Consider the following 144,179-nt stretch of genomic DNA (forward strand, 5'->3'; position numbering starts at 1 on the left):
TAAAATTTTGATAAACAAGAATATATTAAAACATAGATGAAATAAATGAAAAAATATAGAAAACAATATCAATATGAAATATTAAATTATGACATATTATATTTTGTGTTAACACATTTTTGAATTATTCAAGATTTTTATAAAAAGAAAATATAATCATAAATGTAAATTTTAGGTACTCAATGAAATCCTTATAATAAAGTAACAGGATGTTTGTATGAGACTTGAATGCAACATAGACAAAAAACACATTAGAAGTGCCACTAGATGCCTCTACCCGGGACTGTGGCTCAACACATAGCGCATCTGCTTGTCTTTGGGAAGGTTTAAATCTCGGTACGACACTGCGTCATAACTAAAGATGTAAAAAATGGTTCCTACTGCTACTATGTCAGGTGCGCCATATACATGATTAGAGTTGGGGGAATTCCTTGGCCCAAAAAAAGGCACAGGTCATTACCATGCACAGTTAGGACTTCTCAGAAGAAGGTCGTGCAATCAAAGGGTTGGTTGTCTGATGCTCCCCATGCAGGGCGTAGCTACAAAAGACCAACACCTACAAAAGACCAACTCTACAAAAGACCAACCCCTACAAAAGACCAACATTCAAAAAACATAATGCTAGAAGGTCATGGCCTGCCTAGCCGCGGGCGCTCGGCCCATATGCCTATAACCTAACCTAACCTATGTATGTATGTTTAATGTACATTAACTTATTTATAGTTTTGAATTTCGTAGATTTTACAAAAAGTGGTCGGTAGATTTTTTTCTTCAAATTTTTAATACTTTTTTTTACAATATTTAAGTAAGGTTAGATTAGGTTATAGGCAAGGGGTCCGAGCGCCCGCGGCTAGGCAGGCCAGGGGGCCGAGCGCTGCGGCCATGTATTGATTATGTAATACTTTGTTAATAAATTTGATGTTTATATAAAAATATATAGGTGTTGGTCTTATGTAGGTGTGGTCTTTTGTAGGTGTTGGTCTTTTGTAGAGTTGGTGTTTTGTAGGCGTTGGTCTTTTGTAGAGTTGGTCTTTTGTAGGTGTTGGTCTTTTGTAGAGTTGGTCTTTTGTAGCAACGCCCCCTGCAGAGTGAAAACGGCTTGTTACTGTTACTGTTACTAGAGGGCTCTAGGGGCGTAGCCACTAGTATAAGATTATCATAAAAACAGCTAAAAAGCTGCTTCTCAGCTGCTTCTCAGCTGTCGACAACCATAAAGGTTTTATAGTTAATTATGGTTCATAACAATAGGAATTTTGACAAGAAGTTAAAGTCATCTTATAGTTTAAAATCATGTTTAACCCAAAATATGTCTTACGGACAGAAAGAAGGATGGACATTTTATATTATAGAGTAGCTTTGCCACTAAAGAACCTAAAAGCGAAGGTTGCTAAAAATAGGATTGAAATTAGCAAAATTTTAAATTTTGACTTTCTTATAGTTTATAATTTGTAAGAAACAGGGAACCAGATAAAACTGTCTTTCCCTCTAGATCTATTAAAACTGAGTTGGAGGTATGGAAGGGGACAGGGATGTTAAGAATTATATTCTAATAATATAAAAATGAAAGGGAATAATCAAATTTTGCTGATTTTAGATAATAGATAAACTTGTCTGTAACTAATAAAATGTTTTACAAATCACCCAATATAATTTGAATAGAAACAAAGTTGACAACATCCATAAAAGTGAAGCTCTGAAACGGTATGACATACTAACATTAACTGAATATACAACATATGAATATATAAGTTTTGACAAAATTATACATAAATTTGTTGCAAAACTTCTTAAATACAGAATTCTGTTTAAGGACATACTGATTTTTTAGGACTTGATTATAGAGATGCTTCATTCAAAATATTGTACCTTATTGTAATACGAATTAGTAATCCAAAAATCAGATCAATCGGATGATTTTATCACATAAAAAATTGTTGTTAAAAAAGTAAAAAAATCAACATGTTTAAAATGTACGTACGGACATTCTGGTACCGACTATAGAGGTGCTACTACAGAAATCGTCATGCAAAGTTTGAAATCAATAGGACAATTCTAACATGCCTAAATTAATTTAAAAAGCTATCCTATACGGACGCACAGACTGATGGACGGACAGCCTGACAGTCACAGACCCTAATTATAGAAAAAACTCGCTTTTAAAAAGAATTAAATTCATAAATACTGAGGGATTCAAAGCTTTATTAAATGTGATTTGTGTGTTTAAAACACTTGTTCATAGTAATAAAACTAGAGGTAAAATTTTGAAAATTATCAGTTTCTGTTGGTTATTTCTGAACAGAGGTAAGCAGTATTATTTTCTATACTTTATAAAGGGATTGTATTACCACCCCCCTTTCTAAAATAGTTAAAACATTCTATGAACAAGCTTCTCTCTACCCAGGTTATACATTTTATAGGTAGAAATTTTTTTTTATGAAAATTATACAAAAATACTAAAGTATTATTTTTTTGTAACTTTGGACAGTCCATCTTTTTGGCTAAGTCCCCTATTTTTTTTCTTGTACATGTTGTATCATTTTTGCCTATTAAGTACCATATTTAGTTTTTTGTATATGTTGTACACTTTTTTTATTTTTGTACTAATACTATTTTAATGATTGTATATCTTGTATTCATATTTTGTATTAATTTCCAAAATTTGGCAGAGTCCAAACATTTTTTACTTTACTGAATATTTCAATATGTGTACTAAAGTAACAAAAATAATTAGGGTATATGTTTTGGATTTAAAAGAGATTTTTGTTTCATGCTTATTGTATTTCTTTTTTTATACAATAGTATTGAGTTTTGGAAATTTTAGGAATTTGCCTAAAAATGAACATAGTATTTTTTGTATAATTTTTTTGTATGATTGTATTTATTTCAAATATGTTTTCTGAACAAAATCTTTGGAATGTATACAATTGAACACCAAAAAATATACAATAACATAAATTTTGATAAGTTCCAAAACTGAGCACTTGAGAAATATTTAAATTTTCTTTTTTTGAAAATCAAGTAAAAATTGTAGATATTGACAAAAAATTTGTCTAATTCTACAATTTAAGTTTTTTTTCAAAGTACAAAATTTTGAAATAGTGGAATTAGACAATTTGGGGACTTAGCCAGAAAATTGAAATTGTAGGATTTGAAAAAAATTGTCTGATTCTACAATTTAAATTTTTTTAAAGTACAAAATTTTTAAACTTTTTTTTTCATACTAATACCATTTTGCGGATATGTTGTATTCATATTTTGTATTACTTTAAAAAAATTTGCAGAGTCCAAACATTTTTTACTTTACTGAATATTTAATTACGTGTACTAAAGTAATAAAAAGGTTATAGCTTATAATTTGCATGTGGATTTAAAGAGATTTTTATTTCATTTTTATTATATTTGGAAAAAAAATTGGTCTAATTTTACAATTTCAATTTTTTTTCTAAGTACAAAATTTTGAATTAGTAGAATTAGACAATTTCTTCCTGATATAGTTAAAATTTTTCCTGCTATGTGTCTCTCACTTTTTAGAAAAACTTAAATTTTTTGGGAGGTTTTCAATATATGTATGGTTGTTTAAAAATGAAATTAGTATATCTTATTTAGTTTGGTTTCCCATTTCATTTTTGTTCCTTTTGGTATTTTAAAATGTTCTATTTAAATTATTACAAAATCTAACTTATAGACAACAGTATACCAAATTTAATCAATTTCAGTGTAGCAAGTTTTTCATAATACAAAAAAATTCTACCTATATAATGTATAACCTGGGTACATTTGCCTCGCTTTGTACCAATTTTTATCATATGTAATTTCCAAGGGGTCCTAAATTTTTTCTTTTTAATTTGTTGTATTCATTTTTTGTGCCTTGTACAAATTTTAGTTCGTATCAATTTTGTTACGCCTCGTACTAATTTTCTAACTCACCAAATTACAGCTGAAAAATGTTTTTTTCTTTAATATATGTCTCTCGTACTACCAAAATTACAAAAGTATTGCTTAATTTAACCTATTTACACTTGAAAGAAATTAGACATTAGTATCTTATTTTCTTCATTGTGAGTTTTATATCATAAAATAATATTTCATGGCTTTGAACAAATTATGCTTTTAAAACAAGTGTGTGATTTTTAGTAGTGAAGCTACTCTATAATTCACTTTGTCAGTAATGCTATGGGGGAAATGGCATTTACTCAGCTCCTATAATAGTTAGAAGGCTGAAATTTCCATCAATATGAATCATAATTTTCAATTTTTCCAAACTGATTTTCTCAGCTCCTGTGAAAGATAGAAAGCTGAGACTTCTTGTCAACAATCCCATTAATATAGAGCATAATCAAGGAAGAATCATGAGAACTTAACTTAAGCATCTTTTTATCTGCTTTTTCTTTTTACAACATATTTTCTAGGCTCCTAAAAAAGATACACAACTAAAACTTCTTGCCAATATTCTCTTAATCATGCACCATAATTATGTATACAAAATCTAAGGTGAATGCTTTTAAGATGCTTTTCATTTTACAACTTCTAAAGACAATTTTTTTTAGGTTTATTGATTTTTAGTTTTGTATCTTCTCTCTCTATTTTTTCTTTGATAGCAGATATATATGTTTATATATTTCATAAAAGATGTTATGCTTCGCTACTTATGGATGTTGTCCTCCTTATTATTTTTGTAATACTTTTATTTTTAGTTCATGGTATAAATGTATAGACCTATATTCTATACACAAATTTGTTTCATTAACCCTTTACAGTCGGGCCCCTTGCCGCACCTTAATCAGTCGGGGGGGGGGGGGGGCGTTCAACGCCCCCCCTTATTATCTCAGTTCCTATTAGAGCTAAAGGACTAAATTTTTTTGTGCAAGTCCCCTGTTTGATAATGAATTTCCGACCTTTTATAAGTGTAAGTCAATTTTCGCTTCCTTCACCCTTTTATTTAACAACCTTTGTTTTTAGGTCCTTTTTTACTTAAAAATTTCAAACGGCTGTAATTTTCTTATTTTTGAAGCTAGAAGAAAAATTTTTTCCAGAAAATGTTTATCTTTATGTAAATTTTACATTAGAAATATCAAAATATAAATTTCAGCGGCCGCAGCTGTACTTGGCAGCTGCCAGCCGCCGCAGTCGGCGGTCGGCAGGAAAACGGCGGCGGATCTTCATGAAATTTTAATACGTTATGTAGACATGTAAGAAAAGCTTAAGTTTAAAATTTGAAGTCTCTAAGTAAAAAATTGCGGCCACAGGAGCCTTTTAAAGATTTCTGGAGACCTGGAGGATCAGGAACTGCAGGATCATACCTGGAACCTGAAAATGACTTGAACACCTGTATTTTATATAAGGATGTACTACTAGAGGATTTTTTAGTATTTTGGTATGATAAAATGCTTTGTTTTAGTCAAAAAAAATATTTTTGCTCTTTACCTGGATGACCCTGTCAGGTTTGCTGGCATCCTGTGCCCGCCAGGATGGAGATATTCAAAAAATTCCAACTCTCAGTTATGTGTCATACCCATACTTAAAAAGTCAAGCAGTTTGGGCTCTTCATCTTTTACACACAGAAAATGAGATAGAAAAAAACGAATGGGGGGGCGTTCAACGCCCCCCCCCCGACCGTTAAGGGTTAAACTTTATTTTCTAAATTAAGCTGTTTAAACCTTTTGTTAGTTTATTGTAATTGTTTTTGTTAGTTTTATATTTAAGTGAATTCAAATCATTTATGTCCTATTGGGTTTATATCAGTGAAATAAGAGCCTTGTATAAATCTAACAACTGTGATTTTCAGATAATTTAATCTGTAACGGCGGTTTTTTTTTGGTGGGGGTAGGGGAGGGGGAGTTGTCCTTTTCCCCTCCAGTTTTTTCTAACTCATGGTCTGAAAAGGGGCCTAGCTGTTGTTATGGGTTAATTTTTACTTTATTAATAACTGTTTGTAAAAAATCCAATAAAAAACAGGGTCTGGACATTGTAGGTAAAGATACATACAGGGTGTTTTTTTAATAGGTTCTTAACATTTGGCTAGAGATATACAAGGTGTTTTTTTTTATTGGACAAAAGTATTGCTTAATATAACCCACTTGCCATTGACAGAAATTTAAAATCTATATCTTAATTTCTTTATAGGGTATAAAAAAAGAATACTTGGCGATTTTCAACAAATTATGCATTAAAAACCGTTTTTTTCAAGTACCTACTTTTGAAAGATTTTTGGATCGTGACCAATTTAAAGAGTGTGCAAAAATGCATGCATTTTTAAAATTCAAATTGCGCGGCTTGTGTTAATATGTTAATACGTGGTAAAATGGCCCAACTTACTTAAAACTTTTTAACCTTTCTTACATTTACCAACGTAGCTTCTATACTACAAATAGCATGTGATACATATGTTTCCAAAAACTAGAGTTTGTGACAATTCTAACGGTATGTGTAACATTTTTCTACTATTAACACAAGCCGCGCAATTTGATTTTTTAAAATGCACGCATTTTTGCACACTCTTTAAATTGGTCATGCTTGGTCATTGGTCAAATTTTTTTCTTATGCAAAATGTTCCAACCTAATGAAGAAATTAAGATATAGATTATTAATTTCTGTCAATGGCAAGTGGGTTATATTAAGCAATACTTTTGTCCAATAAAAAAAAACACCTTGTATATCTCTAGCCAAATGTTAAGAACCATCCAAAGACCAAAAATAATGAGAAAGTATATAAAAGGATTCCCATTTTAGAAAGCATTTTTTTTGTACAGAGCGAAGCATTTTGCTAACCACTGAACCGATATGGTTCTCCTTTACAATTAATTTTTTATTAGTCTAGGGAAGGGTTATAACTTTTTATTACCATCCCAAGAGAAATGGCTCCTAGAAAAAAGTATTTGGCACATAGAATCATATTATCAAAGGCTTGATTATTTGGCCAAAAATCGAATGAAAAAAAAACTTTTTGATTGATCGAACTTGTTCTGAAGTCCTACCTAAATGAGTTACATTGCATGTTATTCTTTATTCTGTTAAAAAATAAGATAAAAAAATCTATTTTAAACCATAGAATTAATTAAAAATATTATTTTTAATGAAAATTGTTGGCTCTGGTATAACCAAAAAGTGTAATAAATCTAAACTAAAATGTAAACATCGTCAATTTTACTATGTGCACTCCAACGACAGATGAAAATGACGTATAAGCTTTGTGATTTTCATTGTTGGTATAAGCTGGCTAAAGGTCCGGGCTAAAGCATTCAATTTGTGAAGTTTACTTATTTTATCCTTTGAAAATAAATATGATTCTTATTATTTAGGATGAGAGGAATATTAGCCTTTATTGTTATGCTTGGTGTATTGTTTGATACGGGGCACTGTACAAGTAAGTATTCTTCTTTTATTATAGAAAGTCTAGATTCCTTTAGTAGCACCAATGGTACCTTATATAAAGTGTGTTACCTTTTTTATGTTTTATTATTATTTAGTCACAACTTGGTCAAAAATGCTCACAAATCAGACCTTTTTTGACCGAAGATACTCAAATGGTTCCTTTACAAGCCCAATCAATCAGTTTTAAAATATCTTTATATTTCAAGGAAAATTGATGAAAATACTAGAAAACGGCAAATTTGGGTGTTACCTTTTATATGCACAGATACCATAGAATCAACAGAAAAAATACTTATTTTTACTTTTCTGTCATTTTAAAAGTTTGATTCTGTTAAATTGGCTATTCTTGAAGGGATTTATGCATTGAAATATACTGAAACATAATATTGGGCAGAAATTAATGTATTTTAAAGAAAGAAAATTTTGAAAATAAGAAATTCGACCTCTATCACTTCAGAGGACAGCTGCAAACCTCCAGTTGACAGGATGTAGTTAAATACTTGTTAACAATAATAATTAGCCCAAAAATTAAAACAAAAAGTTTTTTAATATGGTAAAAAAATGATAATCTAAATCTGAATTTTGTGGATGATGATCTGAAAGACGCTCATGACAACTCATCTATTGAACTATGGTCCAATTTTTGTATTTGTAGCAGCCTCCAATTAAAAGTTATAACAAGAAATATATCCATCTTTTAAAAACTACTATATTTACCTTATGAATTGGAGAATTTAAAAACCATGATTGTATGTTTTCGGATTTCTGTTGATTGGAGAATGCTACAAATACAAAAATCGGATCATAGTTTAATAGATAAGTTGTCATAATGCTCATGTATTTGGATACAATCTGGGTCATCATCACCAACAGCAAGAGCGGCTTTAAGATCATCATCACCAAAATTAAGATTTAGATTATCATTTTTTTAACATATTAAAAAACAATTTTGTTTTACTTTTTGGGCTAATTATTATTGCTAACAAGTATTTAACTACATCCTGTCAACTGGAGGTTGGCCGCTGTCCTCTGAAGTGATAGAGGTCGAATTTCTTATTTTCCAAAATTTCTTTCTTTGAAATACATTAATTTCTGCCCAATATTATGTTTCAGTATAATCAATGCATAAATCCCTTCAAGAACAGCCAATTTAACAGAATCAAATTTTAAAAATGACAGAAAAGTAAAAATAAGTATTTTTTCTGTTGATTTTATGGTATCTGTGCATATAAAAGGTAACACCCAAATTTGCCGTTTTCTAGTATTTTCATCAATTTTCCTTGAAATATAAAGATATCTCAAAACTGATTGATTGGGCTTGTAAAGGGAACATTTGAGTATCTTTGGTCGAAAAAGGTCTGATTTTTGAGTATTTTTGACCAAGTTGTGGCCAAATAATAAGAAAACATAAAAAAAGGTAACACACTTTAGTCCATGTCACTTTAACGTCAGATCCAACAATCCAGGATAACTAATTAATTCATAACTAAGAATTCATATTCAAATCCTTTTGCTTTTAAAACATTATTAAAAACATTTATTACAAATATACAAAATAACAGGATGTCTGTTTGTCTATGTGTATTGAATGATCTTTCTAACTGCTAAACAAATATAATTTATCAACCTCTTTTCTTTATCTATTACTTTTTGCAAATTGTATTTGAATATTTTGAAGTATTGTAGAATAGAAATTCTATTTTAATATTATATAATATTTCAGCTGGATACACTTTAGATTCTACCACAGGTAATTAAAATTTAAGATTAGACCCTTTGTAGGACCTAGGAGAGCTTGGATAATTTGAAGGCGTGAATAACCCCCTCACTCTACACAACCCACCCGAAGGCGTGCACAGTGCGATCTTTTGCCAAAAAACGGGACATTTAGAGTAGACAAAAGTAAACTTCAATAAATAAGCTTGTATTTGAAGAAATGATGTAATTTCTTTTGCTTTAACTCGGAAATAACTTAAATTTTGCCTCTGTTAACTTCTGATGTGCATTTGGTAAGTACGTCTTGCTGTTTTGGAGGAGCGAAGCTACCCTATTTTTAAAAAATCTATAAATCTTCATAACTTTAGTTAGGATAGGAATATTTTAACAAAATCAACGTCTATTTAAATATTTCTGCAATGCAAACAATGTTTGTGAACAAGAATATAGCGTCAGGTGCACCCAGTTCGAGTCCCGGCATTTTTAGGTAGGTCCAGTATAAGTAAAATAGGACACTAATAAGACATGTTTTCAAATATTTTTTTACAGATATAAACAACAATAACATAATTTTCAAAACACTTTTGATTTTGTGTTAATACCTTTATTCTAAGTCTAGCTATCTTCATTTAAAGTTTGTATAAGAATATAAGCATAATTACTTAAATTATTCTCTCTCAAGCGTATATTTCTCTCTCTCTCTCTGATGCGTATATAATGTTTTTGCAATATTATAATTAATCCCCATATTTGAATTTCTGCTGGACCAAAACCAGTTAGAACTACAAATTTTTTTAGGACACATGAAATTTAGCAAATTTAATTGCTAAAATAAAAGTATTTATAAGTCATCTTTATTTAACGACTCCTTTATCCCTTAAATGTCCATTAAAACCGCGAGAACGGCAAAAATCGTTAAAAATCACGCCAACGGCGGCAAATAACGGCAAAACGGTTCGCCAGAGGCAAATGATGCAGAAGTAAAGGAAGATCCGCCTCAAAAAGTTTGAAAATATTGCAGAGATGACTTTGGGCTCTAAAATGACTCCTTTCTCCTCTAACGGGGGAAAATTTGAAATTAACAAGAACGAAATTGTTCAAACCATGCAATGTAAAATGCTCAATTACTCAAAAACGGACAAGAGGCCCCAGGTTGTGAAAACTGTTTTATACACAATACATGTTGTATATTGATATTATAATTGCAAAACCCGGGGCCTCCTGTCCGTTTTTGGGTAAAATGGAGAAAACTGATTTTTTTGGGTTAAAAATCTTAATATTTTTGGTGAAATTTTCTCACAAAATGTCAATTTACACCACCAAAAAAATATTTTTTAAAATTTTTTCTTTAATTAGACATTGGTACAGGTATCTGAAAAGTACCTCAATAAATTTTTTTTTTTCATAAGATGAACATAAATGTAATTTTTGTTGCTTTGAAAAAATTGTGTAAAAAAATCTGGAAAATCATCAAAACTGAAAAGAAATTTTTCACTACCTTTTTTAAAAATGGCATAAACCCGCAAAAATTAATATTTTTAAAAAAATTTTCTAGCTGTCTACTTACAGCCATTATTAGGTCCTAGGATAGATAAAAGTCGATTTTAGATTTTTTGGATGTCCCGATTTTTTTCAAAAGATCACACTGTGGCGTGTATTAGGTTAGAAAAAAAACCCCGTGGAAACAGTTTACACAGGCAGTACCAGGACCTTATGGTGGTTTCAGAACATGCTTTCCCTAAATTGAATTAGTAGCTTCCCATAGTAGATAATTTTATAATTACTTTTGGTTATCAAATTTTACTTTTATTTTTAGAGTACCTTCACCTAACCTCCTTTATTGCCTTATTTTGTCTTTCATGTTTATCATGCAAATTCTCTCACATTTCAGTTGAAATAACAGATATTGGAGCTTTCTAAAAAGGTATCTAACAAATTTCTAGCTCTAATACTTTTTGAGATATCTTATTTTAAAGTTTTGGTGTAAAATCATCTTTTACACAACAAAAAGGTGAAACATAAAATTAGTTATTTTAGAAAAAATTACAAGTATCTTCATGTAAATCTCTCTAATATTGCTCCAAATTGACCAAATTGGACATTTAAGGTACCTAAAACTATCTACATTCAATGGACAATTCATATTTACAAAGACTATATAAGCCAATAGGAGTAGGCTGAAGTGATTTTTGAAAATACTAAAGGAAAAATTAATTTTTGTTTTTTAAAAATAAATTGATATTTAATAGACTCTAGCAAGGATTTTAAGATAACTTATGGTGTATAAAGTTGTCACTTTGTAATTAGAAAGTCAATAAAACACAATCATTTGATATTTTGAACAAATAGAAGCATATCTTTAAAAAAAATAGACATAATCATTGTAAATAAACCAAAAATTGCTTAGAATTTTAAGCATTTCTAAGCAGTTTACAAATGTAATTTACTAATTCTAGTAATTTTTATCTAAGAATAGTTGATTGGCCTGTTAAATTCTTTACAACCTCGTGAAACAAAATTAGTTTTTGCCATCTAAACTAAGAAAACATAGTAATTAAAAGACTTTCATGGATGATCTCACTAATAATAAAAGAAACAATTTATTCTTAGGCAACAATTATTTTGTTAATATACACCATTAGTTACTCTAAACTAGTACTGAGATGTTTAAAAATATTAAATCATTATTAGATAGAGTTTCTTGTTCCTTAAAACACCTTTTATATTTAAAAAATGTCTTACAAGTGATTTTTAATTAAAATTAAATTACATTTGTCTCTTTGATATTACATTTTAGCATCCTCCTGTCAACTTAAAGCCTTAAAAAGTATGTATTTGGATTGTCCATTGAATGTAGAAAGTTTTAGGCACCTTAACTGTCCAATTTGGTCAATTTGAAGCAATATTAGAGAGATTTACATGAAGATACTTGTAATTTTCTCTAAAATATCTAATTTTATTTTTCACCTTTTTGTTGTGTAAAAGATGATTTTACAGCAATACTTAGAAATACAATATCTCAAAAAGTATTAGAGCTAGAAAATTGTTAGATACCTTTTTAGAAAGCTCCAATATCTGTCAATTCAACCGTAATGTGAGCGAATTTGCATGATGAATATGAAAGACAAAATAAGACAATAAAGGAGGTTAGGTGAAGGTACTCTAAAAATGAAAGTAAAATTTGATCACAAAAAGTAATTTTAAAATTTTCTACTATGGGAAGCTACTAATTCAATTTATGGAAAGCATGTTCTGAAACCACCATAAGGTCCCGGTACATCATGTGTAAACCGTTTCCACGGTTTTTTTTTTCTAACCTAACACGCCTTCGGGTGGGGTGTGTCTATGACAACAAGAAGGGGGTCCTAAAGTTAAGGGTTACCTACTCTCCTTTTTTTGTTTCATGGTCTTATGATGATAAAATATTATTATAAGAGATAAAATCAACCTTATTCAACGTTCACTCAAAGCCCCAAAAATAATGGACTTAAAAGTGTATTAAACTGTATATAAGACATTTGCGAATATATTGATACCATTAAATTGCCTCTTAAATCAAAAAAAGTATGTTTTTTAATATTTTTCTCTTGCTACAAATCAAATTTCAAATTTGAGTCACCAAAAATCCTAAACTAATTTTTGCTCTAGAAGAATCAATTTTTGGTGTTAGAAAGTGCTTAATACATCATTTTAATCGCCTGGCATTGCTTTATAATATATAGGAAATAACTTGGTTGTTTATAGAACAGCTGACTAAAAAATCGAGGTTTTGTGATAAACCTACTTTAGTTGTTGCTCCATAAATGATATTTTTTTTCCCAATTTTTTTGGCTGTAAAGAAGCTTTATATATTCATATAACATCCACCTAAATTTGACTTTTGGTTTTTTATTTATAACATCACCAGAGGAAATTGAATTTTGGAAAAAAATATCAATTTATATTTTACACTCCTATGCATTGTTCTTGTTCTTGCTTCTAAAAAATATTTATATTATTAAAAAGAGAATTATTTAATGCTTCTATAGGTATGTTTATCATTTTTCTAGGCTAAATATAACTATAATTACACAATTTTAAAGTTAGACATCATAACATATTAACACAATTATTGAATCGGTCTGTATTATTAAGCTGGCAACCCTTAAAACAGCTGCATTTCATTATCCTATTATATAAAGTAGTAAGCTTTCTTGTCTTCAGCTTAAGATTTTGACAATTTCAGTACGTATTGAGTTCTCTGTTTTATGGAAGCTTCTTATAGGTCCCTGGATAGTTTTGGAATTTTGAAAAAAATATCAATTTATATTTTACACTGCTATGCATTGTTCTCGTTCTTGTTTCTAAAAAATATTTTATAATTAAAAAGAGAATTATTTAATGCTTCTATAGGTATGTTTATCATTTTTCTAGTCTAAATATAACTATAATTTCAGTATTTTTTAAACATCATTATATTCAAGTTATTGTAATTTTAACATTATAATAGCACTCTTATAGCATCCTCTTTATTAGCATTACATGTGTAATGCATTATAGACAGACAGATAGGTATTGTGAGGGATCTTACACTTTATAACACCTTGTTTTGCAAGGTAAAAATTGTTCCAATAGTTCTTGATATTGATATTTATTTAAAATTACAATAACTTGAATATAATGATGTTTAAAAAATACTGAAATTATAGTTATATTTAGCCTCTATCTCGGCTCCTGTTACAGATAAAGACGTAAAATTTTTTTCTGGTGGTTCATGTGTTTTTTTTAGAGAAAATTACTTTTTCTAGTCATAGCAGCCAGGCCGCTCCTTAGCCGCTTTTTAGCGGCCAGCCGCTAAATTTTAAAACAGCTGTAGAGCGGCCAATTTTGCAGCTAGGATGACCAAATTTTAGGGCGAACTTTTATTTTTCATATCAAAAAAATTACTTTTTCTGATCATCGCCAAAAAACGGCAAATAACGGAAACTGCCAATTTCCGCGGTTACGGCGGTAAAATGGCTGTTGGCGGCGCTGATTAATATTTTTATCTGTTTGATGTTGCTCAAGAATTTACCAAAAAAAATTAAAGGACTCTAGCTGTAATAGAAGCCATGATATTCATGATATATGTCTGTAGTAAAAGCCAGTCAAAAATCGGTCATAAAGTCGGTCAGGGAGCGGTCAAACGGTCATAACACATTTTTTCTCAGAAGGTCATTGATATCTAAGTATTCACCAAAAAAATTTTAGGTTTCTCCTTATACACAAAAGTCATAATGTAGAAATTAAGATTTTTTTTGAATTTGTTTATAATTTTGGTGCTACCCAACCGACTTTGACCGGACACCACGACCGACACAGACCAGACATCCTAATAAAATCAACTCATGCTGACGTATAATTACTAAACTTAAAAAGTCATAAAGTCACAGCACTCCATCTTACCTACAAAAAAAATGAGATCGAAAAAACTAGAGGGGGGGGGCTCTTGGAGCCCCCCCCCCCCGATCTGTAAGGGTTAGATAATTCTCTTTTTAATTATAAAATATTTTTTAGAAACAAGAACGAGAACAATGCATAGCAGTGTAAAATATTAATTGATATTTTTTTCAAAATTCCAAAACTATCCAGGGACCTATAAGAAGCTTCCATAAAACAGAGAACTCAATAGGTACTGTAATTGTCGAAATCTTAAGCTGAAGACAAGAAAGCTTACTACTTTATATAATAGGATAATGAAATGCAGCTGTTTTAAGGGTTGCCAGCATAATAATACAGACCGATTCAATAATTGTGTTAATATGTTATGATGTCTAATTTTAAAATGGTGTAATTATAGTTATATTTAGCCTAGAAAAATGATAAACATACCTATAGAAGCATTAAATAATTCTCTTTTTAATAATTTTTTAGAAACAAGAACAAGAACAATGCATAGGAGTGTAAAATATAAATTGATATTTTTTTCCAAAATTCAATTCCCTCTGGTGATGTTATAAATAAAATACCAAAAGTCAAATTTAGGTGGATGTTATATGAATATATAAAGCTTCTTTACAGCCAAAAAAATTAGGAAAAAAAATATCATTTATGGAGCAACAACTAAAGTGGGTTTATCACAAAACCTCGATTTTTTAGTCAGCTGTTCTATAAACAACCAAGTTATTTCCTATATATTATAAAGCAATGCCAGGCGATTAAAATGAGGTATTAAGCACTTTCTAACTCCAAAAATTGATTCTTCTAGAGCAAAAATTAGTTTAGGATTTTTGGTGACTCAAATTTGAAATTTGATTTGTAGCAAGAGAAAAATATTAAAAAACATACTTTTTTTGATTTAAGAGGCAAATTAATGGTATCAATATATTCGCAAATGTCTTATATACAGTTTAATACACTTTTAAGTCCATTATTTTTGGGGCTTTGAGTGAACGTCGAATAAGGTTGATTTTATCTCATAAGATAATTAAAGATCATAAAACTTCTTAGGTTGCCCGAGAAGATTATGTTTGAATATCTTTTATAAAAGAAACACTGACTTGTAGACTAGTCTTTTAAATTTCATAGGAAGTGGTCTCTAAATTCCTTATCTATGCACTTTCTAAGAATAAATAAAATAAATGAAATAAAGTAAAGAGGTTTGTTATAAAGTATTCTATTTATGTCTCTCTCCATATATAGATATGTTTCTTGGCTAAAATTATTATTGCATGTGTAAATCTATATACCATTTCATATATTCTAATTTTTATAAAGGAAATAGTTACAAAGTGTTAAAAGATCTAGTGCTATGGGATGATGCAAAATTAAAATGTGAATCAGAAGGAGCAGAACTTGCCTCTATCAGAACATCTCAAGAATGGGAATTCATAAAAGGTTTGTAAAAAATATTTTTAAAAATGATTTGTAAATTTAGAGGACTTTACAAAAATGTAGATGTTGCAAACTCAAAGCATTGCTAAAAAAGTATAGTAAACTTTTGCCAGCCAACCAAAGTAAGCAAGAAAATATCAGAACTTATTTTTAAGTCAATCATTACAGTCAGAGGAGCCAGTTAAAGATTGCTGGAAAACTGAAGGATCAGGACCTGCAGGATCAAACCTTGAAACAAAACCGACTTGAACACCCATATTTCATATTATTTTGTACAATAACTGAATATTTTTGCAAATTTTGAAGTGAAAATATAGCTCTTTAACTGAAAAAAAAATTGTTGTCAAAAAAGTTGCAAATCAACATATTTAAATGGAACAACATACTTTTTTGTAATGGTTGTAATGCTTACAGGAATCACCATGAGAGCTTAAAATCCATAGGTCAATTCTAACTTGCCTAAATTTACAATGAAACTAACCATTTCAGACAGACATCGTAAATACAAATTGACCCTATTTCTAGAAAATCTTTGCTTACTACTGAAACTCCAAATAGAATTAATATCATATCTATCTACATTGTTATATTATTATTTAGATCTAATCCTAAAGAGTGGTGGGTTAATAGGTGTGTGGTTGGGGGCTAGGGATGCTGATGTAGAAGGAACATGGGTATGGACAGATGGATCTCCAGGTATTATCTAAATGTATTCTGAAATCTATAATACAAAGTAGTACAGTGTCTGTCTGTCTGTTTGTTTGTCTGTCTGTTTGTAGCGAAGGATCTCGCTAACCGCTGACCCGATCGGGTTCTCCTTTACAGGGTAGCTTCCCATAGGCCCCGGAAGGTTTATAACTATTTTCTTGGGGGGTGGGACACCCCCAACCCCCCTAAAAAAATGAAAAACAACCCCCAAAAAAATATTTTTTTTTTTCTTTTTAAAACTAAAATTAAAATAGTGGGGTCAACTACCCCCCCCCCCAAATTTTTTTTACAAATTTTTCTTTAAATCTAAAATACAAAAAAATGGTTTGATTAAACCTCTTGGGGCAAAGCCCCTAGAGGCTAGGGGCGAAGCCGCTAGTTAGCAATAAGGTAGACATAGATAATGATAAATATATAATATTTCCAAGAGAGAGCCATATCAATAAGCCTAAAATCTTTTTATAACCAAAGATATACTCCCGGAAAGATCATATACATTTACTGAAAGACATTCCGTTACATTAGTATATAGGATAGATGAAATTATGTTTTTGTTTATTAAACTATCCTTCAACTAAACTTTTACTTATATTACATCTATGATATTTTAGAGTATTTTATTCTCATTAAAGTTTATTTTCTTAATTTAGTAACATGGGATAACTGGCATACTGGTAGACCTTTTCCAAATAACACTGAACACAACTGTATGTGGGTAAACAAATTTGAAGATAAACTAGATATTTTAACAAAAACTAATATTGAATTGTATTGACTGGTATCTTAAAGTAATTCTATGATAACTGAATTTTGAATTTAATTCAAAATAAGTGGGGTTAATCATTAGTTTGTTTGTTTATTGATTAGGTCTGGTTTTATTGGGTAATGCACAACAGGGTTACAGCACCCTGCAAGGCAAAAAGAAAATTACTCCTTCTCCCCTCATTTATCCTAATTTAACTTAGAAATAAGGTGGGTGGGGGGTTTAGTGATTGACACACACTTTTTGGAAAAGATATCCTTCCTTGAACATTGATTCACAATTCTTGGCTTCATAATTAGCACAACTTAATTTGTTTCTCAGAATTATTTCACAGTACACTATTTTCATTGATATTAAGTCTATAAAAAAACTTGCTTATAATGCTAGAACATATATATGATTATATATTAGCTTTTAAATTTTCAGGCATATTATTCTTGGAGCTGGAGATGGGGTGATACCCCTTGTTCTCTTCACAAACGCAATCCGGTGTGTAAGATACCAGGTAATTTCAGATACTTGAATTGTGTACTTAAACATGATTTATGGACAAAGAAAATATTTACTTTTGACATTGATAGATATAATTTTAATTAGATATTTTATGATAAAAAAAGTTTTTAATATCATTGAAGATTTAAGCTCTATTTATGCACTCAGAACAGTTTTCTCTCTATAACATACAAAATTAAGTTTTTCCAACTAAAAATCTTTAAGTTTCATTTAAAATTGTTTTCTTTACATAACTGTGCTAAAAGTATATATAACCTCAATATAGAAAATTTTATTAAAAATTTTAAATAGCTACACATTAGCCAGGCCATGGGTTGTACGATGAGGGTAATAATAATAAAAATCAAGCAAAATATCAAGAGTAAGATGCACTGACACTTAAATAAACATCCTTCTACTTTGTATTGATAATTGTTCATGATATATGATAGCTTTAAACCATCTAAATATATTCTTTGAGGAGTAAAAAAGTATTGATTTAGCAGTAATTAAGGGACGTATGGTTGAAAATAATCATACAAACATACTTATGTTACAGACAGGCAGATAAACATTCTGTTACTTCTATGTCTGTATACCAGATTTTATCAAGAACATTCATTACAGACAGAAACACAGACACAAGACGGACAAACATCCTAATAAGGTATTTCAGCTGGATACACTTTAGATCCTTCAGAAATAATATGAGGATTTAGTGGGGCTGCCAAACCCTGATTTATCACTCCCCTTTTCTCCTACCTAGTAGCTTATTTCCAATTGTATATGAGAATTTTAAAAGTATTTTAGAATAGAAATGCTAATTTAATATTATTAGTAGCAAAGCTACTCTATAATTCACAATGTCTGTCCGTTTGTCCGTCCATCTGTCCGTCTGTCCGTCTGTCCGTCTGTCCGTCTGTCCGTCCATAATTAATGAATTGGGGGAAACGTGATTTTCTCGGCTCCTATAAAAGATAGAGAGCTGAAATTTTTGACAACATTCCCATCATTAAGGAGCACAATTAACTATTTAACATCAATGGCGGTCGGACTGCTTTTTAGCAGGTTTTAGGCTATTTTTTATATTTTCCAAATTTTCCCAATATCTTTGGTGTTTATGGTCCGATTTTCAAAAAGTGTTTTGTTAAAGATATCAAAATTAAATTTCCCATCATTTGAAGAAAACAACAATCACGGTCAGACTGCCTTCTTGCAGGTTTTTGGCTATTTTTATATTTTTCACATTTTTCCCCATATCTTTGGTGTTTATGGTCCGATTTTCAAAATTTTTTCATTTAGAGATATCAAAAATAAATTTCCTGTCGTTTGAAGAAAACAACAATGACAGTCAGACTGCCTTTTTTGCAGGTTTTTAGCCATTTTTATATTTTTTACATTTTTACCCATATCTTTGGTGTTTATGGTCCAATTTTCATAAATTTTCAGTTTAAGATATTAAAATTAAATTTCTGGCGTTTTAAGAAAAGATACAATGGCTATTTTTAAATGTTGATATATTTCCCCATATCTTTGGCATTTTTGGTCCAATTTTAAAACTTTTTTGCATTAACAGTTTCAAAATATTTTTTCCCATTGTTATGTGCATCTAGTGTGTAATTTACTTTAACCATCTTCATCATACAAAATAAAACAAGGTTTCATGTTTATTTTCTCCAGTAAATCTATTATTGATTTTAATAAATACACTTTAAATCTACTTCTACGTATTCCCATCCACAATATTTGTGCTTCGGATGTTATACTTATGGATGTTGTCATCCTTGTTTAATATTTCAGCTGGATACACTTTTGATTCTACTACAGGTAATTAAAATTTAAGATTAGGACCTTAATAGATCACAAGAGCGCAGTATTTGAATCTGTTAATGACCCCTTTCCCCCTCACTCTATGACAATGAGAAGGGGGTCCTATAATCAAGGGTTACCTACTCTCCTTTTTTTGTTTCACGGTCTTATGATGATAAAATATTATCATAAGATATATAAAGATCATAAAATTTCTTATGCCCAGTTCACAAATAACTTTTAAAGGTTGACCGATTTTTTCTGTAGGTCAACCTAAACAAGTGCAACCAACAAATACCTTTATAAAATCGGTCAATCTAAAGCTTCTATAGGTCGACCTAAAATTTCCAGAGGTCGACCTTTGTCTTTTGTGAACTAGGCTTTAGGCTGGCCAAGGAGATTGTATTTGAATATCTTTAATAAGCCTAAAGAAACACTGACTTGTAGACTAGCCTTTTAAGTTTTATAGGAAGTGGTGTCTATATTCCTAATATATGCACTTTCTGAAAATAAATAAAATAAAGAATTAAAGTAAAGAGGTTAATTATAAAGTATACTATTTATGTCTCCAAAAATAAATATTTTTCTAGGGTAAATTATTATTGCATAGGTAAGATAATATGTAATAAAACATATTATAATCGAATTTATTTATATAAAGGAAATAGATACAAACTGTTAAAAGATCAAAGAAGAACCTGGAATGATGCAAAATTAAAATGTGAGTCAGAAGGAGCTGAACTAGCCTCTATCAGGACATCTCAAGAATGGGAATTTGTAAGAGGTTGGTAAAAATTATTGAATATAATGATTTGTACACAAAGAGGGAGGTACAAATTTTTTTTATTTAAAAAAATACTATAAACCAAAGATATAAAGTTTGTTTTCCCTCGAATTTTTTTCTTTTAAACATTAGAAGATAGAACTAGATTATAAAATTAATAGTTGTTTCAATATTGATGAATATTTAGACATAAAGTCTGTAAGTTTTTTATATGTTCAATCATATATTTGGCCATAACTCTCTCAAAATGCTTTCAAAACAGAGCTTTTTTAACCTAAGATACTAAAACAGTTCCTTTATAAGTTTTTTAATATCTTTCTATTTCATGGAAAACTAATGACATTATTAAAATTATGCAAATAAATGTATGAAAACCATAAAATCAATAGAAAAATCTCCTTTTTAAACTTTTCCCTCATTTCAAAGTCACAAGAACCATATAAAAATATTTTATTTTGTTTTGTAGCATAACTGAATATTTCTGCAAATTTTGAAGTAAAAACATAGCTATTTACCTGGATTACTCTGCCAGGTTTGTGTATGCACTCTGTGCCTGCCAGGATGATAATATTAAAAATTTCAACTCCAGCATGTGTCTCAATACTTCATCTAACAAAACAATAAGTTATAGTTTCATATTTGTTAAGCACAGAAAAACTGAGTTCTACATTTCAATGAAACTTTTTATAGGACAATTCCATTTGTAAATTTTTTCTTCAGATTTTTTTAACCCCTTCTTACCAATTTAAATAGAGATTCTAGTATGAAAAAATTAAATGACATGACATTGTTTCAAAAAAGGATAACATCTATAAAAGTGAAGCTAAATATAAAATCATGACAGGAAAAGTCTGGAGCAAGTTATATACTAATTAGCCTTAAATTAAGTAACACAAGGTGTGTGTATTTTAAAGTGACCCAGAATTTGTAACTAAGTTTATTTATATTGATAGATTTATGACAATTAAAGATAAAACATTATAAATATTGCTTAAAAGATAACAATAATTCAATAAGATGAAAAGATTTTAAAATTTTCTGAACATAATAATTCTGATCAACTTTTGATTGGCAAACTGAATAATGAATGCATCATATAAGAACATTTAAACTGGTTTATGAAGATTTGCAGTCAGAATAGATTGAGAATTTTTTGGTTTTTTAAATAGCATAAAAAAGGCACAACCATCAAAACTGTTTAAAGAAGAAAATATGATAAATATATAAAATGCCAATTTGAAATTCATGACAGAAGGAAGAAGAAATCTTGCTCTCTCTCTCTCTCTCTCTCTATGCACAGTGCCTTCAAAGGTGCTTTGACTTTAGTGTCAGAACCTAAATAGGGACATAGTACATTTCATTACCCTAGGTTAGGTAACTTCATTACACTTTTCAATAAAGTCTAAAATGCAGCGGTTTTTCAGAAAATTTAATTTGAAAATTTCAAATTCAATTTTCACCCACTAGGAGTTACCGCATAATCATGACAAGAAAAGCAAAGATTATTTATTTAAAATTTTGAACAACTTTGATTTTATAAAGTCAGTCATAAAACCTCTCTATATATGATTTATTTAAGGCTTAATTTCCGTGACCTTAGCAAAGCAATTGATAAAAATGGCCATTAATTAACTCACTTCAGGAGTAGTTTTATAAAGAACTTTATAAAAGCAAAGTTGTTCAACATTTTAAATAAATAATCTTTGCTTTTCTTGTCATGAATATGTAATAACTCCTAGTGGGTGAAAATTGAACTTGAAATTTTCAAATTTAATTTTCTGAAAAACCGCTGCATTTTAGATTTTATTAAAAAGTGTAATGAAGTTACCTAACCTAGGGTAATGAAATGCAATATGTCCCAATTTAGGTTCTTACGCAAAAGTCAAAGCACCTTAATTTGCACTGTGCTATGAGGTTAACTCACAAAGAAAATATGAATTTTACATATTTATTCAGACATTACAAATTGTTTTGTGCATGTTTGCACTCTTCAGATGTCAATGTAAAACTAAAGTTTAAAAAAAATTACAATAATAAAAGATTTTTTCAAATATTTTGGAAGATTTTTTGTACACAATAATATTTTTTAAAAATATTCATAGACAGCATCACCAAAAGTTCCATCGAGGTTGGGTAAAAGATTTTTCTTTCTTGAGATATTTCTTCTTGGTCTTGTAAGCCACAAGAGGACCAGTTTTTGTCAGGGGCGGCGTGAAGTTGGTCATAGGGCAAATTCTTCTTCAGGATGGTGGTTGAAGGAAATCATTTTTGTTTCAGAGCGTTGATTCAATTTTGATCAGAGGTCTCAACTATTTTAATAAGAGGAGACTAGTTTCATCTTGAAAGTAAAAGTAAAATAATATTGTACAGTATTTTTATATTTTAGCTGCAATATTTAATATTAACTTTGTGTGGAATTGATCTTAGCATAATTTACACGGAGCAAAGCTTTTCTACAGACCATCCCCTGTACTACAATACATGAAAAGTTGCAAAAATACAAAAATCAGCTGAATACGATAATCATATTGTATACAAAACTATTTTTTTTTCAAAAAAAAGTTGCAAATCATCTCATTTAAATTTTACTTTTAGGTACAATTATACAATAGAAATGCTATCTTCATCATACCTAATTTTTACAGGAATCATCTTAAATTTAAAATGAATAGATCAATTATAACATTTTAAACTAACAATAAGAGCTATACTTTTTGGAAAGCTCTTTTGAAAGTTATAGGAAAGCTTTGCCTTAAATACTACTGATACTCCATATAGAATTAATGTCTATATGTATATAAATCATGTTTATCTATATTTTTATTATATTATTTAGGTCTTTTACAAGGAAGTGGATTTTCTTCTGTCTGGCTAGGTCTCAGAGATGCATTGTGGACAGATAATTCTACAGGTATTATTTTTATAAATTTATTCTGTGATTGGATAAGAAAAAAATGGATATATTTAAAGTAGCTTCATTTAAATCAAAATATTTTAGAATTTCTGTACACTTATATTAGCATTTATCTTTGTCCATATCTCAAATGGGGGGCCATATCAATTAGGGTGGGTTGATTTTGGAGCAACAGGAAGCCATAGTTCTGATTCAACAAAATTTTTACTCCTCTTTATAAAGCTATACAATTCAATGTGTGGTAGCCAAATGTTTTTAGACTTATAAATTTTAAATTATAAGTTGTAACATAATTTTAAAATAATCATCTTAGCAATCATATAAACTTACTGGAAGACATCCTGTTACTTTAATATACAGTACATAGGAATTTAAGTTTTTCTTTATCTTTCAGCTTAATTTCTACTTGTATAACATACAAATTAAATTTTAGATTTAATTCCCTTACACATTTGTATTACATTAATTTTTTTGTAATATTTAGTAACATTCTCTTTCTGGAATCCTGGTGAACCTAGTTCAAGTGACACTTCTAGGAAGTGTATGGCGGTAAACAAATTTGAAGATAAACTAGACACTTAACAAAAACTAATATCGAACTGCATTGAATAGTATCTTACAGTACTTCTACATAACTGAGCTGTGGACCACACAAATATTCCTCTAGGGTTTACATATTACAATAAAGGGAAGAGGTCTATATATACACATGTTATTGTAGTTTATACTAGTTATTTTGCCCTGGTAGGTTTGGGTAATTTGATATACAAGGATATTAGCCTGCCAACGAGGCCTGGAACTTAACCCTTACAGATCGGGCCCCAATTCCCACCTTAATAGATCGAGGGGGGGGGGGGGCTCAAAGAGCCCCCCCCCTCTATCTCGGCTCCTGGTACAGATAAAGACGTAAAATTTTTTTCTGGTGGTTCATGTGTATTTTTAGAGAAAATTACTTTTTCTAGTCATAGCAGTCAGACCGCTCCTTAGCCGCTTTTTAGCGGCCAGCCGCTAAATTTTAAAACAGCTGTAGAGCGGCCAATTTTGCAGCTAGGAAGACCAAATTTTAGGACGAACTTTTATTTTTCATAACAAAAAAATTTCTTTTTCTGATCATCGCCGAAAAACGGCAAATAACGGAAACCGCCATTTTCGGCGGTTACGGCGGTAAAACGGCGATTGGTGGCGCAAATTAATATTTTTATCTGTTTATTATTGCTCAAGGATTTACCAAAAAAAATTATATGTCTCTAGCTGTAATAGAAGCCACGATATTCATGATATATGTCTGTAGTAAAAGCCGGACAAAAATCGGTCATAAAGTCGGTCAGGGAGCGGTCAAACGGTCATAACACCACTTTTCTCAGATGGTCATTGATATCTAAGTATTCACCAAAAAAATTTTAGGTTTCTACCTTATACACAAAAGTCATAATGTAGAAATTAAGATTTATTTAGAATTTTTTAAAATTTTTTTTGCTACCCAACCGACTTTGACCGGACACCACGACCGACACAGACCAGATATTCTAATAAAAGCAACTCTTGCCGACGTATAATTACTAAACTTAAAAAGTCATGAAGTTACAGCTCTCCATCTTACCTACAAAAAAATGAGATTGAAAAAACTAGAGGGGGGGGGGGCTCTTTGAGCCCCCCCCCGATCTGTAAGGGTTAAGAAATTAAGGCATTATTAAGAAAATAGACAGGAATGCACTTGCACTTGTACAATCATCTTTAGAGTGTAAGTGGGAGAATACAAATATCAAGCTATTCAGGCCACACCCCCTCCCCACTCACCTTTATTTTAATTGAAAATAAGAGAGGGTATGTTTTCATTGTATGTTTGTTACTTTAGGCCAGGTTAGGTAAGGTTATACTGTGTAACACACCATAGAAATAAAAATGTCAGTAAATATTCGTTGATTCAATTGACCGACATAAACACAAACATACAGATTTATAAAGAGCACACAAACAAAAATGGGGTTACAACTTTTAAACTTTCAGGCAGTTTCTGGTTTGAGCTGGAGATGGTATAACTATGCTTGTTCTGATATCAAATATGCTATGTGTAAGATACCAGGTAATTCCAGATACTTTAATTGTGTACTTAAAAATGAATTTAGGGCAAAAGACCAATTGGGAAGTTGGTATACCCTGCTCAAAATAGTAATGGTTTACAATCCATGGAACTATATTGACAAAGAGAACCGATATAGTTCAGTGGATATCCTTATGTTACAGACAGGCAGATAAACATCCTGTTACTTCTATGTCTGTATACCAGATGTTAGCAAGAACCTTCATTACAGACAGAAACACACACAGACAAAAATATTTTAGCTGGATACACTTTGGATACACTTTGGATCCTTCAGCATCTATTTTGCAAACCAGTCAGTGAGTTTAATTTGAGGCTTTCGTGGGGCTGCAAAACCCTGATTTATCTCTCTCCTTTTCTTCCAGCTATTAACTTATTTCAAATTGTATATGATAATCTTAAAAGTATTTTAGAATAGAAATACTAATTTAATATTATTTAATATTTCAGCTGGATACACTTTTGATTCTACCACAGGTAATTCAAATTTAAGATTAGAAACATTGTAGGACATTAATTAATCACAGGCACGCAGGATTTGAATCCTTTAATGACCCCTCCCACCTTACTCTATGATAAGGAAGGGGGTTAAGGGTTACTTACTTTCCATTTTTATTTTATGGTCTTATGATCATAAAATATTATTATAAGATAATTAAAGATCATTACATTTCTTAGTCTGGCCTAGGAGAATGTATTTAAAAATCTTTTACTAGTGGCTTCGCCCCTAACCTCTAGGGGCTTTGCCCCAAGAGGTTTGATCAAACCAATTTTCGTATTTTAGATTTAAAATGAAAAATAGTAGTTATAAACCTTCCCGGGGACTATGAGAAGCTACCCTCTAAAGGAGAACCCGATCAGTTCAGCGGTTAGCGAGATCCTTCAAACAAACAGACTTCGTTCTACTTTGTATTATATATATCTATGTAAACTTAAAGAAACTCTGGCTTAAAGACATGGTCTATAAATTCCAAATTTATGCACTTTCTGGAAAAAAAAAATAAGAGGTTTATTATAAAGTATAAATACATTCATTGAGTTAAATTATTATGTCATTTTATATTTTATTATTTTCATAAAGGAAATAGTTACAAAGTGTTAAAAGATCAAAAAAGAACCTGGAATGATGCAAAATCAAAATGTGAGTCAGAAGGAGCAGAACTAGCCTCCATCAGAACAACTCAAGAATTGCAATTTGTAAAAGGTTTGTAAAAATTATTAAAAATAGGATTTGTACACTTAAAGGAAGGTAAAAAAAATAAAGTTTATTTTCCCCTCAAAATCTTTTCAGTTAAACAATCAGAAGCTTAAATAAAGTTATATTGTTATTAGCCCTTAACGGTCAGTTGGGGGTGGGGGGGAGTGCTTCTGTTTTTTTTATCTCATTTTCTATGTGTAAAAGATAGAGGGCTATAACTAAATGACTTTTAAAATATATTTTATAATATAAATAAGGATTTAAATTGCCATTTATCTTTAAATTGTATTTTCTCCATATTAAATGTCTAAAAACATTCGGTTCTTAAAACTAATAATTTTGTAATAAGTTGTAGTTAAACAGTAGCTTTTAGTCTTATTATAATACTAATGACAAAAAACTGCAACAAATCTACGTTTAAAGACATAACACAGTAAAATGGTTTTGAAAATTTTATGTCTCAACAGACATTGTCGCTAATAAAAAAAATGCTTAAATAAAAAAATAAATGTAGGTAATAACGTGTTCTACATTTCTTCTCATATTCAACAACTTTCAAAACAAACATACAAAATACAAAAAAAATAATTGAATATTGCTTATGAATGAACCAGGAATAAAGAGTAAGTAAATCTTATTTTTTTTTTAATTTAGTGATTTTGTAGTATAGCTTTCCTCAAATATTGTAATATTACAGAAATATATTTCAATCCTTTTTTCTTCATACATTTATTCCTGTTATTTATATTTTATTCCATTGTTTATCAAAAAGCAGACAAAAAGGAAAATGCTTTCCTTTTCAAGTTGTATTATTCTTTCTTATTTGGGGAAGAAAAGGTGAAAAGGAAAGTGCGATTCCTACCAATTTAATATGATAAAATGATTTTTCAATTATGTATTATTATTTAGTCATCTTTTATAAAGTTACTGCAATATCATTCCAAGGAAAAAAAATATTGACTGCAAAGTTATAATTATTGAAAGTTATAATTTTTCGAATATCTCCATCATGGCAGGCACAGGATGCCAACAAACCTGGCAGGGCCATCCAGGTAAAGAGCAAAACTATTTTTTGGACTTAAACAAAGCCATTTATGCTCCTAAAATATCCTCTAGCAGTAAATCCTTATATTAAATACAGGTGTCTAAGTCAATTTCAGGTTCCAGGTATGAAATACAGGTCCTGGTCCTCTAGGTCTTAAGAAATCTTTAACCCCTTACAGTCAGCCCCTTGCCGCACCTTAATCATGTTATCTCAGTTCCTATTAGAGCTAGAGGGCTAAATTTTTTTGTGTAAGTCCCCTGTGTTATGATGAATTTCCGACCTTAAGTAAGTCAAGGTCAATTTTCCTTCACCCTTTTATTTAACAACCTTTGTTTTTAGGTCCTTTTTTACTTAAAAATTTCAAACGGCTGTAATTTTTTTATTTTTGAAGCTAGAATACATTTTTTTTGCAGAAAATGTTAATCTTTATGTAAATTTTATATTTCAAATATCAAAATATAAATTTCAGCGGCCGCAGCTGTACTTGGCAGCTGCCAGCCGCCGCAGTCGGCGGTCGGCAGGAAAACGGCGGCGGATCTTTATGAAATTTTAATACGTTATGTAGACATGTAAGAAAAGCTTAAGTTTAAAATTTGCAGTCTCTAAGTCAAAAATTGCAGCTACAGGAGCCATTTTCTGGAGACCTGGAGGATCAGGTCCTGCAGGATCATACCTGGAACCTGAAATTGACTTGAATACCTGTATTTAATATGAGGATGTACTACTAGAGGATATTTTAGTATTTTGGTAAGATAAAATGCTTTTTTAAGTCAAAAAAATATTTTTTCTCTTTACCTGGATGACCCTGCCAGGTTTGCTGGCATCCTGTGCCCGCCAGGATGGAGATATTCAAAAAATTCCAACTCTCGGTTATGTGTTATACTTAAACTTAAAAAGTCACGCAGTTTGGGCTCTTTATCTTTCACACACAGAAAATGAGATAGAAAAAACCGGATAAGGGTTAAAAGGCTCCTGTGACCACAATTTTTGACAAAGATAAAGGGTGAGCAAAAAAAAATGCATAGATTTTTAAAATTCAAATTGCGCGGCTTGTGTTAATGGTAGAAAAAAGGCACGCATATCGTTAGAACCGCTAAGAAGTCTATTTTTAGAAAATATAAAAACGATTCCTATCCTATGTATAGTTTAGAAGCTACGTGTTAAAATGTCCCAACTGACTTAAAACTTGACTTGCGAGTAAATTTTGGGACATTTTACCATCTGGCTCCTAGATTATTTGTAGCACAGTAATCGTTCTTATATTTCCAAAAAATACAGTTCATGGCGGTTCTAACGGTATGCGTAACATTTTTCTACTATTAACACAAGCAGCGCAATTTGAAATTTAAAAATGTAGGCATCTCTTTTTGCAAAATATCTTCTCTAATTTTTAGTTAAATTTAAAAATTTACTCGCAAGTCAAGTTTTACACCAGTTTGGACATTTTAACACGTAGCTCCTAAACTATACATAGCATAGGAATCGTTTTTATATTTTCTAAAAATAGACTTCTTAGCGGTTCTAACGATATGCGTGCCTTTTTTCTACCATTAACACAAGCCGCGCAATTTGAATTTTAAAAATCTACGCATTTTTTTTTGCTCACCCTTTACTTCAAATTTTAAACTTAAGCTTTTCTTACATGTCCACATGACATATTAAAATTTCATAAAAATCCGCCACAATTTTTACTGCAAACTAAAAGCTGCTGTGGCTGACAGCTGCCAAGTACAGCTGCCGCCGCCATAATTCTATTTTGAGATTTTTAACATAAATTTTACTTAAAGATTCTTTTGGCTTCAAAAATAAGAATATTAACCCCAATCATTAGAAGAAAAAAAATTGATTATTGAGGTTGTAAATTTTTTTTTTGGTTTATCTTAAGATTTTAATAACTACTAAACTTATTGAGTTATCCATTTCAGGAAAGCTTTTTAAAAGTCACAGGATATTTATAGACAAATTCATTTTTACCATCCATAAAAGCAAACCTCTCAAATGATAGTAGCAAAACAAACATTATCAAGTATGTACATTGCATTGTAAGAACTTTATAAGCAGAATATAAATGTACAAGTCTAACAAAAATATATGAATGTTGCAAAAGTTCATTAAATAAAAATAATTAGTGTCAAAAATTTGAAAATTTAACATATTTAAAATGGAGCTTTGGATTATAGATTGATTATAATTTGTATCTAACTGTGCTCTCCATTCACATATCATTTTGGGAAAGTAAATACTTTCTTGAAGCCAATCTTAACGAGGAAGGTATTTTTGGAAAGGGGAAAATGTGCAGAAAACACCTATGTAAATTAGAAAATCCGCAGAAATCATTTTCAAAAGTTATTTGCAAACATTTGCAATGTTAATTTGCAAAATTAATTTCATGCCTTAAATGACATATTTTGAAATAAATGTTCTTATGAAAGTTTTTATCTATGAGTTTAGGACATGTTCAAGACATACATTTTATTTTCAGTGTTAGTTTTTTCGCTCTATGTGTGAAAAAAGGCATTTCTCACATTTTATTATAGAAAATTGCATATAAACACAAAAATAATTTTTTTCTGCAGTAAACATAATAATTGGTATAAAATCTATCATTTTAAATGCAAAAGTCAGATACTGAATCCTTTTTAGAGCGAATATATTGCAAAAAGTAACCAGGGCATTTTAGCAAAGTATGAATATTTAAAGAATTAAATACTTTTTATTTTTAATATACATATTATATAAATGAATAAAAAGAGAGAGAAAAAAAACTATAAAACAAGGTATATGTTTTTTTCACTCTATCATTGAATAAAATGCACTTTTAGGTTTGATTATAAGCAACGCATCACATAAAAACTCATTTTTTACAGTTATTAAACAAAATCAATGCAATTCTACAATCAAGGTAGTTTTATAAAGCAGTAATCCTTTTTGTAGCTATATTTTTTGCCAAATTTATTCTTTATTTTTATAAATAAACTTAATTAAAATCTAATGATTTGAGATTTCGTAATAAAGAACTTCATATTTTTACTGTTTAGACATATAAATTTCAAAGAAAAAGACTAATTCCTTTAAGTTTGAATAAAACTTTATTCATTTACATAATAAAAACGTTAAAATCATTAAAGAATCTAAAAAAAGAAAAAAATAAGTAATTTTTATAAATGTTTTTGTGTCGTCTTTATAAACTCTTTCCGCTTTTATTATTAGACTGATAGAATTTAAAATTATAAATAACACTTGTTGGGCCTATCCTATCATATAAACTTAGTAAGATATTTTGTCAGTATCTTAAGGTTTGATACTGCTAAACTGATTGAGTTCTCGATTTTAGGGAAACTTTACATTGGTCCCGGTATGGGTTTAAGCTATTTTACGTTCCCTTCTTAACCCTTCAGAAAACAGAGCCCCTAGAGATAAATGAATTGAAATTATTTTAACCTAAACAGTCGGACCCCTTCCAAAGCTTAACCCTTAACAGTTGGGCCTCTTGCTGCACCTTTATCGGCCAGGGGGAGGGGGGGGCATTCAATGCCTCCCCCCCTTATTATCTCACTTCCTATTAGAGCTAAAAGGCTTAAAATTTTTGTGCATGCCCTCTGTTTGATAATGAATTTCCGACTATAAGTGAGTGAAAGTCAATTTTCGCTTCCTTCGCCCTTTTATTTAATAACCTTTGTTAATAGGTCCTTTTTTGCTAAAAAATTTTAAACAGCTGTCATTTTCTTATTTTATCTTGTTCATACAATGTTTATTTTTATGTAAATTTTATAATAGAAATCTCAAAACATAAATTTCGGCAGCTGCAAGCCGCCGAAATCGGCGGTTGGAGATAAAAACCTGGATAACCCTTCCAGGTTTGCTGGCATCCTGTGCCCGCCAGGGTGGAGATATACAAAAAAATCTAACTCTCAGTTAGGACTGTTAAGGGTTAAGTGGATGGGTTGGGACTTGGGGGGGGGGGGGGGGGGGGTAAAATAACATTATAAAACCTACTAGAGGCTGCACCTCTTGCATCTAGGGGATCTATAATCGAAGGAATATGAAAGTGCAGAAAAAACAATACCCAGACTTATTTATAAAACTGAAATAGCCTAAAACTATTTCAGGGCATATATGAAGGTTTACTACAAAAAGCTTACTACTTTATATATTAGGATATAAATGGTTAAATACATACATACATTATTACATGGAAACATAGATATGTTAAACTATTACATTGTTTTTATCAGGTGGAACTACATTGTATTCAGAGCCATGATCATGGACATCAAAGCTTTTTTATTTGGGTGGGGGAGATAAAAAGACGAAATTCTTTAAAATCCTATTTTATTTGGGGAAGGGAGGGTAAATACTTCCACCAAAATGGTAGTTGGTAAATTTTTTGGTTGGGGGGGGGGATGAGTAAAATAACATTTTTTTCTTAAATATACATGGTGCCTATGACATCCCCAAATGCGTTTTGGGTGTGTGTATGTGGGGAGGGGGGTAAACAATAAACACACCCTTGGACATACCTGACAAAACAAAGTATTTTCATTTTTAACCTTTTTAGGGTGTCCCAAAGTGAAAAAAATTATGCATAAATAAGACACAGTTTTAATCAGTAATTAAAGGCCTGTTTTATGTCACTTGGAAACAAAGTAATCAAAAATTAAAAATTCTCAGTACAGAAAAAAAGTTTATCTAACAAGATTTAATACCAAAAAGAAGAAATAGAGAGAGCTAATAAACATACAGACATAGTATACAGTATTGGAGCCATTACAAATAAGCTGCTGAAAAAAATTAAAGGCATTTAATTTTCATAACAATGCTTCGCTACTAAATGAATGACTGTCTCACAAAAAAAACATATTTAATTATTTGGGAATCGTCCCTTTCGTAACATGGCCCCATAAGGGGTGATTCGTTGTATTTTTAAAATGGCTTTTTATAGGTTATTTTAGGTTAGGTTAGGTTATATTTGGTTAGGTGATTGCCCCACAGGGTTAGGTAATTGGCTCCGCAGGGTTAGAGCCCCCTCGCAAGGGCTAGAAATAGGAGATAAGCTACTGTTTTAAATACAAAGAATCGCCCCATAAGGTGCGATGTTACAAAAGGACTACACCCGATTATCTTTATATTACTATGTCACCTCACTTTTTAATTCACTAAATTTTTCAAAAACCTTTTTTTCACCCTTATAATTAAAAATTTCTTTTGCCCACAGGGAGAAAATATTCTTTTTTTTCTTTCTAGGTATATCAAATGGCTGGATTTTATTAATCATTACGACATGCATGTTTAAATATAAAATAGAGACAATGCGGGTTTTTTTAATGTACAAAAGTAATTTTATTACAAGAAAAAAAGAGTATCTTTCATTAGAACTAAAAGTAGCTTTTTGTTCATGTTAAAAATCATTTTTATGTTTCTCAGAAAAGAATATTATAAAATACATGAATGCCTGAAAATTAGTTTAAAAAATTCGTATTAAAAAGGAAAAAGAAACTAAGTCGTCGTTATATTTATTGTTTGTTCTTTTTGGTGTAAGGTTTTTTTTAATGAAACTTTTTTGGATCTCGTTAATTCGATTTCTGCGGATTTTCTGGTTGCCAGAAATGAAATCTACGCATCTTTTTTAGCTAGATGGCATTTGTCTGGTTAAGATTGGATAAAAAATTCTTTGGTTGGTTAAATTTAATATATGTGCATTACGGACAGACATACATAAATAAAGACTGTCGACTCTAATTATAGTAAAATCTTCACTTCTAATAATACTAAAACTATAATTAGAATTAATATCTTGTCTATCTACCTTGTTATATTATTTTTAAGGTCTTTTACAAGGAAGTGGACACAGTGGTTATGTGTGGATTGGTGGTACAGATGCTGGTAAGGAAGGCACTTGGTTGTGGACAGATGTATCTCCAGGTATTATCTAAATGTATTCTGTAATTGGCAATACAAAAGAAATGGATGTATACAAAAGTTTTGCATAATTTACCCAACTTACCAGTGATAGAAATCAATAGACAATATCTTATTTTCTTCATTGGCTTGGGGAGTTTTGCATAAGAAAAAAATATTTCCAACTTTTCAACAAACAAGTTTTTACATAGCATATGTTTTTAGAATCAACATCTGCATACATTACATATATCATTAGAACCGGAATTGAAAGATTTTTAAAACAATTTTTGCACGAAATAGTGTGCTGTGCATTATCTTTACATTTTTTTGTAGTTGATTATTACAGATTTGTTGCTGCCAGCAGATTGGGAGCCAGAAGCATGTATAGTTATTAAGTCAGAATAATAACCTTGGAATTTGGTGTTGGTTCATTAATATATATTCCCAAATTCAAATGCTATGGAAAAACAGGCTATTAAGGCATAATTTGTTGAAAAGGCAAAACATATTTTCTTATACAGAACTCCCCAACCCAATGAAGAAAATAAAATCTAGATTATTAATTTCTGTCAATGGTAAGTTGGTTATATTAAGCAATACTTTAAAAAAACACCCTGTATATTAATACCTTCTTATTAGCCTTGGACCAATGCAATACTCCCTGAAGAATAATTATCTTACACTTACTGGAAGACAACCAGTTACTTTGGAATTTAGGATAGGCTAATTTAGTTTTTTTTTTTATAAAAATAACCCTGCAACTTAATTTTGAAATATATTGCATGCCAATGATATTAAAGATTTATTCCCTTAGAGTAATTGTATCACATTAAAGTTTTTTTTTCTATTTAGTATTATTCTCTGACTGGTATCCTGGTAAACCTGTGAGTGGCACTAATTGGAACTGTATGGCGGTAAACAAATTTAAAGATAAACTTTAAGGATTCCTTATTTCACGCCCCCCCTCCCTCCCTCCGCTTTTTCCTATGTCATTTTCTGTTTGTGTAAGATGAAGGGCCTAAACTGAGTGACTTTTTAAATATGGGTATGACACATAACTGAGAACATCCTATAATAAAACATTCTGATATAAAATATAGGTGTTCAAGTCAATTTGTGAGGAAAGAAAATTGCCCCTTTATCTTCAAATAATTTAAAATAAGGTGGGCATTGGCTTGACACACACTTTTTGGGAAAGCAACAGATATCCTTCCTTAAACATTGATTCACTTTTCTCAGCTTCTTAAGTGGAATAAATATTTTTTTTTATTATTGCACTATGTACTATCTTTATTAATTATGAGTCTATAAAAATTTTCTCATAATGTGCCAACAATGCAAGAACATGATTATATATTGGCTTTTAAACTTTCATGCAGGCATGGTCTGGTGAGAGCTGGAAGTGGGTAGATGGTACTTGTTCTAATACCTTCTTTGCTGTGTGTAAGATACCAGGTAATTACAGATACCTAAATTGTGTACTTGAAAATGAATTATGGGCAAAGAAAGTATTTGGGGGCCAAAAAAACTGGTTTTAATATTTACCTTTTTTAAAAAAAAAATTTAACATATAGTAACAATGTGAAAATAGTTTTTTCCATTTATTAGCAGATAAAACAAAACAAATTTAATTACTTTAATATTGGATCCTCATTGTATATTCCAAAGGTATTAATTGACAGGGATCTTAAAGGATAAGACTATGGTTGATAAATTTTTTATTTTAACATAAAGGCTACATTTGCATCTTTTCTACAGGGTGTTTTTTTTTAATAGGACAAAAGTTTTGCTTAATATAACCCACTTGACATTGACAGAAATTACCTATTTTTGGAAGATATTTGGATCATGACCAATTTAAAGGGTGTGCTAAAATACATATATTTTTAAAATTCAAATAATGCGGCTTGTGTTAAAAGTAGAAAAATGTTATGCATATCATAAGAATTGTCATAAACTCTAGGTTTTGTGTGTTTAAGAAATATTCCTGTGCTACATATAGTTTTGGAGCTACGTGGTAAAATGTCCCACCTTCCTTTCTCACATTTTCCAACATAGCTTCTATACTACAAATAGCATGAATATGATACATATATTTCCAAAAACTAGAGTTTGTGACAATTCAAATAGTATGCGTAACATTTTTCTACTATTAACACAAGCCGCGCAATTTGATTTTTAAATATGCATGCATTTAGCACACCCTTTAAATTGGTCATGATCCAAAAATCTTCCAAAAAAAGGTTCTTTGGAAAAACCGGTTTTTTAATCATAATTTGATGAAAATCGCCAAGTATTTTTTTCTTATACAAAATGTCCCAACCTAATAAAGAAATTAAGATATAGATTATTAATTTCTGTCAATTGCAAGTTGGTTATATTAAGCAATACTTTTGTCCTATTAAAAAAATACCCTGTATTATTTTATGTCTCTATATTTATAATTAAATGATCTATTTGTTGTTAAAAGCAAAACTTTCATGAAAATTGGCATGAAAATTCCTGAAACAGTTATCCACTACAATAAAACTTTGTGTAAAAACTCTTTATTTTTTACCCTTGCAGATTTTTTGGATGTTTTGACTTGATTTTTGAAATTACCATGATGTTAGTTGGTCCAAATAAAAATATCTTTTACATATGCTGAAATCGTAATAGGATTATTATTTAATGTTTGGAAGACTTGAGCTCACCCATTTTATAAATAGATCTGACATGGATTTTGAAGCAACAAAGCAAGCCCTATTACAAATATTTAAAATTAGAAGCTTTCATGTAATAAAAGTAGTGGTAAATATAGGTACTAAATAATTAGACTGTTTCTTCTGAGGAGAAATTTTAGGATATTATTATTAATACCTTTTATTGATGATGTATTGTATAACAGTTAGGAGAAAGATATAAAAAACAAAGGAATTAAGAGAAAACAAATAAAATATGAACAATATAAAGTATAAAAAATGCATTGATAGATATAATTTTAATTAGGTATTTTTAAATAGACAAGCTTTTAATATTATTGAAGATTATTAAGTAAGATTTCTAAAATACATATCAGGATAAAAAGAAAACAATATTTCTAGCTTAGTCTTTATCATATTTTTTTCAGAGCAGAATTTTCTCAATCTAAAATAATATCTTATATTAGAATCTTTTTATAGAATGTCGTTTTGATATTTTGCCCTGCATTCAACTCATACCTTCCCTCCTCCAACCTCTGGATACCTCACACCCTAAAAAAAATCATTAGTTTTTTTATAAAATCAATTTTAAGCTCTATTTATGCACTAAGAACAGTTTTCTATCTAAAGCATACAAAATTAAGTTTTTCAAACATGAAATCTTTATGTTTCATACAAAAATTTTTTCTTAACATAACTGTGCTAAAAGTATATATAACCTCATTATAAAAATTTTAAATGGCTTCACATTGGGCGGGCCATGGGTTGTAGGATGAGGGTAATTATACTAAAAATCTTCGAAGAGTAAAAAAGTATTGATTTAGCAGTAATTAAGGGAGGTATGGTTGAAAATAATTATACATACATACTTCAACTTTGTATTAAAGGGACTGTGAACGTAAATTTTTCTCATCTTAATATCAAATTTTAACATTATCTCATTCATAATATCTCACAGATAGAGCAAAACGCACTTTTGTTTGCTTAAAAAACGGCTTTTTCCGACGATTTTTATAAGGTAGAGGGAAAGGAAGAAATTTTCCGTATTATATAAAATGTGCATTAAATAGCTATTTTCTCCCATTATAGCTAAAATTAAACTTTTTCACATAGTTCTTGATTTTTCCTAACGGTTAAGCTGACTTTTAACATAATCCTTGCTTTAAACCAATGTATAGTTACTTAGAAATTGATAAAATAAGCAATATTTTTTATTGAAAACCAAATACAATAACAAATTTAGAAACAGGTTTTTATTAGTATCCAATTAACTTTAGATGGCCCATCTCTCGCCCACCTTCAATTACAAATTTGTAAATAATAAAGACGCAATATTTCTTTATAAACAGTCTGATAAAAGTGTTAAATAATTCTCCAAAGTGGGTTATTTATTGTCCAGCACAATAAAAAAGGATATTATTATTTTACCTGTGAGATTCAACCCTTTGTAGACAGTAAGGTATTTTTATGTCAATACTACAAATTTAAAATAGGTCTTTATTACCCAATTACTACGTTATAAAAAAACTAATTGGCAATTTTATATCATCAAATAAATCCTTAACAGTAAGTAAATTGTTTCAACTATATATGACAAGTTAAATATCCCTACAAACATTATAAGAAACAAAAGCGTTTAGATTTTCCCTGTTTTTTCCTTTTTCCCTCCCAAAATACCATAAAATCAAGGCATTATTCCTGGATATTTTTGTTAATAGGACGTTTTTGGTTGATCAGTGTAGTGAAATGTGCTTAGAAAATGTTAAGATTTGATAATCAGATGAGAAATTATTACGTTCACACTCCCTTTAAGAAACTCTAGAAGCCTCACCCCCAAAGGACCAATTGGGAAGTAAATATACCCTGCTCCAAAATAGTGATGATTTACCATCCGGGGTTCTACTATGTAAAATAGAACTGATACAGTTCAGTGGATATCCTTATGTTACAGACAGGCAGATTAACATCATGTTACTTTTATGTATGTATACCAGATGTTAGCAAAAACCTTTGGTACAGACAGAAACACAGACACACAGACAGACAAACATACCATTAAGGTATTTCAGCTGGATACACATTAGATCCTTCAGATTTTTTTGCACACCAGTGATCAGTTCAAATTTGAGGCTTTTGTAGGGCTGACAAACACTGATTTATCACTACCTTTTTCTCCCACCTATTAACTTATTTCCAATTGTGTATTAGAATTTTCAAAGTATTTTACAATAAAAATGCTAAATTAATGTTATGTAATATTTCATCTGAGTACACTATAGATTCTACCACAGGTAATTCAAATTTAAGATTAGAACCTTTGTATGACCTTAATAAATCACAGGAGTGCGGGATAATTTGAATCCGTTAATGACCCCTCCCCCCTCACTCTATGATGACAAGAAGAGGGTCCAACAATTAAGTGTTACCTACTCTTCTCCTTTGTTTTATGGTCTTATGATCATAAAATATTATTATAAGATAATTAAATATCATAAAATTTCTTAGGCTGGCTGTGGAGATTGTATTTGAATATCACTTATAAGCCTAAAAAAACACTGACCTGTAGACTAGCCATTTAAATTTTATAGGAAGAAATAAAGTAAAGAGGTTTTTCATAAAGTATTCTATTTATGTCTCCAAAAAAAAAAAAAATTCTTTAGTAAAATTATTATTGCATGGGTAAATCTAAACAACATTTCATATATTCTAATTTTTATAAAGGAAATAGTTACAAAGTGTTAAAAGATCTAGTGCCATGGGATGATGCAAAATTAAAATGTGAGTCAGAAGGAGCAGAACTTGCCTCTATCAGAACATCTCAAGAATGGGAATTTGTAAAAGGTTTGTAAAAATATTTTTAAAAATGATTTGTACACTTAGAGAAATTTACAAAAATGTAGTTTTTCAAACTTATCAAAGCATTGCTAAAGAAATATAATAAATTTTTGTCAGAATTTATTTTTTAGTTAATCATTACAGTCACAGGAACCATTTAAAGATTGCTGGAGACCTGAAGGATCAGGACCTGCAGGATCAAACCTTGAACTAAAACTGACTTGAACACCCATATATTATATTATTTTGTACAATAAATGAATATTTCTGCAAATTTTGAAGTGAAAATATAGCCTTTTATCTGAAAAAAATTTTTGTCAAAAAAGTTGCAAATTAACATATTTAAATGGACCAACATACTATTTTGTAATATTTATACAATAGCTATGCTAACTAAAACATACCTAATGCTTACAGGAATCACCATGAAAGCTTGAAATCCATAGGTCAATTCTAACTTGCCTAAATTAACGATGAAACTAACCATTTCAAACAGACATACGTAAATACAAATTGACCCTATTTCTAGAAAATCTTTGCTTACTACTGAAACTCCAAATAGAATTAATATCATATCTATCTACATTGTTATTATTTAGATCTAATCCTAATGAGAGGTGGGTTAGTAGGGGTGTGGCTTGGTGCAAAGGATGCTAATGTAGAAGGAACATGGGTGTGGACAGATGGATCTCCAGGTATTATCTAAATGCATTCTGAAATTGGCAATAAGATAGACATGGATAATGATATATATATAACTAGCGGCTACGCCCCTAGAGGCCTCTAGTGGCACTTTAAATGTTGTTGTTTGTTAAAGTTAATTTTTTATGTACGATACCACCTTATTTGACGTTGAAGTCTCCCCTAAATTTAAATTTTTTTTGATTTTTTTGTCATTTCTCTTGGGAGGGTGGTGGTACCCTCCCCCAAATAGTTATAAACCTTCCCAGGACTTATGAGAAGCTACCCTGTTAAGGAGAACCCGATCAGTTCAGCGGTTAGCGAGATCCTTCGGTACACACAGACAGACACACAGACAGACAGACAAACATCCTGTTACTTTAGTATAAGGATATTTCCAAGAGAGGGCCGTATCAATAAGCCTAAAATCTTTTCATAACCAAAGATATATTCTTGGAAAGATCATATACATTTACTGGTAGACATTCTGTTATATTAATATATAGGATAGAAAAAATTAAGTTTTTGTAAATTAAAAAATCCTTCAACTAAATTTTTACTTATTTTACATCTATGATATTATAGATTTAATTCCTTAGAGTATTTGCATATCATTAAAGTTTATTTTTTAATTTAGTAACATGGGATAACTGGCATACTGGTAGACCTTTTCCAAATAACACTGAACACAACTGTATGTGGGTAAACACATTTGAAGATAAACTAGAAACTTTAACAATAACTAATATTGAATTGTATTGACTGGTATCTTAAAGTAATTCTATAATAACTGAATTTTGAATTTAATTCAAAATAAGTGGGGTTAGTCATTAGTTTGTTTATTTATCGATTAGGTCTGGTTTTATTGGGTAATGCGCCACAGGGTTATAGCACCCTGCAAGGCAAAAAGAAAATTACTCCTTAACCCCTCATTTATCTTCAATTAATTTAGAAATAAGGTGGGTGGGGGGTTTAGTGCTTGACACACACTTTTTGAAAATATTTCCATCCTTAAACATTGATTCACAATTATTGGCTTGTTAATTAGAACAACCTAATTTGTTTCTAAAAATTATTTCACTATATAATAATTTCATTGATATTAAGTTTATAAAAAAAATTTGCTTATAATGTGCTAATAATGTTAGAACATGATTATATATTAGTTTTTAAATTTTCAGGCATATTATTCTTGGAGCTGGAGTTGGGGTGATACCCCTTGTTCTCTTCACAAACGCAATCCGGTGTGTAAGATACCAGGTAATTTCAGATACTTGAATTGTGTACTTAAACATGATTTATAAATAAAGAAAATCTTTACCTTTTAAAAACATTTAAAATAAAGTAACAGTAAAAATCTTTTTTTTTCATATTTATTATCAGACAAAAAGCTTAAGATTTATTGGTGCAAAAAAGTATGTTCACTTTAATTTTGGGCTATTTTAGATTCTTACTAAATCTAATTTTGTAAAAGGATCTGAAGTGTTTAGTAAAAAAACTAACACTCTAATTCATTACCCCATATCTGGAAATCTAACTTTGCATTTCATTTAGTCATGCCTTTGACTACTTCTCCAGCACCAACTTTCCCACCTGTGATTACCTCTCCAACTACAACAACCTGCCCACCTATGCCAACTTGCCCACCTGTGACTACTTGTCCAGCCACAATATCAGGTATGATCTTGCAGGTCCTATTAATCCAGGTCTCAAGGAAACTTTAAACATTTTAGACAACTGGCTCACTCACTTTAAATCCTTTCTCACCTCCTACAACTTTCCCTGTACAAGGTATAAAGAACCATAATTTCAAGACAGATAAAGATAAATTTAAATTTAGAATTTAGAAAATTGGTAGGATCATGCCTGTAACAAATATAGAAAAAAAGGAGTTAAAATAATTATTGTATTAAGAAAGTCTTCTGGATGAATTGAGAGTTTTAAGTAAAGCAATGGAAGATTTGAAAGAACAATATGAGGTATATTTGATATTTTGTAAAAACACTTCTAAGCTAAAATTAAATAGAAAAAGTAAACATCACAAAATGCATATGGAAAGAAAGAGGTAGTATAAGAAAGAGAGAAGAGGGTTGAATATATAAGGAAATTTTTTGTATTCATTCGAATCCAATGGATAGAAACCGGTTCTCATCCATATGAAAAAAACTATGTCTAGCAACGTATCATATCTAGCTTTCTACGAATATAAATATGTAAAATCAGAAAAATTAAAATCAGTTTTTTTAGCTGGTGCCTTTGGCACCTCAGGGCTAAAAAAGCACTTTAACTACTGAAAGACTCCACAAGTAAATCCAATACCCCAAATTTTAAGCTTTCAGCTTTAATAACAAAAGTCCTTATACTAAAGTAACAGGATGTCTGTGTGTTTGTGTGTGTACTGAAGGATCTCACTAACCACTGAACCAATCGGGTTCTCCTTAACAGGGTTGCTTCTCATAAGTCCCAAGAAGGTTTATAACTATTTTGGGGGAGGGTACCACCACCCTCCCAAGAGAAATGACAAAAATATCGAATTTTTTTAAAATTTAGGGGAGACTTCAACGTCAAATAAAGAAATATCGTACATAAAAAATTAAACTTAACAAAAACATTTAAAGTGCCACTAGGGGCGTAGCTGCTAGTAACAAAAAAAAGTTTATAGGCATTTCAAAATGACATTTTAGGTATATGAAAATTTAGGTATATGAAAATAGAAATTACAATATTAAATTACATTGCCTAAGCTTATCTTTATCAGAAACTTGGTACTCTTGGTACAATGCAAGTTAAACTGAATTTTTTTAATGATTTTGATTATAAACGGGGTATTTTGATTGTAAAAATATATTAAGTTACTGACAATTTAAATTTATGACAAAAATAAGCTTCTAATTTTGTTTCTAGGCTACGTAATTTAATTTCTAAATTTCTATCATGAGAAATGGAAATCTTTTAAAATTTTCATGTACATAAATTGTCATTTTAAAATGTCTACAACTTTTGTTACAGTTTGTCAGCAGTTAGGTTGGTATATTTCTTGCAGGGTTCCTTCAACAGATGTACAAAAACATCACTACTTTAGATAATGCCAATAGCTGCATCCATAGAGTCCTCTAGGAGCACTGAAAGCAAAAGCAGAGGGGGGGAAGTTATATTGTCCCTCTCTTTACAATTTTAGTTTTCAATAGAATAGTAAAAAAATGATACACTGAAATATAGAATTTAATAATAATTTAATTTGTAATAATTGTTCATATATAGAACAAACTTACTTTAAAATGATACTTTAAATACAAAATTAGCAAAAATGATTTTTTATTTCAATACAAGAAAGGATAAATTTATGTTTAATAATCCTTATTATAAGATATTTAAATTTTTCAGAATGAATTGAACAGTTTGAATGAAAAGCTGAAAAATGTAGAGAGTCAAAATCAGGTATTTTATAAGAGTAGTAAGCAAAAAAATTGGAAAAAAGATTGTTTTTCCAACAATTTATGTGATTTCAATTCTGCCTTGGTTAGCATATAAATACTTAAAATGCACAGGAAAAGCCAATAAGTTTTTGCACTTATATACCTTTGAACAATTTGATTTCGAACTCAAATTAATGTGTTTTCATTCTATGTTCTTCAATCGAATTTTATGGAGCAAACAAACCTAACTATGGTAATGGACTTGTTATAATTACTAGTTAATTTGGGTATATTTGGTTTCGTGAGACTGCCCCCTGTTGCATCTTTATTTATAAACCCACTTTAAGGGGGATGTTACAGATTCTTATCATATGGGGGGGTGTGAAAGCCCCTGTTAAGTGGAGTTCATATTGCATCTTGTAATAAGATGCTATGCCATTGCCCTTTCATGGACTCTTAATTGTCCCTTTTATATTAATATCACTATTGATGTGATCATAAGCTTTAGACAGAAACTTAACTTTTTAGCCACTTTTCCTAGGCGGCAAATTAATAATTAGACCTGTTACTCAAAATACACTTTTTCCAATTTTATTCTTCTGCTGACCATTTGAGAGATCTTGAGCTTGAGACAGAAATACTTTACATTTTTTTTATTAAATCATATAAGGATATCAGAACACTATAAATGGAATAACAATGTATAAGTGTGTATGTGTGTGCATGTATAAATTCTTCTGAACCTAAAAGTAACTACAGTTATTAAACCTTCTGCCTTGATTTCTTTGTAATAAAACTTGTGTCTAAAATATAGTTTGATATGTACAACAAAATTAAATAAGGTCATGAAAGCAGCTTATATTTGTGTATGCTTAGTTTTTTACCTTTGCAGGTTGCAGGCAATTCTATTGAAAGGTTGCTTGACATTTAAAGGAGATTGATTTCCTTGATATACCCCCCACCACATAAAGAAATAGATTGTTTCTTAATTTTGTAAAATAACATGTTTTACCTTTGAGAATGCTTAGAAGGGTCTACATTATTTAGCCTATTATATCAATACAGTGTCAATTTTGGCATTACAGAATAAAAATGTATTGCATGGTTTTTTTTTATTTAGTTGACCAAATTTTTTTCAATATTTTCAAGAATATATTCAATTTCAGGTTTTACATCAACAGTTTAAAAGTTTGAATGAACAAGCAAACCTGACTAAGGTATTTAATTGTTAAAATCAAATTAGGTATATTAATATGTGATTATTTTATCAAAAAAGATGAAAATTAAATTCATTCTAGATGGAAATCCAAGAGAAGATAGATGATAAATTTGATGTTGCCTACAACGAACATGAAATGTTGAAAAATGAATCTCAGGTAAGAAAATAATTTTACCTTTATAGCCATTTTTAATTTGAGTTAACATTTCTCTGGATTACATTTATAAACAATTTCATTCATTTTTTTCAGGTTTTGGGCAATGAACTGAAATCACTAATTGTAGATGCAGGTATTAAATATATTGTAAGAAAGTATGAAAATACAAATAAAGCATAATTTTTTAAAAGTTACAAATTATACTTAGTATAGCTAAATCTCTCAATGCTATGGGCTTTTATTAATCTAAATATTTAAAAAAAAACATTAAGATTCAGTATTCTATGATTATAGTGAAACTTTAAAAAAATCTGTTCTCCCTTTCTTAGCTTATTAAACCAAAATGATTCCAGGTCAAGATAATTTGAAATATAAATCTTTTAGCGGTTTTAAGTTTTAAAAGTACCATACACAAATATTACAGAATAGAATAGATAGGGGTTTAAGGGGGGGGGGGGGGAGGAGCGTTCTGGCTTCTTCCCTGATCTTATAAGAGTTAAGAATTAAGGAATTATAAAAATGTTATTTCACTTTCATATTATTTTAGCTCCATGCAGCAACTATGGATATTCTGATTCAAAGACTGGTAATTAATTTTGTTTATATTTAAATACACTAATCAAATTTTGATCTCAAATGGTTACATTCCTGATTAAATGTTATAATACTTCAAAATTATTCTGTGTATTGGTTCATACATTCTGATCATAAACTATTAGAATAACACAAAGATTTTAAATAATTTCTTATATAATGCTACTTGCCTATAAATGTAAACTAGATAACAAATAATTAATACAACAAATTAATCTTTGTACAGGAACATGTTACAGATACAAAGTGTTAACAGATGTAAAGAGAAGCTGGAATGATAGCAGAACAGAATGTCTGGAGGCTGGAGGCGACCTAGCTAAAATAGAAACATATGGAGAATGGCAATTTGTGAAAAATGGTACATGACATTTTTTTAAATAGCCCATTCACCCCCTTTTTAGTCTTATTTTCTATGTGTAATTCCTAAAAAGGCTATTATTCAAAGCACTTTTTAAATTTTAAATAATAATGAAAAGAGCAACCTTCATAATGCTACTATATCTATAATAAAAAGTAGAATGATGTCTGTCCGTCTGCCCTTAAGTTCTCGGTAACCACTGAACTGATTGGATTCTACTCTTCAGGAAATATACCTACTGGCCCTATGGTGGTTTTAGGCTATTTTCTTGGGGGGTGGGACACCCCCAACCCCCAATAAACAAAAAAATTCCCCACCCCCACTTTTTTTTACGATTTTTTACAAATTTTGCAAATTCGCCATTTATTTGCAAAAATTTGCAATCCATTCGTATTCTTTTTGGCTGGGTAGGTAATAGAATATTTAATTATACCTCTTGGGGCAAAGCCCCTAGAGGATAGGGGCAAAGCCGCTAGTAGTATATATATTGTATTGCAAAGAAAAATCATAAATTTAAAAAATTGTTAAAAAAACTTATTCAGAATTTTTGGAATAGCAATTCTTTCTAATATTTACCTAACTCTTACAGGAATTTTAATGTATATAATAGATTTGAAATCTGCATAAAATTTTAAGGATTTTTATCAAATTATTCTTTTTATATAATTCTTTATTTAAAAGCGCAAATACAATTTAAGTTAATTAGTTTTGACCAATAGGATAGGTGGATTGGAAACTACCTGAGCTCTAATTGGGTGAATGACGTACAACACTTAAGCTTCAGAGCGCAGATAGCTTTCAATCCACCAATCACAGATGTCAAAATAATTAACTTTTATTGTATTTGCGCTTTTATTTAAAGAATTATACAAAAAAACGAATTTTATAAAAAAAATCCCTAAAATTTTATGCAGATTTCAAATCTATTAAATACATTAAAATTCTATTCAACTTATATAGCTTAATATACATATAACAACATCATTGTAATATTATTATTTAGATATACTAAGTGGAGTTAATTTTCATGTATGGCTTGGTGGTACAGATAATCAACAAGAAGGCACTTGGTTGTGGACAGATGGATCTCCAGGTATTAACTGTTTGGTAGTTATTAGTAACAAATAGATAAACAGAAGTTAAAAAAGAGGGTTATTTTTTTTGTAGTTCCGTAAAGTTGGATGCAAAATCTAGTCAAATGCACTCATTAGGTCAAACTGTTCTTAATTTTGATCAAATGCATAGTATAATAAAATGCAAACTTAAAAACAGTTAAAAAACCTAATAAGTGGATTTGACTGAAAGCTTACAATTACACACCTCACCTGAAGGCGTGTTAGGTTAGAAAAAAAACGTGGAAACGATTTACACAGGATGTACTGGGACCTTATGGTAAGCTCAGAACATGCTTTCCCTAAATTGAGTTAGTACCTTCCCATAGTAGAAAATTTTAAAATTACTTTTGGTGATAAAATTTTACTTTTATTTTTTTTAGACTATTTTCACCTAACCTGCTTTATTGTCTTATTTTGTCTTTCATGTTTATCATGCAAATTCGCTAACATTACAGTTGAAATGACATATATTGGAGCTTTCTAAAATGGTCTCTAACATTTTTCTAGCTCTCATACTTTTTAAGATATCTTATTTCAAAGTATTGCTGTAAAATTATCTTTTACACAGCAAAAAGTTGAAATATAAAATTAGTTATTTTAGAGAAAATTACAAGTATCTTCATGTAAATCCCTGCAGGCCCCCATTTATGTTTAAATACATTTCAAGATAAGAGTATCCACCAGGGTATTTTGTGAAAACATTGTTGATGTTTTATGTTCATTTATTTCTTTTTATTTATATGTAATAATTTAATATTTTACTTTATAATTTAGTTAGTTTTACTGATTGGTATATAGGGAGACCAAGGAACAATAATGCTTACAACTGTTTCATGGTAAATTGATTTTAATAATCTTAGTACCTGAAGAGTAGAATAAGAATAAAAATTAATTTAAAAATATTGATCCAATCAAAAGAACTTCTTACAGAAATGTAAAATTAAGGTCATTTCTGCAAAAACTTTTGGTTTTGATGGATATTTCAGGATTTCTCTGGCTAGGATCATTTTTTTAAAAATTAATTTGCATCTTTGTTCTACTTTTTAAGACAAATGAGAGCATTGATGATTATTTTAGTTTTTTCATTTCAGTAGGTTAATGTACCCTTTTCAAAACAAAAAAAAATCATTTGCTGTAGTGATTATTACATTGACAGAATGACTTGGAAATCATCACAAAAACGCAATAAATTACAGAATAAAAATCATACTAGAATCATACAATTATATTGTAATGCATTTGTATATTACAGAATAATTTTTAACATTATCATTTCAAATACAATAAAGGCATGATTAAATGCTAGCTTTTTAAATTTTAGGCCCTTTCTAGTTACAGTTGGAAATATCATGACTTTTACTGTAGTACTAGTTGCTATGCTTTGTGTAAGATACAAGGTAATTATACAGATATTTAAAATAACAATTTCCTGGGTAAAAAATAATTTACTAAATAAAAGGAAGCAAATAAATTATAGCAGGAACTTTTATATAAAAAAAGAAAGCAAAATATCGGGTTAACCTTGTTATAGTCAGAACTTCTACGTGAACAAAAGAAACTGCACAAATTTTTTTGCCCTCTAGCTCAACTAAGAGATGCCTAAATATGAGACAGATAAGGTGTTTGCCCCCCCCCCTCTTCAATTGATGAACAACTCGTATGTAAAGGGGCTGGTCCTTTAGATTTCTTCAAATTATTTAAATCATTTAAGATATATTTGGAACATTAAGATTAATATCCATGATTTTAAAGCAACAGTAAATGTTCTTAAATAAAAAGACGTCGCACGTTACTAATTTCCATCTTTACTTTTTAGCATACTGAATTGGATGATGATGACCTTGGTAATGATCAGTTGAGAAAATTTATTTTGTAATCTTTTTAAATTTTTTTCAAAATTTTCGACAAAATAAATAATTTTTGGCTTCATATTTTGACTTATTCTATTTATTTTAAGATCTTTTTGCCTGAAGCTTAATTTTTGTTTGATTACTGAAACAATTGGCTACTCCTTTTTAGGAAAGCTAAATATTGATCTTGAAATGGTTTTAGGCTAATTTTTGCGACCTTCTTACTACTTGGTATAAAGGGCCCATACAAGGTTTTGTGATTAATTTTCTAAAATATCAGCTAGTTAAGATTTTAACATTTATGAATGATGTTTGGAAAGGAGTCAGAGAGAGAAGGGTCAATGGGCTGTTCATAACACTAGTCCCTAAAGTTTTATAATAAAGTTTTCTTATATGTTGGCTTAACAACTTTGGGAACTTTCATAGAATTTTGAATGGTTGGTTCATAAAGTTGATTGTCCAAACTTTTAACCACTAATTTAAATCTACAGAAGGTGTAATTTTGTGTATTGTGGTCAGAATTGCATCATGCAAAGTCATTGCAATAGTTTTTAACAAATGACCTAGAAACCTTATGATTATGTGTACAATAAATAATGTTTAGTAAATTCTAGGCTTCAAGCCCCAGCTTGTACTCAACTTTCTTCTAAACCACATCTTTCACAGTTCTCAAGTCACACTTCACATAAAGTTGTGTGGAAAACCCGCAAATTCAAAATTTTGCAAAATAAGTGAAATTTGGATTATTTCATAAAAAATTTACTAAAATGCCATCTAAAATTATCTGATTTGAAACTAATGAATAACAAACAAAAATTCTGATTATAAACATAGAATGAATAAATTTAAGATTAATATTAGTGTTGTTTATTTTGTAAAAGTAAAAAGTAAAACTATTCTAAAATAAAACCCTGTCAGTCCGCCGCTGTTTATACCACAGTATCATCAATGGAGATGAACATCAATTTATTAACCATTGTCTTATCCCTTTAGATCCCTGGCTATATATATTGTTCAGGATTTCTCCTTTCTACGACGACAATCAGGAACTATCATTATTTGTTGGACAATGGATGTAATATATATGTGAATAATATGACAGGGTAAAAATTGTCATCAATTTAGGTTGCTCTCATTTATTGGTCCATTTGTTCATCCAGGATGAGGGGGATATTTTAGCCAGCTGCAAGTTTTACTTTATTAGAGTGCATGATAATCTGGTGTAAGATCCAACTAATAAAAGATCTATTACCTCAATGGTAAAATTATTATAACAAGGATGACAACATCCATAAGAGCAAACCTTTCATCAAATTGTATATAAGTGAAGCATTTCTATAATTAGGTTTGTCCATCCGTCTATAACAGTTAGCTCTTTTTGTTTATTTAGAATGTTAGAATTGTCCTATTGATTTCAAACTTTTCATGATGATTCCCTTAACAGTTAGGTACAATTTAGGAAGCGTAGCAACTCTATAATCGAGTCCTATAAATTTGATTATAGACTTAAACAGTATCCTGTATTTAAGCAGTTACGAATTTGTTTAGACTTACACTTATTCAAGTCTGACACTATACAAGGGTTCATGTTCGTTTGTCCTACTATTTCAGTAATTGCTTTTATGAATGTTGTCTTCCTTGTTCTGTAGCAAAGCTACTCTAAAATTTATGTTTTCTTGTAGAGTAGTGTGGCTACTATATAATTCAGTATTCAGAGCAAAAGTTATTGTTAAATTTCTTGAGAAAAACAAGGATGACAACGTCCATTAAAGCAAAGCTCTAAATCAGATGTAAGGACAAACAAACATTAACTTATACAATAAAATACTTCCATTTTAGGATTTGATTATAGAAATGCTTTGCTTTTATTATTTTACCTTGTTATCTTAGGAAACATTATTCCGAAATCAGATAAATATAATATATCAGTTTTTCAACAAATTTACTTATAATTTTCCTTCGACTCTTATACTTCTATATTCTGATTATTCAGTTCAGACACTATACAAGCGTTAATGTCCGTTTGTCCTACCGTTTCAGTGCTTCGCTTTTATGGATGTTGTCATCCTTGTTAAAGTATAAATATAATTCTTTTAAATGAACAAATTGCATTTAATTACTAATTTAAGAAGTGAGTCTGCTCTATGATTTAAGTCATTCCGTCAGACGTCGTCACGCGACATTAGTATCTTTGACAGAATGAGTAGTTAAATCACCCATATGTTAATTAACAACCAACCATTTGATTCCACGACCTTTCACTATAGGTCCTAACTTCCCCCAAGGATTTACCTATTGTATTTAACCCAAACAAATCAGCAATAGGTACTCTGACTCTAATACAGGCAAATAGAAAAGGGAGGGAGGGGACATTGGGCTGTTTATTGCATTAGTATCCAAACTTTTATAATAGTGTTGGCTTAACTACTTTGGGGACTTTTATTTAATTTTGATTGAAAGGTTCAAGGGGTTAAGTGTCCAAACGTTTCATTTACTTATTGTAATCTATAAAAAGGGTAATTTTGTGTATTATCATTGGGTATGTACAAAATTTATTGGTCATTGTCTTATCCCTTTAGATCCCTGGACAAAGTGAAAGTTAGAGTTAACAGAATCTAAAATATCGTATTATATTATATAAAGTAGTTAGCTTTTTGTCTGTAGTGAAGGATCTCACATAAAGAGTCCTTTGACTCTTCGAGGGGTCGTAGCCGCTAATATCTTAAATAGCAGATGAGAAAATGACATTTCTGATAGATGTTGAAATTATTGAGTAGTTTGGATTGCTACAAACATTTTTATATAAAATTCAAGTTTTTGAGAAAAAAAATCTTCCAAACTTTTTAAAAAAATCTTTGAAATTTTTTTGGTATCTCAGAAAATTAAACGTAGAAGGTTGTTTTGTTATAAAATGTGTTGCTTCATATATACTTTATTAGATACCTGGGTATCTTTGTTTTCTATACTTTTCATACAGGTAAAATATTTTTAATAATTGGTGTATTCCCTCAAAGAGTCTAGTTGAGCAAATAAACACCCCTGAAAATTGATAGTTTTTAGAGAGAGAAAGGCCAATGAGCTGTTTATTACACTAGTCCCCAAAGTTTATCATAACATTATCTTATTTGTTGACTTAATAACTTTGATGACTTGAGTGAATTTTGATTGAATGGATGGTATATTAAGTTGAGTGTCCAAACGTTGTAACCACTAATTTAAATGTAAAGAAGAAATAATTTTGTGTATCATCATTGAAAATGAACATCAATTTATCGGCCATTGTTTTATCTCTTTAGATTCCTGGTAGTTTTTAATTTTATTATTATAACCTTTACAAAAGATTAACTTTCAGAAAATATAGAATTATTTTATGATTACAGATAGCCCATTAAAAATATGTGGGGGGGGGGGGTTTAAGTTAGGTAAAGTTATATTGTGTATTTGCTACCCCTGTTGGGTTAGGGTTCTTAAGTTATAGACTCCGCAGGGGTTAGGCAGACAAAAAAGAGGGGGAGATTTATCAGCCCTCATCCAGGAATAAGGTTTAGCCAGTATCTCATATATCATACTGCTGTAGCGAAATGAATCTAAAATGATATTTGGGGGGGGGGGGGGGGCAGATAAAAAAAAATTCGTCAAATCTAGTAAGTGTTGCCCCCCACCAACAGCTGAATATCATGTTTAGGTTTCATCATTTTTTTTCATAGTAAATATAAGCTAGTTCTCAACAGTGATTAAAAAGATTTATAATATAATTGCAAGTAAAGTACAGTCCCTTAACCCTAATTGAGTTAAAGGAGAAGGCTTTTTTTTAAAGTGAAGCTTTTCTATAATCAGGGTCAGTCCGTGCATAATGTGTAGCTTTTTTCCTTAATTAGGAATGTTATAATTGTCATATCAATTTCAAACTTGCATGATAATTCCTGTAGTAGTTAAGTACACTATATAATTGTTACCAGAATGTCCGTACGTCTATTTTAAACATGTTAATTTTTAACTATTTTAACAACTTATTTGATATAATTGTTCGATTGATTGTTCGATAGCTATTCCTAGGACAACAAAGAAAAATGTTATAAGCGAAGTAACTCTATAAACAGGTCCTAAAAATGTAAGTATGTCCTTAAACAAAATCCTTTATTTAAGCAGTTTTTCCACAAATTTACTTACAATTTTGTAACTACTTTTATGCATTTATATTCTGATTATTCAATTATGACACTCTACAATTGTTAATGTTCATTTGCCCTACAGTTTTAGAGCTTCGCTTTTATGGACGTTATTAGCCTTGTTTACAAAGTTACCTGGGTGTCCCAAAATATTTATTAAATCTTTGTACAGAATAGCCTATTAACCAAAAATAATATTAAATTTCAATCTTATTTTTGTAGCCGTCATATCTTTGGTTATTCGTCTGCTTGTCTCTCTTTCTGTCTGTCTGTAAACATGTGATTTTCTCAGTTGCTATTCGGGATAGATGTCTGATTACTCTTGTCTGTCTGTCTGTATGCCCGTATGTTTATCTGTATGTCTCTGTGTTCCTCCTTCTGCCTGTGTAAGGGTGTAAGGAAGCAGTCATCTGTCTTCTAGTTAGAAATTCTAAATATAAAAATTTTCAGAATTCTATATATATTAAGAGCGGATTTCTTTATGCAAAAATAACCTACTGATAAAGGTTGTCAAATAAAAAAAGAGTAAGAAAAGCAAAAAACGGTACATCTTTCTTCTAGTTAAAAATTCTAAGTCTAAAAATGAACCATACATATATTTTCAGAATTCTTTCTCTACTATTAAAACCATGTTATAGTCGTAACTTCTTTATAACATAAATAGCAGATTCGCCCCCTAGCCTATAGGGGCTTTTTAATTCCCTAAGACATTATTTTTTTTAATTGAAGCTATGCAATCAAAAAACTGTAAAAATTGTATTTGATATAATTTATGATAAAAAATCACAAAACCTTTATCAATAAAATATTTACAGAGTTATTGGATGTTTGTCTGTCTTTTATATGGCCTTCTTTTGAATGAAGAAAGTTTGATGCTCCCCCCCCCCTCTTTCATCCCTTTTATCTTGTATATTTTGAATGATCTTAAGGATGCTGTGAGAATTGGTGCAAAAAATATGACGTAACAAAAAAAAAATAGCCAATGAGAGGCCGTTATTGACCAATGGCGGCCACTACCATTGCCGCCATTGGTCAATAACGGCCTCTCATTGGCTAATTTTTTTTGTTACGTCATATTTTTTGCACCAATTCTCACAGCATCATCTTAAGGGATAAGACAATGGACAATAATAGTAATGATAACTAAATTACACCTTTTGTCATTGGTGGAATTATTGATGAAAAATTTGTAACTTCTTTTTAAAATGCGCCGCTGTGATTGGCTGAAATTTCGCGCGGGGTGGTTTAGATCACCATTGAAATGATTTAAAGATCCAGCTCTGAAATCACCTCAAAACATTCATAAAGCTTTCCTGAAAAGTTCAACCTATTCCGACCAGCAAGTTCAAAGATCTTAAGCTTCAGTTTTAAACAAATAATAGCAATGCCCCTAGAGGTCTATAGAGGCACTTGAGGGGGGGGGGGGGCGTGGGAATGCAAACCTTGCCCATGGCCATTTTCAATTTTTGAATTTAAAAGAAAAAGAAGAAAAAAATTCTAGGGGTGATTTATTTTGGGTGGATGGTTGTACCCTCCCTTGAAATAGTTATAAACCTCCCCTGGACCATAATATTTCAGCAGTTAGCAACCTCTTTTTGAACACACAGACAGACAGACAAAAATATACAAAGACTCAGAGTTATCCTGTTACTTTTTTATGTGTATAGTATTGTTTTTTTGTGAATATATTATTTAAAGCGAAGCTTTTCTATAATTGGGGTTGACATGTTAGAATTGTCATATCGATTTCAAACTCTGCATGGGGATTCCTGTAGTAGTTAGGTATGATTTAGAAAGCGTAGTTACTCTATAATCGTTACAAGAATGTCTGTACGTCCATTTTTAACATGTTGATTTTTAACTTTTTTAACAACAAATGTTAATGTGATATAATGAACCAATTTGGAATTTGATTCCTTAGACAACAAAATACAATGTTATAAGCGTACCTAACTACTATAGGAATCACCCTGCAAAGTTTGAAATCGATAGGACAATTCTAACATGCCTAAATTAATCAAAACAACTACGGACGGACGGACCAACCCTAATTATAGAAAAGATTCGCTTTTAATAATGTTTCAAAAAAATTTCTTGAATCAATCAGTTTCAGGTTCCATCTTCGTCCAGGTGATTGATCAACAGGAACTTCTCTCTGTGTCTACACTTTCAGTTAATCTCAGATCTCTTATTTAGGAGATTGTTGTCCTTGCTATAAATGATGTTTCATAAAATTACACAGTTTACAGGAACCAGAGATGGGAGTGTAGGATGGAGCTTGACTAATGATTAACCATTTCAGATTAAAGTCAATGTTATCCCTTTTAAGAGTTCAGAAATAGGAAGATAATTTTGTTCTGTGTTGATATTTTGCTTAGTTAAAAAAATATATATCTGTAAGAAAAAAAGCGGAGATTTCGTAAATTTATAGGGCTTTTTTCTCCTCTCATCTACCTCATTTTTATGACGTCACATGTCTGATTTTTGAGTGACTTATATATTTACGAGAAAGCCTACTTGAGCACTTAATTCCCCCTCTCTATTGTTTTAAAATAAAAAGAAATTTAGGAGGGTAGAAGTTATTTTTGTTTATTACTTTAGGTCAGAATATCACAGATTATATTGGGTACTTCAAAGCCCTGCAGGTAAAGGCCCCGCAGAGTTATGCCCCCACCCCACCTATATTAGGCATAGTACATAGAAAAAGTACACTCTTTTATCTTAAATTTATAAATTTCATTTTAAAAACAATTGAAAGGGGTATTTAAAAGCTTGATAAGCAATTTGGGGGAAAACACTCATTTTCTTTGTCTATTCTTTTATACATACACATAGTATGTATATATATATATATATGTATGGATGGTAGAAGTTGGTGATCATAACTATTTTCGGATATCTTGATTTACCCCCTCTCTTTTTTCCTTTCCCTATTTTTTGCGTCATTCTTGAGTCTACAGGTGTTTATACAAATGTGCCAATTTAAATTTTTTTTTTAAATGACAACTGTTTAATTTTCCTTTGCAATAACGCTTTTTTTTAGGTACAGGGAAGGTTTTTAACTATTTTGGGAGAGGGTATCTCCACCCTCCCAATTTAAAATCCCCCCCCCCCAAATTTTTTTCTCAATATTTCTTATTAAAACTTAAATTAAAAAGTAGAAGGGCGGTTGACTTATCCCCCTCCCACCTTAAGAACACCTAGAGGCTTCTTGGGGGCGTTCGTTGTCCCTAGTCTTTCTTAAAATAAAAGCTATGTCTTGCATTTTTTTTCAATGTTTGATCACGAATTTCATATGGTAAAAAAATTTTCTTATTTAATTGTTATCCTAATAAGATAAAAGTTATGCTTGAAAATTGTTTTAATAGCTATTATTATATGTTGCATTTTTAGATAAACATGAGAATTGTGATCATAATTTGCGTCATTTCTATTTTCAGATATCTATTACCCGTCATCTATGTATGTATCTCTGTAACAGTGGCAGCTTACCTTGTAAAGCAAGTCAAGCACACAAATCCCCCACCCCATCTTTATTAAAAAAAGTGGTAGATTTTTGCTTGTTTGTACATTATAAAAAACTAATGGTATAGTGAAAAAAGAAACTTTCCCCTCTTTATTTTCTACTTTTATGAAAAAAATTTAGGGGGTGAGAGTGTTTCTGTGCTCAATAAGAACTTTAAGGAAAAATCTTTAAATTCTGCATTCTTTGACAAACATACATATATTAAATGTGTCTATACAATAAGTCAGCTGTGTTTTCCATCTAGAGGCTAGTCCAGAAGAGTTACCCCCCCCCCCCCGGCCCCCCTTTTGAAGAGAGAAAGGAGGGGTAGGAGTTCTTTCTTTTCCTTATTTATCTCACTCACAGAGAAAGCTGTAGAAAGGAAGAAATTTAAAAAAATGAATAAATCCTTGAGACAGATAAACAAGAATGACAACTTCTATAATTATTAGGGAACAAATTTTGAAAAATAATCTTTTAAGTCATTTATTTTCTTTAAAAAGAATACAATTGAATTGTTTGTTGATATATGAAGAGACAAAGTAAGTTATATTTGTTATTATATAATAGCTTTGCTACTAAAAAGAGTGTGTGTTGTATCTATTTATAAGATTAGGAAATGTTGTCTAGAGAGAAAGTTTATGCTTTCCTACGAAGTGTCTATCAAGAACTGAACCCCCCCCCTCCTAATTTAAAAAAAAATCCAATATTAGAGGGAGGGTAAAATTTTTTATGTATGCCCAGCCCCTACAGTTAAAGTGCCTTAATGCCCTAACCCTGCGGGCTACTCAGTATCCCATAGACCAAAAGGAATAAACAAATGAACAGCTACTCCATTTTTCCTTTATTTTCAAAACAGAGGGGGGGGGGGGTAATGCTGACCATACCATGTAAAGGGAAAATGTGAAGAAAGGAAGAAAGTACTTTATCACAAGTAGAAAATTTATACAATATGAACATTGTATATCTAAACATTGTGAGAGTCAACATATTTTCAATCAAATATAAAGAAAACACTTTGTCAAATAATGGGGAAGGGATCGACACTTGCTAACTTTAACATTTACAGTTTTAGGACAGGTTAAAATGGAATATATAATTAGATTTCTTTCTAAGGTAGTTTGAAGTAAAAGGACAATTCTTTTCACGAAATGTTATGTGTATAAAATAGGTTTTACCTAATATTTCTTCTTTATAATTATCTGATAATCTATTAATATATTTAATTTTGATATCATTAACTGAAAAATTTCGCAAATCGGACCATAAACATCAAAGATATGGGAAAAATCTCAAAATAGCCAAAATCCTGCAAAAAGGCAGTCTGACTGCCATCGTTGTTTTCTTCAAACGACGGGGAATTTTAATTTTGATATCTTTTGAGAATTTTGAAAATCGGGCCATAAACACCAAAGATATGGAGAAAATTTGGAAAATATAAAAATAGCCTAAAACATGCTAAAAAGCAGTCCGACCGCCATTGATGTATATGTATATGTTTACTGTACAAATAATATTATATTTTTCAAATGCTAAAACAAAAATATGTATTTAGAAGCGAAGCTACTCTTTAATTCGAAATGTCCGTCCGTCCATCTCTTAGGGACAGAAAGAGGGAAACGTGATTTTCTTGGCTCCTATAAAAGATAGAGGGCTGAAATGTTAACATTCTTCACATTTTCACCGAGTTTCATTAAGATTCGTCAATCTGTTGGGGTGCTAGATCATTTCCTACATTTCATGATTTTCTCAACTCCTATTCAAGATAGACGGCTGGAATTTTCAGGGATTGAATACTTTCATACTATTTTTATCTAGATTTGCCCTATTGGTTGGGGTGCTAGTTCGATTCCTAGATTAATCTTACAAGGTTTCTTGATTATTGCAGTTTAGTGTTTTTTTATGAAACTGCTATATAGTTCATTTTTTCCATAATTAATCCATAATTTTTGAGCTTCCCTATTTATGGATGTTATCATTCTTGTTTATTTCTTATTACTTGTTATTTTTTTTAATAATTTTGGATCCATTTTTATATTTAATAGATTACACAAATAAGTTTTAGCCACATGATAACAATTCCGACTAAATAAAAAAAGATTTTTGATTTTTCCCATTTACCTGAAATATCTTTTTTTGGTTAAAAATCATCAAGCAAGAGCAATTTTGGTCTATCCAAGAGATATTATGCATGAAAAATGGTTGGGTTTAGATGATTCGGAGTAGGGGTGATTTAAGCCACCCTCCCCATCCAGTTATTTACTCATTTACTGTGTGTGAAAGATAAAAAGCTCTAACTATAGGTATAACTTTTTAAAATACATAACAAAGTTTTTGAGGCCAAAATATCTGTACAGTTACAAAGTACAGCTGCAGCTGCAAATATTTATGCTTTGAGATTTCAAATATAAAATTTATATAAAAACAAACATTTCATGAAATAATTGTTCTTCTATCCAAACAAAAATAAATTAATTGCAGCCATTTAAAATCGTAAGTAAAAAATTACCTAAAAACAAAAGTTCTTAAATAAAAGGGTGAAAGAAGCAAAATATGACTATGACTGACTTTATCAAATAGGGGACATGCACAAAAATATTTAACTCTCAAGTTCTAATAGAAAGTAAGATAATAAAGTGGGCATTCAATTCTTCCCCAACCCCCCTACCACACAACTGATTAATGTGCAGAAAAGTGTTCGATTTTTGATTAAAAATGAATACAAAATCTTAAAAGACAAAGTTGATTGAGGCAATCCTGGATATATACAATCATAAATAAATAACATTGAAAACTTATTTATTGGTAATTAAACATAATAGTTTTTATTACAGATAAAATGACCAAAGAAAAAATATTATTCCTACTATTCTTCATCAACTTTGCAGGTAATTTAGAAAAACACTTTAGTTTATGAATATATGGATATATAAACACAAAATAAAGTTACTGATTATTATAATTTATGTAGTTATGTTGCTCTATCCTCCTTCAAATACATAACCCCTAGATGTTACTGGCATAGCTGCTAGTACTTCTTCAATATTTTACAGGTGCAACAAATCTGGATTATGATGAAACAGATGAATATCTAACTGGTTTCAACTTTATCAGGTTAATTCTTTCATTTTCTTCATTTTACAGTATGTCAAAATATAATTTCAATGAGCATTAAAGAAAAACTTTTTTTTCATAAAAGAAAACTTTGTTTTCTGGTTTTGGGAATCAACCAGATCATTTAAAAAAAAACATTTTTAGATAATTATTTCTCCATGTTGTTTTCAAGTAAAAAAAAGGTTTTGATTTAACTTAAATTCTATATGAATGCATCACCTTACACACCTTTTCAATACTGTGAGCTCTAAAATGTACTCCTGTTATAAGAGATATTAAAAAGCATCTGTGTATTTTTACAGAGAATATTGACATAAAATCATTTTTTTCCCATTCCTTCTATTTTTTTTGTATTCTATTGCAATATAAAACTGATGTAAATAATGTAACTTCTTAAGAAGCACATCTAAATAGATTTTAGATTAACTCACTCAATAAAAAACTTAGAAAAAGTAACAAACTGTGGAAAGATGGCACCATACCTTACAAATTTCGTGATGACCGCTATAGTGGCAGAAGGTAAATCTTATTTTTCACCCCTGAAAGTATTTAGAGGGAAAAAATGTTTTTTTTTTACAAATGATTAAAAAAATTTTGACTATATACCTTGATAATTCTTAGCATAACCTTTTGTAGCCATATTACTAATTTCTGGGAGTTGTTCTTAACTACTTTAAACATTTGGGAATAACATCATTTTATGTATTTTATTTTAATGATAATAATAATAGTGTTAAAGTTACTCTATAAGAACAAAATATTGCTGGAATGATTAAGCCAAACATTTTATGAAATTAGTATTTAGAAATTGTCAACTGCATCCACCTGCAGCCTCACTCCCTGTCACCCATAGCAGATAATTATTATAATTTAGCAATCATATTTTAGTTACAGTGAAGAAGAGAAAGCAATGGTTAGAAAACAAATGGGCGAAATGGAAACACAACTTGGACCAGGTGATAAATTGTTAAAAATTTATGTAATTATAGTAAGGATTTTCTCATACAATTTTAGCATTTTAACAACAGATCTAAGATGTAACTATTAAATGTAATATTTTTTTTAAAAATATGCATTTCTCTAAGCTGTTTTCATGGATAACTTGTGAAATTTTGTGTGAATAGTCATGTAATCTTTTCACAAGCTACAAAGTCTTTATATGTCTGCTATACTGTGCTTTAGATAGTTATTATGTTACAGAAATATTATTTTTTATGGTTCTCAAAAATAGATGTAAAACGTTGGGTAAAGATTTTCATAAACACTTAGCATATATATATACATAAACTACTTTAATGGGAATAGGGTTGAATAGCAGCTGCAACAATCACATTTCCCCATAAATGTAGCTAACCAACCACAGTTATGGAATCTCGACCACAAAGAAATTTTTATCCAATCTTGACAAGTGAGGTATTTTTGGAAAGAGGAATATACATAGAAAACGCCTATGTAAATTAGAAAATCCGCAGAAATCATATTTGCAAGTTATTTGCAAAAATCTGCAATGTTAATTTGCAAAATTAATTTCATGCCCTAAATGACTGCTTTAGAAAAAAATCTTTTTATGAAATGTGTTTATCTATAAGTTTAAAACATACTTAAGGCAAAAAAAATTTCTTTAGTGTTATTTTTTTCACCATATATATGAAAAAAGTAGTTTCTCACATTTTATGATAAAAAAAGGTATAGGAACAAAAAATATGTTTTTTCTTGATGTAAACACAATAATTAGCATAAAATATATCATCCTAAATGTAAAAATCAGATATAGAATCCTTTTTAGAGTCAATATAGTGCAAAAAGTAACCAAGACATTTTTGCAAATTATGAAAATCTAAAGAAAATAGTTCTTTTTGCTTTTGATATACATATCAGATAAATGTATATAAAATTAGTGATCAAAAACTATAAAACATGTTATAAGTTTTTTCAACACTGTCATTGATTAAATTGCACTTTTAGGTTTAAGAATTACTGAAGCAGTGCATAAAAACTTTTTAAATGAAGTAATTAAACAAAATAAATGCCAAAAAAACAACTACAAAATGGTCTACTGCATTATAAAAAACGCCTAATTGTTGATTTGAATTTATTTTGTTTAATAACTTAATAAAAAGAGTTTTTATGTGCAACTTTGGTAATAAGTAAACCTAAAAGTGCATTTTAATCAATGATAGGGTTGAAAAAAGTTATAACTTGTTTTATAGTTTTTGATCACTAATTTTATATACATTTATCTGATATGTATATCAAAATCAAAAAGAACTATTTTCTTTAGATTTTCATATTTTGCAAAAATGTCTTGATTACTTTTTGCACTATATTTGCTCTAAAAAGGAGTCTATATCTGATGTTTACATTTAGAATGATAGATTTTATGCCAATTATTGTGTTTACATCAAGAAAAAAAAATATTTTTTGTTCCTATACCTTTTTTATCATAAATTGTGAGAAACTGCTTTTTTCATATATAAGGTGAAAAAAGTAACACTAAAGAAATTTTTTTTTGCCTTAAGTATGTTCTAAACTTATAGATAAACACATTTCATAAAAAGATTTTTTTCTAAATCAGTCATTTAGGGCATGAAATTAATTTTGCAAATTAACATTGCAGATTTTTGCAAATAACTTGCAAATATGATTTCTGCGGATTTTCCAATTTACATAGGCGTTTTCTATGTATATTCCTCTTTCCAAAAATACCTCACTTGTCAAGATTGGATAAAAAAATCTTTGTGGTCGAGATTCCTTATCTGTGCAACAGAATACAGATGGACATGAAAAAGATATACATATTTTTAGAATTATATTTAATCATCTTTACCAAAAAATAATATGATTAATGCCAGCTAATTTTTTAAAACATTATTAGGATGTATTAACTTTGTTGAGGATGAAAATTGCACCAATTGTCTTCATTTTGTCAAGAGGTTTATTGATAGATGTGAAGCTACAATAGGTATATTTAGACTATGATATTTATCACATTTGAAATAAATATTTCTACACTATTACTACTAAATATGGTTCTTAATTTAGTCATAATTGTTTTACATCTTTAGGGAACACAACAGAACCATATATGAATCTTGAAAGTCCAGAATGTTTTGAAGATAATGGTGAATACATTTTTTTTACATTCAAAGCAAGTTCTAAAATAATGCTTATTCTCCTTCACTATGTCTTAACTAATTATGTAACTATGTATGACTGTCTAATATTTGTAATGCATGTTATGAGTTGTAAATATATTATTGTTTATGGAAAGAATAATAACCCTTGAAAGTCTGATCCATTTCCGCACTGTAATCAGTAATCTCAGCTCATATTAGAACTAGAGGACAAAAAAGTTTGTGTATTGAGGTCACAGGCGCCATTTGAAGATTTCTGAAGACCTCTAATTGTTTTATTTATCTTTCATAAGCAGAAAATAAGATAGAAAAACGGAATGGAGGTTGTTCCACGCCCGCCAAAAAAAAGATCTGACCAAATTGTATTGTACTAGTAAAGTGATCAAAAAAATTTAGTAAAAATTGACGTAAAATCCCTTTTTTAAGGAAACAATAGCCTGTTTTGCCTTATCTTTGAGATCTTATAAATGAGATGATGTTAAGGTTTGACAATCAGAATTTTAAGTTTTTTTGCACAGGGTTTAAGAGATAGGCCAGATAACAAACAATTATTTTCTATTTTCTCCAATAAATTTATTCTTGATTTTTTTAATACTTTACTTGTTCGCATTCCCCTCTACAATTTTTTTTGTGCCTTGCTACTTATGTTGTCATCCTTGTTTAAATCATAATCTACTCAAGAACTCATTATGTTTGTCTTTCTGTCTGTTATGCTTTGTTTGAGATACATATTCTTTTGGTGAAATACACTTGTTTCAGTTCCTGCTAAAAAGAAATTTTTTAATAGTTATTTCTTTCATCGTATTATAAACCGCTTTCCGGGGATATAGAATGTACAATTATTAGATTAAAAACAGTTTTTTTAGACCCAAGGTGCCAAAGGCATGGGCTAAAAAAATGGTTTTAATCTTATGATTGTACATTTCTATATTCGTAGCATGCGGTTTATAATACGATGCTAGACATAGTTTTTTCGTATTGATGAGAACCGGTTCCTGTCCACCGGATTCGAATGAATACGAGAAAATTCTTTACAGAGACTTCCATAAACTTATCATTTTTTTAAAAGATTTCCTTTGAATGTTTTCTATAAAATCTAAGAAGCACATAATTCTGCAAAGATATATACTAATGGTTAGAACTCTTATTCTAGGCTTATTTCACGAGCTAGGACATGTTCTTGGTATGGCACATGAACATATAAGGTAACACCATTTGTAATAGGAAATAAACACTTTAGTAAGGTGGCTTTAAAAAGGTATTAGAAATCTTAACTGTGCAAATTAGTTAGAATTTAGTTAGAATTATAAAGAAAAACCTGGAAACAGTAAAACACTGCCTTTCTTTTATTGAAGCAGGAAAAATTTTGTCAAATATTTAGATAAAAACTGTAAAAAAATGTATTTTTTCAAAAATATTCACAAAAAGGCTTAATGAGTAAAGGAATTTTTCATTTACTTATCATATCAATTAAACTCTATTACACAGAATAAAGCATAAAAATAATCTACAGTTCTGATTTTAAAACATTTTGAAGGTATTTTTATACCTTTTCCTGATTTATTTTTCAAAACATCATGTTATGAAATGTTATTGATTTTTAAAGGTATGTATTTCAAGGTATTCAAATTCATTTAACATTTTGTTTTAAATGTAGAAAATCGGTATCTTTAAACATTCAAAAAATGATTTTATTAAATTTTCAACAATTAAATTACATGTTTGATAAAATTTTTATAATTTCTTATTTTGAATTGTCAAACAATATATGTCAAAAAAGGAAAAAATATTCTTCCCTCAAAAAAGACCAAAAACAAGAAAATCAACATATATAATAAGTAATTTTTCTTTTAGGCTAAATTTTAAGTAATTGTTGATTTTTTTGTAAGGTTGATTTTATAAAAAAAAAGTTTAAAACTCGATTTAAATAGTGTTGCAAAAAAAGATTGCAAACATTTTCAATTTTCTAGCAAATTATTTTTTTTTGCATTTAAAAAATAGCAAAGGGTGTTATCATACGTCCTAACAGATACAAATGTCATTTGGCCTGACACTAAAAGATATTTTCTGTGGGGGGGTAGAGTGTCAAGTTTAGTAATCAAGATATTATAAATTGCCATACATAAGAAATGATTGATGTTTTAAAGGATTGAATATGAGTGATCAGTTTGTTCTTAAATCTGGAAATTGATTTTCTAGAAGCCTTGCTTTTATAGGGATGACAGAGACGAATATGTTGATTTAGATGAAGATTTGTTGGAACCTTATGCTAAAATAGCTTTCAGAAAAAAGCCTATGTTTGGACAGACATATCAGGAATGAAACTATATTTTTTCTATGTTTTCTATCAGCAACTACCACACCCCCCTGAAATATCAAGGTTCAGAATGAAGATAAGTGGCTAGAAGTTTTGTGTGATTCCTTTGTTTTATAAAGAATTTATAAAAAGTTTATGTATAAAGCTAAAATAGAAGTAATGTTGATTTTTAAGGCTAGCCTAACTTTTTTTTTTATAAATTTTTACTTTTTGGTAGGAGCTGCATCATACCAAAAACCTGAAATTGACTATGGCATCATATCATATATAAGGTTGTACTGTACATCACCCCCCCTTCACTCTTGTATATTTAGGATTAATATTTTTCCTCTCTCCCTGAATATAATTGTAAAATTTATATAGTCCAATAAATTAAGGCTCCTTATGACTTTAAAAGTATAATGCACTACCCTCTGAAAAAAGGTTGCGTTGGAAATTCAACATGTATGAAGATTAAAACTACATATAGCCTTGCACTGAATGAGTCAAATATCCTGAAAAAATATCCAGTAAGTTAAATTTTAAATGTTTCACATTTCTTATAAAATTAATGTCAGTAAAAGCTAATAAATGGTTTATTTATTTAGGTAAAACTGTCTCCCACTGATATTTACAAGATATCTGCGGCATACAATTGTAGTATTGATCATACAGTTGTGGTAAGTCATCTTTTGTGAAGAACATGGATTTTAATGTCAATCAGCAAAATTTTGGAAAATAGTAAAGTATTTAATTAAGTTTGTTAAACTGATTTTAAATACACTTCAATTACATCAATAGGAGGAATATTCTAACAAAAACCAAAACAAAAAAATAATTGTTAATATTATAACCCTACAGGGCAATCGTTAACATTTATCTAACCTAAAATAACATATCAAAAGCTACTATGAAAATACAACAAACCCTGCTGCTTTGTTTTCTTTCCAAAATCCAAATATATTTTTCAAATCTTTATTTAATTCTAATTTGTTTAAATTTTCAGGCAGAGTATGTACAGTATGCTGTGAAAATAGCCGTTTCTAAAAATAATGTAAAAGGTGAATTTATAAAAAAAAGCCTGTAGAAAAGATATCACTCATAAATTTCCTTCTTAACCCTGTAACTAGAGGTCACTGTCTATCAAATAAATAAGCAGAAGGAGCGGCTTAAAGTAAACTTGGGTAAGAGCCAGCAGAATACAAGAAACATAATTTTAAAACTTTTTTTAAAATTCATTCACTGTTCATTTTGAAAATTTTATTTATTGCTTTTTTAATAAGATTGTACATCAACAAATACAATTGACACTTCAACAGCTGAATCTTCAACTACTGCCACAACAACTAATAAACCAAGTAATTATGTTTTTATTTTGGTGTGTTAATAAACATGAAGAAAGGCAAGTAGTCTATGATTCACTTCCTTTACTAAATATTATAGATAGATAGATTACTTGTAAGATCAGCCTCTCAGCCCTACATTAATATATTGAGGGGGAGGTTGGGCAAAAAAGCCTTTCCCTAATATCCCAATTTGACTCTATTATATACAGCTAAACTAGTTTCTTTCCTCAATTTAAAAATTTTTTGTATACTTTATTAGACGTGTTTAGTTTTAGGTAATTTTATCAAACAATTTTTAGTAAATAAAGTATCCAAGCCAGCTGGAGCAGCTACCAGTGGTTGATATGAAAAAAAAAAAAAAAAAATTAAGTCAATAATATTCTTGTATGAATTTCATAAAAAATATTGAAATTCTGAAAGAAAAACTTTAGCTCTAAAAATCGATGTTAATTGAAATGGATAAAGAACAAGAACATATGCATCCTTTTAAATTTCATCAAGAAATATATGTTGTAAGCTTTTTTGGGGTCAAGCTGTAGGTGTTTAAGTCAATTTTATTTTCCAGGTATGATCATGCAAGTCCCTCCAGCAATTGTGCAATTGTGAATGTTTATAAAATTTTTCTAGGGTTAAAAAGAATGATAATTATTCAAGTTATTTATTTCAGCTGTATGTGCTGCAAAAGGGTACACTATACATATAAATACAGGTAAATATATTCTTTATTTGTTGCAATTAGTCATCTTTGAGTAACTGTTTACTGTTTATCTGGATAGAACCACATATATATTCAGATCAAACAGAAATAGAATCAATAACAATTATAGATTAAATTTTAGCTTTTTAAAAGAAAACGAGGTTGACATTATCCATAAGTAGCGGAGCACAAAATCTATTATGAAATAGACAAACAAACAAAGTGAGTTATAGAGCAGATTATCTGTTATCATAACAAAGAAAAGAAAGAGAGATATGCAAATTAATATGTAAAATCTTAAAATCACAAAACCTTAAAAAATGAAGGTTTATGTCTGAAAGGTTTAAAAAGAAAAGCAGCTAAAAAGTTGCTTAGAAGCAGTCAGACTACCATAGATTTTTCACATCTAATTATGGAGCATAAAGAAGGGAATTGATGCTTTATACTTAATTAATTATGCTCCATATTTATTGGAATGTTGACAAGAAGTTTCAGCCTTGTATCATTCACAGGAACCAAGAAAATCAGTTTTTTAAAAAAAAAATCCCATATCCCCCATAGAGTTACTGAATGGACAGACAAAGTGAATCATAGGAGTAGCTTTGCGACTAAAAATGGAAAATATCAATATTTTTCTGTATCTGTATTTAACTTCTCATGTACAGTAGAAACTTACATATACATTTATATTATAAGAACAGGCGATTCAATAGGTTTAGATCAAATTCTATGTCATGATATTTAAAAATTTTGTAAGTATAGAAAATATAAAGTACAATAATTACAACATAAAATATTCAGATATATTAATTTTGAATGTAGGCACAGAGGTCCTATTGTTAAAAATCCTTGCATTGATCATGATATAACTTAAACTCATTTATAAAATTATTTTAATTATTACATCCAAGTTCCTGGTTTTTCTGTTCATAATTCATAGAGGTGTAAGTGTTAGGTGTTAGTAGTAGATGTAAAATGGTCCAAAGAATTTAGATATGCAATCGGTTTTTTGTAGACCACTTTTTTTAGAGGTGATTAAATTTTTTTTAATTAAGTCGGTTTTAAAGTAAAGTGAGCCAATTGTTATCAAAGTGCATGACCATGATAACAACTTATATATTGAACTATGGTCCAATTTTTGTATTCATAGCAGCCAAGCAGTATTAAAAAAGAAAAAAATTGCAATTTTGATTACTCCAATGCATAAGGTAAATACTTTCATTTTTAGAAGATGTTTATATTTCTTGTTGGGAGGCTCCATTGGAGATTGCTATGACTCCAAAAAGTGGTACATAGGTTGATAGACAAGTTGTTGTAATGGGCATGTACTTAGATAACATTTGGCTCACCATCATCATCAATAGGAGCATCTGAAAGGACCTCATCCTCAAAATCAAGATTTTAAAGGGACTGTAAACGAGAAAATTTCCCATCAGATTATCAAACCTTAACATCATCTCATTCATATAATCTCAAAGATAGGGCAAAACTGTCTCTTGTTTCCTTAAAAAACGGCTTTTTCCACAAATTTTTATTATGTCCAAGATTGTGGAAAAAAAATTTGTACTATATAAATGTGCAGTTAATTGTCCTTTTTTTCCTTCTATAGCTAAAACTAAACTTTTTGACATAGTTCTCTATTTTCCTAACAGATAAGCTGACTTTTAACATAATCCTTGCTTTAAACCATGCAATGTATAGTTACTTAGAAATTAAAAAAATAAGCAATATTTTTTATTGAAAACCAAATACAATAACAAAGCTAGAAACAGATTTTTTTATTAGTATCCAAGTAACTTTAGTTGGCCCATCTCTCACCCACACCTTTAATTACAAATTTGTAAATAATAAAGGTGCAATATTTCTTTATAAACAGTCTGATAAGTGTAAACTAATTCTCCAAAGTGGGTTATTTATTGTCCAACACAATAAAAAAGGATATTATTATTTTAAATAACATCTGAGATTCAACCCTTTGTAGACAGTGAGGTATTTTTTTGTCAATAATACAAATTTAAAACAGGTCTTTATAACATTATACTACATTTCATAATTATTAATGCATAAATCCCTTAAAAAATTGTGAATTTATAAGAATCAATCTTTAAAACAGAAGAAAAGTGCAAAAAATCGTTTTTCCATTGATTTGTTTTGGATTTGCTGTTTTTGAGATCTTGTGCTTCATTGGTGCTGATTAATAAAAATCAACGGTGGAAACTTATAACAAAAAGATGCATCTACATATTATATTTACAGTAAATTCGTCCCAAATTAATAAAGAAGCTGTCATACTGAAAATTTGGATTTGCCTATTTTTTTGATTACTGTGTTATTTATGTGTACTAAATGCCAAATAATTAATACAACAAATTAATCTTTGTACAGGAACATGTTACACATTCAAAGTGTTAACAGATGTAAAGAGAAACTGGACTGATAGCAGAGCAGAATGTCAGAAAGCTGGGGGAGACCTGGCGAAGTTTTCTTCAAGTGAAGAATGGCAATCTGTGAAAGGTTGGTAAAAATTTATAAAAAGATTATTTGTATTTATTGTTTTGGTCTAACTCTTAATTCCTTAATAATTTAGGGCTGGGGGAAAGTATAACGCCCTTTCACCCTCTGACTTTTTTAGTCTCGTTTTCTATCTGTAAAGGCTATAATTTACTGCGTATTATTATTTTACTATTTTAGCAAACAGAGTCAAATTATCTGACATTCAAATATAGATATAAAATAGTTTTAAGCTTTAAAATCTATTTCAACTTATATAGCTTTGTAATTGGTTAATCTAAAATTTGCCCTATTTTTTAAAATCAAAAGAGCAACCACCTTTATGATAAGTTTTGAATGTAAATGGTATGTTATGTAATGAAAAACCCGCCACCGTGGCTCAACACGTAGCGCATCCGCTTGTTGACGGGAAGGTGATAGGTTCGAAATCTCGGCCCGAAACCGCATCATAACTAAAGACGTTAAAAATGGTTCCCACTGCTACTATGTCAGATGCGCGACGTAAATAGTTAGAGTGGAGGGAATGCCTTGGCCCAAAACAGGCGCAACTCGCTACCATGCACAGTTGGGACTTCTCAGACAAAGGTTGTGCATCTCAGAGAGTTGGTTGTCTGACGGTGAATGGACGCTTTACACCGCAATCATAAGTATTGTATGTATGTTTCAAGGTGCGTGGAGAGAGGTCTAGTTACCTAGTACCCGAAGTGACACCTAGTCCCCTATAGTCTTAACTCTTTTATGTAATGATTACAGAGAAACAACACTTTCTTATATGTACCTGACTCTTACAGGAATCACCATGCAAAGTTTGATATGAATAGAACAATTCTAAAACGCCTGCCTAAATAGAAACTTAGAACTATATGTACATAATATTTAACCCAAATTACAGAATATTATGTTTTTGAAACTTCAAATAGAAGAATTATTTCTATTACATTATTTATTATAATTTAGGATTACTAAATGGAGTTAATGAGCATGTATATCTTGGTGGTAGAGATGTTCAACAGGAGGGAACTTGGTTGTGGACAGATGGATCTCCAGGTATTCTGTAATTAGTAATTCAACATAGATAGTTTTTTTTTTTAAATATTCTTTAATTGTTTAAAAGTTTTTGATTATTTAGTCGTCCATGAATATATTTATTTTGCTATCCTTAAATGGTATAAGCGATATGGGTGCTTTCACACAAAGTGCCAGTTGAACACTTATAGGAACCCCCACTTCTTATTTCAGAAATAAATTAAGAGAAAGGTTAGGTTATTTTTTTTATTATGCCTAGACCTTGCATGGGGCTCTATATCTGCGGGGCTAATATTTTCATGCCTTATTCATGTAGGCTACCACGTACTCAAAATAAACATACCTAACCTGACTTAAAATAGAAAACAAACAAACTACCTAACCCTTAAACCACTCCCCCTTCCCTTTATTTCCAATTTGTTTAAAATAAAATAATGGAATTTGTTATTTGCGTGAATGTGCCGTGATAAATTTATTTATATTCTTTTATGTACATTGATATAATTAAATGTCTTATTTTATATTTTAGTTCTTTTTACTGTCTGGTGGGACACTAATTATCCACGTGTCAACAAGAATTGGAACTGTATTTCAGTAAATTTATTATAATATTTACTACTATTCCTAAAAAAAATATTAATTTAAAAATTTACAATTCTACAAGGTTTAAGACCACTATATTGTTGTATATTCATCCTTGAAATATCTCACTAAAATCTATTTTCATACAATATGTATGTAAACTTTGCTGATGTCCCAACAATGTCAGTACATGATTTTAAACTTACAGGCACATTATACTGACAGTTGGAAATGGTTTGATAGTGAATGTTATTTTAACCGCTATGCTATGTGTATGATACCAGGTTATTACAGATACTTGAATTGACTCTTTAAACATAATTAATGGACAAATAAAAGCTTTTTCTCTTTTTGAAACTTTTAAGATATATTCGGACAATATGATGTTTTTTTATTTATTATAAATATATCATTTTAGATTTTATTATAAAAAGAACAATAATACAAAATATTATAAAAAAGTTTCCTATCTTGTCTGTTCTATGCAATTTTTGTCAGTTTTCTTCACTTATATATGTGATATTCCATTTATTTAATATTTATACTAGGCATTTATTGACATAACACCCATCAGACAATAAACACTTTGTCTGCATGTCCTCATTTTGCATGATATTTATATGGTTTTTTATATTTTATTTTACTATTGGTATCATATTATTAAATATCATCAGTAAATGCTCTTAAGAAAGAGCTTACATGTTGATTAATATCTTTTATTTCAGTATAATTACAAATTGATTGAAGTTGACCCCTGGCCTGAATATGATCTGCCTGAATGACATGGATTAAATATATTTTTTTCATATTTTGTAACTTTTAAGTTTTGTTTCATTTAATTTCAAAGTTCTACACAAAATAAATTATTTTTGGCTTAAATGTTTTATCACTATGTGTTACATCTTGGATGTTTATCTATCTTATTGTCTTAAGCTTAAGATTTTAATAATTGCTGGATCAATTGGCTTCTCCTTTTTAGGGAAGCTTAATATAGATCTTGGGATGGTTTTATGCTATTGTGGTAATTAGACATATCACTGTCAACGTGGTATTAATGATCATCTATAGAATTACAAATAATTAGGAGGGCAGCAGCCTGGAATAAGTAAGCTGATGGAATCTAATAACAGCCAGTCTTGTTTTGCTGCCCTGGTTGTAATAACACAGACCCTTAGTAAAGTCAATGTACAACCTGCTATACTGTTTATCTTAATTGTTATGATATAAATAAAACATAATCTGCTTTTAATTCAATAAACTGATTTAGTCCTAAAAAGGAATTCAATTGTATTTTTTATTCATTTTATCATAGCTACTCTAATAATATTTAACTAGGTTATATATACATCACTTTTTTGTTTGTTAGATTTGAAGGTTTTAGGCTATTTTTCTGCGCCTTTCTTACCACTTTGTAAACGAGCCCATATATGCTAGGTTCTCAGCAGATAGTATATAATACAAAGTAAAAAATAAGGTTTGATTATTATATCTACTCCAAAAGAAGGAAGAACTTCTAAATTAGTTAAATATTTTGTTATAATAGAATATTATTGGAAGGTTTATGTTGAACAAGGTTTTGTGATTTTTCTAGACTTTTTTTTTGGAAAAGCATGCTGTACTGAATTTTTTGGTTATTCTGTGTTCATCTTTAAAACAAAGTAAAATATCTAAGGGTCCCTTTATGTATAGTTAGAAATCCTTAAAACGAAGTGGTCATAATAAAATAAATAGAAAGAATATATCATTATCAACAAGTATAAAACCTCCAAACCTTTCTAAAAATAATAAATTTTGATACAGATTATTATCCGCTGGAATAAAACCTGTTCTCTGTCACACTTAAAAATCATGTATAGCATCGTATAACAGACAATTTTCCAAAAAAAAATTTAAAAAACATTCAATCAATACCAGTTATGTTAGCTAACAAACTGTCTATAATACTTGATATAGAAAACTGATTTTGTTCGAAGATTTTTTTGTGTCTTTTTTATCAATTCTGTCTGTCTGTTTTTTCAGATGGAATGCTTCTAATGTACCTGGAAAATATATAAAGATTTTATTTTAACAAGGATGACAACATCCATAAAAGCGAAGCTCTCAAGTGCAATACACGAACATAAACACTTTTAGAATGTCAGAACTGAATAAGCAGAATATTAACCCTTAACGGTCGGGGGGGGGGGGGGGCGCCCCCCCATCCGGTTTTTTCTATCTCATTTTCTGTGTGTGAAAGATAAAGAGCCCAAACTGCGTGACTTTTTAAGTTTGGGTATGACACATAACTGAGAGTTGGAATTTTTTGAATATCTCCATCCTGGCGGGCACAGGATGCCAGCAAACCTGGCAGGGTCATCCAGGTAAAGAGCAAAAATACTTTTTTGACTTAAACAAAGTATTTTATCTTGCCAAAATACTAAAATATCCTCTAGTAGTACATCCTTATATGAAATACAGGTGTTCAAGTCAATTTCAGGTTCCAGGTATGATCCTGCAGGTCCTGATCCTCCAGGTCTCCAGAAATGTTTAAAAGGCTCATGTGGCCTCAATTTTTGACTTAGAGACTTCAAATTTTAAACTTAAGCTTTTCTTACATGTCTACATAACGTATTAAAATTTCATAAAGATCCACCGCCGTTTTCCCGCCGACCGCCGACTGCGGCGGCTGGCAGCTGCCAAGTACAGCTGCGGCCGCTGAAATTTATATTTTGACATTTCAAATATAAAATTTACATAAAGATAAACATTTTCTGCAAAAAAATTGTTCTTCTAGCTTCAAAAATAAGAAAATTACAGCCGTTTGAAATTTTTAAGTAAAAAAGGACCTAAAAACAAAGGTTGTTAAATAAAAGGGTGAAGGAAGCGAAAATTGACTTTGACTTACTTAAGGTCGGAAATTCATCATAACACATGGGACTTGTACAAAAAAATATAGCCCTCTGGCTCTAATAGGAACTGAGATAATATGGGGGGGCGCCCCCCCCCCCAACTGATTAAGGTGCGGCAAGGGGCCCGACTGTTAAGGGTTAATGCATAATTATAGACAAAATTGTAAGTAAATTTGTTGAAAAACTGCTTAAATACATTATACTGTTTATGGACTTACTTTAGGACTTGATTATAGAGATGCTTTGCTTATAACATTATACCTTGTTGTAATCAGAATCAGTGTTCCAAAAATCAGATTAATTGGATAATTTTAAGCAAAATATTAATGCATAAGTATAGACAAAATTGTAAGTAAATTTGTTGCAAAACTGCTTAAATACATGGTACTGTTTAGGAACTTACTTACATTCTAGGACGTGATTATAGAGATGCTTCGCTGAGAACATTATACCTTGTTAGGAGTCAGTGTTCCAAAAAACATATGAATTGGATAATTTTAACATACAAACATTTGTTGTCAAAAAAGCAAAAAATTACCAAGTTTTAAATGGACCTGTTTTAATTAACGAAAAGAGCTAACTGACGTTCAGATGGACGGACCAACCTTGATTATAGAAACTCTGCTGTGTGAGTATTTAATATAAAACTTAATTTGTTAATCTGTTATATTATATTATATCTAATAACCTATTACATATATTTAGAAATTAAATATTTTTGAGAAAAAAAATCTTCCAAACTTTTTGTAAAAAATCTTTGAAATATTTTTGGTAACTCAGAAAATTAAACGTAGAAGGTTGTTTTGTTATAAAATGTGTTGCTTCATGGAATACTTTATTAGATATTTCTTGGGTATCTTTGTTTTCTATACTTTTCATACAGGTAAAATATTTATAATAATTAATGTATTCCCTCAAAGAGTCTAGTTGAGCAAATAAACACCCCTGAAAATTGATAGTTTTTAGAGAGAGAAAGGCCAATGAGCTGTTTATTACACTAGTCCCCAAAGTTTATCATAACATTATCTTATTTGTTGACTTAATAACTTTGATGACTTGAGTGAATTTTGATTGAATGGATGGTATATTAAGTTGAGTGTCCAAACGTTGTAACTGTGGTATCCGCCTAGGGTAAATGGCAGACACCAGAGTTCGAATAAAGACTACGGCAGTGTGAACAGACGTGGACACCTTACTATAGAGAAGCTACGCTTCTCTAGCAATCACTAAATAATAAACATAGTCTATTCAGTTGTTTCTTTATTGAAGGTCTAAGAGTTACTAAAGTTGTACAACATAATATAAATACATATGGATTAGGAATAAAGATAGTTAAAGATAAATCATACAAGTAAAACATAGATAATTGCAATGGTTAGGTAGATGGCTATCCCTGTCCGGGGAAGGCAGGATAGCCCATGGAACAGCACAATAGGTAGATAAGCATAGAGGGGTTGAGTGGTAGGTCTGGGTACTAAAAAGGGAAGGTTTGATGATTACTGTGACAACAACAGTCTGTGTGGGGGTGATTCTATCAGGTGAGGGAAGGCTTAGATCCTTTATCCTCAGGGTTGAGGTGGTGCTGATAACTTGGTGGTTGAAGGGGAAGGTTCCGGTGCTTAAGATGGGAGAGGGAGGGGTAACACCCCTCCCTCCATTTGCAGGACAACTGAGAGATGAAATCAATACCGTTATCTGACATATTTTCAGGTGGCTTTACAATTGTAGAATAACAGGATTTAGCTGGGTGCGTAGCATCACTATAATGTCTTGGTTTCTGCATGGCCCAGAGTTGCCGCATACCACAACTCTCCCCTCGGAAGGCTGGGAGGGGTTGTCTGCACCGCCAGACTTCCGACAGTGGTTGCGGCCTTCAGTTTGTTGTCCTTGTGGAATGGGTCCGCCAGGATACCAGCTGCTGAACGGTGGTAGACTCCAGCCCTCCCCAGGTCGAACGGAATCTGCTATATCTGCTGGAGTAGCTGGTCCTGGTGGATGTTCTGGCCGTTGGATGTGTACCTCTGAGGCCACCCTGGCAACCTCCAGGGGTGGCACAGCACATGAGGCTGGTGGTCTCCATCGTGTTGGTCACCTTGCTGCTGGCAGGCTGGCTACTGGAAGCAGGCGCAGCTTCTTCGCCCTCGGGGCTGGTCAGGTTCATTCGGCTTCCAGGGTCTCTGTCAACGCGGGCAGGTGGTGGTTGCCATACTGTAGGGGCGTTGCCTCCCTCAGGCTCATCCTGGACATTGGCAGGGTGGTGCATGGCAGTCAGACCTGCAGGGTAGGGGAAGGTAACAGTCCATCCCTTATGCCGGAGGCTGTCTTGGATCTGCAAGGGTGGCTCCGCTCTAGTTGGCGGGGAGACAGGCCCATCCACGGCCACTGCTGCTGGTGGACTGGAGGCACAAGGCTCCGGATTTCCTCCCCTAGCCTGAAGGTGTCCAGGCACATCGTCTCCATCTTGGGTAGACATAATTGTTGGGGATCCTCTACTTCTATGGTTAGGCTCGGCACTTGGCGCATCTAGTTGAGTTACTCCCCAGGCAGCGGTCAAAGCTTCTTCAGTTTGGCTGGTAATGGCTGATATCCTGGTTCCTGGGGCAGATGCAGGGGGCGCAGGCAAGTTTGACCCAGCCCAAACTTCCTGGTACACCAGTGCAATACAATTACCCTGGCTTGGTTGAGGGAGGTAGACAGCTGGATGCAGTTGAGGGTGAGGGACAGCTGGACTCTCCCTGCTGGCTGGGGGCTCTGGCTGACTGGGGGTGACGGGTGTCACCCCTTCCTCTGGGGCTGCGGGCTCGTTCCGGGGTCCAGGTATCTCGGTGGCAGCAACGGTTGTCGCCCCAGGCACCAGCGTGGGGCGCTGGATAGCACCCCCCAATCTTCACAGGTGGCGGCGACGGTTGTCGCCCCAGACATCAGCTTGGTGGTGCAGGGAAGCACCTCTCGTTCCTTCCAGGTGGCGACGCCGGTTGGCGTCCCATACATCGACTCAGACTCGCTGGCTAGCGCCTCTTGCCTCTCCCTCTCGGCGGCCGCCAGGGCCTCCCCGTACACTGTCCCGGTGGCGCTGGGTAGCGCCCCTCGGCTCTTGCTGGGGGTGACAGGGGTTACCTCCTCCTTCGGGGGACGCGGTCTGACGGGTACCATCGTGTTGGTTGGCTGCACGAACACCGGTCCCATGTGGTTGAGGCTGAGGTCCAGGCCAACCCGGTTGGGTTCAGCCGCTCCTCCCAGCACGTTGATCCTAGCCACTATGGTCCCAATCTGAGACACAGACTCCTGGGTAGCCGCGGCCCCAGCGGCGGCAGCTGGTTGGGGTGACGGCTGGGCATCTCCCTCCAGGTGGACCTGGGTGTCCGACTGGTTGTAGGCAGGTTGTTGGGCTGCCTGGTGTTTCTTCATTGCCTGGTCCCAACCGGTTCTACACTTGGCGGCTGTGTGGCCGTTGAAGCGGCAGCGCTCCTTCGTCCAGCTGGGTCCCATCAGTCCGGCTTCCCCAGGGTGTATCAACCTGCCAGGTCTCTCCTCCTCCAGTTGGGGCACCAGCTGACAAACAGGGTCTCCCCTACTAGGGGTCAGGCAGTGCTGGGCTGCTTGTGGTGGCTCCTTGGTTACATTCAGCCTCCTCCCCATACACACAGGTCCCTTCCATCCAACAGCGGCTCTCCTCTCCTGGGTGGCGAGGCCAGCCTCGGCCTTAGCTTCTGCAGGTGCTTCTCCACATGAGGGATCCTGCCTCTGGGTACGCCAGGTAGTTGGTAGCAAAGGCCGTTGATGGTGCCAGTCGGAAGGGGGGCTATGATCTCTGGGGGGTACCTGTGGCCAGTGTGTGGACAGGTACCCACAGTTGAACCAGCAAGGCCCAGAAGATGCCATACTGATGGTAGCCTGAACTGTGTTCTGGACTGCCAGCAGGCTGTTGGTAGCCACCTGAGTTGGGTCAGAGTTGCCAGCTGGTATTGCGTCCCTGCCAGGCTCCGTCAGCTGCTGGTGGGGAGCCCCTGCGGTGGTTCTGGTTTTGGCAGGGGGTGGCCTTCTGATTGACTTCCCTAGTTGGAGCTCTGCATCCTGGTGGGCCTCCATCTTCAGCAGCATGGGGGGACTTGGCTGGGACATGTGCAGTGGTTCAACAGAGTAGAGGCATCTGGTCTTGGAGTGTGGGGGAACAGTAGATATACCACACTATTCTGGGATCTTGCTGAGTCAAGTATCAACTGTTGGGAATATCAAAGGATGACTCCATGCAAAATTTGAGCCGGATCCGGCCAAAACCGGCCGTGAATTTTATGAAAAACCGGTTTTTTCCGGTTTTTAGGGGGTATCTGTAAATCGATTCAGCTGGAGCAAAACCGGTTAGAGGTACAAAAAATTTTACTTCACATGAAATTTAGCCAATGCAATTGCCTACAAAAATGTACTTCATCATCAACTTGATTGGACAACTCTTTCCCCTCCTAAATGTCCATTAAAACCTCGGAAACGGCAAAAATCGCCAAAAATCACGCCTTCGGCGGCAAATAACGGCTAAACGGTCAGCCGGAGGCGAATGAAACATAAATAAAGAAATGTCTGCCTCAAAAAGTTGTTCAACATCAAAGAGATGCTTGAAGTCTCTAAAACGACTCCTTCCCCTCCTTTAAGGGGAAAAACTGAAAAAACGTGATTTTCAAAAGTATGCCCACTTCGTGGGTGTGGGGGGCACTGAACCCGTCACCCCAGGGTCACCAAATATAAAGTCTAGGCGGCCCACAATGCTGAATTTTCACCAAGTGAAAGTCTTGTGTCATTATCTCCTATGAAAAAAAAGTTATTAATTAATTAAAATTTCAAATTGTGATTTTTTGATGGATTTCTTTGATGAAATGACAGGCTGGTCAATTTTTAGGCCATTTTTTGCGGTTTTTGGGCCGTCACGCCCAAACGGTTTGAGATAATCTCACGGGACCTTTTGCCCAACCTAAGTCTGGTTATTTGTGAGGTCTAGGAAAAAAAAACAGACTTACGCAAAAGATTATGATTATAATCTTTACACAGAAAAATGGCACGAGGTGAGGGTTTGAGGGGGCAAAATGAGCCGACCAGCGATTTTTGACGGCACGCAGCGCCGTCGTGCTTCATCCAATCTGGGATTTTTTTTTTCTTAGACCTCACAAATAACCAGACTTAGGTTGGGCAAAAGGTCCCGTGAGATTATCTCAAACCGTTTGGGCGTGACAGCCCAAAAACCGCAAAAAATGGCCTAAAAATTGACCGGCCTGTCATTTCATCAAAGAAATCCATCAGTGCCCCCCACACCCACGAAGTGGGCATACTTTTGAAAATCACGTTTTTTCAGTTTTTCCCCTTAAAGGAGGGGAAGGAGTCGTTTTAGAGACTTCAAGCATCTCTTTGATGTTGAACAACTTTTTGAGGCAGACATTTCTTTATTTATGTTTCATTCGCCTCCGGCTGACCGTTTAGCCGTTATTTGCCGCCGAAGGCGTGATTTTTGGCGATTTTTGCCGTTTCCGAGGTTTTAATGGACATTTAGGAGGGGAAAGAGTTGTCCAATCAAGTTGATGATGAAGTACATTTTTGTAGGCAATTGCATTGGCTAAATTTCATGTGAAGTAAAATTTTTTGTACCTCTAACCGGTTTTGCTCCAGCTGAATCGATTTACAGATACCCCCTAAAAACCGGAAAAAAACGGTTTTTCATAAAATTCACGGCCGGTTTTGGCCGGATCCGGCTCAAATTTTGCATGGAGTCATCCTTTGATATTCCCAACAGTTGATACTTGACTCAGCAAGATCCCAGAAAAGTGTGGTATATCTAGGGAACAGCCTCACTGCTGCTGGTCAACCCTGCTCCCTCCGTGCTGGGTAAAGCCTTCCACTGCAGCAGGTCACCATTCCCCATCCTTAGGCCGGTCCCCAGTCATTCCATGTCTGGGGGCTCCCAGGGAGGCTTGGGTGGCGGCTCCCCCACCCCCAGGTACGCGTTGGGCATCTGGGTGAAGAGCCTATTCCCCTGGGACAGCTCCCCATCCTCCAGCTTGGTGAGGCCAGCGCCAGGGAGGACCTTTCCACCCCAGAAACAGGTGGTACTGGCCCTAGGGCTGGGCCCCTTTGGAGGCTCAGTTCTGGTGGTAGTGTCCATCTTGGGGCTGGCCACTAAGTCTCTGAAGCTTGTCACCTTCTCATTAGGCTCAGTTGCATCGTTCAACACCCCCAGGAGGACACCTACAGGTTCAACCATCCCCAGTCCAGTCTCGCCATTTCTCGTGCGTTGAGCACCAACTGTACAGGAGCTGTGCAGCGGACATTCAGTCACCCTTCCAGACAAGGGCATCTCAGGGACCAGGGGTCTGTGACCTGGCATGTGTTTGATGTTCACTGTACTCAACACAGTAGGCCAAAGTAATAACAGAAGCAGCATCTTGTATGAAGAAGCAGAGGGTGGTGGGGTACAGATGTTGGTGGTTATGGTCCAAATGAAGACTTCTGTCCACCACAGTGCCAGCAGCAGGCCTAGGCACACAGTTAATGCCCAATCAGGAATGTCTTCTATTGCCGCACGTCGGGCTAGGGGCTGACAATTTCTTATCTTGTAGATATAGGAGCAGAGTAGAGTAGCCGCGCCGCAAGGAGGTTCGAGCCGGCTCACCCCTATTATAAATACTATAGCTGTGTAATTAGGGTGGTAGTCCACGTAGCCGTAGGCTCGGTCCTCCTGGCTCAAGAGTTTCTGTGGCTGGCGCGTCCCCATGATAAGTAGCAGGGGGTTGGTCTGTTGGTGCCAGCGTCTTGTTTAACTGTTGAGCCTGAGTTGTTCTCCTTTCCAGTATAGCTCTTGATTTCTGTGATAACCAGCGGATCTTAGCTTAGGGATAAAAGGGAATAGGTTAGGTATCCATAGATGTCTCTAGGAGCGTATCCGCTAGTAGATATATGGATAGGTAGGCTATCTATATATATATGGCTACACTCCCATATATATATATACGTGTATAGGAATATCCCCAGAGCTAGCTAGCTTTCCTCCTTGCTCCAAAAAATCACGCTTCCTCTGTATATAGTTCACAACTATGAGGGTCTATGGTCCAGGTACACACCACCACTGCCCAGTGTGGGGCATCAAGTCAGGCTATGTCCACAGGGTGGGCGTACTTTCGTTCAGTTACCATATCAGTTTCCAGTGTTGTATGGTGAGGTTAGTATTCACTTACTTGCACCCATGATACAAAAAAAACAACACTATTTATCACTTGGGTATTTATATATACAGATATTTTTTTTCACTAACCACTCAGCTTTGAAGTAGGGTTGGCAGGGCTAGGAAGATGTTGAGGGTCTGAGCTGGTCTGAGGAACTGATTTAGTTTTCCTTATCACACTGTAGAGAGGGAGGGAGGAGCTTGCAAGTTTTTCTTCTAAAAAAATATCTCTGTTGTATGCTATAGAGTTGCCCCTCTCCTGTGTGTGTGTGTGTGTGTGTGCGTGAAATCTCCTTTCCTTGCAGCGTGCTTACGCACCGTCAAATCCGCGCACACGGGTAAAACGCGCACTTATCCCTCAACTCGCTCTCTCATTGGTCCGCTTTGTCCGTTGAATTTTTATGATATGTCCCGCACTCGGTTGCGCGATCCGTAAATGGCGCTCTGTCCTCCCGATCGCTAGCTCCACACCGTGGGCGGACTTAGTCAAGTGTGGGTAGGAGGGGGGAAGCGCGTGAGGGGACGGGGTAAAGCCGTCCGTTCCCCCTGTGGGGAAGGGGGAGTGCTGTGGGTTTGAGGTAACTGTGTGATGAGGTAATGTTGCCCTCTCTCCTTAATCCTAGGCTTATTGTTATATCACCTTGGTTGTATTCTCTTCAATGGAGAGTGGGCCCCTCCCTTTCCTCTGGAATAAAGGGTGTATTTGTTGTGCAGGAGGCTTGGGTGGTTAGATTGTTTATCAAGGCATTGTTATATTACATCTAGATTCTATTTTTGGCCTTATCACAATACATAACAGATTTGCTTACCAAGCCTGTTCTATTTTTAGTTGTTATCACAATACACAACAAATTCAAGCCTGTTCTATTTTTAGTTTTATCACAATACACAACAGATTGTTTGCCAATCCTTGCTCATAGATCTATTGTTTAACCATCACACTAGGGTGGTAATCCCTACAATGTGATATAATATCTGCTTTTCTAGATGGGTGGCTGCGCTGTAGCCTCTCAGGATACTTGGAGTTGACGTAGTTTTCTCTGCTTTGGTGCACTACACTCGTATGTTGGCTCGCAGCTCGCAGCTATGTGGCGTGTTTCAGCCTATCGGCGGCAGGGAATGTCCCGTCCTGCTAGCGCCGTATATCCGAATCCGGCTGATGGCGGCAGGGAATGTCCCGTCCTGCTAGCGCCGCTGGTTCGAATCCTTGGCTTGTTTCAGTCTATCGGCGGCAGGGAATGTCCCGTCCTGCAGCGCCGTGTATCCGAATCCGGCTGATGGCGGCAGGGAATGTCCCGTCCTGCTAGCGCCGCTGGTTCGGATCCTGCTATCTCTTGCAGTAAATGTTGGCCTATTTTCAGCCGTTCGCACTTATTTGGCCTGTTTCAGCCAGTCCGCAGGCCTGTTTCAGCCCTTTGAGCGCTCAATTCTCCGTTAGATGTCGGCGCTTCTCGCGGTTCTCCGTCAAGTTTCACTGTTTCACTTCCACAACTGCCGGATGCAGAGTTAGACCTTGCTATCCAGGGTGGGTAATTCAGGTTGCTTGTGTCAGTTTTGCCAGTTTTGCTTCCACAACTGCCGGATACAGAGTTAGACCTTGCTATCCAGGGTGGGTAATTCAGGTTGCTTGTGTCAGTTTTGCCAGTTTCACTGCTGGGAGTACCTTAGCCTCAGCTGCGCGTCTGCTCTACACTTGTGGTTTGCCGTAATCTCACACAGCTGTCACCAAAAGTTGTGGTATCCGCCTAGGGTAAATGGCAGACACCAGAGTTGGAATAAAGACTACAGCAGTGTGAACAGACGTGGACACCTTACTATAGAGAAGCTATGCTTCTCTAGCAATCACTAAATAATAAACATAGTCTATTCAGTTGTTTCTTTATTGAAGGTCTAAGAGTTACTAAAGTTGTACAACATAATATAAATACATATGGATTAGGAATAAAGATAGTTAAAGATAAATCATACAAGTAAAACATAGATAATTGCAATGGTTAGGTAGATGGCTATCCCTGTCCGGGGAAGGCAGGATAGCCCATGGAACAGCACAATAGGTAGATAAGCATAGAGGGGTTGAGTGGTAGGTCTGGGTACTAAAAAGGGAAGGTTTGATGATTACTGTGACAACAACAGTCTGTGTGGGGGTGATTCTATCAGGTGAGGGAAGGCTTAGATCCTTTATCCTCAGGGTTGAGGTGGTGCTGATAACTTGGTGGTTGAAGGGGAAGGTTCCGGTGCTTAAGATGGGAGAGGGAGGGGTAACACCCCTCCCTCCATTTGCAGGACAACTGAGAGATGAAATCAATACCGTTATCTGACATATTTTCAGGTGGCTTTACAATTGTAGAATAACAGGATTTAGCTGGGTGCGTAGCATCACTATAATGTCTTGGTTTCTGCATGGCCTAGAGTTGCCGCATACCACATAACCACTAATTTAAATGTAAAGAAGAAATAATTTTGTGTATCATCATTGAAAATGAACATCAATTTATCGGCCATTGTTTTATCTCTTTAGATTCCTGGTAGTTTTTAATTTTATTATTATAACCTTTACAAAAGATTAACTTTCAGAAAATATAGAATTATTTTATGATTACAGATAGCCCATTAAAAATATGTGGGGGGGGGGTTAAGTTAGGTAAAGTTATATTGTGTATTTGCTACCCCTGTTGGGTTAGGGTTCTTAAGTTATAGACTCCGCAGGGGTTAGGCAGACAAAAAAGAGGGGGAGATTTATCAGCCCTCATCCAGGAATAAGGTTTAGCCAGTATCTCATATATCATACTGCTGTAGCGAAATGAATCTAAAATGATATTTTTTTGGGGGGGGGGGCAGATAAAAAAAAATTCGTCAAATCTAGTAAGTGTTGCCCCCCACCAAAAGCTGAATATCATGTTTAGGTTTCATCATTTTTTTTCATAGTAAATATAAGCTAGTTCTCAACAGTGATTAAAAAGATTTATAATATAATTGCAAGTAAAGTACAGTCCCTTAACCCTAATTGAGTTAAAGGAGAAGGCTTTTTTTTTAAAGTGAAGCTTTTCTATAATCAGGGTCAGTCCGTGCATAATGTGTAGCTTTTTTCCTTAATTAGGAATGTTATAATTGTCATATCAATTTCAAACTTTGCATGATAATTCCTGTAGTAGTTAAGTACACTATATAATTATTGCCAGAATGTTAGTACGTCTATTTTAAACATGTTATTTTTTAACTATTTTAACAACTTATTTGATATAATTGTTCGATTGATTGTTCGATAGCTATTCCTAGGACAACAAAGAAGAATGTTATAAGCGAAGTAACTCTATAAACAGGTCCTAAAAATGTAAGTATGTCCTTAAACAAAATCCTTTATTTAAGCAGTTTTTCTACAAATTTACTTACAATTTTGTAACTACTTTTATGCATTTATATTCTGATTATTCAATTATGACACTCTACAAGTGTTAATGTTCATTTGCCCTACAGTTTTAGAGCTTCGCTTTTATGGACGTTATTAGCCTTGTTTACAAAGTTACCTGGGTGTCCCAAAATATTTATTAAATCTTTGTACAGAATAACCTATTAACCAAAAATAATATTAAATTTCAATCTTATTTTTGTAGCCGTAATATCTTTGATTATTCGTCTGCTTGTCTCTCTATCTGTCTGTCTGTAAACATGTAACTTTCTCAGTTGCTATTAGAGATAGATGTCTGATTACTATTGTCTGTCTGTCTGTATGCTCGTATGTCTATCTGTATGTCTCTGTGTTCCTCCTTCTGCCTGTGTAAGGGTGTAAGGAAGCAGTCATCTTTTTTCTAGTAAGACATTCTAAATATAAAAATTTTCAGAATTCTATCTATATTAAGAGCGGTTTTTTTATGTAAAAATGACCCACTGATAAAGGTTGTCAAATAAAAAAAGAGTAAGAAAAGCAAAAAACGGTACATCTTTCTTCTAGTTAAAAATTCTAAGTCAAAAAATGAACCATACATATATTTTCAGAATTCTTTCTCTACTATTAAAACCATGTTATAGTCGTAACTTCTTTATAACATAAATAGCAGATTCGCCCCCTAGCCTATAGGGGCTTTTTCCCTAAGACATTATTTTTTTTAATTGAAGCTATGCAATCAAAAAACTGTAAAAATTGTATTTGATATAATTTATGATAAAAAATCACAAAACCTTTATCAATAAAATATTTACAGAGTTATTGGATGTTTGTCTGTCTTTTATATGGCCTTCTTTTGAATGAAGAAAGTTTGATGCTCCCCCCCCCCCTCTTTCATCCCTTTTATCTTGTATATTTTTAATGATCTTAAGGATGCTGTGAGAATTGGTGCAAAAAATATGACGTAACAAAAAAAAATAGCCAATGAGAGGCCGTTATTGACCAATGGCGGCCACTACCATTGCCGCCATTGGTCAATAACGGCCTCTCATTGGCTAATTTTTTTGTTACGTCATATTTTTTGCACCAATTCTCACAGCATCATCTTAAGGGATAAGACAATGGACAATAATAGTAATGATAACAAAATTACACCTTTTGTCATTGGTGGAATTATTTATGAAAAATTTGTAACTTCTTTTTAAAATGCGCCGCTGTGATTGGCTGAAATTTCGCGCGGGGTGGTTTAGATCACCATTGAAATGATTTAAAGATCCAGCTCTGAAATCACCTCAAAACATTCATAAAGCTTTCCTGAAAAGTTCAACCTATTCCGACCAGCAAGTTCAAAGATCTTAAGCTTTAGTTTTAAACAAATAATAGCAATGCCCCTAGAGGTCTATAGAGGCACTTGAGGGGGGGGGGGGTGTGGGAATGCAAACCTTGCCCATGGCCATTTTCAATTTTTGAATTTAAAAGAAAAAGAAGAAAAAAATTCTAGGGGTGATTTATTTTGGGTGGATGGTTGTACCCTCCCTTGAAATAGTTATAAACCTCCCCTGGACCATAATGTTTCAGCAGTTAGCAAGCTCTTTTTGAACACACAGACAGACAGACAAAAATATACAAAGACTCAGAGTTATCCTGTTACTTTTTTATGTGTATAGTATTGTTTTTTTGTGAATATATTATTTAAAGCGAAGCTTTTCTATAATTGGGGTTGACATGTTAGAATTGTCATATCGATTTCAAACTCTGCATGGGGATTCCTGTAGTAGTTAGGTATGATTTAGAAAGCGTAGTTACTCTATAATCGTTACAAGAATGTCTGTACGTCCATTTTTAACATGTTGATTTTTAACTTTTTTAACAACAAATGTTAATGTGATATAATGAACCAATTTGGACAATTCTAACATGCCTAAATTAATCAAAACAGCTACGGACGGACGGACCAACCCTAATTATAGAAAAGATTCGCTTTTAATAATGTTTCAAAAAAATTTCTTGAATCAATCAGTTTCAGGTTCCATCTTCTTCCAGGTGATTGATCAACAGGAACTTCTCTCTGTGTCTACACTTTCAGTTAATCTCAGATCTCTTATTTAGGAGATTGTTGTCCTTGCTATAAATGATGTTTCATAAAATTACACAGTTTACAGTAACCAGAGATGGGAGTGTAGGATGGAGCTTGACTAATAATTAACCATTTCAGATTAAAGTCTTTGTTATCCCTTTTAAGAGTTCAGAAAGAGGAAGATAATTTTGTTCTGTGTTGATATTTTGCTTAGTTAAAAAAATATATATCTGTAAGAAAAAAAGCGGAGATTTCGTAAATTTATAGGGCTTTTTTCTCCTCTCATCTACCTCATTTTTATGACGTCACATGTCTGATTTTTGAGTGACTTGTATATTTACGAGAAAGCCTACTTGAGCACTTAATTCCCCCACTCTATTGTTTTAAAATAAAAAGAAATTTAGGAGGGTAGAAGTTATTTTTGTTTATTACTTTAGGTCAGAATATCACAGATTATATTGGGTACTTCAAAGCCCTGCAGGTAAAGGCCCCGCAGAGTTATGCCCCCACCCCACCTATATTAGGCATAGTACATAGAAAAAGTACACTCTTTTATCTTCAATTTATAAATTTCATTTTAAAAACAATTGAAAGGGGTATTTAAAAGCTTGATAAGCAATTTGGGGGAAAACACTCATTTTCTTTGTCTATTCTTTTATACATACACATAGTATGTATATATATATATATATGTATGGATGGTAGAAGTTGGTGATCATAACTATTTTCGGATATCTTGATTTACCCCCTCTCTTTTTTCCTTTCCCTATTTTTTGCGTCATTCTTGAGTCTACAGGTGTTTAAACAAATGTGCCAATTTGAATTTTTTTTTTTTTAAAATGACATCTGTTTAATTTTCCTTTGCAATAACGCTATTTTTTAGGTACAGGGAAGGTTTTAAACTATTTTGGGAGAGCGTATCTCCACCCTCCCAATTTAAAATCCCCCCCCCAAATTTTTTTCTCAATATTTCTTATTAAAACTTAAATTAAAAAGTAGAAGGGCGGTTGACTTATCCCCCTCCCACCTTAAGAACACCTAGAGGCTTCTTGGGGGCGTTCGTTGTCCCTAGTCTTTCTTAACCCTTACAGATCGGGCCCCTATTCCCACCTTAATAGATTGGGGGGGGGGGGTCATATTGACCCCCCCCCTCTATCTCGGCTTCTGTTACAGATAAAGACGTAAAAATTTTTTCTGGTGGTTCATGTGTATTTTTAGAGAAAATTACTTTTTCTAGTCATAGCAGTCAGGCCGCTCCTTAGCCGCTTTTTAGCGACCAGCCGCTAAATATTAAAACAGCTGTAGAGCGGCCAATTTTGCAGCTAGGATGACCAAATTTTAGGACGAACTTTTATTTTTCATAACAAAAAAAATACTTTTTCTGATCATCGCCAAAAAACGGCAAATAACGGAAACCGTCATTTTCGGCGGTTACGGCGATAAAACGGCGGTTGGCGGCGCCAAATAATATTTTTATCTGTTTATTATTATTGCTCAAGGATTTACCAAAAAAATTTATAGGTCTCTAGCTGTAATAGAAGCCACGATATTCATGATATATGTCTGTAGTAAAAGCCGGACAAAAATCTGTCATAAAGTCAGTCAGGTTGCGGTCAAACGGTCATAACACCACTTTTCTCATAAGGTCAAGGGGGGGGTTCAATATGACCCCCCCCCGATCTGTAAGGGTTAAAATAAAAGCTATGTCTTGCATTTTTTTTCAATTAGGTGTTTGATCACGAATTTCATATGGTAAAAATATTTTTCTTATTTAATTGTTATCCTAATAAGATAAAAGTTATGCTTGAAAATTGTTTTAATAGCTATTATTATATGTTGCAATTTTAGATAAACGTGAGAATTGTGATCATAATTTGCGTCATTTCTATTTTCAGATATCTATTACCCGTACTTGTAAAGCAAGTCAAGCACACAAATCCCCCACCCCATCTTTATTAAAAAAAGTGGTAGATTTTTGCTTGTTTTTACATTATAAAAACAAGGATGACAACATCCATAAGTAGCGAAGCACAAAAAATCGTGGATGGAATTACGTAAAAGTAGATTTAAAGTGTATTTATCCCAAAAAAGTTTGAAAATTGGACCAAAAACACCAAATATATGGGGAAATATTTAAAACATATAAAAATATTCAAAAACCTGATAAAAAGCAGTCTGACCGCCATGGTTGTTTTCTTTAAACGACGGGAAATTTAATTTTGATATCTATAACTGAAAAAATTTTGAAAATCGGACCATAAACACTGAAGATATGGAGAATAATGTGATAAATACAAAAATAGCCTAAAACCTGCAAAAAGGCAGTCTGGCCGTCATGGATGTTTTCTTTAAACGACGGGAAATTTAATTCTCATATCTATAACTAAAAAAAAATTTGAAAATTGGACCATAAACACTGAAGATATGGTGGAAATGTGAAAAATACAAAAATAGCCTAAAACCTGCAAAATGGCAGTGTGGCCGTCATGGTTGTTTTCTGTAAACGACAGGAAATTTAATTTTGATATCAATAACTGAAAAAATTTTGAAAATCGGACCATAAACACTGAAGATATGGAGAAAAATGTGAAACATACAAAAATAGCCTAAAACCTGCTAAAAAGGGGTCCGACCGCCCTTGATGTTTTATAGTTAATTGTGCTCCTTAATAATGGGAATGCTGTCAAAAAATTTCAGCTGTCTATCTTTAATAGGAGCCGAGAAAATCACGTTTCCCCTATTCTGTCTTACACGGACAGACGGACGGACGGACATTTCGAATTATAGAGTAGCTTCGCTACTAAAAACTAATGGTATAGTGAAAAAAGAAACTTTCCCCTTTTTATTTTCTACTTTTCTGAAAAAAATTAGGGGTGTGAGAGTGTTTCTGTGCTCAATAAGAACTTTAAGGGAAAATCTTTAAATTCTGCATTCTTTGACAAACATACATATATTAAATGTGTCTATAAAATAAGTCAGCTGTGTTTTCCATCTAGAGGCTAGTCCAGAAGAGTTACCCCCCCCCCCCCTTTTGAAGAGAGAAAGGAGGGGTAGGAGTTCTTTCTTTTCCTTATTTATCTCACTCACAGAGAAAGCTGTAGAAAGGAAGAAATCTAAAAAAAATAATAAATCCTTGAGACAGATAAACAAGAATGACAACTTCTATAATTATTAGGGAACAAATTTTGAAAAATAATCTTTTAGGTCATTTATTTTCTTTAAAAAGAATACAATTGAATTTTTTGTTGATATATGTAGAGACAAAGTAAGTTATATTTGTTATTATATAATAGCTTTGCTACTAAAAAGAGTGTATCTATTTATAAGATTAGGAAAAGTTGTCTAGAGAGAAAGTTTATGATTTCCTACAAAGTGTCTATCGAGAACTGAACCCCCCACCACCCTAAATTTTGAAATAAATCCAATATTAAAGGAAAGGGGAAATTTTTTATGTGTGCCTAGCCCCTACAGTTAAAGTGCCTTAATGCCCTAACCCTGCGGGCTACTCAGTATCCCATAGACCAAAAGGAATAAACAAATGAACAGCTACTCCATTTTTCCTTTATTTTCAAAACAGGGGGGGGGGGTAATGCTGACCATACCATGTAAAGGGAAAATGTGAAGAAAGGAAGAAAGTACTTTATCACAAGTAGAAAATTTATACAATATGAACATTGTATATCTAAACATTGTGAAAGTCAACATATTTTCAATCAAATATAAAGAAAACACTTTGTCAAATAATGGGGAAGGGATCGACACTTGCTAACTTTAACATTTACAGTTTTAGGACAGGTTAAAATGGAATATATAATTAGATTTCTTTCTAAGGTAGTTTGAAGTAAAAGGACAATTCTTTTCACGAAATGTTTTGTGTATAAACATTTTTTTACCTAATATTTCTTTTATCATTATCTGATAATCCTTTAATAAAGTAAAGGATGTTTGTCTGTTTGTATGGTTTTTTGTATCGAAAGATCTTGCTAACCATTGAACCAATTGGGTTCTCCTTAACAGGGTAGCTTCTGGTCATTTAATAAAGTAACAGGATGTCTGTCTGTATATTTGTCTGTATGATTGTAATGACGGATCTTGCTATCAACTAAACTGATATTATTGTCCTTCACAGAGTAGCTTACCCAGTTATTCTATCTCATTTACTGTGTATGAAAGATTAAAAACTATAGGTATGACTTTTTAAAATACATAACTAAGTTTTTGAGGTTAAAGTTTCTGTACAAAGTACATCTGCAGCTGCAAACATTTATGCTTTGAGATTTCAAATATAAAATTTATATAAAAACAACCTTTTTATGAAATAATTGTTCTTCTATCCAAACAAAAATAGGATAATTGCAGCCATATAAAATCTTAAGTAAAAAATGACCTAAAAACAAAGGTTCTTAAATAAAAGGGTGAAAGAAGCAAAATATGACTATGACTGACTTTATCAAATAGGGGACATGCACAAAAATATTTAACTCTCAAGTTCTAATAGAAAGTAAGATAATAAAGTGGGCATTCAATTCTCCCCCCCCCCCCCCCCACCGATAAATGTGCAGAAAAGGGTTCAACTTTTGATTGACAATGAATAAAAAATCTTGAAAGACAAAGTTGATTGAGGCCATCCTGGATATATACAATCATAAAATAAAAAACATTGAAAACTTATTTATCGGTAATTAAACATAATAGTTTTTATTACAGATAAAATGACCAAAGAAAAAATATTATTCCTACTATTCTTCATCAACTTTGCAGGTAATTTAGAAAAACACTTTAGTTTATGAATATATGGATATATAAACACAAAATAAAGTTACTGATTATTATAATGTTGCTCTATCCTCCTTCAAATACATAACCCCTAGATGTTACTGGCATAGCTGCTAGTACTTCTACAATATTTTACAGGTGCAACAAATCTGGATTATGATGAAACAGATGAATATCTAACTGGTTTCAACTTTATCAGGTCAATTCTTTCATTTTCTTCCTTTTACAGTATGTCAAAATATAATTTCAATGAGCATTAAAGAAAAACTTTTTGTCCATAAAAGAAAACTTTGTTTTCTGGTTTTGGGAATCAACCAGATCATTTAAAAAAAACATTTTTAGATAATTATTTCTCCATGTTGTTTTCAAGTAAAAAAAAGGTTTTGATTTAACTTAAATTCTATATGAATGCATCACCTTACACAACTTTTTAATTCTTTAAGCTCTAAAATGTACTGCTGTTATAAGAGATATTGAAAGGCATCTGTGTATTTTTACAGAGAATATTGACATAAAATCATTTTTTTCCCATTCCTTCTATTTTTTTGTATTCTATTGCAATATAAAACTGATGTAAATAATGTAACTTCTTAAGAAGCACATCTAAATAGATTTTAGATTAACTCACTCAATAAAAAACTTAGAAAAAGTAACAAACTGTGGAAAGATGGCACCATACCTTACAAATTTCGTGATGACCGCTATAGTGGCAGAAGGTAAATCTTATTTTTCACCCCTGAAAGTATTTAGAGGGAAAAAATGTTTTTTTTTACAAATGATTAAAAAAAATTTTGACTTTTATACCTTGATAATTCTTAGCATAACCTTTTGTAGCCATATTACTAATTTCTGGGAGTTGTTCTTAACTACTTTAAACATTTGGGAATAACATCATTTTATGTATTTTATTTTAATGATAATGATAATAGTGTTAAAGTTACTCAATAAGAACAAAATATTGCTGGAATGATTAAGCCAAACATTTTATGAAATTAGTATTTAGAAATTATCAACTGCATCCACTTGCAGCCTCACTCCCTGTCACCCATAGCAGATAATTATTATAATTTAGCAATCATATTTTAGTTACAGTGAAGAAGAGAAAGCAATGGTTAGAAAACAAATGGGCGAAATGGAAACACAACTTGGACCAGGTGATAAATTGTTAAAAATTTATGTAATTATAGTAAGGATTTTCTCATACAATTTTAGCATTTTAACAACAGATCTAAGATGTAACTATTAAATGTAATATTTTTTTTAAAAATATGCATTTCTCTAAGCTGTTTTCATGGATAACTTGTGAAATTTTGTGTGAATAATCATGTAATCTTACCACAAGCTACAAAGTCTTTATGTATGTCTGCTATACTGTGCTTTAGATAGTTATTATGTTACAGAAATATTATTTTTTATGGTTCTCAAAATAGATGTAAAACGTTGGGTAAAGATTTTCATAAACACTTAGCATATATATATACGTAAACTACTTTAATGGGAATAGGGTTGAATAGCAGCTGCAACAATCACATTTCCCCATAAATGTAGCTAACCAACAGAATACAGATGGACATGAAAAAAATATACATATTTTTAGAATTATAATTAATCATCTTTACCAAAAAATAATATGATTAATGCCAGCTAATTTTTTAAAACATTATTAGGATGTATTAACTTTGTTGAGGATGAAAATTGCACCAATTGTCTTCATTTTGTCAAGAGGTTTATTGATAGATGTGAAGCTACAATAGGTATATTTAGACTATGATATTTATCACATTTAAAATAAATATTTCTACACTATTACTACTAAATATGGTTCTTAATTTAGTCCTAATTGTTTTACATCTTTAGGGAACACAACAGAACCATATATGAATCTTGAAAGTCCAGAATGTTTTGAAGATAATGGTGAATACATTTTTTTTACATTCAAAGCAAGTTCTAAAATAATGCTTATTCTCCTTCACTATGTCTTAACTAATTATGTAACTATGTATGACTGTCTAATATTTGTAATGCATGTTATGAGTTGTAAATATATTATTGTTTATGGAAAGAATAATAACCCTTGAAAGTCTGATCCATTTCCGCACTGTAATCAGTAATCTCAGCTCATATTAGAACTAGAGGACAAAAAAGTTTGTGTATTGAGGTCACAGGCACCATTTGAAGATTTCTGAAGACCTCTAATTGTTTTTTATTTATCTTTCACAAGCAGAAAATAAGATAGAAAAACGGAATGGAGGTTGTTCCACGCCCGCCAAAAAAAAAGATCTGACCAAATTGTATTGTACTAGTAAAGTGATTTAGTAAAAAAAATTTAGTAAAAATTGGCGTAAAATCCCTTTTTTAAGGAAACAATAGCCTGTTTTGCCTTATCTTTGAGATCTTATAAATGAGATGATGTTAAGGTTTGACAATCAGAATTTTAAGTTTTTTTGCACAGGGTTTAAGAGATAGGCCAGATAACAAACAATTATTTTCTATTTTCTCCAATAAATTTATTCTAGATTTTTTTAATACTTTACTTGTTCGCATTCCCCTCTACAATTTTTTTTGTGCCTTGCTACTTATGTTGTCATCCTTGTTTAAATTATAATCTACTCAAGAGCTCATTATGTTTGTCTTTCTGTCTGTTATGCTTTGTTTGAGATACATATTCTTTTGGTGAAATACAATTGTTACAGTTCCTGCAAAAAAGAAATTTTTTAATAGTTATTTCTTTCATCGTATTATAAACCGCTTTCCGGGATATAGAATGTACAATTATTAGATTAAAACCAGTTTTTTTAGACCCGAGGTGCCAAAGGCATAGGCTAAATAAATGGTTTTAATCTTATGATTGTACATTTCTATATTCGTAGCATGCGGTTTATAATACAATTCGAATGAATACAAGAAAATTCTTTACAGAGACTTCCATAAACTTATCATTTTTTTAAAAAGATTTCCTTTGAATGTTTTCTATAAAATCTAAGAAGCACATAATTCTGCAAAGATATATACTAATGGTTAGAACTCTTATTCTAGGCTTATTTCACGAGCTAGGACATGTTCTTGGTATGGCACATGAACATATAAGGTAACACCATTTGTAATAGGAAATAAACACTTTAGTAAGGTGGCTTTAAAAAGGTATTAGAAATCTTAACTGTGCAAATTAGTTAGAATTTAGTTAGAATTATAAAGAAAAACCTGGAAACAGTAAAACACTGCCTTTCTTTTATTGAAGCAGGAAAAATTTTGTCAAATATTTAGATAAAAACTGTAAAAAAATGTATTTTTTCAAAAATATTCACAAAAAGGCTTAATGAGTAAAGGAATTTTTCATTTACTTATCATATCAATTAAACTCTATTACACAGAATAAAGCATAAAAATAATCTACAGTTCTGATTTTAAAACATTTTGAAGGTATTTTTATACCTTTTCCTGATTTATTTTTCAAAACATCATGTTATAAAATGTTATTGATTTTTAAATGTATGTATTTAAAGGTATTAAAATTCATTTGACATTTTGATTTAAATGTAGAAAATTGGTATCTTTAAACATTAAAAAAATGATTTTATTAAATTTTCAACACTTAAATTACATGTTTGATAAAATTTTTATAATTTCTTATTTTGAATTGTCAAACAATATATGTCAAAAAAGGAAAAAATATTCTTCCCTCAAAAAAGACCAAAAACAAGAAAATCAACATATATAATAAGTAATTTTTCTTTTAGGCTAAATTTTAAGTAATTGTTGATTTTTTTGTAAGGTTGATTTTATAAAAAAAAAGTTTAAAACTCGATTTAAGTAGTGTTGCAAAAAAAGATTGCAAACATTTTCAATTTTCTAGCAAATTATTTTTTTTTGCATTTAAAAAATAGCAAAGGGTGTTATCATACGTCCTAACAGATACAAATGTCATTTGGCCTGACACTAAAAGATATTTTCTGTGGGGGGGTAGAGTGTCAAGTTTAGTAATCAAGATATTATAAATTGCCATACATAAGAAATGATTGATGTTTTAAAGGATTGAATATGAGTGATCAGTTTGTTCTTAAATCTGGAAATTGATTTTCTAGAAGCCTTGCTTTTATAGGAATGACAGAGACGAATATGTTGATTTAGATGAAGATTTGTTGGAACCTTATGCTAAAATAGCTTTCAGAAAAAAGCCTATGTTTGGACAGACATATCAGGAATGAAACTATATTTTTTCTATGTTTTCTATCAGCAACTACCACACCCCCCTGAAATATCAAGGTTCAGAATGAAGATAAGTGGCTAGAAGTTTTGTGTGATTCATTTGTTTTATAAAGAATTTATAAAAAGTTTATGTATAAAGCTAAAATAGAAGTAATGTTGATTTTTAAGGCTAGCTGAACTTTTTTTTTTATAAATTTTTACTCTTTGGTAGGAGCTGCATCATACCAAAAACCTGAAATTGACTATGGCATCATATCATATATAAGGTTGTACTGTACATCACCCCCCCTTCACTCTTGTATATTTAGGATTAATATTTTTCCTCTCTCCCTGAATATAATTGTAAAATTTATATAGTCCAATAAATTAAGGCTCCTTATGACTTTAAAAGTATAATGCACTACCATCTGAAAAAAGGTTGCGTTGGAAATTCAACATGTATGAAGATTAAAACTACATATAGCCTTGCACTGAATGAGTCAAATATCCTGAAAAAATATCCAGTAAGTTAAATTTTAAATGTTTCACATTTCTTATAAAATTAATGTCAGTAAAAGCTAATAAATGGTTTATTTATTTAGGTAAAACTGTCTCCCACTGATATTTACAAGATATCTGCGGCATACAATTGTAGTATTGATCATACAGTTGTGGTAAGTCATCTTTTGTGAAGAACATGGATTTTAATGTCAATCAGCAAAATTTTGGAAAATAGTAAAGTATTTAATTAAGTTTGTTAAACTGATTTTAAATACACTTCAATTACATCAATAGGAGGAATAATCTAACAAAAACCAAAACAAAAAAATAATTGTTAATATTATAACCCTACAGGGCAATCGTTAACATTTATCTAACCTAAAATAACATATCAAAAGCTACTATGAAAATACAACAAACCCTGCTGCTTTGTTTTCTTTCCAAAATCCAAAAATATTTTTCAAATCTTTATTTAATTCTAATTTGTTTAAATTTTCAGGCAGAGTATGTACAGTATGCTGTGAAAATAGCCGTTTCTAAAAATAATGTAAAAGGTGAATTTATAAAAAAAAAGCCTGTAGAAAAGATATCACTCATAAATTTCCTTCTTAACCCTGTAACTAGAGGTCACTGTCACTGTCAAATAAATAAGCAGAAGGAGCGGCTTAAAGTAAACTTGGGTAAGAGCCAGCAGAATACAAGAAACATAATTTTAAAACTTTTTTTAAAATTCATTCACTGTTCATTTTGAAAATTTTATTTATTGCTTTTTTAATAAGATTGTACATCAACAAATACAATTGACACTTCAACAGCTGAATCTTCAACTACTGCCACAACAACTAATAAACCAAGTAATTATGTTTTTATTTTGGTGTGTTAATAAACATGAAGAAAGGCAAGTAGTCTATGATTCACTTCCTTTACTAAATATTATAGATAGATAGATTACTTGTAAGATCAGCCTCTCAGCCCTACATTAATATATTGAGGGGGAGGTTGGGCAAAAAAGCCTTTCCCTAATATCCCAATTTGACTCTATTATATACAGCTAAACCAGTTTCTTTCCTCAATTTAAAAATTTTTTGTATACTTTATTAGACGTGTTTAGTTTTAGGTAATTTTCAAACAATTTTTAGTAAATAAAGTATCCAAGCCAGCTGGAGCAGCTACCAGTGGTTGATATGAAAAAAAAAAAAAAAAAAATTAAGTCAATAATATTCTTGTATGAATTTCATAAAAAATATTGAAATTCTGAAAGAAAAACTTTAGCTCTAAAAATCGATGTTAATTGAAATGGATAAAGAACAAGAACATATGCATCCTTTTAAATTTCATCAAGAAATATATGTTGTAAGCTTTTTTGGGGTCAAGCTGTAGGTGTTTAAGTCAATTTTATTTTCCAGGTATGATCATGCAAGTCCCTCCAGCAATTGTGCAATTGTGAATGTTTATAAAATTTTTCTAGGGTTAAAAAGAATGATAATTATTCAAGTTATTTATTTCAGCTGTATGTGCTGCAAAAGGGTACACTATACATATAAATACAGGTAAATATATTCTTTATTTGTTGCAATTAGTCATCTTTGAGTAACTGTTTACTGTTTATCTGGATAGAACCACATATATATTCAGATCAAACAGAAATAGAATCAATAACAATTATAGATTAAATTTTAGCTTTTTAAAAGAAAACGAGGTTGACATTATCCATAAGTAGCGGAGCACAAAATCTATTATGAAATAGACAAACAAACAAAGTGAGTTATAGAGCAGATTATCTGTTATCATAACAAAGAAAAGAAAGAGAGATATGCAAATTAATATGTAAAATCTTAAAATCACAAAACCTTAAAAAATGAAGGTTTATGTCTGAAAGGTTTAAAAAGAAAAGCAGCTAAAAAGTTGCTTAGAAGCAGTCAGACTACCATAGATTTTTCACATCTAATTATGGAGCATAAAGAAGGGAATTGATGCTTTATACTTAATTAATTATGCTCCATATTTATTGGAATGTTGACAAGTAGTTTCAGCCTTGTATCATTCACAGGAACCAAGAAAATCAGTTTTTTAAAAAAAAAATCCCATATCCCCCATAGAGTTACTGAATGGACAGACAAAGTGAATCATAGGAGTAGCTTTGCGACTAAAAATGGAAAATATCAATATTTTTCTGTATCTGTATTTAACTTCTCATGTACAGTAGAAACTTACATATACATTTATATTATAAGAACAGGCAATTCAATAGGTTTAGATCAAATTCTATGTCATGATATTTAAAAATTTTGTAAGTATAGAAAATATAAAGTACAATAATTACAACATAAAATATTCAGATATATTAATTTTGAATGTAGGCACAGAGGTCCTATTGTTAAAAATCCTTGCATTGATCATGATATAACTTAAACTCATTTATAAAATTATTTTAATTATTATATCCAAGTTCCTGGTTTTTCTGTTCATAATTCATAGAGGTGTAAGTGTTAGGTGTTAGTAGTAGATGTAAAATGGTCCAAAGAATTTAGATATGCAATCGGTTTTTTGTAGACCACTTTTTTTAGAGGTGATTAAATTTTTTTTTAATTAAGTCGGTTTTAAAGTACTAAAACATAACAAAAAAAGAAGAAAATTGCCATTATGACTAAAAATAGTAAGATCTTTAATTTGACACCTTACTTTTTGGATTTTGTAGAGTAATTATTGAGAAAAAAATTTTTTAACCTCGGTGCATGAAGAACTTTGAACTTAAATAAATCCTAATACAGGCAAAAATATGTGTTAAATATACCTTTAGAATGAGAAAATTATTACAAATCCATTCTAAGCCAAATTTAACAAATATTTAAAATTTTTTTTTTTAAATGGCCAAAACTATTATTTTATACATGCAACACTTTAAAAGGATTTAAGATGGTAAAAGAGAATGGAAGAAGGGGGTAAGTGTTGCCTCTATAATATAAAATTTTATATAATTTCTTTTATCATAGTTTCTTTACTATTTTGTAAACTTTTTTTTTGTTGCATTTTAGTACTTTAAAACTGACCTAATTAAAAGAAACTTAGATTACTTCAAAAATAAGAGGTCTACAAAGAAATGATCCAATATTTAAATTCTATGGATCATTTTACATCTCCTACTTACTAACACCGACAAAGAAGATAAAGTATAGAATAGAATCCAGGTAGAAGATTCTGCCTGGCTAGAATGAATTAAAATTGGAACTTTTGAAGGGCCAAAACGTCTATATAGCTTTTAGTAAACCACATGAATTAAGTAATCATTCAGAAAAAAAATATTTAAAATAAATTCCTTCTGCAATAATTTACTAAAAGCCACATAGACACATATCCAGCTTTCTTTACCTTATTCACAATGGATCAAAATTTAACTTTACGTGCAAAGCCTTAAAATTTAAGAAAATTACTTTTTTTAAATGTACCAAAAATATCAGACACAAAATTTTTCAGGGCTAAAACAACCTTCTGTTCACTGAGAGATTTACTGTAAAACCAAATATGATATTAGTTTTTGTACTGTTTAAATGTAAAGGCATGCAGTTAAAACATATTGTTACGTACTCAATCCAGACAAGCCCAATTTTTCAATTATGACATAAAAATGTCTAGCTATAGAGTGCTGGCCAGGAATGGGATGAATGTTCAAGGAGGTGATTGTCAAGTTTTTATTAAAAAATCTCATAAAAGCGGTTAACAAACCTAATAAGATAATTTAGATCATTATAAAATAAGATATTAATTACTTATTAGTTATTCATACAAAAAAAATATTTGGTGTTATGACCAATTGGTCCTTGTTTAATTTTCAAAGAATTAAGTCAAATAAAAAAATCATCTAGGCTTTTTAACCCTTTACAGTCGGGCCCCTTGCCGCACCTTAATCAGTCGGGGGGGGGGGGGGGGCGTTCAACGCCCCCCCATGTTATCTCAGTTCCTATTAGAGCTAGAGGGCTAAAATGTTTTGTGTAAGTCCCCTGTGTTATGATGTATTTCCGACCTTAAGTAAATCAAGGTCAATTTTCGCTTCCTTCACCCTTTTATTTAACAACCTTTGTTTTTAGGTCCTTTTTTACTTAAAAATTTCAAACGGCTGTAATTTTTTCATTTTTGAAGCTAGAATAAAAATTTTTTTGCAGAAAATGTTAATCTTTATGTAAATTTTATATTTCAAATATCAAAACATAAATTTCAGCTGCCGCAGCTGTATTTGGCAGCTGCCAGCCGCCGCAGTCGGCGGTCGGCGGGAAAACGGCGGCGAATCTTTATGAAATTTTAATACTTTATGTAGACATGTAAGAAAAGCTTAAGTTTAAAATTTGAAGTCTCTAAGTAAAAAATTGCGGCCACAGGAGCCATTTAAAGATTTCTGGAGACCTGCAGGATCAGGACCTGCAGGATCATACCTGGAACCTGAAATTGACTTGAACATCTGTATTTAATATGAGGATGTACTACTAGAGGATATTTTAGTATTTTGGTAAGATAAAATGCTTTTTTTAAGTCAAAAAAATATTTTTGCTCTTTACCTGGATGACCCTGCCAGGTTTGCTGGCATCCTGTGCCCGCCAGGATGGAGATATTCAAAAAATTCCAACTCTCGGTTATGTGTCATGCCCAAACTTAAAAAGTCACGCAGTTTGGGCTCTTCATCTTTAACACACAGAAAATGAGATAGAAAAAACCGGATGGGGGGGCGTTCAACGCCCCCCCCCCCCCGACCGTTAAGGGTTAAAGATAATATTTGCTCAATAAAGAAAAGTTATTTTTTTTGTTTTATCATTTTTTCAATAAAAAAAACATTTGTTTACAGTAAAATATCTCTCTGTTTCACCACACAAAACACGCAATTTTTCTTACTTAGGGAGGATTAAAATAAATCACAAATTTACCTCTTAGACACATTCATTAAGCACCCAAACCACTACCAGAACTATGCTCCTAGAGACATCATGTTCCTCGAAAATAAAGAAAATAATCTGTTCTTTTCTCCAGAAAAATCAAACAATAACTGTCCAACATGGCATCGCCTCGTTGTGCGCAAGCCAGAGAACCAGTGCTACGCTTCATTTTACTCCCCCTTCCCATCACCTCTGGCCCCAGAAATGTCAGAGAAAGGGAAAATGTCGTCTTAACATCACAACAAACCTTATTCCAAAAGTACCATTAAAAAATCAGAAACAATTTTCATCTTTTCTAAAAACAAAAATCATTCCCAATACACATATATTTATCTATTTAGAAGTTGATCAAAAATAAATAATTCTAGTTTTGTCCAAATAGTCACTGTGATTTGTACTTTATTATAATTTTCTTTACTGCGCATGTCAGTATTCCTTTCAAATTTCCAAAAAATATTTACAGTTTTCTATTCTATACTTTATCTTCTTTGAACACCGACTAGCTATTTTTATTAAAAATCAAAAATGTTAGGACACCTTCTTTGTTGTATTTAATTTTAGAATATTTCCCTTTCCAGTTTATTTATTTTTTATTATCAATAAATTCTATAATATTTTCAGGACATTGTTACAAAGTGTTAAATGATACAAAAAGAACTTGGAAAAAAGCAAAGTCTGAATGTGAGGCCCAGGGTGCAGAACTTGTTTCTATACGGTCAAGTCAAGAGTGGCAATTTGTAAAAGGTTGGTGATGATTATTTAAATAATGAATAAAAGACTTTTATGCTTAATATAATTCTATTTGGGTTGGGGTGAATTTGTCATCCCATTATCTGGTTATATTTTATATATAGAGGGTCCTATGTGGTTTTAGGCTTTTTTTCTACCTTATTTTTATCTCTTTGAATACAAAGCAACTAGATACAATGGGCTGCTAGTATGATGAATCCATAAATGATAGCATCTATAATAGTGTAGCTAAAAATCATAGTAGGACAAACAAACATTAACAAGTTTTTGAGTGTTAGAACTTAAAAGGCAGAATAGAAATATACTAGTCTAAACAAAATGATTAATATGAAAAGTTGAATTAACAAGAAGATAACCCTAGTTACAAAAAAATCTTTGCTTAAATACTGAAACTTAAAAGAAAACTAGTATCATGTCTATTTACTATGTTATATTATGAATTAGAGTTGATGACACAGAGTGGAGTTGATTCTCATGTATGGCTTGGTGGTACAGATGTTGAAGAGGAACAAACTTGGTTGTGGACAGATGGATCTCCAGGTATTAACTGTATTCTGGCTTTTAATCAGTTGAAATTTTGGCAAAAATAAACATTTAGTTTACTTATGCAATTTCCACACTGACCTTAGTTAACTAAAATTTGTCTCCCCACAACGTTTGTCCACTCTGACGTTTGTCCCTCCTTTGGTGGTTAAGGATTTTAATAGTTGTTTATACATTAAATAATTAAAATAAAAAACACATTTTCCTTATGTAATGTGTAATGTCCACTTCAACGTTTGTAAACTTCCATGTAAAGAAACAAAAAACTAAATAACCCCTCCCCCCTCCTTTATTATAAAATTAGGGAATTGGATTATCAGTGCTAACCAGGGTAATATATGTGAAATCAACATGATATATTAAATTATTTTGTTAAATTCTATTTAGTTATTTTTACTGACTGGTTATCTACTGACTATCCACGGAGCAACCCTGGTTGGAACTGTATTGCAGTAAATTAGTTTTATAATTATATTTAATACTGTTTCTGAAAAAAATATTTAGATTTGAAAATATTCTTACTAAAATATATTTATTAAATATGAATTTAATGAAAACTTTGGTTTAAAATTCCTAATAATGTAAGAACATGATTATATGTTAGCTTTTAAACTTTCAGGCACTTAATAATTGGAATCCAGCATGGAAATGGTTTGATGGCCCATGCGATTATGCCTGCTATGGTTTGTGTAAGATACCAGGTAATTACAGATACTTATATTAAGCACTTTCTCTATATTTCAATATTTGAGAATATAGTTAAGGGAAACATTAGTTATGATGGTTCAAAAAATGCAAAGGTACAATATTTCATATTAAATGCTATAAAAGAATATTAATGCAAAATGTAATAAACAGTTTTTTCTGCAATTTTTGCCATTTTTCTGCACTTAAGTATTTGATGTTCCATTTATAAATTTATAAACATGATATATTGGTAAAGAAAATCTTTACCATTTAAAATCATTTTAGATTCTTACTAAATTTTTTTTTTTGTAAAAAGATCTGAAGTGTTTATTAAAGTATCTGACACTCCATTATGCCTTGTCTGGAAATCTAATTTTACATATCATTTAGTCATGCCTTTAACAACCTCTCCAGCACCAACCAGCCCACCTGTGACTACTAGTCCAACCACAAAACCAGGTATGATCTCGCAGGCCCTGATCATCCAGGTCTTGAGGAAAATTTAAACATCAACTGTAACTAATAGGAGACATAACCTAGACACATCAAATGATAAATATCACGTCAAGTAAGACACATTCAACCTTTTTTTTGGCTGTATGTTAGTTGGACAAACTTGACAACATTATTGACACACTAGCTATAGAGTTGCTGCACTTCATATCATATTCAATATCTATAGTATGGTTTTATAGATTAGATAGTTGAAATTAAAGTTGAATTACTTTAGCCAAAAAAAGTAATTAATCCTTTGAATATGAATTTGGACAATTTCTACAAAACAATACTAGATATGTATTTCCGTCATGGTTTAGAACTTGTTTGAATACAGCTCAGATAAATTAGATTCTAAGCCATGATGGTAAAAGTTTACAAATATACATATAGGACAATATAGAACAAAGCAATTAGATAATAAAAAGTAATTAAATATCATGAATATCCACACCTTACCAAAATCCAATCAAGAAATTTAAACAAGAAAAAAATCTAATTAGTTAGTAAACTATTTCTCCCTCTAAAGTAAGTAAATTAAATATTTAAAAGGCTACTTGTTAGCTATTTTATAATCTAAATAGAAAGATTTTTAAAAATTTTGGATACAGGGGTTTGTCAAATCTCATTGGATGAGAAATTTTCATTGTGGAATCAATAAAAAAGTTTCTTGTACTTAGTGAATTAGAAATATTCAATGTTTAATATCTTTTAATTACTCTCATTGTCTTAATTAGATTAAGGGAGAGAGTGGTGAATATTCATGATAAGTTGTTTACAATTTTTGTATTGTGATCCTGGAAACATTTGCAGACACAGAGCAAAGGACTTTGGAAGATTGTGATCAGTCCTGAAATATTATTTATTTACTAGTTTAAACTATACATATACATGTTTAAACCTATTATATAAAGTGGTAAGCTTTTTTTGTCTGTAGCAAAGTATCTCGGTAATCATTGAACCGATTTGGTTTTCCTTTGCAGTAAAGCTTCTTATAGTTACTGAATTGGTTTTAGGATATTCTATTTTTATTTATAAACTCTGGGTATGGTTTTAGGCTATATTTCAGAACTTTCCTTTGAATATATAGCCACTAGGTGCTAGAGGCACACTGCTAGTTACAGATAAGGAAAAATGATAGTAGCAAATAGAGACAAACAGGATATTTAGAAAGATACAGATACAAACTAAATATTACTAAAACTAAGTTAAAAAAAACTGCTATAAAGTTAAACAGTAATTTAATAGTAATCAAATAAAAAAGATATGTTTAAAACAAGGATGACAACATCCACAAGTAGCGAAGCAGAAAAAATATGTATAAGAATTTAAAGATTAGTTGTCAAAAGCATGTATATTAGGAAAAAATCATGAAACCTTTTTAACATTTTTTTTTAATTTCTTGATATTTATATTTCAGTACTATGACTAACAGACTGTCAGTCAAAGTAAATGGATGCTCAAAACAACGGGAAATTTAATTTTGATATTTTTAACTATAAAAATTTTAAAAATCGGACCATAAACACCAAAGATGTGAGGAAAAATGTGAAAAATATGAAAATAGCCAAAAACCTGCAAAAAGGCAGTCTGACCGCCATTGATGTTTTCTTAAAACAACAGGAAATTAAATTTTGATATCTATAACTGAAAAACTTTGGAAATCGGACCATAAACACCAAAGGTATGGAGAAAATTGTGAAAAATACAAAAATAGCCTAAAACCTGCTTAAAGACAGTCTGACCGTCATAATTGTTTTATTGAAAAGACGGGAAACTTAATTTTAATACTATAACTGAAAAAAATTTTGGAAATCGGACCATAATAAACACCAAAGATATGGACAAAAATGTGAAAAATACAAAAATAGCCTAAAACCTGCTAAAAAGCGGTCCAACCGCGATTGATGTTTTATAGTTAATTGTGCTCCTTAATAATGGGAATATTGTCAAAAAATTTCAGCCTTTTATCTTTTATAGGAGCCGAGAAAATCACGTTTCCCCCAAACTAAGACAGACATACGGACATACAGACAGACGGACATTGCAAGTTATAGAGTAGCTTCGCTACTAAAAATTATGAACTAATAACAAATAGATAAGTAGAAAGATTAGGATGTGAATAATTAGAAAGCTAAGAGAGAAATATTTGATTGATGAATAAAAAAAGTATTTTTCACTATTGACCTTATACTATCTATAATAGAAAGTAAAATGATGTCTGTCTGTCCGTCTGTCTGTCTGTCCGTCCGTCTGTCTGTCTGTCCGTCTGTCCGTCTGTCCCTTAAGATCTCGATAACCACTGAACCAATCGGATTCTACTCTTTAGGGTATATACCTATTGCTCCTGTGTTGGTTTTTCTTGGGGGTGGGACACCCCAACCCCCCCAAAAAAAATAAAATAAAATTTCTTGGGAACACAATAGACTATGAGCCGCACCAGTAGTACTTATTTATTTTTTTTTTAAATTATCTCTTGGGGCAAAGCTCCTAGAGACTAGGGGCAAAGCTGCTAGTTATATTATATATAAGTTAAAATAGATATATCCGATAGATAGATATAAACTTTTTGATATAAGCTTAGATAAATATCCTACCAACCTTTATGTTGTAGATAATTATATCTCACTTCCTCTCTTGGCACCTAAAATTATTATATCTTTTTAATTTATTTGAACATATATTGTATATATGATACTAGAGTTTAAAAGTAAGAGCTTCATTCTAAAATAATTTGTATACATATTTTCACTTTGTATACTGCTACATTATAAAATCTTATTTATATTTGTATTCTATTTCTTTTCATAGCATATTTATGTGTTATGACCATTTACTTACTATAAATACTTTATCAGATTATAGGGGCATATAAAAAGATTTGTAAAGCAGATTAAAATGTTATTTTCTATTATCTGAAATTTTAAGATTTAGATAGACAGACACATAATACTATATAAGAATAATCAAAATATATTTATAGATTAATCAAGCTTACCATGTTCCCTAAGTATTTCTGCTACTTTAGCTTTTCCTCTTTTCCTTTCATCACTGGCAAATTGAGATTGCTTTAGAGCCTCATCTAGAGCTGTTCTTCCTTGAAATTTGATAAATTATTAGATATGTATATATAAAAAAAAATATATGATTAGGGAAGGTTTTTAACTATTTTATGGGAAGGTACCTCAACCCGCCCACCTCAAATGCCCTTAGAGGCTTCTAGGGGGATGTAGTTGCTAGTAAATTTATATAGAATGTTAGATATTTAGCTTTATTGATAGATAGATAGATAGGTGATAGATAGATAGATAGATAGATAGATAGATAGATAGATAGATAGATAGATAGATAGATAGATAGATAGATAGATAGATAGATAGATAGATAGATAGATAGATAGATAGATAGATAGATAGATAGATAGATATATGGGATGGAAATATAGTATTATAATAATATTATGTAACTAACCATCATCATCCTTGGCGTTGATATCAGCTCCATGTTCTAATAGGAGCTGCACAACATCAGTATGTCCATTCCTTGCTGCCCAGATAAGACTGGTATCTCCTAGATATAAATATATTAGATTTTTAATATATAGAGTAGTTTAGAATAGATTTATAGATACATAGGGAGTTATATATAGAATAGTATAATTTTGTAATATATGTATAGTAAGATAGATAGATAGATATTTATGTGATAAAAATATAGTATTATAATAATATTATGTAACTAACCACTATTAGCCTTGGCGTTGATATCAGCTCCATGTTCTAATAGGAGCTGCACAACTTCAGTATGTCCAAAATATGCTGCCAATATAAGACTGGTCTCTCCTAGATATAAATATATTAGATTTTTAATATATAGAGTAGTTTAGAATAGATTTATAGATACATAGGGAGTTATATATAGAATAGTATAATTTTGTAATATATGTATAGTAAGATAGATAGATAGATATTTATGTGATAAAAATATAGTATTATAATAATATTATGTAACTAACCCCACATATTATCCTTGGCATTGACAGAAGCTCCATGTTGTAGTAAGAGCTGCACAACATCATGGTGTCCGCTCCATGCTGCCTTCATAAGACTGGTCTCACCTAGATATAAATATTTTAGATTTATCATATATTGTGTAGTTTAGAGTAGAATATAGATACACAGGGAAATATATATGGAATAGTATAATTTTGTAATATATGTATAGAAAGATAGGTAGATAGATATATATGATGGAAATATAGTGTTATGATAATATTATGTGAATACAGTATAATAATAATATTATGTAACTAACCATCATTATTCTTAATGTTGATGTCAGCTCCATGTTCTAATAAGACCTGCACAACATCAGTACGCCCACTCCTTGCTGCCCCCATAAGACTGGTATATCCTAGATATAAATATATTAGATTTATTAATATATTGTGAAGTTTAGAGTAGAGTTATAGATACACTGGGAGTTATGTAGAAAGTAGTTTTATGTAATATATGTTTAGTAAGATAGATATTTATGATGGAAATATATTATTATAATAATATTATTATGAAACTAACCATCATTATCCTTGGCTTTGATATCAGCTCCATGTTGTAGTAAGACCACCACAACATCAGTATATCCAAACTTTGCTGCTTTCATAAGACTTGTCTCTCCTAGATATAATATATTAGATTTATTATATGTTGTGTAGTTTAGAGTAGAAATATAGATACATAGGGAAATATATATGTATAGAAAAGTAAAATTTTAAAAATATAACATAAAAGTATAAAATTGTTATGTGTATATAGTAAGATATATAACATAAGATTTCATTGATTGATGAATAATTTTACAGCTAAAGGTGGCCAGACCCCTTACATAAAAAACAAGCTATAATATTTCAAATTGTAAGCATTAAACATTAAATATTTTTTTCTGATATAAAACTAGCCACGTCAAAAAAGAAAATAAGATATTAATATTCAACTTCTATTGGTGGGTAAGTTGGGTAAATTACCTAACCATGATTATTTGTAGCTTTTATCTCAAAGTTTTCAGTTAATTTTGTTGTACTCAACATACTTAAAACATTTACTTATCGCCCTCCCCCCTACTTACTTAAATTATAAAATTCAATTGAAAAAAATAGGGTTAGACCTAACTCTTGTGTTATATGTCTATCTCCTGCAGAGGAGTCCTAAAACTGCAGAGCATACAATGCAACTGTGGTACCCTAACCATGCAGGGCTAATAAATACAAACTAACCAAACAGCAGACCAAAAATTAAAAAAAAACTAATTCCTTCTCTTATATTCAATTACATAAAAATGGGGGCTGTATCGCCAGGGAACCTGCTAATTGTGCACTCTTGTGAAAAATCCTATATCCATTATTTCCTTGTATGGAGGTGTTGATGAGATGAGTAAATCTCTAGTGCAGCATTCATAGCAAGGCACACTTAGCTCTGGCAGCCATTTTGCATTGTTGTCAGAGAATGTGTGTATTTTCATTGAAAAAGAATCGTGCTTATATGTTGAAATTTATTTGTAATACCTGCTTGTGTATTATAGTAACAATAGTATCATGTTTCCTATATACTTTCTCTATATTTTTATTTAATTCTATTAATGTTTTCATCAATTACACCTAAAAATGTCCTTTATATCAAAGCCAAAGAATGTAATTACCTTAAAGGGAGTGTAAACAAAAAATTTCTCATCTGATTATCAAATCTTAACATTTTCTAAGCACATTTCACTACACTGATCAACCAAAAACGTCTTATTAACAAAAATATCCAGGAATAATGCCTTGATTTTATGGTATTTTGGGAGGGAAAAAGGAAAAAACAAGGAAAATCTGAACGTTTTTGTTTCTTATAATGTTTGTAGGGATATTTAACTTGTCATATATAGTTGAAACAATTTACTTACTGTTAAGGATTTATTTTATGATATAAAATTGCCAATTAGTTTTTTTATAACGTAGTAATTAGGTAATAAGACCTATTTTAAATTTGTATTATTGACAAAAAAAATACCTCACTGTCTACAAAGGGTTGAATCTCATAGGTTATTTAAAATAATAATATCCTTTTTTATTGTGTTGGACAATAAATAACCCACTTTGGAGAATTAGTTTACACTTTTATCAGACTGTTTATAAAGAAATATTGCGTCTTTATTATTTACAAATTTGTAATTAAAGGTGGGCGAGAGATTGGCCATCTAAAGTTAATTGGATACTAATAAAAAACCTGTTTCTGGCTTTGTTATTGTGTTTGGTTTTCAATAAAAAATATTGCTTATTTTATTAATTTCCAAGTAACTATACATTGGTTTAAAGGAAGGATTATGTTAAAAGTCAGCTTAACCATTAGGAAAAATCAAGAACTATGTGAAAAAGTTTAATTTTAGCTATAATGGGAGAAAAAAAGCAATTTAATGCACATTTTATATAATACGGAAAATTCCTTCCTTTCCCTGTACCTTATAAAAATTGTAGGAAAAAGCCGTTTTTTAAGCAAACAAAAGCGCGTTTTGCTCTATCTGTGAGATATTATGAATGAGATAATGTTGAGATTTGATATTAAGATAAGAAAAATTTATGTTTACAGTCCCTTTAAAAACCCTTTAAACTGTTTTTAAAGTATTTTTGAATGAGGGGTCAAAAATATAGTTTGCCACATTTAGAACAAGACTGCAGGGCCCAAATTTTAATTAGGCCCCCAAGTTAGTTTTTTTGGGGATTTAAAAAATTATTTTTTATAGTAGATTGGGTAATTTTTACAACAGCGGAAGCATTTTTAAATTCAATTGCTTTTTTCTTCCTTTCTTTTCATTTGTAAACTCTACTATGCCCTTGATTGGGTATAACAAATAAAAAATATTTATGAAAGTAAAATACATTGGTTTAAGAATATCGTTCAGCTATAAAATCTGCATTTTTGTTAACGAAACAACCGGACGGGTGAATAAAAGGAATTTTGGACAATTTCTACATTGAATAATTCTATCGTCTTTTCCCTGTAAAAAATTTTGGGGGTTTAAAAAATACGAGAATTTTTGTTACGCGAATCCGCGACATTTTATATGGTTTCTGGATAAATAACTTTGTACATTTTTTCCCCCAACATATTCTATTTTCCTTAATGTAAAAATATAGAGAAAAAATTGGTAGAGAACAAACGGAAACAATTAATTCATATGGTCTAATGATTAGTCATATTATTATAACTATAATTGGCCATTAAACTTTTTTTTTATTATGTTAATTTTCTCTATTGAATTCATTTTTTCAGAAAAAATATTATTTGCATTTAACAGAGTACATTGTTTTTGTATGCTATGCATATAAAGTGAATTATTAAAATTCTTCAATAAGCGACAATTTTACCACAAAATAAATAATGGATCGGCTGGGGTAAAAATTACCCAATCCACTATAAAAAAATGATTTTTAAAATCCCCAAAAAAACTAACTTGGGGGCCTAACTTAAATTTAGGCCCTGCAGTCTTATTCTAAATGTGGCAAAGTATATTTTTGACCCCCCATTCAAAAATACTTTAAAAACAGTTTAATATGAAAGCAATAAATCCTAAAGAATCTAACCCATTGCAATTACACTTATTCAATGATTTAATGTTATTTTTTCTGTTTTAGGAGATAAGTTTTCATTCTATGAATAAAAATATAATTTGTAAACCCCAAGTCATTAACTCCCTCGGACAGTAGAAAAGGTGCTTATCTGTAGCCAGTACAATATTGGTATGACAAGATCTCTATTTTGACCGCCTGTCAAAACAGGGGACATTAAGTGCTCAAGAGGCAATTTAGGAAAACATCTGGAACTTAGGACAATTAGATTAACCCTTAACAGTCGGGCCCCTTGCCGCACCTTAATCGGTCGGGGGGAGGGCGTTCAATGCCCCCCCCCCCTAATATCTCAGTTCCTATTAGAGCTAGAGGACTAATTTTTTTTGTGCAAATCCCCTGATTGATAATAAATTTCCGACCTTTTATAAGTCTAAGTCAATTTTTGCTTCCTTCACCCTTTTATTTAACAACCTTTGTTTTTAGCAGAGACATCGCTAGTTGAATAAATATATATTCAAGATTAATATTCCCCTACGCACCCCAGAATCGTCTTGAGAAAATCCGTAAAATTCAAAAATGAAAGGGTTAATATAACCCTTCGCACAGGAAGTTGAAATTTAAGCCTAATATGTTATTTCTGACCGATATCTAGCCGTTCAGTTAAATTCAGACGTTTAATATAATTGAAAAAGGGAATATAACTCAACGTTCGCTGGCCGTAGAAAAATAATAAAATTTTGAAAATTTAATTGGAAACGTTATCATAAATATTGTTTAAAATATTCATGCAACCTATTTTTCTGTTTTAGTTTTCCGGAATTTGATTTAGCAAATAATAATTGCCGTTTATTTATATAAAGTAGTAAGAGTTTTTTGTCTGTTCGGGATCTTGCTAACCGTTGAGCTTTTTAGTAAACTAGCGGCTGCGCCCCTAGCATCTAGGGGCATTTCATTCAAAGGGAAATGGAAGGGTAAAAAATAATAATAGGATATTAAATAAATAAAACCATTTAGGTATACAATTTGCAAAATATATCTAATTAGACTTTTAGGTTTTAACACTTAAAAAGTTAAAATAATGAAAGAACCTATTTTATTAAATGCTCATATTTAAACTTCCTATTGTAAAGGATTATAGGGGGTGCGGTGTTCACAGGGATTTTACCCCCCCCCCATATTCGATTGAATATGATTTACTTTACAGTTTACTACCATTCTCTGAAAAAATAATAAAAAAGGTAAAACAAGGCCAATAAAATCTAAAATGATACATTTATATAGTTCATAGAAGCGAAGCTCCTCTATAATTAGGTTTAGCCAGTTAATTATTAAACAGCTTCCTTAAAATTAAGTTATCCATCTTGTAGATAGATGTATTTTAACATAAGCATACAAAATGATAATAATATTTCTTACACATATTTACAAAATTTTATGCATAGTTTGGTACTTTCATAACCTGGGTTGGCCGTTGCAAAAGCTGGAAGTAAGCTTCATATAGGTCCCCGTATAGTTTAAGGCAAACCATAAGGGATAAGACAATGAGCGATAAATTTATTTACATCCCCAAAGATTGATAGTGGTTGAAATATTTTGATGCTCAACTTAATGAACAAACCATTAAAGTCCCCAAAGTTGTTAAGCCAATGAATAAGTAAACGTTATCATAAAACTTTGAATTGACAAAATTGTCCTATAGGAAGAATTATTAGGGGGGGGGTGTATGAAGTGAGAGAAAATGAGTGTTTATTTAACTCCTCCCCCCCCCCCCCAGAAATGCTAAGATTGCATTCCTAAGATACAGGGATAGAGCAATAATTCAGACCAGAAAATTGTAGACTGATCATTAATGATATTGTCTTCCTATTGAAAACTTCGGATCATGTTACTTGTAGATGCAGCGCTGCACTTACAAGTAACATGTTTAACTTTGCTAAACCTACAAGTAACATGTTAAAAAGATTTTTAAAAAATTTCTACAATAAGATGCGCTAATAGTTATTTCTTGCATCGTATTATAAACTGCTTTCCGCGGATATAGGATGTAGTGAATTAAATTATGTACATTTAAAATGTTTTACTTTTTAATGCATTTTTTAACGTAAAGTTAGTAGTTGAAACGTTTAACCACTCAAGTCCCCAAAGTTGTTAAGCCATCAAATAAGAAAATATTATAAAACTTTTGGGATTAGTGTAATAAACATCCCATTGTCCCCTATCTCTTTGAACTTTGAAAAGTATATTTGATGAAAATCTTCGTAAAAAAATCCAACATAAATCTTTAATAGTAACCTTTTTATAGACGAATGTTAGGAGTTTGCATTATAGAATTGTGGAATAGCTTTGCTATTAAAAAGTTAAGTAATATGTAGTTAAAATATTGAGAAGATAAATAATATCAATGGTCAGGTTTTAAGCTAGTTTCTCTATAAAATGTAAGGTATCCCTAGGAACATGGGACGAAGCTACTAGTAAGTTAGTAAGTTTCCCCTCCTTCCCCAAACAAATTTTAGTTACAAAAAACAAAATCCTTTTAAGTTTTGCTCACTAATTGTTTTCCCCTTTTTTAGTGGCACAGCTACTCTATAACTAGGTTAGGTCAGTCTAAAAGTCAAAATATCTTGCAATCAACATTAAGAAAAATCAGGGTTCTTAAGAGATAAGACAATGGCCAATAAATTGATGTACATCCTCAACAATGATACACAAAATTACCTTCTATGAATATGTCACTCTCTAGATTAAATAACTTAAACTACAATACACAAATATTCTTGTTGTATGTATTTATATCAATGATTTTGGATCTAGTCAACCTTGTTCCATTGTTGCATGAAAGGATGGGGGAGGGGAGGGGAGGTCATGTTATATTTATCAAATTACAATATGACGTCTATTTGGGGGGGGGGGGGGGAATGACATGCATACACGGGTCATTTAATGTGATTTAGATGTACACTTGTACATTTAAATTATGCTTATTTTGATATTCCGACCATAAACACCAAAAATAGAAAGACAGAAGGACATTTCAAAATATAGAGTAGCTTCGAAAGTTTGGAAAGTCAACTCCTAAGTCTAACCCAGAAGAATGAAGGGATAATAAATAAAAGTAAAAGTTTTCCTCCCCCACAATCTACAATACAAAGTAGAATGATGTCTGTCTGTCTGTCCCTTAAGATCTTTGTAACTGCTGGATTCTACTCTTCAGGGAATATACCTACTGGTCCTGTGGTGGTTATAGGCTATTTTCTTGTGTGGGGGGGGGGGACACCATCAACAACCCCAAAAACCTACGTGATATTTTGTTAGCAGAACTAATCAGGGCAAGTTCCAACCTTCTCCCAATCACACCTAACACATGTTTTTGTAGTTTTACAATATACATATACTAGCGGTTACGCCCCTAGAAGCCTCTAGGGGTACTTAAGGTAGGAGGGGGAAAAGTCGACCTCATCCCATTTTAATATTAAGTTTTGAAAGAGTAAAAAAAGAATATTTTGGGGGGGAAGTTTAAAACCTTCCCAGGACCTGTAAGAAGCTTTACTGTAAAAGAGAACAATACCAGTTCAGCGGTTAGCGAGATCCTTCGGGACAGACAAAAACGCTTACTACTTTATATAATAGGATAATTAAAAATACTGCTCCCCCCCCCCCTACAATTTATCATTACTTTTTACACTATCTACTTTGAGAAAATTACAAGGATAACAACATCCATAAAAGCGAAGCTCTAAAATGGAATGACTGATATTAACTTTTGTAGAGTGTCAGAACAAATTAAGCATAATATTTTTGGATTATTTTTGACAAAATTATACGTTATTTTTTTGTAAAACTGTTAAATACAGAATAATGTTAAAAGGACAGACCTACCGACCCTAATTATAGAAAAGCCCTGCTTTATAAAAAGTAAGGTTGGACCCCTTGCTCATATCAAAACCTCAACTTCCTGTTGTTGTATTAGTAAAGAAATATGGGAGGGATATTAAATTAATCTAATGATTTTATAAGTTTAAATTTTTAAAAGCGAAGCTTTTCTATAATTAGGGTTGGACTGTACGTCCGACCGTCCGTACGTCTGAGATGGATAGCTTTTTTCATTAATCAAAATCAGGAATCAAAATACCAAAAATCAGATCAATCAGATGATTAGAAGTTTTAGAATTACTTTATTTTATTGGTTGGCGCAAAACTTTGGGTACTTTTATTGTATTTTCATTGGTTGGTTTAAGACTATCAGTGTCCACACTTTTCAACCAATAATCTTAATCTACATATGGGGTAATTTTGTTTATCATTACTGGGGATGTACCAGGGGCATCCAAGCTTATTTTTTTTTTGGGGGGGGGAGGGTAAATCTGTGGAAAGCTGTCCAAAAATCGCATGTAACATTATATATAGCATCGTAAAGTTATTTTTATTATTTTTAAATCTTATGATTGTATGTACATTTCTATATTTGTAGAAAACAGTCATTGGATTTTTATTTTAATATCCGTGGAAAAATATATAGTGAGTTTGTTTTTTTCTGTGTTTAAGAAATCTAGTTAAATCTCTTTCAAGTTTTACATGTAATATAACACGATGCCCTTCCATTGGGGTTTTTTTTTGGGGGGGGGGGAGGGGGATTATATCCTGGGCCATAATTGATAATACATTTTAAATACATTAGGGTCAGTCCGTCCGTCCGACAAAAATGGATAGTTTTTTTTGGTTATTTAGGCATGTTTTTCAACAAATTTACTTACAATTTTAATTCGACTCTTCTGACACTATTTAAGTGTTAATTAATATCCGTTTGTCCTACCGTTTCTAGTGCTCACTTTTATGGATGTTGTATGATACACAAAATTACCTTCTAGATTAAATAACTCAAACTACAATACAGTATAACTATATACAAATATTTTTGTTGAATGTATTTCTATATCAACGATTTTGGATCTAGTCAACCTTGTTCCATTTGTTGTTTGTACTCATGGGTAGGGGAAGGGTCAACTTATCATACATGCAACATGAGATCTTACAGAAAAAGGACAAACATGTCCACTCCTAAGATAAATTCTTATAATAGTTTTTTCTTTCATCGTATTATTAACGGCTTTATGGCTATGCGGATATTTTCGTAGAAAACTAAATATAATACGATGCTAGACAAGAAAATTTTTTATTAAAGTACTAAGGCCTACAGACAAAGGTCCACTTCTTTAAATTATTTTGAATTATTAAGGCAGACCAGATCTGAGGCAGACATATGAATTATAGAGAAGATATGCTGAAACAACAAATCTCTATTGCTCTCTTTTGGAAAGTGAGGGTTGTGGGGTGGGTGGGGTGTGTGGATCTCGCTAACCGCTGAACTGATAATGTTCTCCTTTACAGTGAAGCTTCTTAAAGGTCCTGGGAAGGTTTTAAACTATTTTTGAACCCCAAAAAAGTATTTGTTTAACTCTTTTGAAACTCAAATCTAAAATGGGATGAGGTCGACTTTTCCTCCTCCTACCAGTGCCAGTGCCCCTAGAGGCTTCTAGGGGGCGTAGCCACTAGTTTTATATAAAGTAGTAAGCTTTTTTCTATCTGTAGCGAAGGATCTCGCTAACTACTGAACTGATATGGTTCTCCTTTACAGTGACGCTTCTTAAAGGTCCTGAGGTGGTTTTAGGCTATTTTTGCCCTTCCATATGCCTTTGAATATATATAGCCCCTAGATGCTTGGGGTGCACACAGCCGCTAGTAACTAAAAAAAATTATGAAAATAAAAAAGATTGTATAAGGTTTCGTGATTTATCAAGAAGTAAAGGTATTCCATCAAATTATTATTTATTCCTTTTTTTTTTGGGTCACAATAAAATGGAACGCTAGGCTTGGAATATAATGTAGGGATTTAATATATCAGAACGATAGGTTACTGTCTAGTAATAATACAGTTAAAGTTTATTATCTTTAACCCCTTTCTATAGAACAATTCCCCCCGTCTCAAAATATACGGAAATCTAGAAATAATTGACCATGTGTGAAATTTGAGTCCAACGTCTTCAAATATTATATTAGTTTTGAACTAGCGATATCTCTGGTTTTTAGGTAATTTTCTACTTAAAAATTTCAAACGGCTGTAATTTTCTTATTTCTGAAGCTAAAAGAACAATTTCTTTCCAGAAATTTTTTTTTAATGTAAATTTTACATATGAAATATCAAAATATAAATTTCAGCGGCCGCAGCTGTCTTTGGCAGCTGCCAGCCACTGCAGTCGGCGGTTGGCTGGAAAACAGCGGTGGATCTTTATGAAATATTAATACGTTAAGTTTAAAATTTGAAGTCTCTAAGTCAAAAATTGCGGCCACAGGAGCCTTTTAAAAATTTCTGGAGACTTGGAGGATCCGGACCTGCAGGATCATACCTGGAACCTGAAAGTGACTTGAACACCTGTATTTCCTATAAGGATATACTACTAGAGGATATTTTATTATTTTGGTATGATAAAATGCTTTGTTTTAGTAAAAAAAATATCTTTGCTCTTTACCTGGATGACCCTGCCAGGTTTGCTGGCATCCTGTGCCCGCCAGGATGGAGATAATCAAAAAATTTCAACTCTCTGTTATGTGTCATACCCATACTTAAAAAGTCACGCAGTTTGGGCTCTTTATCTTTCACACACAGAAAATGAGATAGAAAAAACCGGAAGGGTTTATTGCTCATAATTGCACGAACAGTTTTAACTTAAAATTCAAAATAAAGTATTTACAAAGAAATAATTCTAAGCAACTTTATAATTGTTTGATATATCAATCTGCTAGTTCTAGAATAATATGTTTTGGCATTTTACTTAAATATAAAACAAAAAGATTGATGAAGGATGTTATGACCAGTCAATGAACAAATGATTGGACATGCAAATATGGATATTAGAGATATAATAAGTAACTTACCTTCCGAATCCTTTAAATTCACATCTACACCATTAGATATATCATTCTTGATTTTCTCCAATTCTCTCAATTGTTGGTCTATAAATAAGAACAATTAATATGCCTTTTTTATACCAACATAAACTTTTTTTTAGAATTATAAATTAGTGAAGTAGAGTGGTAATTATTTTATTGTTTTTTTTTGTCAAGTCAAGTTAGGATGTACTGTGTGCCCTTATATACAGGGTCATGGTACTCCAGGTAAAGGACCCACAGGAGTAAAAGGAAATAAAACTCACTCCAACTCCTTTTGTTATTATTGTTTTTTTTTAGACAAATATGAATTGTCTTATGATAAAGTTATTATGGAAAGATCTATTTTGCAAAATTTTTCTTCTTGCATAATATAGAATTGACTTACTGTGCCTAACAATGACCTTATAATTACATGTATGAATATCTATTATAAATAATGTCTTTTAAATCAAAGTTCCCAAACTTCAGTTTGTATTAAACTCTTTTTAAGCCACCACTTATTGTGTTATCAAGCCGCACTTGACAATTTTGTTAGGTTGTGCAGACAACCAGAAAAAAAAAATCAGAAAAAAGACATGGATAATAGAACTGGTTGATAATTGATAAAGAAAAAGTAGGAAATAAAGTTACAAAGAGTATAGAATACTTTAATTTTTATACTCCTTGTAAATCTGTTTAGCTTTTTTTGTATTTTTCCTTCCATAGAGTATTTAATCTGGATTTTCTAGAACAAGGATGACAACATCCAAAAAAGTGAAGCACTAAAATCAGAGGGTAGAACAAACGCACAATAACTAGTGTGAGAACTTAATAAGCCTCTTAAGGGGCGTTTCTTGGTATTTTCACAGTAGATTTTCTCCTAATTCTACTGAATGGGGGCTCTAACAATGCGTGGACATTTGCCTAACCCTTTGGGGCAATCACCTAACCTAACCTAAAATAACCCATCAAACAACCCATGACCATACTGTGAAAATGGCATTGAACGCCCCTTAAATGGCATGTTCACTAAAAAATTTCAGTTGTCTTTCTTTAAGAAATAGCAGCCAAGAAACACACAAAACATGCTTTTAATGGACATACTGACATACTGGACATTGTGCCTAACTTTCATTGGAATCATTATAAAATTTTGAATTTAATAGGATAATTTTAACATGTCTTGTTTAATAATTATATCATACAAATGTTATTGTTAAAAAAATTTAAACTTTGCATGTTTTAAATGGACATACAAACTTTCTGGTAATTATTATAGAGTTGTCACGCTTTCTAATTTGTACCTATCAATAGGACAATTCTAACATGTCTAAATTAACAAAAAGAGCTAACCATTAACCCTTACAGATCGGGCCCCAATTCCCACCTTAATAGATCGGGGGGGGGGGGGGGGGGGGGGGCTCCTGTTACAGATAAAGACGTAAAATTTTTTTCTGGTGGTTCATGTGTATTTTTAGAGAAAATTACATTTTCTAGTCATAGCAGTCAGACCGCTTTTTAGCGGCCAGCCGCTAAATTTTAAAACGGCTGTAGAGTGGCCAATTTTGCAGCTAGGATAACCAAATTTTAGGACAAACTTTTATTTTTCATAACAAAAAAATTACTGATCATCGCCGAAAAACGGCAAATAACGGAAACCGCCATTTTCGGCGTTTACGGCGGTAAAACGGCGGATGGCGGCGCCAATTAATATTTTTATCTGTTTATTGTTGCTCAAGGATTTACCAAAAAAATTTATGGGTCTCTAGCTATAATAGAAGCCACGATATTCATGATATATGTCTGTAGTAAAAGCCGGACAAAAAACCGGTCAAAAAGTCGGTCAGGGAGCGGTCAAACGGTCATAACACCACTTTTCTCAGATGGTCATTGATATCTAAGTATTCACCAAAAAAACTAGGTTTCTACCTTATACACAAAAGTCATAATGTAGAAATTAAGATTTTTTAGAATTTTTTCTAATTTTGGTGCTACCCAACCGACTTTGACTGGACACCATGACCGACACAGACCAGATATCCTTATAAAATCAACTCTTGCTGACGTATAATTACTAAACTTAAAAAGTCATGAAGTCACAGCTCTCCATCTTGCCTACAAAAAAAAAATGAGATTCAAAAAACTAGAGGGGGGGGGGGGGCTCCCCGATCTGTAAGGGTTAACAATGTGTGGATGGACCAATCCTACTAGAAAAGCTTTGCTTTCAAAAAATTGTTTATCCTAATCAATTTATAATTTTACATAACTAGTTTCAATTTTAATCTATCTATGACATAAATGTAAAGGTACAGGTAAAGACTCTTATGTGGCTCAATACATTTATTTTTCTCCTTTTTTTTATAGCAACCGAATGAAAGTAATTCTTTTCAATTTCAGATTATCATAAGAATCGGTAACATTTGCACACAACTATACACATTTTCAAAATATATTTGTTAAATATGGTGTCTACTGGATATTATCATCCTTGTTAGACTGTACTTTTATATTACGAAGGCTGTATATTACGGAAAAACTTTTATAGCTACCTTCGTACAATTTAAATACGGTTAAATTAACAGATAACCATAATCTATTAATTTATTTTTTTGTTTCAAGTCCTAATCACATCAATTATAGATACATTATTATGCTTAATTAAAATTTTTTTTACAAATATCTCAGTTTATTAAATAGAAATTAGCTGTCTCTAAATTGAATATACAAATAAAATAACTCTGAAAAATTAATATAGATAAATATTCTCATTGAGTGGACGTGCAATTTTTTTTAGCCCTCTAGCTCAAACAGGAGCTAAGATAAAAGAGGGGCGTTGAAAATCCCCCCTCCCCCCCCTCCAAACCGATAAAGGTGCGGCAAGTAGTCTGACTGTTAAGGGCAAATTGAAGTTACAAGATATTATAAAACTCTATATAAAGTGCTGGGTAGAGCATATTCTGCCATAGAGCTAAGACTCAAGCTGTGGTGTCAAGGGGTGGTAAGTAAATTTGTTGTTCAATGTTTTGATGATATTATAATTACACAAGAATAAACTGGATGAACCACCACTTTTTATATTTATTTATATTTTGAAAAAATTAAAGTAATTGTTTGAAAAAATTACCTTGAGGTTCAGAACTTTTCATACATGCAAGTACAGTGGTACCTGAAATACAATATCAGTTAAATTGAGATGAAACTAAATATTTGAATACATGAGATCTCAATAGTTAAGACAATGATCAATAAATTGTGTAATTCTTCATATTATAAACAATATTACCCCTTCTACAAATTAGTTCTATTAAATGAAAAGTTTGTCCGATGTTTTATGTAAGAAACTGTTGAAAAAGATTAAAATCCTCTGAATGAGAAACCTTGTTCTTAAAACTTTGTGTACCGGGATAACTTAGAGTCTAGTCTCCCTTTCTTCCCTATAAAACCTGATTATCAATGTACACATTTTAAAAATAACAATTTAAAGCTGTTATAGAAAATAAATATCTTGTAGCAAGCTGATTTTAAAATATAAAGATTACAAGAGACTGTACCCCTTGCATAGAGGGACTCTGTATTTGAAGGGACAGAAATATAGCATGAAAACCTTAATGAATTATACCCAAATTAGTTCAGTGGTTAACAAGCTTCTAACAGACTGCTAAAAAACTTCTTTATATGATAGGATTAAATCATCCTATTGTTTAAATAATTAATCTCTACATGTGTTAAATATCTTAGTAAACTTAATAATATTTATTATTTGATGCTTGTTGTAATAGATGTTCCAATCTTTGTTTCTTACATAAAAACATTAAAACCTACCTTGATTTAAAATTACACAAATGATGCTGACCCAAAAAGTGGTTCTAAACATTTTGTAGGCTCTGAAATTAAAAATATTCTTAATATTTTTATTCATTATTATCATTATTGTATATATAGTGCTCCAATAAACTCTCATTGACCAAAACCTTCTATTTTTTTATAAAATGAATTCAGTTTTTAATTTCATGTTGATATGTGAATTAGATTGGAGTATTCAACTTTTATTTATTAAACAAACAAAATGAAAACATCCATAAGTAGCAAAGCATAAAAAAATGTGTATAGGAATTAAGTAGATTTAAAGATAATTTGTTGAAATAAAGAATAGATTTATTGGAGAAACACAAAACCTTATTTTATTTTTTATGATGAATTTAATTATATAATGGATGCTTAGAACAATGAGAAATTTATAATTATCATTTCAAAAAAAGGCATAGTTGTTTAATTTATAACAATGGCTCTTAAGAGACATTTATTGTATTTTTACAGTAGATTTTCTCCTATTTCTAGCCCCTGCAGATGGCCCTAACTCTGCCTGGCCAATACCCTAATCCTAGGGGGGAAAACATCTAACCTAACCTAAAATAACCTAACAAAAAATATCAACGAAATGCCACTAAAGAGGCATTGTCGTGTATATATACCCTAAAAAAGTTTGAAAATCAGACCAAAAACATCAAAGATATTTGAAATATTTAAAAAATATAAATATAGTCAAGACCTGCTAAAATCAGTCTGGCCACCATGGATGTTTTCATTGAACAATGGGAAATTTAATTTAGATATCCTTATCTAAAAAGTTTTGAAAATTAGACCATAAACACCTGAGATATGGGGAAAATGTGAAAAATATAAAAAAGCCAAAAATACTTTTACATAAATTGAATGGCTGTCCGGATATTGCCGATAGGCTAAGAGACTACTTGAATTATATATTCAGACAAATTAATTATAGAGTAATTTCACTAATAAAAGATAGATTGATAAATCTGAATAACTTGATTTGTAGATGTAGTAATCACAACTAAATTTCCTAATATAATTATTGCCTATCAACAAAACTTTACTCTATAAAGATGTCCTTGAAATTAATATATTTCATAAAATTTTCAAAAAAATAAATTGAGTGAAATATAAATATTATTAAAATCTACATGATAAAGAGAAACATAATTTTTAGTCATTATTAGTATTTACCCCTGATAGTAGTTAGAAAAAAATGAGTGTAAATTTGCTGGAACAATATGGGGCCATATTTGTTGTGACCTTAATAGTTCACACTGTATACACATGTTTGTTTTATTCCTTGATTCAAAACAAGATCACATCCCATCCTAAATAATGTTTGTATAATTTGTGATACATGAAATAATCCCAATCTTTATGCTAGATGTTTCTGCATAATAACATTTATCTCTCATTTTAATTCTAATCATTAACTTAAGGTAACCTGCATGCATATAGGAAATACTTTTAGTTGGTTTATAAAAGATTTTATAGTAGTATATTTATTCACATCCTTTCCAAATATTAATAAATTAACAATAAACAAAGATTTTTTTCTGCAATAAAAGGGTGTTATTAGTAGTATCACTCTCATTGTTCAATTGACCACATTAGATATATTTCCTTCCAACAAAATTATCACAATTTCTTTTGACTATAGATACTTGCCCAGTGGCGTTCTTTTAAAATTTACTTAACTAAAGCATCACAAGAAAGACTATGCAAAAGTTATAAATAAGCGGGTGGCATTGTTTGGCCCACTATCAATTATGAAGGATATTGCCACTGTATGTTAGAGTGAGTTCAAATCTAGCGCGTTTGAAAACACATGTGGAGCTTTATTTAGCATCACATAGTAAACAATTTAAACAAGTTTAACTATACAGTAAACAAGGATGACAACATCCATAAGTAGCAAAGCTCAAAAATTATGGATAGACATCTGCAAAAAATTTTCTTTTGAGAATGTCATAAAAAAATAAATCATGAAACCTTTTAAAATATGTATTAGGGTATTTTGAAGCATTTAGCTTATTCTTCTTGTAGTTTTTTCAAGTATTATCTTTAAATAAATTAGTTTTAGAAAATATTTGTTTTTTTTTTGTTACAATTTGCATGAAATAATCATATATTGCTATTATTGATAAACATAAAACACATACACTGTTATTTTGTGCTTCAATATTTATGGATGTTGTCATCCTTGTTTATTAACATAAATTAACATGAAATATTTAGAACTTTATATAAAATGTTAGTGTAGCAAACTTTTAGTCTATTATCACCTTTTAATTCTATGTTATCCAGCCCTTTTTTTAATACAAGGGGCTGTTGGGCTTTTAATGCTCCAAAGACACTTTGAGAAAAAACAATTATTTTACACAGTGTTTTTTTTATATGTAACTGAAAATTTCTTGACTCTCACAATGATTAGATATAGAATGTTTATCCTATTACATCCTTATACTAAAGTAACAGGATGTTTGTCTGTCTGTCTGTGTATCTGTCTGTGTGTCTGTCTGTGTGTCTGTACCGAAGGATCTCACTAACCACTGAACCGATCGGGTTCTCCTTAACAGGGTAGCTTCTCATAGGTCCCGGGAAGGTTTATAACTATTTTCTTGGGAGGTGGGACACCCCCAACCCCCCCAAAAAATGAAAAATCAAAAAAAAGGAGGGGGGGCACCCACCCCCCGCAAAAAAAAAATTTTTGTTCGCCCCCCCCAAATTTTTTTTTACTTTTTCTTTTAAACTCTAAAATAAGAAATTGAATTATTAAATTCGACTCTCTCCTCCTCAAGTGCCCCTAGAGGCCTCTAGGGGCGTAGCCGCTAGCATTATATAAAGTAGTAAGCATTAAAGGCGCTGTAGCTGTAGGGGCTAAGCATAGATAAAAAAAAATCTTCCCCTCACCCCTTATATTGGATTTATTTTAAAGTTAGGAGGGAGATGAGGAGGGGGCGGTCAGTACTCCACAAACACTTTGTGGGAAAGCATCACTTTCTCTTTGAATCTTATATCTCTTATAAACACACTATTTTTAGTAGCAAAGCTATTATACAATTAAAAATGTCTGTCCGGACCTCTAAAATATTTCAGAACAAAATGTGTATTTCTACACTAGTTTTTAGATGATTCAATTTTTTTAATAAAGAATCTGAATAAACTAATTTAATTTGAATGAGTATAAATACTTTATGGGAAATGAAATGTGTGTAAGGCTGAGTAATAATATGTTATTATAATAACCTTGAATACAGAATAGTGTAATTTCTTGTGAATATTTCTCTAACCAAAAGACTTCTACTCTTTAACTAACTATACATATATCAACAATTATAACTTAAAATCAGTTTGAGAAAATATTCTTGGAAATAGTCCCTTTCATGGCAACACCCCTAAAGGGGCGATTCGGCGTATTTTTAAATGGCTTTTAATAAGTTATTTTAGGTTAGGTTATGTTATATTGGGTTATGTGATTGCCCAGCAGTGTTAGAGCAGGGTTAGAGCTCCCCGCAGGGGCTAGAAATAGGAGAAAAGCTACTGTGGAAATATGAAGAAACGCCCCTCCAGGAGCGTTGCAATTCTTTTTTTTTTTTAATGACTTAAAATGCAAGGAAGATTTTTTTTCTTAATTTTGAGCTCTGTTAATTATAGATGTTGTTATTCTTGTTTATTCAATTTTTAAATTTCCTCCTTTCTACTGCTTTCTCTGTGAGATAAATATCAGAAAAAACTTCATTCATAAATCATAGTTAAGAAATTCAAGAACTATTACCCCTCCTCTCTCTCTCTCTTTCTCTTTAACTTATTTTAAAATAAATTACTCTAACAGATCTCTATTTAAACATATGCTTGACAAAAACAAGCTTAATGATTTGTAGACACTAAACACTCTTAAAATTATCTAAAGAAACAAGGATGACAACATCCATAGGGGCGAAGCACTGAAACGGTAGGACAAACGGACATTAACACTTGTATAGTGTCAGAACTGAATAATCAGAATATAAATGTATAAGAGTCAAAGCAAAATTGTAAGTAAATTTGTTGAAAAACTGCTTGATACAGAATAATATTTATGGACATACTTACATTTTTAAGACTTGATTATAAAATTGCTGCGCTTATTATATCATACTTTGTTGTCCCAGGAATCAATATACCAAAAATCAGAATAATCGGATGATTAGATCACATAAAAATTTGTTGTTAAAAAAGTAAAAAAATCAACATGTTTAAAATGGACGTACGGACATTGTATTAACGATTATAGAGTTGCTACGCTTTCTAAAGCAAATTTGAAATCGATATGACAATTCTAACATGCCTAAATTAACTAAAAAAGCTATCCGTTTGTGACGGACGTACAAAAGGACGGACGGACGGACCTACCCTAATTATAGAAAAGCTTCGCTTTTAAAAACAAGCTTAATGATTTGTAGACAAATTTAAACTCTTAGAATATCTAAAGCAAAAAAGTAACAGGATTTCTTTCTGTCTGTCTCGCTAATTGCTGAACCAACATGGTTCTCCTTTCCAAGGTAGCTTCTCATAAGTCCTGGGAAGGTTAACAACTCTTTTTTGGGGAGGGTACCACCACCCTCCCAAGAGAAATCGCACCTAGAAAAAAATACCCCACCCCCGAATTCTATTTTTTTAAACTAAAATTAAAGAATAAGGGGCGGGGGTTGGTCTACCTCCTCTCCCACCTCGTTAAGTGCCCCCAAAAGGCCTCTAGGGGCGTAGCCGCTAGTAAATAATAATTAACAAACTATTTGAAGTTTCCCCAAGCTTATGTCCTTTCATCTATGGAAACAAAGATAGCTTAGAAGGACGGGGTTTGGCCCTATTTTAATATAGAGGGAAGTTGCCTCTTTATGAAAGTGTTTAAATCTAGCTTGACAACATGTGTGGAGCTTATTGAATTTTGACACATTTTAGTCAGGGATCTAAAGGGATAAGACAATGGCCGACTAATTGATGTACATTTCTAATGCTATAATACACATAATTACCTGTATATTTCAATTGGTGGTTGAAACGTATAGACACTAAGTTTAATAAACCAACCAATTAAAATTCATTTAAGGTCCCCAAAGTTGTTAAGCCAACGAATAAGAAAAGGTTGTTATAAAACTTTGAGGACTTGTGTAATAAAGAGCCCATTATCGCCTCATCTCTGCATTTTAGCACTTCTTGAAAAAACAACAAAATAATCAAGAACAATGATGACAATATCCATAAGTAGCGAAGCACAATAGGGAATTTGATTTGTTAATTTTATCCAACAAATTTAGAAAATCGAGTCAAAAGAGAAATTTGTGATATTATAAAAACAACGATGACAACATCCATAAGTAGCGAAGCTCAAAAATTATGGATGGATATCCGGAAAAAATAAACTTTATTGCAGTTTCATAAAAAAAAACATTAAACTAAAAAATCACAAAACCTTGTAAGATTTATAACGTAAAAAAATATATAAATCGATCTAGCACATCAGCAAATTAACAAATCTTAATGAAACTTTGTGGGGATATGTAAATTGTGAACTTATTTAATCCCTAAAAATATAGAAGTATAGAAAATCATGAAAACCTAAAAATTAGAAATCGATCTAGCACCCCAACCAATTGACGAATCTTAATGAAACTTGGTGAAAATATTAAGACTGTTAACATCATTAATCCCTGGAAATTTTAACCTCTCTGTCTTTTACAAGAGCCGAGAAAATTACGTTTCCCCCTTTCTTTCTCAGACGGACAGACGGACGGACATTTCGAATTATAGAGTAGCTTCTCTACCAAAAACAGCTAAAAACCATAGATTTTTATTTTATACATATATGATTATGCCCCCTGTTGTTTGAAATGTTGTCTGAACTATGAACACAAGGACAATTTGGATAATAAAGTAGCTTCGCTACTTAAAACAAATATCTACAGTTGTGTCCATTAATTAACCCAATTAACACATATGAGGCCTTATTTGTTGACACTGTAGCCTAAACAATACATCCTAAATATGCCTAGTAATGGGTTGCGCCTGTTTTAGGCCAAGGCATTTCCCCCTACTCTAACTATTTATGTCACTCAACTGACATAGCTGCAGTAAGAACAAGTATTAACGTCTTCAGTTATGAGATGGTGTTAAGCCAAGATTCGAACCTATTACACCTTGACGACAAGCAGATGCACTAAATGTTGAGCCAGGTCTCGGGTACAAATATTTAAAAATGCTGCTATGTTATATCTATAGACTTCAGCTTCGCCCCTAGCCTTTAGGGGCTTTGCCCCAAGAGGTTTTATCCAACCAATTTTTCGTATTTTAGATTTGATAGAAAAATTAAAATTTTTTTTTTGTTGGGGGGGGGGGGGCGGAAGTCGACCCCACTATTTTAATTTTAGTTTTAAGAAGAAATTTTTTTTTTTTTGGGGAGGGGGATTTTTCATTTTTAGGGTACGTCCATAACAGTTAGCTCTTTTTTATAATTTAAACATGTTAGAATTGTCATAGTGCTTTGAAACTTTGCATGATAACTCCTATGACAGTTAGGTACAATTTAAAAAGCAACTATATAATTATTACCAGAAAGTCAGTACGTGCATTTAAAACAAGCTGTTTTCAAAAACATTTTTTTGCATGTTATGATTATCTATCTGATTTTTAAAGTAATGATTCTAAGGACAACAAGGTACAGTATTATAAGCAAGGCATCTCTATGATCAGATCCTAAAAAATAAAATTTAAATTATGTCCTTTTACTATATCCTATACTAGCGGCTACTCCCCTAGAGGCTTCTAGCGGCACTTTAAATGTTTAAATGTCTGTGTTAGATTTATGTTGCTTAGCGTTGGAATCTCCTTTTAAAATCGAAAACATAAAAACACTTTTGATTTTTTTATTCCTCTTGGTAGAGTGGTGGTATCCCCCACCTAAATAAACCTTCCCGGGACCTATGAGAAGCTACCCTGTTAAGGAGAACCCGATTGATTCAGCGGTTAGTGAGATCCTTTGGTACAAACAAACACACAAACACACAGACAAACAGACAAACAAATAGACATCCTGTTACTTTAGTATAATGATTTGCACAATTATGCATCTAATCTATGTACAATTTCATTTAGACTTGGAAATTAATGTTCGGCTTATTAATGTCTATTATTGTTTATTGTTATTGTTTGTTTGTCCTTCCTTATTATTTTAAAGCTTCGCATTCACGGATGTTGACATTCTTGTTTTAAATCAAGTTTTTGATGATTAAAACTAAACACCAGTGGATTCGACAATTAAAAAAATATTGGGGCTTCGTCCCAAAGTTTTAATGGGGGTTTCTCCTTCCCCTTAGTTTTGGGGTGTCCACTTCCCAAGAAACTAGCTTAAAACTAATGCAGGACTAATAGCTATATTATGGTAGAGCCCAATAGGTTCAGCAGTTACCAAGATCTTAAGCTTCAGACGGATAGACAGGGATGAGACAAGGACTAGCAAAAATATTAAACTACATCTCTATAGTCAAGCCCTAAAAATGTAAATGTGTCCTTAAACAGTTTTGTTTTTTCTGTTGTATAAATGCTTATTAAATTTTGACACTCTGCAATTGTTAATGTTCGTTTGTTCTACTGTCTGATTTAAAAGCATTATAAACTATTAACCTAGAAATTAACATTTTAAAAGTCAATTAAAAGTCAATTAATAGCTAAGTAGAAAAAGATTTAAAGAGAGAGAGAGAGAGAGAGAGAGAGAGAGAGAGAGAGAGAGAGAGAGAGAGAGAGAGAATTATAATCTGTAGCCTACAGAAGAGGGTAATTGGGAAATCATCGGAGATTATCGGCCATTGTCTTATCCCTTTAGATCCCTGGATGAAAATATCTATTGTTTATAATTTCTTCTTTCTACGACGACAATTAGAAACTATCATGTTTTGTTGGACCTCAATAATAGATGTAATATTTATATGTGGATATTATGATAGAGGAATTTAGGTTGCTAACATTTATTGGTCAGTTGGTTCATCCAGTACAGGGTGAGGATGAGGGGGATATTTTAGCCAGCTGCAAGTTTCCCTTTTTAAAATAACATGATAATTTAGGTTGTAACATTCAATTTCCGTATAGCATCTGAATTTTAACTTCAATATATATATACACACAGACAGACATACTAACGTAATAATTCAAGATTCACAATTCAATAAGGAGATTTAAAATAAACAAGGATGACAACATCCATAAAAGCAAAGCACTGAAACGGTAGGACAAACGGACGTTATAGTTTCAGAACTGAATAATCCTAATATAAATGTATAAGAGTCATAGCAAAAGTGTAAGTAAATTTGTTTTTAAAAAATGCTTAATAAAGGATAATGTTTATGGACATACTTACATTTTTAGGACTTGATTATATAGTTGTTTCGTTTATTACATTATACTTTGTTGTCCCAGGAATCAATATACCAAAAATCAGATCAATTGGATAATTAGATCACATTAAAATTTGATGTTAAAAAAGTAAAAAAATCAACATGTTTAAAATGGACGTAAGGACATTTTGGTAATGATTATAGAGTTGCTACGCTTTCTAAATCGTACCTAACTGCTAAAGGAATCACCATGCAAATTTTGAAATCGATAGGACAATTCTAACATGCCTAAATTAACGAAAAAAGCTATCCGTTACGGACGGACGGACAGACCGACCCTAATTATAGAAAAGCTTCGCTTTTAAAAATATAGATATATTGGAGAAAATAATCACGAAACCTTTTCCAGATATTTCTCTATATATATTTTGTCGCAGGACACACAGACAGACAAAGTAAAATACATACTACCTTAAATAGCAGCTGAGAAAACCACATTTCCCCATTACGGACTGACTTACGGATGGACAAACAGACAAAGGTAATTAAAGAGTAGCATCACTATTAACAACAATAATCAATAATCAAAAATATTACAATAGCTCTCAAAGTTTAAAGATATCTTATTCGTTGGCCTAAAACTTTGGGAACTTTAAATAGATTTTGATTGGTTAATGCTTTTGAGTGTCCAAACGTTTCAACCACTAATTTTTAATCTACAAAAGATGTAATTTTGTGTATCATAATTGAGTTTGAATAGCAGCTGAGAAAATCACATTTTCAAATTAACATTACAGACTGACAGACAGGCGGACGAACAGGCGTAGTGAATTATAAAGTAGCATCGCTATTAACAATAATATTCCAGAGACAGAGGGGACAATGGGTTGTTTATTACAATAGTTCTCAAAGTTTAAAAATACCGTTATCTTATTCGTTGGCTTAACAACCTTGGGGACATTAGTGATTTTTTATTGGTTGATTCCTTAAGTTGAGTGTTCAAACGTTTTACCCACTAATTTTAATCTATAGAAGATGTCATTTTGTGTATCATCATTGTGATAGTATATCAATTTGTCATTGTATCATCCCTTAAATAGTTAAACTTCACAAAAAATCAGCCCTCTATCTTGAATAGCAGCTGAGAAAATCACATTTTCAAATTAGCATTACAGACTGACAGACAGGCGGACGAACAGACGTAGTGAATTATAAAGTAGCATCGCTATTAACAATAATAATCCAGAGAGAGAAGGAACAATGGGTTGTTTATCACACTAGTTCTAAAATTTTAAAGATACCGTTATCTTATTTGTTGGCTTAACAACCTTGGGGACATTAGTGATTTTTAAATTGGTTGTTTCATTAGTTTGAGTGTCCACAAATTTCAACCACTAATTTTAATCTAAAAAAAAGGGATTTTGTGCATCACCATTGGGGATGTACATCAATTTATCGGCCATTGTCTTATCCCATTAGATACCTGGTGAAACTTAAAACGTTGCTGGGAAAATTAAATTCAATTTTATTCAATTCTAGTTTCCAAATTTGTCACTTTAGCCTCGGGAGGGAGGCAGGGAGGGAGGGAGGGAAGGAATGAGGGAGGGAGGGAGGGAAGGAGGGAGGGAGGGAGGGAGGGAGGGATGGAGGGAGAGAGAGAAGGAGGGAAGGAAGGAGGAAAGGAGGGAGGGAGTGATGGAGGGAGAGAGGGAGGGGAGGGAAGGAGTGAGGGAAGGAGGGAGGGAAGGAGGGAGGGAAGGAGGGAGGGAGGGATGGAGGGAGAGAGGGAGGGGAGGGAAGGAGTGAGGGGTGGAGGGAGGGAGGGAGGGAGGGAGGGAGGGAGGGAGGGAGGGAGGGAGGAAGGGAGGGAGGGAGGGAGGGAGGGAGGGAGGGAGGGAGGGAGGGAGGGAGGAAGGAAGGGAGGGAGGAAGGGAGGAAGGGAGGAAGGGTGGGAGGGAGGGAGGGAGGGAAGGAGAGAGGGAAGGAGGGAGGAAGGGAGGGAAGGAGGGAGGGAAGGAGGGAGGAAGGGAGGGAAGGAGGGAGGAAGGGAGGGAAGGAGGGAGGAAGGGAGGGATGGAGGGAGAGAGGGAAGGAGGGAGGAAGGGAGGGAGTGAGGGAGGGAGGGAGGGAGGGAGGGAGGGAGGGAGGGAGGGAGGGAGGGAGGGAGGGAGGGAGGGAGGGAGGGAGGGAGGGAGGGAGGGAGGGAGGGAGGGAGGGAGGGAGGGAGGGAGGGAGGGAGGGAGGGAGGGAGGGAGGGAGAATTATAGAGAATTATATATTGGATTAGGTGTTTGCTGCACAGGGTTAGGCAATAGGCCCCGCAGGGTTAGAGCCCCCGCAGAGGCTAGAAATAGGAGAAAAGCTACTGTGAAAAATACGAAGAATCGCCCCTTAAGGTGCGTTGCCACGAAAGGGACTATACCCCAATTTTTTTAAAAAATAGTTTGGGGGGGGGGGAGGTTAAAGGGTTCTTTTTAATCAACATGAAAAGTGACTAAATTCCAACTTTGAAGATTTGTAAAAAGTACCTGGGAAGTAGAGATTATGTCTGAGAAAAAAAACATACATTGTAAAAAAAGTTACTTTAACAGATAGATTTATTATTCTTGGAAAAAAAATACTTTTTCTTCTTAAATTTAAAATAGAATATTGGGTTATCAAATTCAACCACCTTCCTTAGAGGCCTATAGGGGCGTAGCCGCTAGTGTAAAATAAAGGGGCGATAGGGGGGGGGGGGGAGGTCACCAAACTGACTATAGCCAAAAGTCTTGACAAGCTAAAGTAACAGGATCATCTCTATATTTGTGGGTATGTCTGTAGTTAGGGATCTCGCTAACCGCTGAACCAATATGGGTTGTTTATTACACTAGTCCCCAAAGTTTCATAAAACGTTTTCTTATTTTTTGGTTTTACAACTTTAGGGACTTAAGTGAATTTTGATTGGCTCGTTCAATTTGTTGAGTGTTCAAACGTTTCAACCAATAGTTTTAATCTACAGAAGGGGTAATTTTGTGTATGTAATTGGGGATTTGCCATCAATTTATCGGCCATTGTCTTATCACACTATGTCTTTGTCAAAAATCTTGACAATGCTTGACATGGCTAATCTTGACTGAGGGATCTCGGTAACCGCTGAACCGATATGGTTTTCCTTTTTGTTGTGTAATCCCCTAGTCTCCTGAATTTCTTGTTGTAAAAGGCACCAATTCTGTTTTCTTTGTATACTTAAGTAATTCTCGACAGGGATATAAAGGGATAAGACAATGGACGATTAATTGATGCATATCCCCAATGATTATACACAAAATTACTACTTCTGTAGATTACAATTAGTGGTTGAAATATTTTGACACTTAACTTAATGAACCAGACAATAAAAAATAAATAAGTTCCCAAAGATAAAGGACCAGGGATCTAAAGGGATAAGACAATAGACGATAAATTTATGCATACCCCCAATGATTACTTAAAATTAAATAATAGTTTCAAAAGTTATTTGTTATAAAACTTTGGGGACTAGTGTAATAAACCAGGTATCAAAAGGGATAAGACAATGGTAGATTAATTGATGAACATCCCCAATGACGATACACAAAACTACCCCTTTTTCAGATAACAAAAATAAAAAAACAATATATTATAAATAGTCAAAATTTTTCAGAGATTTTTAAAAAATGGTTGGAGGATTTTTTTCTGGCTGAAAAATATGAAATTCGATTACCCCTTCTGTAGATTACAATTAGTAATTTTACTTCAATAATAATTTAAAATCAAATAATAGTTCCCAAAGTTGTTTGTTATAAAACTCTGGGGACTAGTGTAATAAACCAGGAATCTAGAGGGATAAGACAATGGCCGATTAATTGATGTACATCCCCAATGATAATAACAAAATTATGTGGATTACAATTAGTGTTTCAAACTTTTGGTCAATAAACCTCATCAAAATTAATTAAAAGTCCCCGGTCCAAAGTTGTTAAGCCAACGAATAAGAAACTTGTAACTTTTGAACACTTAATGAACCAGCCAATAAAAATTAAATAAACTAAAATTTTTGTTTTTTAGAAAACATCCCCAATGTTGTTAAGCCAATGAATAAGAAACCTTTAATTTAAAACTTTGAGGACTGGCGTAATAGCCAGCCCAATGTCTCCTCCCTCCCTCACACATTGAAACATGAAATCAAAAATTGCGTATCTTTGTCCCATACTAAGTCTCAATTAGATCTCAATTAGATCAGCAGTTTTTGAAATCTTAAGCTTCAGACAACAAAGACAACCTTTTATGTATTTAATTCTTTTATCATAAGATTTTCTAGCTATATATCTGCTATGGACGGATAGACAGCTGTATGGATGGACAGACGAGCCTTAATTATAAAAAAGCTTTGCTCATTTTAATTTCAACTTAATTCATTTTGTGAGTTTTAAAGACATTATTCAAATTTACCTATTTTAGTAGCAAAGCTACTCTATAATTAACTTTGTCTGTCTGTCCGTTATTTTGTGTTTACAGGCCTCAAAGATCTCAAGGGATAAGACAAATGATAATAAACAAAATTAAACCTACAGATTAGAATTAGTTTGTAACCACCCAATCAATAATTCATTAAAAGTTTTTGAGTATAGGAATATAAAAACGTGACGGAGCCCAATCTGTATCACTTTTGCACCACTTTTGATTCCTGTGACGTCATAAGATGAGGGAGATGAGAGGATAAGTGGGAAAGAAAACCCCTAAAAAAGAGATGGAGATTATGACGTCAAAAGTGGTGCAAAAGTTGTACAGATTGGGCTTCGTCTAAAAATGTGGTCATAAAAGTTTGGATACCAATGTAATTTTTAGTTCAATGTCCCCTCCCTTCCCGAAGAATATAAATTTTCTGTGTGCATTTCTTTTTGTGGAAGGCAAAATTCAGAGGGACATTGGAATAGAAAATTTTCAGCCACCAAGGAATCTTTTAGTAGAATATGATATACAAAATTACCCCTTCAGTAGATCAAATTAAATTATTAATATTTTGAGCCTAAAGATAGTACCCAAAAGTTTTAAACCAACCAGTGGAATGTCCCCTCTGCTGGTACCCAAAGTTTTTTAAACACGTTTTCTTATTTATTGAATTAAAAACTTTGGGTACTTTTGGAATATGTTGATTCAAAATAGAAGCGTTCAAACTTTCAACCACTAACTCCTAGCAAAGGGTTATTTTGTTGATTATGATTGTGTTATCCCGCCAAAACCCTGCTAAAATGTAATATTAAAGCAACATTATTCTGAATACTTTTTGGGAGCGAAGCTTCTCTAATACTTCAGGGATCTAAAGGGATAAGACAATAGCCGATAAATTGATGTACATCCACAATAATTATACATAAAATTACTCCTTCTGTAGATTACTATCAATAGTGGAAATGTTTGAACACTCAACTTAATTTTCCAACCAAAATTTAGTAAAAGTCACCAAAGATTTTAAGCCAACAAATAAGAAAACACTATTATAAAACATTGGGGACTAGTGTAATAAACAGTCCAATATATCTCTGCTATTACCAACATTGTCTCTCCAATGAGAAAAATATCATTTGCTCGGCTGCTGTTAGATACAGTGAGAGAGAAAGAGAGAGAGAGGGGAAAATGGGCTGTTTATTACACTAGTCCCCAAAGTTTTATAATAATGTTTCCTTATTAGATGTTCTAACAACTATGGGGATAGGTTGGTGTACAAAGGTTTCAACCACTAATGTAAAATACACAAGGGGTAATTTTGTGTAGCATCATTTGGGATGTACATCAATTTATTGTCCATCGTCTTATCCCTTATTATTAATAAAAGCAAAGCTCTAGAATATGAACAAATAAACAGTAGTTGTGATAGTAAAGAAAATTTGTGGCAAAACTGCTCAAATACAGGATACTGTTAAAGGATCTAAAGGGATAAGACAATAGCCGATAAATTGATGTACATCTCCAATGACGATACACAGTTAAAATGTTTGAACACTCAACTTAATTTTCAACCAATCAAAATTTAGTTAAAGTCCCCAAAGTTATTAGAAATCTTTGTAAAAAACTTTTGGGACTAGTGTAATAAACAGCCCAATGTCCCCTCCCCCCCCGTCTATGGATTGTTATCATCCTTGTTATAACAACTTGGTGAAATATTAGGAAGGAAAGATAAATAGACGTGGCGAGTGTTTTAAATTCAAATATATGCTTCACCCAGGGAGGGAGGATACTAAATTATTAGAGAGGGGTAATGCTGTGTATCATCATTAGGGATGGACATAAATCTATCGGTCTTATCCCTTTAGAAACCAGGTAAATTAAATTTGTATCCAAAGTTTAATTAATTTGTTGACTTTGAAACTATAAGCACTTTAATTAATACATGTTTGAATTGTTCTAACGATTTCAAACTTGATTTGCTTACTCCTGTAACAGTTGGGCATGTTTTATATAGCGTAAAAACTGAGGTGATGTTTTCCAGGGAGGGAGGGGGCAATGGGCTGTTTATCACACTAGTCCCTAAAGTTTTATAATAGTGTTTTCTATTAGTTGGCTTAACAACTTTGGACACTTTTATTTAATTTTAAGTGTTTAGCTCTTAAAAGTGAGCGTCCACACATTTCAACTACAAATGTGTTCTACAGAATAGGTAATATTGTGTACCATCATTTGGGATGAACATAAATATATCGTTCTTATAATAAGGGGACAATGGGCTTTTTATTACACTAGTCCCCAAAGTTTTATAAAAAACGTTTTCTTATTCGTTGGTCTAACAACGTTGGGGACTTTAGTTAATTTTGATTGATTAATATATTAAGTTGAGTGTCCTAACTAATTTTAATCCAGTTAAGGGTTAATTTTGTGTATCATCATTGGAAATGTACTTTAATTTATCGTCGATTGTCTTATCCCTTTCGATATCTGGGAAACTTTAAAATTGTTACAAGCACTAGAAAGATTCGGCGATTCCTTTGAAGATTAGGTTTTCAATGTTTTTAAATTTCACTGTTTTTTTTAAACAAAAAATCTTCAAATTTATTTTATAAAAATCTTCAAATTAAAAAAAATCTTTGAGTTAAATCAGTTACTTTTTAATTGTTAACGTAAATAGTAAGAATGCCTCAAATTGTGGATCTATCAGAAGCTGATAGTGGTATACAATTTATTTCCTAAAAAGTAAACGATAAAACTATTATTTATTTATTTATTTATTATTTATGTATTATATAATTCTTGATAACTTTATTAAAAGCAAAGCTTTTCTATAATTAGGGTAGGTCCGTCAGTCCGGAACGGATAGCTTTTTACGTTGATTTAGGCATATTAGAATTGTCCTATCGATCTCAAACTTTGCATGGTTATTCCTGTAGTAGTTAGGTACGATATAGAAAGCGTAGCAACTCTATAATCGTGATCTAAATGTCCGTACGTCCATTTTAAACATGTTGAAAATAACAAAGTTATTGAACTTTTTAATAGTTTCATAGACGAAGCCCAATCTGTACTACTTTTGATTCCTGTGACGTCATAAAAATGATGGAGATGAGAGGAGAAGTGGGAAAGAAAACCCCTAAAAAAGAGATGGAGAATCCCTAACAGAAATCATAAGTGGTACAGATTGGGCTTCGTCGTTTTATAAATCAATAAGATAGAAAGCAAGTTACTTATAATACAAAGTAGAACCATAAGTGTCTGTCTGTCCGTCTGTCTGTACGTGTGTCTGAAGCTTAAGATCTCAGTATCCACTGCAACAATTGGGTGCTACTCTTCAGAGAATATATCTACTGGTCCTGCGATGGTTTTGAGCTATTTCTTGGGTGGGGGGATAGGACACCCCCAACCCCTCCCAAAAAATGAAAAATACTCCCCCCGTAAAAAAATCTCCCTTTCCCCCCCAAAAAATATTTTTTTTACTTTTTCTTTTTCAATCTACAATACGAAAAATTAGGTTGATCAAACCTCTGGGGGCAAAGCCCTTAGAGGCTAGGGGCGAAGCCGCTAGTTTATTATAAAGAATTTAATAACAACACATTCAGATAGTTATAGTTTATGGAGTAGGGGTATAATAGGAGGGGAAAAATGACTGTCTATATTGTATTTTAATTATAGTTTTTACTGCAATTCTTAATTATAAATAAGTTATATGAAAATTATTTTTCTTGATAAAGTGAGGAGTAGGTTGCGCTAAAACTCCGTAAAGGTTGTGAGTTTTAAGTTAAAAACAGTAGTAGAACGATAAGTTTTTGTCTATAGTTCTTTTTAATTAGAAATACATATATTTAGTGAATATTACCGTTTTACTACTACTTTTAAGCCTTAAAACTCACACCTTTACGGATTTTTAGCACAACCTACCTCTCCATTTCTGAGTTATTTAGGTTCAGGTTTATCTGGTCTCATTGAGAAAAAAAAACAATATGAAATACCTACTTAAAAAGGTAACTTTATTTATCCTTAATTTGGGTGTAGTCCCTTTCGTGACAACGCCTCTTAAGGGGCGTTTTTTCGTATTTACAAAGTAGCCTTTGATAGATTAATTTGGGTTAGGTTAGGCAAAGCTGTGTTAGGTTATTGTCTTGCTGATACAATTGTCCCCGCAGGGCTAAAGTCTAAAAATAGGGGAAAAGCTACTGCGAAAATATGATGAAACGCCCCTTAAGAGACGTTGCCACGATACCACTTAATTTTATTAACAATCAGTTTACATGACATCTAAATATATTGTATTAAATTCTAGGCATATTGGAGGCCTTAGACACATAAAAGCAGAAATATAATCTATGATTTTGGTTTTAAGTTTTTAACCCTCTGAAAAACGTAATGTATGATTACATTTTCCCCTCTCTTGGTAATGATATCACCAAAGTGAAATGATACATTACAAAAAACCGTATCGGAATTAATGATATCATTAACAAGAGAGGCAAAAATGGAATAGTAGATTACAAAAATCATATCGGCCTTGATGATATCATTACCAAGAGAGGGAAAAATGGAATCATACATTACGTTTTTTAGAGGGTCAAACCCATAATCATAGATTATATTTCTGATTGAATAAAAATGAATGCAACAGTTTTTGAGTTTCAAAATTAAGTTTAACTACAGAAAGTCGCATTTAAAGATGAAATTGATTGGTAAAACTAATATTTACATTTATTATAAGAATTTTGGTTTATTTTGTGTTCTATTTTATTTAACTTATATTTAGAAGAGTTTCAGTTGGACATAAATAATCCTTCTCTTTTCTCTAAATTTGGTATAGTAACTATATATATCCTTATAATAAAGTAACAGGATGTTTGTGTGTCTGTGTGTTTGTGTGTTTGTATGTTCTCCTTAACAGGGTAGCTTCTCATAGGTCCCGGGAAGGTTTATATCTACAGCATGACCCTCAAAAAAGTAGTTTTAAGCATCTGCAGCCCTTATTTCTCAATGAATTATAAAAAAATGCATATGTCCTTGTTCTCCATAGTATTCCACATAAGTAGATATAAAAATATTTTTTTACCTCCATTAACACCGGAGATTTTTAGAGCTAAAGTTTTGAAAAAGTGACTGAGAAAAAGAATTTTTTTTTGTTTCTCTTATTTTTTGGATGGTTATAGTATGTTTTTCTGGCAACTGAATAATGAGACATAAAGAAAAACCTTAATTTTGCTAAAAAAGTCGTTTCATGTTAAAAGTTACTTTTTCCTCAGTCACTTTTTCAAAACTTTAGCTCTAAAAATCTCCGGTGTTAATGGAGGTAAAAAAAATATTTTTATATCTACTTATGTGGAATACTATGGAGAACAAGGACATATGCATTTTTTTATAATTCATTGAGAAATAAGGGCTGCAGATGCTTAAAAATACTTTTTTGAGGGTCATGCTGTATTTTCTTGGGGGGTGGGACACCCCCAACCCCCCCAAAAAATAAAAAATCCCCGCCCGAAAAAATAAAAAATTAAATTTTTTTAACTAAAATTAAAAATGAGGAGGGGGGGGGGGGTACCAGGTACTCCCCCCCCCCTAAATTTTTTTTTTACTTTTTCTTTGAAAATCTAAAATAAGAAATTGAATTATTAAATTCGACTCTCTCCTCCTCAAGTGCCCCTAGAGGCCTCTAGGGGCGTAGCCGCTAGTATATTCTTATAGTAAAGTAACATGATGTTTGTTTGTCTGTTTGTACCAAAGGATCTCGCTAACCGCTGAATCGATCGGATAATCCTTCTCATATTTCCTGGAAAGGTTTATAACTATTTTGAGGGAGGGTACCACCACCCTCCCCTGAGAAATCGTCAAATATAAAAAAATACTATAAAACGCCGCCCTGCGGACATTTTTGCGATTAGCTATAAACATAAGCAACACCATCTATCGGGGAAAATTTATTTTTGGTAAACAACTGATTTTAAAATAAATTGAAAACAATATTTACGTGTCTCTAGAGGCCTTTAGGGGCGTAACCGCTAATATATAAGAAACAACTAATAATTAAGGTTAATATGTTTATGTTCTTTTGATTTTTTTACACTGCATTGCATTTTTCATAGCCTTTCATAGTCTCTAGGGGCCCTAAGAGATAATTTTAAAAAAACAAAAAACAGTGGTCGTGCGACAACCAAAGTTTTAATTATCTGCCTAAAATAAATTAGGGGAGATATTTTGTTTTTTTGGGGGGGTGGGGGGTGTCCCATCCCTCAAGACAATAGCATAAAACCACTAAAGGACCAGTAGATATATAAGAGTAGAATCCAATCGGTTCAGTGGTTACTGAGATCTTAAGGGACAGACAGACGGACGGACAGACAGACATCAAGTTACTTTGTATTATAGATATTTAGAAGAGTTTCAGTTGGACATAACTAATACTTCTCTTTTCTTCCCCAAACATTAAATTTGGTATGGTAACTATAAGAAACAACTAAAAGAATGAAGGTTAATATATTTATGTTCTTTATTCCAATGTATGTTTCATCATTTTCCTAGCGGCTTCGCCACTAGCCTCTAGGGGCTTTGCACAAAGAGGTAATTCAAAACCAAAGTTTTAATTACCTGCCTAAAATAAATTAGTGGAGATCTCTTGTTTTTTTGAGGGGGTTGGGCCCGGTGGTGTCCCATCCCTCATGAAAATAGCTTAACCACTAAAGGACCAGTAGATATATTCCCTGAAGAGTAGAATCCGATCGGTTCAGTGGTTTCTGAGATCTTAAGGGACAGACAGACGGACAGACATCAAGCTACTTTGTATTATAGATAATCTTAATATTTATATTTGTTGCATCACAGGTAAAAAGTACAATTTCAGGCATTAAACGTCTTTTTTCAGCTTCTGCTTGTTGTTCTGCTAACTAAGCTGGATCTTTAAATCATTTTAGTGGTGAGCCATATTGGGGTGAGCCAACTTTCCACCAATGAGAGCACAGCATTTTATGAAATGCCGCGCTGTGATTGGCTGAAATTTGGCCCACCCCGACATGGCTCACCACTTAAAAGATTTAAAGATCCAGCACTGTTTTCTTTAAACTTTTGTCTTATTTGGTTTATTGTTTATGATATCTATGTTTTTTGATTCAAATAAAAATATTCCTATGTTGTTTTTTTATAAACTTGGATGACAACATCCATAAAAGCGAAGCTTTGAAACGGTAGGACAGACGAAAATTGACTCTTGTATTAGGATATCAGAATCGACCAGGCCTCAAGAACTTGGGCGACTTCGCAATCTTGTCCAAGGCAGGGACCAAACTCATGCTACGGGCGTTGCTGCAAAAGACCTACTCTACAAAAGACCTACCCCTACAAAAGACCTACTCGTCGGTTCTACAAAAGACCAACGCCTACCAAAGACCTACTCTACAAAAGACCAACGCCTACAAAAGACCTACTCTACAAAAAATCGTAATGCTAGAAGGTCATGGCCGCAGAGCTCAGCCCCCTGGCCTGCCTAGCCGCGGGCGCTCGGCCCCCTTGCCTATAACCTAACCTAACCTAACCTAACTTATATGTAATAATGTATGAATGTTTATCATACATTAACTTAATTATATTTTAGAATTTCGTTGATTTACAAAAAGTGGTTGGTAGATTTTTTTCAAATTTTAATATTTTGTTTTACAATATTTAGGTAAGGTTAGGTTAGGTTATAGGCAAGGGGGCCGAGCGCCCGCGGCTAGGCAGGCCAGGGGGCCGAGCGCTGCGGCCATGTATTGATTATGTATTTCTTTACTTATAAATTTGATGTTTATATAACAATATATATTGGTAGGTCTTTTGTAGAGTAGGTCTTATGTAGGGGTAGGTATTTTGTAGAGTAGGTCTTATGTAGGGGTTGGTCTTTTGTAGAGTAGACCTTTTGTGGGGGTAGGTCTTTTGTAGAGTAGGTCTTTTGTAGCAACGCCATGCTATGCACTTGTCCACAGACTCTTGTAGATTGTCAGAACTGAATATGCAAAATATAACTATATATAGGTTTTCACAAAATTGTACGTAAATTTGTTAAAAACCTATTTAAATACAGGATGCTGTTTAAGGTCATACTGACATTTTTAGGACTTAATTATAGAGATGCTTCGCTTATAATATTCTACCTTATTGTAATAGGAAACAGTATTCCAAAATTCAAATTAATAGAATAATTATATCAAAGAAAATTTTTTTTCAAAAAGCTAAAATATCATGTTTTAAATGGACGTACGGACATTCATTTGCAACGCCTTATGAATCGTACCTAACTACTACAGAAATCACCTCGCCAAGTTTAAAGTTTAACTTGGCTAAATTAATGAAAAAAGGACGGACTGAACGATCCTTATTATAGAAAAGCTTTGCTTTCGACAAATGTTGCGTCATAAAGTTGAAATATTACCAATTATTTACCCAATAACAAGAAGTGATATTTCATATGTTATTGTCAATTTATTTTCACCAACGCTTTCCTTGAAAGTGCTTTGTTGAACATAAAAACCTCCCCCCCCTCCCATATTATCTATAATACAAAGTAGAACAATGTGTGTCTGTCTGTCCGTCCTTTTGTCCCTTAAGATCTCGGTAACCACTGAACCGATCGGATTCTACTCTTCAGAATATATATTTCTACTGGTCCTGTGGAGGTTTAGCTATTCCCCCCCCCCCAAAATAAAAAAAACATTTTAGGCAGTTACTTCACAATAAATGGTAGCACCAAAAATACTTTATTTTTTTCAAAATCACCTCTTGGAGAAAAAAAACGCTAGAGGCTAGGGGCGAAACCGCTAGTTCAATTATATAAAGTAGTAAGCTTTTTTGTCTGTAGCAAAGTATCTCGCTAACTGCTGAACCAATATGGTTCTCCTTTACAATGAAGCTTTTTATTGGTCCATGGAAGGTTTTTAACTATTTTTGTTAGAGCATGTGCACCCTTTCAACCTTAAGTGCCTTTAGAGGTTCTAGGGGCGTAACTGCTAGTCCTTATAATAAAGTAACAGGATGTGTGTTTGTATGTTTGTACCAACGGATCTCGCTAACCGCTGAACCGATATTGTTCTCCTTTACAGTGAAGCTTCTTATAGGTCCTGGGAAGGTTTATAATTGTTTTTGGCAGGGTGTCTTCACCTCCTTCCCCCCAAAAAATATTTTTTTTATTCTTTTGAAACTCAAATTTAATATGAGATGAGGTCGTCTTTTCCCTCTCCTAACCTAAGTAACCCTTGAGGCTTCTAGAGGCGTAGCCACTAGTGATCTTATAATTTATCATTTTATTATCCGTGGAAAGCTGTTTGTAATACTGTGAGATAGATAACTTTATAAATTTTATAAAAATATTTCTCGTATTCATTCGAATCCGGTGGATAGGAACCGGTTCTCATGAATACGAAAAAACTATGTCTAGCATCGTATTATATCCAGTTTTCTACGGATATAGAATGTACAATCATAAGATTAAAACTAGTTTTTTTAGCCGGTGCCTTCGGCACCACGGGGCTAAAAAAACTAGTTTTAATCTTATAATTGTACATTCTATATCCGCGGAAAGCCGTTTATAATACGATACGAGAAATAACTATTATTAAACGCTGTTTTGTAGTCAAACTGATATAAATTGTCTTAAAAAAATACAGAGATAGAGA

The 144,179-nt window shown here is 31.9% G+C and overlaps 5 protein-coding genes across 10 annotated transcripts; 4 read left to right on the plus strand and 1 right to left on the minus strand.

The window, feature by feature from the left end:
* The first annotated feature begins 7,302 nt into the window (after positions 1-7,302).
* Positions 7,303-48,639, plus strand: LOC145307101 (macrophage mannose receptor 1-like). The gene is made up of 32 exons (XM_080149436.1): positions 7,303-7,363; positions 9,095-9,121; positions 15,823-15,942; positions 16,540-16,635; positions 17,298-17,362; positions 17,837-17,915; positions 19,703-19,729; positions 20,373-20,495; positions 23,332-23,406; positions 23,894-23,958; positions 25,417-25,492; positions 25,961-25,987; positions 26,592-26,714; positions 33,580-33,675; positions 34,507-34,568; positions 35,034-35,109; positions 39,057-39,176; positions 39,770-39,865; positions 40,489-40,553; positions 41,033-41,111; positions 41,406-41,528; positions 41,766-41,830; positions 43,236-43,289; positions 44,434-44,484; positions 44,566-44,643; positions 44,737-44,776; positions 45,191-45,229; positions 45,464-45,595; positions 46,599-46,688; positions 47,485-47,546; positions 48,032-48,107; positions 48,527-48,639. The coding sequence occupies exons 1-32, from the start codon at positions 7,327-7,329 to the stop codon at positions 48,532-48,534; spliced, it is 2,352 nt and encodes a 783-aa protein (XP_080005562.1). The 5' UTR covers positions 7,303-7,326; the 3' UTR covers positions 48,535-48,639.
* A 10,418-nt stretch (positions 48,640-59,057) lies between these two features.
* On the plus strand, positions 59,058-71,819 carry LOC145307283 (uncharacterized). Of its 2 annotated transcripts, XM_080149645.1 has the most exons (18): positions 59,058-59,122; positions 59,288-59,348; positions 59,796-59,867; positions 60,237-60,304; positions 62,224-62,310; positions 62,414-62,470; positions 63,636-63,687; positions 64,699-64,796; positions 65,175-65,308; positions 65,387-65,458; positions 65,785-65,839; positions 66,062-66,136; positions 66,792-66,833; positions 69,207-69,335; positions 70,290-70,379; positions 70,888-70,952; positions 71,149-71,224; positions 71,666-71,819. In XM_080149645.1, exons 1-18 carry the CDS (start codon positions 59,074-59,076, stop codon positions 71,668-71,670), a joined length of 1,287 nt encoding a protein of 428 aa, XP_080005771.1. In that variant the 5' UTR covers positions 59,058-59,073; the 3' UTR covers positions 71,671-71,819. The 2 variants fall into 2 exon arrangements, with proteins under 2 accessions (XP_080005771.1, XP_080005772.1); XM_080149646.1 differs by lacking the exon at positions 71,149-71,224.
* Positions 71,820-91,184: 19,365 nt separating this feature from the next.
* Positions 91,185-95,595, plus strand: LOC145307185 (zinc metalloproteinase nas-14-like). The gene is made up of 8 exons (XM_080149545.1): positions 91,185-91,249; positions 91,403-91,463; positions 91,909-91,980; positions 92,351-92,418; positions 92,932-93,018; positions 93,122-93,178; positions 94,301-94,352; positions 95,364-95,595. The coding sequence occupies exons 1-8, from the start codon at positions 91,201-91,203 to the stop codon at positions 95,467-95,469; spliced, it is 552 nt and encodes a 183-aa protein (XP_080005671.1). The 5' UTR covers positions 91,185-91,200; the 3' UTR covers positions 95,470-95,595.
* A 120-nt stretch (positions 95,596-95,715) lies between these two features.
* Positions 95,716-103,463, plus strand: LOC145307182 (C-type mannose receptor 2-like). Of its 3 annotated transcripts, XM_080149538.1 has the most exons (11): positions 95,716-95,973; positions 96,052-96,123; positions 96,450-96,504; positions 96,730-96,804; positions 97,090-97,107; positions 97,456-97,500; positions 101,494-101,616; positions 102,067-102,162; positions 102,553-102,617; positions 102,785-102,866; positions 103,243-103,463. In XM_080149538.1, the coding sequence occupies exons 1-11, from the start codon at positions 95,866-95,868 to the stop codon at positions 103,356-103,358; spliced, it is 855 nt and encodes a 284-aa protein (XP_080005664.1). In that variant the 5' UTR covers positions 95,716-95,865; the 3' UTR covers positions 103,359-103,463. The 3 variants fall into 3 exon arrangements, with proteins under 3 accessions (XP_080005664.1, XP_080005666.1, XP_080005667.1); XM_080149540.1 differs by lacking the exon at positions 97,090-97,107 and having other exon boundaries at positions 97,459-97,500; XM_080149541.1 differs by lacking the exons at positions 96,730-96,804; positions 97,090-97,107 and having other exon boundaries at positions 97,459-97,500.
* Positions 103,464-103,476: 13 nt separating this feature from the next.
* On the minus strand, positions 103,477-121,754 carry LOC145307183 (uncharacterized). 3 transcript variants are annotated; one of them, XM_080149542.1, is made up of 11 exons: positions 121,697-121,754; positions 120,999-121,040; positions 117,881-117,958; positions 107,925-108,023; positions 107,662-107,760; positions 107,363-107,464; positions 107,091-107,189; positions 106,819-106,917; positions 106,346-106,444; positions 105,949-105,991; positions 103,486-104,197 (listed from the first exon to the last, which is right to left on the minus strand). In XM_080149542.1, the coding sequence occupies exons 1-10, from the start codon at positions 121,746-121,748 to the stop codon at positions 105,966-105,968; spliced, it is 795 nt and encodes a 264-aa protein (XP_080005668.1). In that variant the 5' UTR covers positions 121,749-121,754; the 3' UTR covers positions 103,486-104,197; positions 105,949-105,965. The 3 variants fall into 3 exon arrangements, with proteins under 3 accessions (XP_080005669.1, XP_080005668.1, XP_080005670.1); XM_080149543.1 differs by lacking the exon at positions 117,881-117,958 and having other exon boundaries at positions 103,477-104,197; XM_080149544.1 differs by lacking the exon at positions 107,091-107,189 and having other exon boundaries at positions 103,489-104,197.
* Between the last annotated feature and the right edge of the window lie 22,425 nt (positions 121,755-144,179).

Source organism: Acartia tonsa, chromosome 15, assembly GCF_053477335.1.
Source record: "Acartia tonsa isolate MP-2025a chromosome 15, ASM5347733v1, whole genome shotgun sequence".
NCBI lineage: Eukaryota > Metazoa > Arthropoda > Copepoda > Calanoida > Acartiidae > Acartia > Acartia tonsa.

Bases quoted from the DNA above. Each gene is read 5' to 3' on its own strand.
- LOC145307283 (XM_080149645.1), top strand. From the start codon at position 59,074: ATGACCAAAGAAAAAATATTATTCCTACTATTCTTCATCAACTTTGCA. The intron at 60,305-62,223 runs GTGATAAATTGT...AAACATTATTAG, and splicing joins GGAAACACAACTTGGACCAG to GATGTATTAACTTTGTTGAG. The intron at 65,840-66,061 runs GTGAATTTATAA...TTTTTTAATAAG, and splicing joins TTCTAAAAATAATGTAAAAG to ATTGTACATCAACAAATACA.
- LOC145307183 (XM_080149542.1), bottom strand. From the start codon at position 121,748: ATGTTTAGAACCACTTTTTGGGTCAGCATCATTTGTGTAATTTTAAAT. The intron at 117,959-120,998 runs GTAATTTTTTCA...TCTTATTTATAG, and splicing joins GAAAAGTTCTGAACCTCAAG to ACCAACAATTGAGAGAATTG. The intron at 105,992-106,345 runs GTAAGCTTGATT...TAATAATTTTAG, and splicing joins AGAAATACTTAGGGAACATG to GTGCCAAGAGAGGAAGTGAG.
- LOC145307185 (XM_080149545.1), top strand. From the start codon at position 91,201: ATGACCAAAGAAAAAATATTATTCCTACTATTCTTCATCAACTTTGCA. The intron at 91,981-92,350 runs GTAAATCTTATT...ATCATATTTTAG, and splicing joins GACCGCTATAGTGGCAGAAG to TTACAGTGAAGAAGAGAAAG. The intron at 94,353-95,363 runs GTAACACCATTT...TTGCTTTTATAG, and splicing joins ATGGCACATGAACATATAAG to GAATGACAGAGACGAATATG.
- LOC145307101 (XM_080149436.1), top strand. From the start codon at position 7,327: ATGCTTGGTGTATTGTTTGATACGGGGCACTGTACAA. The intron at 40,554-41,032 runs GTAAACACATTT...TTAAATTTTCAG, and splicing joins CTGAACACAACTGTATGTGG to GCATATTATTCTTGGAGCTG. The intron at 47,547-48,031 runs GTAAATTGATTT...TTTAAATTTTAG, and splicing joins ATGCTTACAACTGTTTCATG to GCCCTTTCTAGTTACAGTTG.
- LOC145307182 (XM_080149538.1), top strand. From the start codon at position 95,866: ATGCACTACCATCTGAAAAAAGGTTGCGTTGGAAATTCAACATGTATG. The intron at 95,974-96,051 runs GTAAGTTAAATT...TTATTTATTTAG, and splicing joins ATATCCTGAAAAAATATCCA to GTAAAACTGTCTCCCACTGA. The intron at 96,124-96,449 runs GTAAGTCATCTT...TTAAATTTTCAG, and splicing joins GTATTGATCATACAGTTGTG to GCAGAGTATGTACAGTATGC.